Genomic DNA, 125,389 nt, shown 5'->3' on the forward strand with positions numbered 1-125,389 from the left:
CTGCACCTGTATCACAACCATACAAGCACTTGAGGGTCTTCAAATCACCAGCTAGATGCCATTCAACTTGAAATGTTCCATGCCCATCCACTATTAATGTTTGCCCTACCTCTTGTCTTCGAATAATCGACGAGATGCCGGTTCTCTCTAAAACCCACTTCAATGTCTCGTGGCACTCCTTTGGGGTCTCAAAGGCTACAAGCCACCATATGTCCTTCTCAGATTGGACTGAGAAACCTTGCTTAACTTCCTCATCCCCTTGAGTAAAATGCAAGGCGTCGTTCATAATACAAATGCTCACCCTCTCTAGCTTGTGCTCTTTTACCAACTGAGCTTCATCCATTTTTATAACAAATACTAGCTTGCCATCTGTACAATGAAAGAGAAATACAGTAAGGATATAGAAATGAGAAGAAATAAAGTTGAATGTGAAGAGGGAATTTCTCTTACCTTCTTCTCTCATCCCATAGAATTTGACCATGGCTCTCTGCAAATTCTCTACATCCACATAAACAATATTGAAAGCATTCATCTCAAATGTTTGGATGCTAGATTTCTTTTTACTCTTCCAAGTCATTGTGCCACTTACACAATGGTATCCTCCAAGCTTTTCTCTAGCACATTGGTTTGTTTCTTAACGTGCAAGCCTTACAAACCACGTTGTTGGCAATGGCATTGTAGATATCTTATACTTTTCCTCCATAGCAAACTTGAAAATTTTAAAAACAGAGTTGTAAGCTTCACGACTTACACCAGTAGCATCATAGGCTCCAAGCACCTCCTTTGCTTACACAAGGCCCTTAAAATCCTTCATTACCTTTCTAGCAACTTGTTTACATAGCCCTTTTTGTCTAGGGTCCTTCAAAACTTCCATGACATCACTTGGCTTTATTAAACTTCTTAGAACATATGAAGAATCACTGTCATCCATTTCCATTTCCATTATTCCCATTACATTCTCCATGAAATTCCTAAAGTAGAGTACAAATGAGTCTTAGTGGGAATAATGCAACACCACAAATATTTTGGAGTAAGAAATTTCATTGAAAATTTGGGGAACTAACCTTGCAACCCATATTCTCCTCTTTCGGGCACCACTATTGGTTGACAATGCATCTATAGATTGCAATTGTCTTTTCCTCTCCTTCAGTCCCAAAGGTGTTCCCTTCAACTTTTGTACTCATTCTATCGACTTCTCTCATTCCTTCTCCACAGCTTGTTGAACTTAGCCATAGAAAGATCTTTCCAAATTTTGTTTGCTTTCAACGAGCTTCTGGATTGATTCTTCCAATTCATGTCACTCCAAGTCCAGTGCATGTGCTTTGTCACTGAGTTCTCTGTTTTGCAATTGGAGATCCTGCATACTATTATGCCTTGCCACAATAGTAATATTTCCCAAATGTGCAAGTTCTTTTGTTTGGGCTCTCTACACCTCGCTTCCTTGCATAGCCAATGTCTGAGAATGGTTCAATCGATTGCAATAACCAAGCAATCCAACATGTCCCTTGCCAACAAACCGAACAACATCATGCATTGTGTGAAAAGGAGGACTCTTTTGGGTGGCAGGGTCTAAAGAATACAAGTTTCCATCCACCCAAAGGTCAAGATGCTTCTTCCCTTGCAATCAAAGACTGCGGAGCATACTTTGAGGAGTTTCACTATATCCCAAAGAGCGTATGCTTGCATATTCTGCCTCCAGTTGTAGGTTCACATGGTACTTGTTGGATATGTCCTCGAATGGTGCCATGAGTACTCAAAGAGAGGTATCAATGATACAGGCTAAAATGTAGGGAAGAGCTAGCAAAGATGGAGCAATGAGAGGGAGAGAGTAGCAAGGAAGAGGGAGGAGGAGAAGCAGATGAGGGGAAGAGGAAGAGGAGGAGAGTAGGGCACCAGGTGTAGAAGGGAGGGAAGGAGCTGCTGTAGAAGGGAGGAGGAGGGGAGAGATGCTATAGGAGGGAGGAGGGGAGAGATTCTGCAGGAGGGAGGAGCAGAGGAGAGGGAGCCTAGGTGGCTGGAGAAGAAGGGGAGAGGAAGGAGGGAGGAGGAGCCAGAAGGAGGAGGAGGAGGGGAGAGGGAGGAGGGAGGAGGAGGAGCAAAATGGCGGAGGAGGGAGGGGGAGGGAGGGAGAGGAGGAGGGAGGGAGGGAGGAGGGAGGGAGGGAGAGAGAGAGAGGGAGGGAAGGAGGGAGATTCGAAATTTGAAATTCAAATTTCAAAAAGTGGCCCCCTTCCCTCATTGATGGGGCTCAAATGTGGGCTTAACCCACCTAAGTTGGGCTGGTTAGGCCTCTTTGGGACCCTCCAAGCCTCTTGCATTAGCCCACTAAGCATTCCCTAATCCATTCCTTATGAGACCCTTTTGAGACCCCAATTCTCCCCTAATGAAGAGCCTTCATATGAAATTTTAAGGGCAAAATTCTATGGGAAGGGATGGCTCTAATGAAGGGAAAAAGAGGCCAAGTTAGAGGCCCTTTAGGTGAAAAATGTGGAGGGACTATATAAGTCTCCATCCACTCGTACTATGTACTTTTTGATGTGACATCTAATCTTATCTACTCTCCCTTCCTCCTTCTTGCCTACGGTCACTAACTCTCTCTCTCTCTCTCTTCCCTAGTCCCTCTCAATCTCTCCCTCTCTTTCCAACCTCATTCTCTCTCTCCTACCCCTTCTCCTCCCTTCTTCCCCTATCTATGTGTCCTTCTACTAGTCGATCTCCCTTTTCTACACCCATCTATTGGAGCTTGTAGCAATGTCAACAACAACAATCAGGTAATTCTTCCTACTCTATGATTGCTATTTGTACTCTCATCGAAGCTCAACAACAATCAGTTATTTCTCTCTCTCTCTCTCTCTCTCTCTCTCTCTCTCTCTCTTCCCTAGTCCCTCTCAATCTCTCCCTCTCTTTCCAACCTCATTCTCTCTCTCCTACGCCTTCTCCTCCCTTCTTCCCCTATCTCTGTGTCCTTCTGCTAGTCGATCTCCCTTTTCTACACCCATCTATTGGAGCTTGTAGCAATGTCAACAACAGCAATCACGTAATTCTTCCTACTCTATGATTGCTATTTATACTCTCATCGAAGCTCAACAACAATCAGTTATTTCTCTTATTCTTTGGTTGTTCGAGCTAGTACGTACTTAACGGAGCTCAACACTTGCTTGTTTGTTTGTTTCCTTCATCTTCTGTACAATTGCCTACTGCTATCCAGAAGCTTACCGCCCAGTACAGTTTTCAGGCAAACACTACGCAAAGAGAGACACGACCGTGCAAAAATGCTTTGTAAATGTACGATGACTGCTAAAAATGCGAACGGATGACGTACACTTGCAACTTCCGACCTGCGAAAATACTTGTACTGTGCACTTACAAGCTGATAACCATGGTGTTGCCGGCATCCCAAGACACACCCAGCCACGAGGAGTCACAAGGGGTCGCTTGTCCGTGAGCTTATGGTTGGTGTCCATGCCTGTGCGAGCAGGACGGCCACTGCAAAACAGATTGTTTCTCGTAGTTCCTGGTTCCGCACATCTCAACGTCCTTGATATGCCTGCGCGCTTGTTGAAACGGTTCAATAGATCAGGCCTGGATGTACGATCTTGGCAGAATGAAGTCGATATGGTTTGGCCAGCAGCAGGTAAGAAAGAAAGCTGTTTCAGAGTTAATTCGGCGTCAGATTCCTGTCGTTGCCAGGGTGGGTAATTTTGAAAGAAGGAATCGCCTAAAACTAAAAAAGCATAGAAAAGAATTTGTTGCGTTCGTGATCGTGAAAAGCGAGCACGGACTGTGACGGAAAGATTTGTTTGCTGATAATGTGAGAGAATGACCGAACTTCAACTGATTTCCGTCCTAACGAACGAAGTACCTACCGGCATGCCTCTGTCTCTCCGGGGGCCCTGACTTCTGTAGCTTTTCAGCTTTGGCCTATGTCTTCTCTGGCTTTTCACCTTTGGCCTTCGGCTTCTCTGGGTCACCTTCCTTGTGCACCACCCTCACAGTCCGCTTGGTGCGTGCCATCAAAGGAAAAGAAAGGTTTCGCAAGAACCCGTCCGCCATTGCCAGCCGCCTCTACCCATCGCCACAACTCCTCTATCTTTCCGTTCCGCCATGCCCCATTGTCCTCTACTACGCTGAGCACCATTTGTGGAAGCAGCTAGAGGTAGGCTGCTCAACCTGCCACAACCACAACCTAGCACACGCTTTCGTCAATCAAAAGCTCACAATGGGCGGTCCTGTTTAACAATCATCTGCCACAGTCTCGTAAGCTTCCGGGCCGAACATCCTTTGTCAGAGCAACCACAATTGGTTGGACCTTTTACCAGCACCTTGATGACCACGGGTTGCCGAGGAGCGGCATTGCGGTGGCTCCTCCCTCATTTTAGCAGGTTTGAGAACCCTTTCTCTCCTTATGACGCTGCAGATCACCTTATACGTTAATCCTTGCGCAAATGCCCCAAGGCGATCCAAGGTGATCCAACAGCTGCGATGAAGCATCCACCGTTGCGAGATGGCCCGCTTCACATGGGTAGTCGGTCGAAACTGTGCAGGGGCAGGCAGAGGCTAGCTAGCACTGGAGAAAGGTGGAAACAAGTGGAGCCGCAAGAGTAGGTAGTCTGGCGATGCAAGATATGGGTGCAAAATAAGAAGAGGCGAGGGAAGAAGCGTCCATGGCTGAGCGAGCGGCGCTGTGAGAGAAGGCAGAGGATGTTGTGAGCAATTGAGAGAGCTACTGGCTCCTCAAAGAGAAGCGGAGTAGTTTGGGAGGCAGGCTGCACGAATACCGCTACTAACAAGGTGGCAAACCACTAAGGCCTTGCCTAGTGGTATTTATGTGTATATGTATGTAATGGAATGATCACTCCAATAAGCAAAAGTTGTTCCTCATCTTGTGTTTGTATTCGCATTGTTGGTCCGTATGTGATCGAAGTGCGATCCATAAGGAGTTGTTGGTTCCTTGAATTGCAATTTGTAGTTTAAGTCACTCATCATATTTTCAAGGTTTGTTGATTGTGGTGTTTGATGCAACATGTCAATGTTTAAATCCGCCATCAATATGGAGCCCTCATTATTTGTGTCCGTTAATATTTTTTGTAGGTAGGTTATGAATAAGTTGTACTTTGTAGATGGTGGTCTGTATACATTGATGATAGTGTTTTTTTTTTTTTTTTTAAATATTGATGCACGTAATTTCTATTCCTTTGTCATTGAAAGTCTCTAAATTTTGTATTGTTACACCATTGTGAACGAGTGTGCATGATCCGGAGTGGGAGAAGTTAGTTATTGAATGAAAATTTGTATCGAATATTTTCCTAGTATTTCTTATTCTTGTTTCTTGGAAGCAAATGACATCTGATTCCATTAGATGTGTTGTTGCTTTCACATCTTTTTGATATTTTACAAGTAATCTAGTGTTCAAAGATTGAATGAGAATTGTGTCAGTGCATATATCTTGCAATCGTGTTTGCAATATTGTTTTGTAAGATGCTTGGTTAGTGGGGCGATCCATTTCTTTTTTCACGTCATTGTCCACATTGAAGTTATTAAATTGCAATGGTTCTACCAAGTACAAATTTTCTATATATCTAACTCTTGATAAAGCTATGTATGCTAACCCATGCGCACGGACTCCTTTTGATGAGAATGCTAATTTTTCCATTGTTAGTCCTTGTGATCTGTGCATAGTTCTTGCTGCCGGTTGTATAGGGAATTGCTCACACGTGAGTATACTTGTTTTCTAAATATTGGTATCCATTGTTTTTTAATACAAGTTGTGTATGCATGTTGGTTTTCTTTTCAAGATTCCATGCCTATGTCATTGTTTGGAAATTGTATCCATACTATTTGTTTTCTATTATGAGTTATGACTGTCATGAAAATTCCATCTGCTCCGTTTAGAAGGGCATCGTGTTGGTTGATATTCCTAGAGAAAATTTCAACTAACATACCTTCTTTGGTCTCAATTGTTGTATATAGTCCATTTGTTACCTTTGGATCTTCTAGTAGTTTTGATTTTGTGCATATATTTTCTGAGAAATGATCAATGGCCTTGAATGTGTATCTTTTCCCGCAAGATATTTGTAGCGCTTTTTGGTTGTGTTTATTTGTGTCAGAGTTAGTGTAGAATAGGTGTGGGAATGTATGATCATTTGGTATTGGTCGCAAGCAATTGTTCTTAATGATTCTACTTGAGCAGGAGTGTGTGTGCAATTCGTGAAGGAGTTCAAAGCATTTATAAAGTTGTTGTTTTGTCTCATGGTTGTTTTTACTCATAGCATTGAGGTTTTGTATGCCAATATGTGTTAGCAATGGACTGAATGTCATCTTCTTCTTTTTTTTAAACCCATGAATCTTTAACAAGCTTAGCTTGATAAAAGTCACCGCAAGTGATCACATCGATGTTTCCAAAGTAATCGGAGTAGTCACATTTCAATGTTCTCATTCTCAGGTCTGCGAACTCCATCGTTCTCTTTCCTACCAATGAAATCTCATCAAAAACTATGAGTTGCACTTGCTCATATAGTGATTTTAGTGTGTCTAATTTTTCTTTTGGAAGGGATGCTAGGTTTTTGGTATGTATTGGCAAATGTAACGCCGAGTATATTGTGTTGCCATTTATGTTCCTTGTTGCTTTTCCTATATATGCAAGCATTAAAACTTTTGGTAAGTCAAGGTCAATGTTTGAAAGGATTTGGTTGTAACTAGTATCAAAGAAGTCGTTGTACTAGTAGAAGGAGAAAATATGTTTTCCCTGTACCTGCTCCTCCTGTGAGGAACAAATTTAACTTTTTAGACAGTTCAATCCTTTTTCTTATCATCATAACATCATCAAACATGGACCTTTGTTCTTTGTTTAGTGAGTGGAAATTCTCAAAGTATTCATTGTTTTCCATCAAATTCGGTTGTTTTATGCTTAGTATAAATTGGTCATTTTTTTATGCTTTTGCAAATTGGGCATGTTTAGTCCAATGTCATAGTATTCTTTGTAGCTTTCATTTTGCATGTATTAGTTGTTATTACTATTATCGTCTTCTTGTGTTTCATCATTTGTAATAGAAATTTGCATCTATATTATCTTCAGAACAATAGTTATATTTCATCATGTTTTCTTCTATTGTCTTTATTCTTTCATGGTATGCTGTTTGCCAGCTTCCATGTGATAGCAATTCTTGGTTCTCGTTTTCCTTGAAAGGTTAATATAACAACAATTGCTCGTAGTAGTAATTGTCGAGATCCTTAATTGAACTTATTGAACTTAACGAACCTTAAAATTTTTGCCTTCTTCCTTATTTTGGAGTTGTCTACTGAATGATTGTACTCAGATGCAAATGTTGCTAGGCATATGCTCTCCATGTTTGCTCTTTTACTATATTTGTCTATAAGCGATTCATAGGAAATGTTTGTTGAGTCATTGGGAAGTTTTTGTAGTATTTCCTTGCGTTTTAGCAAGAATGCTCTCTTCTCTTTCTCGTTTGTATTTATAAATTGGAAATCTCATGTGCATCTATATAAAGGTAAAGATAAAGTAATGAAAGAAGTAAGCTGTGCACTCATTTGTTGTGAGTGTAGGAATGCATTCTGCATTTTTCTCATAGGCTCTTGTGTACTGGAACTTTCTTCCATGCAAGCTTTCATTGTATCTTTCAATGATTTTGTTAATGTGTTGTCCATTTTAGTCATGTATGAAATGCTAAAGGATGTTGCTACATATGGGTCTAAAATGAATTGTATATCCATGTTAGATTGCCATAAATATATAATTTTTTTGTTGAACGCATCAGTGAAAATGTCTTTTGGGTCACGTTTAAGGAACAGTGTTGTCTTGGTGATGGTGGATTGTATGGACTTTATGTATGAAATCAAGTCCATGTGTAATTGTTGTAGCTAATCGTTGAATGATATTGTTGTGTTTGGTTCCAACTTAATCATTTGTTCTTGTATTTTTTGGTATAATTGATGGTATTTAGCTCTATGTTTGTTGTCTAGTGGGTCAAGAATCATTGTCTCATTCAAGGGAGGTTTTGGATAGTTAAACCGACAATACTTATTTCTTTTCTTTGCGCATGTTGTTGTATGTTTATGTGTTTGTATTTCTTTATGTTTTCATTTAAAAAACTCTTGTCGCATGTGATGTGTTCATTTATGAAATTTATCAATTCGACATTGTTTTTGGAATTGTATGTAGGTGCATTCTTCACCCAAAGGATGCCATGTTCGTGTTGGCTCCCTCTACTTTGGAACTCTGTGACAGTGTAGTAATCAACAACATATATTTTTTCAGTATTGTTGAGTCTTTCAATAAAAGAGACAACATTATTTGTAGCTTGTGCACGTAGTACCTAGCACACAGTGTTGGATTTTGGTGAACTTATTGGTTGATTTCCTTATTTGTGAAGGCCTTGCTAGAATCATTTTTGCTGTAGTTATATCTTTGTTGTAGAGTGTCCACTAGTGGATTCCATAGTCGCTCAGCACACAACAATGTAATGAAGAAGGTTGGTGGCCTGAGTTGCCTCATCATTGCAAAAGCTTCTTTTCTCAATTTCTCTTTGTAGTCAGGAGAGGTCCAAGAGGCTTTTAAAGTCTCGATATCATATTCCCAATTTTAGTATGCTCTCTATGTTAGTATTGTTTTTCACATCCTTAGCATACAACACTTTGTTTTGCAACAAACCTTTTCTTAGTTGCACCCATATGGATTGCATAACTTGATGTATCAGAACTTTAATTGATTTGAAAAACAAGTTTGGAATGTTGTGGCAAAATTTCAAAGATTTGTGCATGATTTCCCATTTTACAATGTTCAAATACGTTAGTTTCTCATTACAAACATTTCTAGGACATCCAAAGAAAAGTCTTGGGAAATTCAATTCTTCACTATGCTTGTCTTGTTCCGCACTTAAGACATTGTGAATCAATCATGTGTCAGTTTCAATATCTTCATTTTCATCATTCACTTGAATGTTAATTGTATTGTCTTCTGATTCTGTATTGATATGAACTTGCTACATTTCCAATACTTGTTTATACAACTCATGGTTGATAGCGATGTTGTTTTCTATATATAAAGGTTTGTTGAATAGAGCTTTGAGAGCTCTCATTAGAATCGTTGGTCATACACTGCCTATTGCATAAGTGGATTTATATTCTAGTTTTTTTTATTCCTATTGTTAATGAAGCTTCAGCATCCAAAAATATTGGAAGAACATGCTGGATTTTGTTTGTATCTACTACTACATTCACAATGCTTCCCAATACTCCTAGTTGTCCATTAAATCCCAACTCCCTAATTTGTGTGAATGTGATCCTGGGAGCGACTAGACGCTCCTCAATTTCATTTGGTTGACTCACAAGTTCCAATGGTTCGTTCAAAGCAATATGTATTAGTACAAAGTACTTGGGAATTGAATTAAGCCTTATTGATGTATTGCAATCACAGCATAGTTTGTATTTCTTCTCCTTGTATGATAAATTAGCATTTCCTCTTTTTGAACAAATCCAATCGAATTTATGTTTTGAAAGATAGATCTTATTTTTTCCAAAAACTTATCTTTTGCAAGAGTAGCAATCTATTGTTGGTGTGTCCTTTATTTGTTTCCAATATTTTTTAACATGTTTTGAACAATGATTGAACAAGGACATGTAAATTTCTTCATTGATATTTTCATCAATAGTTATTGAATCTCCATGTTTTCTTTTTGTTGGCAAGGTAGAAGTGGATTGAACAATAGTTTTGTTTTTCTCTTTGTTTGTTTGAGCATAGTCATGTTCTTTTGTTTTGAAGAATGTTTTTTTTATTTGTGAAACTTTCCTTTTATGGAGGTGTACGAATATTAATTGTGGGGTAAAGAGTTTTCATTTTTCCTAAAGAGGCCAGTAGGGCAAAGGCTCCTCTAGAGCTCATTTACATGGACCTGATTGACTTGTTTTTTCCTACTAAGATAATAGTGCTCAAACTCACCTCCATTTCATCACTCCAAATTTTCCTTCTATCAAAATTAGTACTTGTTGTGCATGGAAAAATGTTCATGTGTGGATGTTGTATTTTTATTTGAAGTAATCGTTTGTTGGCCACTAAACCAAGATTGTCAAAGCAAAAATAACCTATATCATGAGTGTCATGAAACAATTCTATTTCAAAGGCAAACACCTCTATCAAGGTAGACATTAAGAAGCTATCATACGAAGAGAAGAGAAAGTCCTCTCTTTGCAAGTGAATATGATATTCTTCCACACTTGTTAATGCTTGATAAATTTTTTGTAGATTGAGTGAGTGAAAGAATGAATTGTTCCATTTATAGAATTGCTCATTTTTGGTTTCCAAGATTCTGTCAAGTTTACAAATCACATGTAGTTTGAGAGCTTGTATGGAAATGTGAAAGTTCACTAAGTAGGAAATACAAAGTAAGATGCATTTATGTTAGGATACTGAGAAGCAAAGTTTACATCGATATGGATGTTACACAAAGAGTTGTTGTAATACATTTTAGTTGTTCTATTTGAAAATAAACAATTTTATAAGAACAACTAGTGCATCTATAAAAGTAACTAAAAAAAGGAAAGCAAAATGACAAGGTTAAGTAAAAATATAATGATGTAAGGCAAAATCTATTTGCTAGATGGACATTAAGTTAGATGGATAAATCGATGAAGAAGTTAAGGTTAAAATTTCTTTCAAAGTAAATGTTCAGGATTAAGAAGTACTATGAAGAAGAAGAATAAATTGCAAAGGTTGAGAATTTGAAATTTGACATTTACTTCATTTGCAAGAATGATACAGCAACAAAACAGCTGAAATAACAACCTCAATGAGTCCTTGCAACTGATGTTTGCTTGCAATAAACCACAAAATTACAAAGCTTCTCAATTCACTGCTTGTTGAACTTCTTTAACCTTTGGTGGAATATATGCAGTCACCATACTAAACATGTTAATCAAGAAGCATCCTTCAACTTTCTTGTTGAAAAGATAGCATTTCAGCAAGTGAGAATTTTCTTGAAGGAGATCAACAAATGGACAAGACGATTGCAACACTTTGTCCACTATGTTATCTTTAAGTATAACCTCCACTACAGCTCCTTCAGTGCTTCTTACAGCAGCCTTGACTTTCGGAATTTTTAGAAGTGAGGTAATCTTGTTGCATGAAAGACAAATCACTTTCTCTCATTCCCTTGAAATTTTGTTCTCCTTGCAAAGAGAACAAGCATACTCATACAAAGCTGCATTAACACCCGTCACAGACAATGTGCCAAGGACCTGTATAAAAATCTAATGAGTTAATAATATAATTGTTAGTATTAAACAAACAAACAAATATCTAAGTTTGTTCAATTATTTTAGCTAACAACCTGGTTTCCATAACCAATATGTTGTATGTGTGTGGTAAAAACTCTTTGAAGAAAAATAGTCAAATTTGGATCTTTTATTAGAGCAATGATCATGATGTCGAGCATGTTTAAGGAGATGGGTTGCATGTTCTTCTTGCAACCAACATTGTGAAGAACAAATTGTGCCTCCCAAAGACCTTAAATCTTTCAGCAACTTTCATGTAGTCAGCACGCCTATTGCTCCAAAAGGTGAGCTTTAAGTATGATGAAACATACAAATACAATCAATGCTTACTTGGTTACTAGCTCATATGAGTGATATGTTTCAAAAGTGATAGAAAGGAAAGAAGCTTATTGTGATAAGATCATCTGGATACTCCCCATCCCCCACAATAAGCTCTTCACATTGCTTGTACGATGCACCAAGCTTTCTGATAGTGATTGCTAGTGTTGCTAAGGGCAACTGGTTGCCTTCTCCTTTGTTAATCTGGTTTTTGCATTTTTCTTTGTATTCAGCAATTGTTTGCTCAGGATAGATCTCAAAGACCACACTAAAAGGAGGTATACACTCAATACGGGTGGAAGAATCAAAGGCTATGTTATAATCAGTAGTGCCACCATTATTCCTAGGATTTTTTGTGCAAACTGAGAAGTTGGTCACACGAATACAATCTCCAACATTGAGAAACCTAATGAAATCAGTATGATAGAGTTCCTCTATGTGTAGAGTTATACAACTTATGCCCTTCCTATCAGCAAGGTCAACTTTCAAGCACTTTTGATAGTTGACATTAGAGAGCATGAAAGTTCCATACTTATTAAGAACTTTGCCATCAAATATGGCATTCTTAACAATGAGGTCAATGTCGGGAACTAAGATTGCATTAACAATGGGTCCATTGTTCTCCTCTTCCACCCAATTTTCTACCTCATATAAGGTTGGGAAGAGGACAACATCAACAGATGGAATGGATGTGGAATTCTCTTCTTTTACTGCTACAAACCTTGTCTTTTTTTCTAGAGAATCGGGCGACTCAAATAAGGCTCTTTTCATAGGATTTTTGGTTTGGACAACAGGAGGAGGGGAAGATGCTAGAAGAGATGCAACACCATTAATCAAAGAGGGACTAGCAAAATGGGTTTTTGAAGGAGAGGCCTCTTCATTTACAAGATTCTTCCTTTTTGTATCTGACACAATAGACACCTCTATTCAAAAACAAATTCAACAATAATCAAAAACCATTGGTACATTTCTTATGTTTTCTATTCTATATTTCCATTGATGCCATTCAATGCTACTTGTTATGCTATTTATATCTTTTAATGCTGTGAGAACAAGGTAGATTTAAAGACTAAATTTATCTGTAGAAAAAAATGACAGTACTTTGATAGATCTTTTTTAACCTAAAGTATGAAGTGAACTATTAATTTATTTGAATCTGCAATCAAACAAATAGAGACACACTATCTACTATCACCTTCATACAATTTACAAAAAGCAAAAACATAGTATCTGCAATCAAACAAACAAAGATATACTATTTTACTATCGCCTTCATACAATTCACAAAAAGTCAAAATATAGTATGAATAAAATATACTTGCATCAAAGTAACTGTTATAAATTTGTTCAAGACATAATGCAACTGTTTACTATCTCTCCATCATAAATTTATACAAAATACTATAAGTTAAGTAAAATTACTGCATTATCACAAATCTATATTATATCTTCTTGAAAATGAATGACAGAGAATTGCAACTATTTACATTCTAGTTATAAAATATACAAAAACCAAAAATTAAGTATGTAAAAAATACACTTGAATTAGTGAAACTATAAAAAGATTGTTTAAGACATATAATGAAACTATTTTCTATGAATTCTATCAGTAATCATAATGAAGTTAGTACACCATCAAATTACTATAATTTATATGCTTCCTAAACTGATATAAAACACCTTAAAAAAACACAATGCTATGTTTTAGTCTAGTGTTAGACATGAAACAATATCAAAAGATAATATTAAAAATATCATATTTGTAAATGTGAAATTGATTGCTTTAGAAAGAATAAAAATTACAGAATATCATCAATAATTACATAAATGTACTTTTTCTATTACTAAGAAGACCATATTTGAATCTAATAGTAAATGTATATGCTTGCTTAACTCAAATAAAATTACAAGCATTTGAAAACTGTTCAAATATATTACTAATTCTTGAAGAACTGTTCACTTAGTTTTAGAATAGAAAAAGTTACATCAAAAAATGAAAGAAACTTAGTTTTAGAATAGAAATAGTTACAATAGAAAATGAAAGAGACTAAGTTTTAGAATAGAACTAGTTACAACAGAAAATGAAAGAAACTGAAATTTGTAAATGAGAAAAATGGCATTACTATTTCAAAGCGAGTACTTTTGGAGTATGTATAATACATATCCAATATAAAGCTATAGCTTTCAATGATGAAATATTTTGTTCCTCTATAGAGGACAATAATTTTGAAATACAAAAGCTCAAATGGACAAGACTACAACTGTTAATTAAAAATAGAATATGAAAATGTTGGGGGTTGCTAAAGTACCTATGCTCTACTAGATTCTCATATCCCTCTCCTAGTCTATTTAGGATGAATTGAAGCATCTCTGTGGGTTTCATTCCTACTGATGCTAATTGATTATTGTAATCCTTGATCTTGAGTACATAAGCATGACCAGTTTCATTGCTATTGCAGAAACTCCAGTTGATCTAGTTTCTCAATGTGAGAATCCTAGATGTGTTATTAGACTCATAAAGAGCTATAACATATCCCATGATTCTTTTGATGTCTTCACTGTGCTATCCAAGCATGACACCTTGCACATTCTATTTGATCAAATGATATGCATATTTGTATTTATTGTCCCATTCTGTCTATGCTCAGACAATGGCAAAATCTAATGTATATGTGGACTGTATATGTGGACACCATTGGTGCAGGTGTAGACACTTTGGATTGTCTTGCAGCAATGGTGGAAGTTGTTGCTGAGCCGTCAAATGGTATAGGTGTAGACCCATCGACATATTCCCATTTACCTTGAAGTATAAGAATGGTCTCCATTTGATATTTCCATGTGCCATAATTGGAGTCGTGTAACTTAGGAGATGCCTCCACACTGGGGTTGCTAGTGGTAGAGAAATGTACTCAAAGTGCCTGTGGAAAACACTGTCTGGATCAACTGCAAAACATAGTTTGTATCAAGTGTAGAAGAACTACAATAGATACTCAATTTGTTTCAAGGTTTACGTAGAAAATGATGTTGGGAATATCTAGGAGGCTTTACAAGGCTCAAGATAATGTGCACAATGCAGAAAAATAGCCAATAGGCTTTACAATGAAGGCATGTTAGTGAAAAAATAATTTGATGTGCGATTTGCCCATTGAACGATTAGCGAATGCCTTTGAAAACTTTGAAACCTACTCATTGAACTGTGGAAGATCAGGTTTCAAGACATGTGATCATGTGAAACTGCATGTGAGGGTAGGGACTGACTTCGAATAGGAACTATTTGGGAATTTTTGGACATGGCTTCAATTGGCTGCATTGGAGTGCTCTCCTCTAAGCGTGATCTACTCTACTCTAATCTAGTGTTATATATGCTCAATGCCCCACCCTCCTGGTAACTACCAGTGGTCCAAGGTGCTCAAGTTGTAAGGCCCCCATATGAGGAGAAGCCATGTGTGAGCCCGGGACACTGGATGGATCCTGACTTGCATGTCAAATGAGGTCTATCAATGAGACCATTGATGGTAGAAAGGTGATTGTGTGGGAGCTTCTTATTGTTGCGGGGGCTTGGGGGGTTCTAGGGGGGCCAGTGGCCCCTTTGGTGGGGGTTCGAGGGCAAGAGCCCCCGAGGCAACAGTATAGGGAATATTCCTTAAATATTCCATGGACGACTAGTTAGTTCCATTGACTAGGTTGACTGGTCGACTTCACCGACTAGGTTGACTAGTCGGTTTCACCGACTACGTTGATCCGACTACTGCCCTCATAGCTATAAAGAGGCAACCTCCCTAGTCCATTGTACCAAATTAGATCTTCTAGCTAGTAGCTCTTCACCTAGTATCTATCTAGATTGCCATCTAAACTCCACTGTGGGAGCACACGGGTGGACGGAGCCATCATCTATACTATATCAGTATTGAAGGAAATTTTTGTTCGTCTTCAATTTGTTGTGTACTCTCTATTCTTTATTCAGTTTCTGTCCCATTATGCCGTGTAATTTAACATCTAGATCTAGACCAAATGTTTACTGATGAAAAGAGAAGAAAGAATCCATTTTCTTTTGTTCCTTTTAGGTGCTAGGTTAAATGCATCGATGAAGAGGCTCAAACATGTGCAAGAAGTGGATTTGATGCCAAGGATAAAATTCTTGTGATACAAGTGCCAAAATGCATGGATGATGTAATGAGAGTGTAGAGCATAAAAAATGATGCATTTTTTCTTTTTGGAGTGCCCTCAAATTCTTCCTGGATCAAGAGATACGGCTTGATCAAGGTGGAGGGGCAAAAAAAGGATGAGATGGCATTGTGGTGATGTGGTAGGTGGATTCTTACATACAGAGTGTGCTTGGCAAGGGGTGTGCTGTGGAAGTTCTGTGCACATGCAAGGTGCCCAGTGTGCCTGGCAAGCAGTAGTGCCACATGGTAGACGATGTGGCAAGGGTGATGTGGCATAGTGAGGTGTCCATTGAGGTGGTAGTTGAGCTGTCAATGCTTATGTGGCAACTAAGGACTATACATGATGACGTGTTAAGCTGAGGTGTCTTGATGATGTGGCACGAGGGATACGAGAGGTCAACGTGAGGATATGGCACGAGACAATGTGTGCTAAGATGACCAAATAAGGATGACATGGCAAGGTGCCACATGTCAACTGATTGACCCATCATCAAGGTGCAGATAGGGTGACGTTGACCTTGACGATAAGGCCACATGTCACTGTGTAGTGGAGCCAAAGGTAGGTAGGATCGTTGGAAGGGGCTGGTGTGTTGATTCATTGGTGTCGTCCGTCGTTGCCTTATGAGGTATTTGTGTTTGCTTGCCTAGGACAGCCGAACACTTTAGTGGAAAGATTTGGTGAAGATATCCATTGAGAAGTAGTGGCCAAAGCTACCTTCTTGTGCCTCTTGGGATGAATACTTAGTTGTGGTATCCATCCATCTTGCCTCCCAAACTACTCCACCTCTCTCTGCATCCTTATTACAGGTGACTATGAAGACATGATCCAGCAGACAAGAAAGCTGTTGAGCATTGAGTTTGAGATGACAGACTTAGGCTTGATGCACTACTGTTTTGGGATTGGAGTCTGGCAAGAGCCAGGCAAGATCTTCATCTCTCAGCAGAAATATGCAAGGGAGATCTTGAAGGCATTTGGTATGTCTGAGTGTAAGGAGATAGCTACACCTATGGAGGTAAATGTGAGGTTGTCTATGGAGGATGCCTCACCACCAACAGACATCGGGAGGTACAGGAAATTGGTCGGCAGTCTCATCTATTTGTGCAACACTAGACCAAACATCAGTTTTGCTATTGGTGTTTTGAGCAGGTTCTCCAATAAGCCCCAGGAGAATCATTGGAATGCAGGGATGTGGGTGCTCAGATATGTGAAGGGCACTCTTGATTATGGCATCACCTATGGTATGGGCACTTCCTTGGCTGGTCATTGTGACTCAGATTGGGCTGGAGATGTTGATTCCAGGAAATCAGTTTTTGGATATTGTTTCTCTTAAGGTTCAGGTATCTTCTCTTGGATCAGTAAGAAACAACCAACAGTGGCATTGTCTTCTACTGAGGCTAAGTACAAGGCAGCATGTTTTACTGCATGTGAAGTAGTGTGGTTGAGGAGGATCTTATGGCACATGGGAGTGCAAGAGAATGAGGCAACTATGCTGAGGTGCGACAATCAAAGTTGCATGGCCATTGCTAAAAATCCAGTGTTTCATGCACGCACAAAACGTATAGAGATTCAGTATCACTATTTTCATGATTTGATCGAGGATGGGATAGTGGAATTGGTCTACTGTCCAACAGAGCAAAATGGAGCAGATATCTTCACCAAGGCACTCGGGAAGGATCAGCTTCAGGATCATCTTCAAAGACTCAGCATTGGGCCAAGAAGGTAGTTCACCTACGGGTGGACATTGAGGGGGCATGTTAGATATGCTCAATGCCCCACCCTCCTAGTAACCACCAATGATCCAAGGTGCTCAAGTTGTAAGGCCCCCATATGAGGAGAAGCCATGTGTGAGCCCGGGACATTGGATGGTGGATCCTGACTTGCATGTCAGATGAGGTCTATCAATGAGACCGTTGATGGTAGAAAGGTGATTGTGTGGGAGCCCCTTATTCTTGGAGCCCCCGAGGCGATAGTATAGGGAATATTCCCTGAATATTCCATGGACGACTAGTCAGTTCCACCGACTAGGTTGACTGGTCGGCTCCACCGACTAGGTTAACTGGTCGACTCCACCGACTACATTGATCCAACTACCACCCTCATAGCTATAAAGAGGCGACCTCCCTAGTCCATTGTATTAGATCATATGAGATCTTCTAGCTAGTAGCTCTTAACCTAGTATCTGTCTAGATCGCCATCTAAGCTCCATTGTGGGAGCGCATGGGTGGACGGAGCCATCATCTGTACTACATCAGTATTAAAGGAAAAGTTTGTTCCCCTCCAGTTTGCTACGTACTCTCTATTCTTTGTTCAGTTTTTGTTCCGCTATGCTGTGTAATTTAACAAAAGCTATGTAATAGCTCTAATGATTCTTCATGCATTCTTGACGTCCTCATGATGTGCATTTCATGTGACGTTCAAGTTTTTAAATCTAATGTGTAAAAGTGCATCACATTTTCATACAAGTATTAAAAGCAATAAGTAAAGATGTCAATATTGGAATTATGAAGGCTTGGCATTAGATAAGAGCCAAGTCTTTATGAAATGCCAACCTAATGAGGATAACTTGTTTGCAACAATGTTGGCTCTTTCCTACTGCTTTTGTAGGAAGAGCTGGGTATTCTATGTTTGCAGGGTTCCGAGGCTTTTTGTCACCTATAGATATATTGGGATTGTCGGTTGTAGATATGTGTAGCTTAGGACCTCGAGTCGTGTTCCGGTGAGAGACATAGGCTTAAGTACGGTAAGCAAACAAAGTGCATGCATGTGTAAAAGGAATGTAAATCATCTTTGTTGAGGTAATGAAGGCTTTCACCTTCATTGGGGGTTGTACGGTTTAGGAGGAGTTTGAGGGTTAGAGGGAGGTTCCAGGGTTCAAAAGAAGGTTCCAAGGTTTAGGAGTTCCAGGGTTTAGAAGGAGGTTCTAGGGTTTAGAAGGAGTACAGGGTTAGAAGGAGGTTCCGGATTTTAGAGGAGTTCCAAGGTTTAGAAGGAGGTTCCAAGGTTAGAAGGAGGTTCCAGGGTTCAAAAGGAGGTTCCAGGGTTCAAAAGGAGGTTCTAGGATTCAGAGTAGAGTACATGGTAAAGAACTCGTCTCCCTCATAAATCATGGAGTTTAAGGGTTGAGGAACAAAGGGTTTAGGGGGAGCATAGGAGTGGGAGAGAAAGAAGGTGTAAGAGCATGGGGAAAAGAAGAGAGAGGAGGGTGGAGGAGGAGGGAGGAGGAGGAGGAGGAGGGAGGAGAAGGAGGAAGAAAGAGGAGGAGGAGGAGGAGGGAGGAGGAGGAGGAAGAAAGAGGAGGAGGAGGAAGGAGGAGGAGAGGGAGAGGGTGGGTTGCAAGGTTGGAGGAGAAGGAAGGAGAAGTTGCAAGGTTAGGACATGCTTTTGGACGTGGAGTGCAAGGTAGCATGGACACTTGAGACAAATGCTTGGAATACCAAAGTAGACTCAACACAATGCCCCAAAGAGTGTGGGCTTCATTCCATTATGGGGTATTTATACAAGTTGGAGAGCTTCTGTCTCACAAAGTTGTAACACAAAGTTGTATCACAAAGTTGTAACACAAAGTTGTATCACATTCTTTTTCTACATGTAGAAGTCGTATGTAGAAGTTGTAACACAAAGTTACAACACAAAGTTGTAACACAAAGTTGTATCACAAAGTTGTAACACAAAGTTGTAACACAAAGTTGTATCACAAAGTTGTATCACAAAGTTGTAACACAAAGTTGTATCACATTCTCTTTCTACATGTAGAAGTCATATGTAGAAGTTGTAACACAAAGTTGTAACACATTCTCTTTCTACATGTAGAAGTATGTAGAAGTTGTAACACAAAGTTGTATCACATTCTCTTTCTACATAAGTTCATGTTGGCATAGAGTCAACATACTCCCGGATCCATTTTATTACCCGTCCTCAGGTTATGGCTTTTTCCTCCTGCTTTCGTAAGAAGAGCTGGGTATTCTATGTTTGCAGGGTTCTGAGGCTTTTTGTTACCTACGGATATATTGGGATTGTCGATTGTAGTATATGTGTAGCTTAGGACCTCGAGTTGTGTTCTGGTGAGAGACGTAGGCTTTCGTAAGAAGAGCTGGGTATTCTATGTTTGCAGGGTTCCGAGGTTTTTTGTCACCTACAGATATATTGGGATTGTCGGTTGTAGTATATGTATAGCTTAGGACCTCGAGTCGTGTTCCGGTGAGAGACATAGGCTTAAGTGTGGTAAGCAAACAAAGTGCATGCATGTGTAAAAGGAACGTAAATCATCTTTGTTAAGGTAATGAAGGCTTTCGCCTTCATTGGGGGTTGTAGGGTTTAGGAGGAGTTTAAGGGTTAGAAGGAGGTTCCAGAGTTCAGAAGGAGATTCTAGGGTTTAGAAGGAGTTCCAGGGTCTAGAAGGAGGTTCAGGGTTTAGAAGGAGTCCAGGGTAAGAAGGAGGATCCAAGGTTCAAAAGGAGGTTCCAACGTTTAGAAGGAGTTTCAGGGTTTAGAAGGAGGTTCTAGGGTTTAGAAGGAGGTTCCAAGGTTTAGAAGGAGCTTCCAAGGTTCAAGGTAGAGTACATGGTGGAGAACTCGTCTCCCTTATAGATCATGGAGTTTTAAGGGTTGAGGAACAAAGGGTTTAGGAGAGCATAAGAGTGGGAGAGGAAGAAGATGTAAGAGCATGGGGGAAAGAAGAGAGAGGAGGGAGGAGGAGGGAGGAGGAGGAGAGAGGAGGAGGAGAGAGGAGGAGAAAGGAGGAGGAGGAGGAGGAGGAGCGAGGAGGAGAGAAAGAGGGTGGGTTGCAAGGTTGGAGGAGAGGGGAGGAGGAGTTGCAAGGTTAGGACATGCTTTTGGACGTGGAGTGCAAGGAAGCATGGACACTTGAGACAAATGCTTGGAATACCAAAGTAGACTCAACACAATGCCGCAAAGAGTGTGGGCTTCATTCCATTATGGGGTATTTATACAAGTTGGAGAGCTTCTCTCTCACAAAGTTGTAACACAAAGTTGTATCACAAAGTTGTATCACATTCTCTTTCTACATGTAGAAGTCGTATGTAGAAGTTGTAACACAAAGTTGTAACACAAAGTTGTATCACAAAGTTGTAACACAAAGTTATAACACAAAGTTGTATCACATTCTCTTTCTACATATAGAAGTCGTATGTAGAAGTTGTAACCCATTCTCTTTCTACATGTAGAAGTTGTAACACAAAGTTGTAACACAAAGTTGTATCACAAAGTTGTAACACAAAGTTGTAACACAAAGTTGTATCACAAAGTTGTATCACAAAGTTGTAACACATTCTCTTTCTACATGTAGAAGTCATATGTAAAAGTTGTAACACAAAGTGGTATCACATTCTCTTTCTACATAAGTTCATGTTGGCACAGAGTCAACAGACTCCTGGATCCATTTTATTACCCGTCCTCGGGTTATGGCTTATTTTGATTTCAGAGTTGGGATGCCATGTGCATAATCCAGTGGCTGTTTAGCTTGGCTGTTTAGCTTGTGGCATGCGAGTCGTTCCTGTTGTAATGCTTTTGCACCAGACAATTTGTAGTTTGTAGTTAAGAAGCTTATCTCCTCTTAAGGAGGGGTAGACAGCTGTGAATTTCAGAGGGGATCTCGTTGTTGAGGTTACTGACTCTGCCATCTAATCTTCTTGGGAAGAGGTTTGGCGGGGGTCTCGTTGTTGAGGCTGGCATTTCTTGCTATCTTGCATACATGTTGGATGCGATTGCCCCCATATCATTGAGCTTGTAGATAATTAGTATGCAAGTCGGATATTTTTGCATATAGGAGACGGCTGTGATGTTTGGTGGGGGTCTCGTTGCGGAGGCTGCATACTCTTTTGCCAATTCATTTAGAGTTTTGGTAGAGCTTCATGTCATGCTTGTGATTTCATTGCATTCTTTGAGAGTATGGAATGAGAGTGTGTGATACTATTATTAATGCAATCTATTATGTGCCTATGCAAAATCGTGTGAATGCATGTGATGTGTCTAACTATATGCTTATTTGTGGGATTTATTAGGGAAACTAAGACTCAATCATCCCTAATACAAAATTGATTAGGTCTTCCTACATGTGCAAAAACGTGCATATGCCAATGAGTGTGCGTGTAACAATCTAGTGGAAATTATATGTGCAAAAACATGCATATGCTAGTGAGTGCTCGTGATACAATCTAATCCTAACTAAGGAAGTCTTGGTTTCCCAAATCTTCATTTTTGTCGGGGATGGCTTGCGTGTTGATATAGTAGCGCTTCAGTCGGCTCCTGTTTACTATTGTGTTGAATTGGACTCCATCCAATGTTTCTAGTAGCACAGCTCCGATGGGATTCATCTTTCGTACTCAGTATGATCCTTGACCTAGATACTTTAGTTTTCCCTTGTGTACTTTGGCATTGTATAATAGGACTAAGTCACCTTCCTTGATGTCTTTAGCTTTAAGGTTTCTGTCAAACCATGCCTTCCTTCTACGTTTTTCTGTTGTCATGGCATGATAGGCAACTATCTTATCTCTATATGCTTTTCCAACTGATAGAGCCTTTCTTTCAAGGATTCATGATCACCCATGCATTCTTGTACTGTGATCCGTAGACTTGGTATTACAAATTCAAGTGGGACCACAGCTTCAAGGCCGTACACCAATTGAAAAGGTGTGTTCCCTGTACTGACATTGAATGTGGTTCTATATGCTCATAAGGCTGCATTCAGTTTCTCAACCCAATCAAAACGCTGTGGTTCTACTACCTTGGTGAGGATAATGCATATTATTTTGTTTGTGGATTCTGCTAGTCCATTCCCTTGGGGGTAGTAGGGTGTGCTTTTTCTATGGATTACCATGAAGCCAGACAAGAGTTATTGGATTACCTCATTGACAAAATGCGTGCCTCTATCTGACACAATTTCAATGGGGCGTGTGAATTGGGTGATCACATTTTCGTATAAGAATCTTGCTATGCTTCTGGCATCTGCCTTTCTGACTGCTTTAGCTTCAGGCCATTTTGTAAAGTAATCAATGGCCACAATGATCTAGCATGCCTGTGTTCCTTTTGCTGCTAGATGTATGGGACCCACATAGTCAATCCCTCATTTTTCAAATGGTTTTTGTGCAACAATTGGTGTTTAGGGAATTGAAGTCTTTGAGTTGTCAACTGGCGAAGTAGAAGGGGTAGTCTTTCTTATGTTCACTAGGTTGACAAAGCACACTCCCAATTGCATACTTGGATCCATCAATATGAACATGAAAATCAATATCCCAATTGGGAGATATAAGGATGGGTACTGTGATTAGGTGCCACTTTAAAAGCTCAAAGGCTTGGTCGCACTCTTCGGTCCATAGCAACTCCACTAATAATTTGTAAAGTGGTCTAGCTATCATGGCATACCGTAATATAAATCTTCTATAATAGCCGGTATGTCCCATAAAGACTTGTACACCTTTGGAATTTGTAGGAGGAGGCAATTCCATGATGATTTTGATTTTGTCCATGTCAGTTGCAATCCCATGTTGAGAGATGATGTGTCCCAAAACAACTTCGTGGGTGACCATGAACTGGCATTTTGTTAGATTTAGGGAGATGCCATACTCCCTGCATTTGATTAGTACTTCTTCAAGACATTTGAAGTGGTCTTGTTTGTTTGAATGAATGCACAAATCATCCAAGAACACTTGTAAAAACTTATTCAAAAATGACTTGAAAGCTGTGAACATGACTCACTGGAATGTGGCTGGGGCATTACAAAGGCCAAATGGCATGACTCTATATGCAAAAATACCCCATTCTGTAGCAAATGCTGTTTTGATTGGTCTTGAGGAGCAATTTGCACTTGGTTATAGCCACTGAAGCCATCCACCAAGAAGCTATATATTTTGGATCCTACCACCTTTTCCAACACTATTTCTGTTAAGGGTAGGGGATAGTGATCCCTAATTGTGGTGGCATTCACATTTTTCAAGTTTACACATATTCTGAGCTTCTTGTTGCATTTAGGTACAATGACAATGGATGAAGCCCAATCAGTGTGCTCTATCTCGTAGATGAATCTGGCATCTAGGAGTTTTTCCAGCTCGTCATAAACCATGGTGCCATATTTAGGATTTGTGTGATAAGGTCCACATACCTTAGGGTGAGCACCTTCCCTTATAGGTATCATGTGTACTGCCACTTCTGGTGAAATTCCTTTCATCTCTGTGTATGACCATGCTAGGCAGTCACGGTATTCCATTAGGAGTTCTTTGAGTTTGGTTTCATCTTCTTGACGGAGCTATTTCCCAATGAAAACCAATTTTTCTTCCTCCCCTTCAAGGGTGAGGTTTATTGTGCATGTTTTTGCCGGTCCCTCATAGATTGGAGTTTCTCCAATGCTATCGGTTTCTTGAACTTCAGATTCTCTGAGTGGTCTTGGCATTGCTATTGGCACACTACCACTTGTATAATTCTTGAAGTATTCCAGCACTTCTCGAAGATCGGCCTCTGATGGGGTTGAACTAGCCTAATATGTGTCATGTGTACTGGGTAGCATAGTTGCATTTATTAATTTGTTAGGCTCTTCTTTTCATTCTTTTTTTGAAGTTGCTTAATCGAGCTTCATCTGCACATGTGGCTTATATTTCTGAAACTTCTTACATTGGGAACTGTGGGGTAACTTTTCCACTGGTAAGGTGTTTCCAAGTAAGGGTTCATGTGCTGCACATACTCTTCTAGTCCCTCAAGGGACCATTCAAGAGGCGGTGGTTCTGATTTTGAGGGAGCTGTCTTTGCAAGGTACAATTCGACGATCCTTGATTGGACTCGTTCGAATTCATTGAAGTGCTCGGCCTTGGCTTTTCTGCGATTTCCTCCTACAGCTTTCTTGCGGGATCTTCTACTATTATTCAACTGCGGAGGTTTAACTTTTGGGAGCTCGACTACCATTAGGGCATGCAGAATGGCTAAGTCATTATCAAAGATTTGATCTTCAATTTCATCATTCGCAGCCTCTGTTTCAAGGTCCCAAGGAAAATCTAAGTCATCATTGGTATTGGTACCTTCTTCAAGTTCATTATCCCATTTGAGGTCAGCCATAAAGAATGGCATCTCTAGATCAATTGGTTCTTCATGTGTCGGTGGAGGATCGACCTGTAGTGCATTAGCATCTATCTGTGAGAAGATGGGGTCTAATGAATGGCAATTGTCGATGGTTGCCAATGTTTGTATCCAGTTATTGACATTGCTTTGTGAGTCACCCGCTATGGCATGCTATTGCAAGGGAGCTGATTTGCTTGAGATTGTTGTTGAAGATGTGTCATCCAACACTCTAGGCACAATTGGTTTAATAGCTCCTGTCCCCACATTCATCCTGACTGCAGTGTCTCAATTCTGGATTGTCAGTCTATCAGTTCCCAAGTCATGGAGGACTGATGCTTCCCGTAACCAAGGACGTCCCAGTAAGATTTGATAGGATTTTTTGGGGGGATCTAAGATTGTGAATTGAAGGAAAAAGTGGACGTCTGCGATCTTTGTGGACATGCCATTCACTATTCCCAAGGGTTTAGCCCGTGAATCATCGGCAAGGCGTATGTTGAGATTAGCCTTTTGCATTGGTGGGAGACCCCATTCTTCGTAGAGGTCCTTTGATAGGACATTGACACCTGCTCCACCATCCACTATGGCTTGGACTTCATTATATGCCTTGTGGATCAAAGGCATAGTAATATTGCGTATGTCATCTCTCTCACCCATCCGCAAAGGGATATCTTCAATGTCGTTCATAGGTGGAGGGGAATTTACGAGTTCAATCCATCCTTTGAAACTCTCCCACAGATTGGGACAGTTTCGTAGAAGGATTCTGATGGGAATTGACACAGGGCAACTCAAGATGCTAGAGAGTGTGGCTCCTTCAAGTTGATGTGGCGGTACATTCTGTTGTGGAGTCTGTTGTTGGAACAAAGGCTCGAGTACAGTATCAATACTTTGTGGGGCCAAGTCATGGATTGGGTCTTGAGCTTGTTTCTCAGCCTCAAATTGAGCTTGTTCATTTTGGACCCATTGCTGAAGTACCTGAAAACGAGCCTTCTCCACCTCTGCATTTGGGTATGGGGCTTCTTTTATTTGAGGCTCGGGAGTTGATGTGGATGAGCTCAACTGCTCATTGCTTGGCGGAGGTGGAGGCACTTATGCTTTCTTTTTCAGAAGTCGCTTTGGTTGGATTGGAATGTTAGGGTCCTTGGTGGCCTCTTTCTGTTGGCGTGTAATTACATTGACAGGTTGTGACTTTACACTTGCCGGACCCAGACTTTGATGGTCCACCCTAATGATGCCGATGGGGACGTCAGGCTTAACCTCTGTTTGTTCTGGGACCTTATTTTTCATGGGACAATCCATAAAGGCATGTCCTATGCCACAATCTCTACAGAGGGGTTAGAAAGTAGCTGGGCTACCACGATGAGGACACTCTACGATTCGGTGATTTTCTCAACTGTAGCACTTAATTGGTGCTCGAAATGTATTGGGTCATACTTGATTTGCATAAACTGGTATTAGACCCTCTGCACCTTCTACATAGTACACTGGGTACTCTGCTTCATACTCAAATAGCGAGTCTACTTCCTCGACTTGTAATTAATGTATTGGAATTGCCTGAGGAGCTAGATTTGGTGCTCTTGGATACGGTCATGGATTCGGATTCCTAAGTAGTTGTGGGACTTGTGTCCGAACGGGAACAAGATTTAGCCTCGAAGCTGGGGGCGCTTGTGCAAGTGTCGATTGCTTGTATACTAGCATGGGTGCCGCTTGGTATTGGTCAAGGCGGATTGTTGTGCATGTTGAAGATGCAACTGTTCTCATCATGTCCGCTGACGACATAGATATGGCACCACAACCGTGGTGGTGGATTTGCTTGTGCACTGATCCTGGCTATGAGGACTAGGCACTCATTTGCTGTATGATTTGCTAGGTAGTGTGGACACCAGACATTTTCTTGCCATGGATATATTTGAGTTGGCGGCTGAGATAAGTGGAGTTTTTGATCCATGGCCTGTATCATGTCTTCTTTCAGCTTCATGGTCATGGCCTCTAGGCGATCTTCATTGGATGTTTTGGTAGTGTCCTTTGATTTACCCTTTTTCGAGTGCTTATCTCATGTATTTGATCTGCCGTCATCACTCCTAGTGTCTGAGTCTGTCATGCCATCCTCGATGTCAATGGCTGTTGCATGAGCAGCACTGAATGTTTCATAGCTACTTATCTTTTTCATATCCTTTCAGATTTTCTTTCTTAGACCTGCTATGAACCATGCCATGAGGTACTTTGCATCTGGGCATTTGCATCTGGGCATGGGTCACATTTGGCGATCAATCTCTTCATCTTTCCCAGGTATGTGCGTACATCTTCTCTCCGGCCTTGTTCGATCTTGCTGAGTTGGAGAGCGGGATCATCTTCTCTCCAGCCTTGTTCGATCTTGCTGAGTTGGAGAGCGGGATCATCTTGTAGCCTCTACATTGAAAGTGTCGTTTGGATTCGGTTTGAAGTAGGTCCCCTGTGGCACGTTCTTCCACGAGAAGATCTAGGTACCATTCTGATGCTTCATCAGTTAAGGCCATTGGAAACCAAGCCACCTTGGTTTCATGGGATTGATCGCCACATGCTCGACATGCGGCATCGAAATGCTGGAGGAAGCGGGCTGGGTCTCCTCTACCATTATATTTGGGAAGTTCTAGTTTTCCCAAGGGGCGTCGACCTTGATTGTTGTTATTTCTTCGATGGAAGAAGTTGTCAGCCTCTGCATCAAGCTCGATATCCCCATCATAGTCATGACGGCGTCCAGCCATGTTGGGGCGTGGAGGAGTTAAAGGGAGTTGTTGAATCTTAGGGGGGAATTCAGGGTAGAGGATTGGTGGGGACGATGGTTGCAGCAGAGTTATATGTTGATGTGGTGAGCATTAGTGTCAAAGGCGTTGGTCGGAATGTAGTTGCATGCAGATTATGCGTGATTTGCCAAGGGTGTCTCTGCCACAAGTGTGGGTGTGAATGTAGTGTTGTTGGGAGGGTCAAAGTGGTGTTAGTTTCTGTAGTGACTGTCGTGTTAATAAAGTGCCTAAGATTGTCCTACGTGTGTAGGGAAATGTGCTCGTGCAAACGGATTGTTAATCGAAGGTCACGGTGTGAAAATACGAACAAATTTATGCGAAATGAGGCCCACACGGGGGCACAAATGAACATGTGCTAGGGATGCCGAAATGGTGTGCAATGGGGTGGAAAAATACCTCGTAGCGTGGTGTTTTCGTGTGTGAAATCTGGGTTCAAATGGGGTTCAGTTTGGGTCCCAAACAGATGAGTTTCGAGGGGTTAAAGTAGGGGTAAATTTTGCGTTGGGGGGTCCTAATGGTGGTGTGAATGGACTTTAAGTCCAACCGAGGGGTTGAAACCAAGTTGATCTAGTTAGATTAACTAACCTACTTGAATAGTAAGATGCCTAATCAATTAGGCTACCCTAACTTAGTTAGGGTTAAATGGACCATAGTTAGTGCAACTAACCGAGTTAGTGGAACTAACATTTAAGCTAACCTAGCCAAGGTTAAAACTAACCGAACTAAGGTCAAAAATAACCTAGCCTAGGTTTCTTCTAACTAACCTAGCTTATCCTAATCTAACTGAGTTAGACTAACTAGCCTAGGGTTAACCAACTAACCTAACCTAACCTAGGTTAACCAACTAACCTAACCATACTTAGTAACTAACTTGAGGTTAGTTGTAGGTTAGGGTTTTTTTTTTTTTGGGGGGGGGGGGGGGGGTTCCGCAGGGGGGGGGGGTTTCGCAGGGGGGTTTGTGCAGGGTGTGTAGGGAGGTGTAGGGGAGGGGAGGAGAGGAGAGGGATGGGTGACGGGGGTGGGGGCAGGGGTGAGAGGGGAGGGTGAGAGGTGGGGCCCAGGGCGGTGGGCGGCGGGGGGTGAGCGGGGGATGTAGGGGCGGGGCGATGGAGAGGGGGGCGGAGAGCGAGGACGGGGCGATGGCGCCGTGAGCGTAGGTTGGCGGGGGCGTCGCGGGCGGAGGTGCCGCGAGCGCGGGCGGTGGCGTCGCGGGCGTCGCGGGCACGGGCTGGGGGCACTGCGGGCGGTGGCATCGTGGGGCGGCTCTATGGGGCGCCACCGCAGGGCGACCCGGGGGGGTTACAGAGAGGGGGGGTAAAGAGACGGAGGAGTGGGTAAGGTGGTAGAGAGAGGGGGGGTAAGGGGGAGAGAGAGAGGGGGTGGGGGAGAGAATGAGGGGGAGAGAGGAGAGACAGAGAGAGAGAGGGGGGGGGAGGGGGAGAGAGGAGAGAGAAAAGAGAGAGAGGGGGGAGGGGGAGAGAGGAGAGAGAAAAGAGAGAGAGGGGGATGGGGAGAGAATGAGAGAGAGAGAGTAAAGAGAGAGAGGGGGGAGGGGGAGAGAGGAGAGAGAAAAGAGAGAGAGGGGGGGAAGGGGGAGAGAGGAGAGAGAAAAGAGAGAGAGGGGGTTGGGGAGAGAATGAGAGAGAGAGAGAGAGAGTAAAGAGAGAGAGAGAGAGAAAGAGAGAGGGGGAGAGAGAGTAAGAGAGAGAGAAAGTAAGAGAGGGGGAAGGAGAGAGAGAGAGAGTGAGTAAGAGAGAGAGAAAGAAAAAGAGAGAGAAAGGGGGAGAGAGAGGTGGAAATGGAGGGGGGAGGGCGAGGGGGAGGGGAAATGGAGGGGGGAGGGGGAGGGGGAGGGATAGAGAGAAAAAGAAAAAGAGAGAGAAAGGGGGAGGGATAGAGAGAGAAAGAAAGAGAGAGAGTGAAAGGGGGAGGGTGGGAGGGGGAGGGGGAGATGGAAGGGGAGGGGGAGGTGGAAATAGAGGGGGGATGGGGAGGGGAAATGGAGTGGGGAGGGAGAGAGAGTGAAAGGGGGAGGTGGTGGGGGTGGTGGAAATGGGAGGGGGAGGGGGGAGGGGGAGAGGGAGGGGGAGAGGGAGGGGGAGGTGGAAATGGAGGGGGGAGGGGGAGGGGAAATAGAGGGAGGAGGGGGAGGGGGAGGTGGAGATGGAGGGGGAGGGGGAGATGGAGATGGAGGGGGAGGGGGTGGTGGAGATGGAGGGGGGAGGGGGAAGGGGGAGGTGGAAATGGAGGGGGGAGGGGGAGGTGGAGATGGAGGGGGGAGGGGGAGGGGGAGGTGTAGATGGAGGGGGAGGGGGGAGGGGGAGATGGAGATGGAGGGGGGAGGGGGAGGTGGAGATGGAGGGGGGAGGGGGAGGGGGAGGTGTAGATGGAGGGGGAGAGGGAGGGGGTGGTGGAGATGGAGGGGGAGGGGGGAGGGGGTGGTGGAGGGGGGAGGGGGTGGTGGAGATGGAGGGGGGAGGGGGAGGTGGAGATGGAGGGGGGAGGGGGAGGGGTGGTGGAGATGGGAGGGGGAAAAAAGAGAGCAAAAAAGCTTTGACGGACGGAAATCGAAAAGGAGGGAGAAGTGGTCACCTGAACGCTCTCCAAGTCTTTCTCAATGTAATGGGATTGTTGTGGAACAATGGACGGTGGGTGGATGGCTAGGTTATCACTGCGAGATGGGCTCGAAGTCACTTACAATGTGAGGATGGGAGTAAGGTGGTGGTCGATGTAGAGGGAGGAGTGTCTTGCATGGGGCTCGGAATGAAGAAGAGAATGGAGGCAAAAAGTGAAAGATGAAGAATGAGGGGGTGGAGTTGGTTTTTATAGGATTTGATTTTAGGTTTAGGGTCTAGGTGTAGGATTTAACCCTAAACACTTCTCGAGCCATAACTCTTTATGGATAGCTCGGTTTGCTTTTCTATAAAAAGGTAAAATGATCGAAATAGCAAACTCTACGCATTCGTGTCCACTACCTAGCCTGAATTTATATCATGTGGCTTCTATTTAAGAAATAAAGAAAATTTCTTAAGGTAGTAACCCAAGGTTGATGCTTGGGGTTCATATGTTTGGCTAGAAATGGAAAAAAAAAATTTACTCTCCTTGCCTTTGAGTGTTATGTCCGTGAAAGTTCGAAGTAGTTTGTTGTTTTACACATACCTACGTATGTTTACTCACTACTTGAGACACTAGTCTCCCCGACAGTGGCACCAAATGTTGGCTCTTTCCTACTGCTTTCGTAAGAAGAGCTAGGTTATCTCAGTATGCAGGATTTTGAGGCTTTTTGTCACCTACAGATATATTGGGACTGTCGGTTGTAGTATATGTGTAGCTTAGGACCTCGAGTCGTGTTCCGGTGAGAGATGTAGGCTTAAGTGTGGTAAGCAAACAAAGTGCATGCATGTGTAAAAGGAACGTAAATCATCTTTGTTGAGGTAATGAAGGCTTTCGCCTTCATTGGGGGTTGTAGGGTTTAGGAGGAGTTTAAGGGTTAGAAGGAGGTTCCAGGGTTCAAAAGGAGATTCCAGGGTTTAGAAGGAGTTCTAGGGTTTAGAAGGAGGTTCCAGGGTTTAGAAGGAGTCCAAGGTAAGAAGGAGGATCTAAGGTTTAGAAGGAGGTTCCAAGGTTTAGAAGGAGTTCCAGGGTTTAGAAGGAGGTTCCAAGGTTTAGAAGGAGGTTCCAAGGTTCAGGGTAGAGTACATGGTGGAGAACTCATCTCCCTCATAGATCATGGAGTTTTAAGGGTTGAGGAACAAAGGGTTTAGGAGAGCATAGGAGTGGGAGAGAAAGAAGGTGTAAGAGCATGGGGGAAAGAAGAGAGAGGAGGGAGGAGGAGGGAGGAGGAGGACAAAGGAGGAGGAAGGAGGAGGAGGAGAAGGAGGAGGAGGAGGAGGAGAGGGAGAGGGTGGGTTGCAAGGTTGGAGGAGAGGGGAGGAGGAGTTGTAAGGTTAGGACATGCTTTTGGACGTGGAGTGCAAGGAAGCACGGACACTTGAGACAAATGCTTGGAATACCAAAGTAGACTCAACACAATGCCCCAAAGAGTGTGGGCTTCATTCCATTATGGGGTATTTATACAAGTTGGAGAGCTTCTCTCTCACAAAGTTGTAACACAAAGTTGTATCACAAAGTTGTAACACAAAGTTGTATCACATTCTCTTTCTACATGTAGAAGTCGTATGTAGAAGTTGTAACACACAAAGTTGTATCACATTCTCTTTCTACGTGTAGAAGTTGTAACACAAAGTTGTAACACATTCTCTTTCTACATGTAGAAGTTGTAACACAAAGTTATAACACATTCTCTTTCTACATGTAGAAGTCGTATGTAGAAGTTGTAACACAAAGTTGTATCACAAAGTTGTAACACAAAGTTATAACACAAAGTTGTATCACATTCTCTTTCTACATAAGTTCATGTTGGCACAGAGTCAACAAACAACAAGCTCAAAACTAGTTTGTCATTATGGATCTCCTTCACGTGTTTTGTTTAGTGGGAGATAATAAAAGCTAGATTCATCTTCATGACCCCTTAATGGCTTTCATTTCATTCTTCCATTACTTTGCTATCCTTGATGGGAGCTAGAAGGTTGACCGTACAGCTAAGCCTTTACATCATGCAACAAAGAGGTGCTAGTAGGGATAGCCCAACGGTCATTGTTTTTACAAATGGTATGACACACAAAATAGTAACACTAGCTTATTCGTAACATTGTCATTGACATTGACCTCGATGCATTCATACATGCACAAGGAAAAGAAACATTGCGTGTGCACATGTACACACATATACACTTGAGTGTTACAATGTTTACATGCACTAATTGATCCGAAGCATCGAGGAAGATTAAATTTGTCAATGTATGTGAGAAGTCTAACTTGAAAAAAATTTAATATCTCTATGGAGTGACCATAATTAATTAGTATTGTGAATATCAAATCTACATCATAGCTCTAATGGTTTGTGCATTCTTCAAGTTCTCAAGATGTGGATTCCCTATGGCATTCAAAGTTTTTAATTCAAAAATGTGTAAAATTGACATGACATTTTCACACAAGCATTAAAAGCAAGGAGTGAAGACGTCAATATTGGAATTATGAAGGCTTAGCATTAGATAAGAGCCAAATCTTTATGAAATGCCCACCTAGTACCTATAAGTTGTTTGCAACAACAAGCTTGAAACTAGTTTGTCATAATGAAGCCCCTTCACATTTCAATTGGTGGAAGCTAAAGAAAGCTATATTCGTCTTCATATCCCCCTAATGGCTCTCACCTAATCCCTCCACTAGTTCGCTCATCTACATCTTCCAAACACCTATCCTAAAGGCCCTTAATCTTAATAGATTATTTCATTATAACATAAACTAAGGAGAAAGGTAATTGAAAGGTCTCTGTTTTTCAATAAAGGAATTCTATTTATTTCTTAGGTGGTGTAACCCAATTAAGTCAAGTTCAAAGGGATAGCATCAAAACTTCATGCAAGGGGGGTCTTAAACTCAAGACTCCACTATTAACTCTCAAGGTCTTACCAGTAGGCTAAATGAAGATGTTGTGAAAGAAGCAGAGCCTAATACACACGATAAGAAGCAAAGTTTGATACGCATGATAAAAGTCTAATGGTAAGAGGGAAGGGGGCCCCCTCCCCTCATAAATAGAGAGACTTCCTCATCAATCACTGTTTTCCTCATTTACCCCATCCTGCCCTTGCCTTTTCACCCCTTCTCTCCTCATTTTTTAAACTAATTAATATATTTTGGAATTCTTTTCAATTGGGGGGATGTACTAGTCATTTCACCTAGTGTTTAAGTTGACTTAAAACTTACTCAATTAGCATTCTTGTACAATCTGCATCATATCATCATATAGAATCTACAGTATAGAAATCATGATGTTATGTGCATTGTAAATGCTCTTAATTTAACCCTTTCTTATAGCTGAATCATCAAAATGATGATTTGCACAATGTAAATGCTCTTAATTTGGCCCTCTTCTTGTTGATTCTTTTGTAATAGCTGACTCATCAATTTATTTTGTGATTATACGTGGGCAAGGGCTTCTCTTACCAATCATCAATATTGTATTTCATGCCTACAATTTGTTTTGTAGTATTGTGTTTTCTTATGTATTTGCATTCCATCTTGTAATTTTTAAAAGTCTTCATATAAATGCAAGTGCATTAAAAAAGGTTTCCCATGCAAATAAATAAATTGTTTAGCTTAAATTCTTTTTTTTAAATGTATATACATAAAAACTTGTGTGTCGGATTGAGAGAATGCCACCATACATTTTTTTGTAATATCAATGAATTTATGAAATACTTGTGATTAAACACATAGGAACCTAGTTTTCGAATGTTGTGATCATAGGCATTGTACAATGTATTCATTATTATGATATTGCTATTGTGAATTTGGTGAGATTAAAAAATGATCTAATCATATTCAAAAAGGTTTGGGGGAGGTTACAAAGAGTCAATGACATGCCTCATGTAACTACACCTAATGATGGCATGATGGAAGAGCGTTTGTCAATGTGATCATTATTTGCTAGCATAGCTCACTAGATGCTTGATTTAGTGAGGAGTCTTAGTGTGAATTTTCAAATTTTAAAATCTGTTAAACATATGATTACTTTTTTTCCCTTTTGAAGTTATAAAAATGTTAACAAGTTACGATGTTCTGTGTGTGTGTGTGTGTGTGTGAACTTCCCCTTACTTTTTCTAAATCATAGCAAGCACTAGTATAAGATAATAACCCACTTAAGGAGTGCCGACGAGCATTCATTCGCAATTGTTTGGGTGGTTGCAACAGTCAGCTGTGGCGATTGAGAATTATTGCACGCAAGATCCAAATAATGGAGCGGGAATATGGTTAGGTTTAAGAGATGACTGCTTGGGATAAGGTCATAATGTTAGCACTCGTAGAGGCATCGTATCGTGTGACCGAGAGAGTTGTATGCTAGAAAGTTGGCTCACACCTAATTCCTCCATTAGTTTTCTCATGTATATTTTCAAACTACGAATTCTAGATCTCTATTACGCTAGAACTTAACCTAAGGAGAAGGGTAATTGAAAAGGCTGTTTTTAAAAAATAGAGATATTCAATTTATTTCTTTTGTGGAAGCTAAGGTGAATCAAAACTTCATGCAATGTTATGAGAGAAGGAACTATAGAGAAGAGTTTGTAAATAAAGGGAGTGAATTATTAATCTATCTCCTCTATGAGTCTCACCTTGTCCTCTCTACTAAAGAAGGGGAGAGATTTCTTGTTCCAATGGACGCCCCCTTAGATTTGCTAAGCATTTTGCTAGAAGGGGAGAGATTTCCTAAAATGCTAGAAGGGGAGAGATTTCCAATGGAGATGAGAAGTTAGCCTCGATTTGCTTGCTCCATGTTTCATGAGTGCCCCTCATGGTTCTGAATTGCGGGCTCAGCAACGAGCGGGAATGTCGGAGGCTTATCCCTGAATCATATTAGCGATAGTATATATATATATTAGGATTTGACAAAGCAAAATCGGTCACACGTGGGCGAGAGGGAGAGGGGAAGGGAGGCCGTAGGATGGGAAGATCGCACGGCGAGGGGGTAATCGTCAAGCTGGGCTAAAAATTGCAAGGAAAGAGAAGAAGAAGAAGAAGAAGAGAAGAAGCAGAAGCAGAAGCAGAAGCAGAAGCAGAAGGAGGAGGAGGAGGGACGAAGAAGAGGAGGAGGTGGAGGAGGAGGAGGAGGAGAAGAGGACTAAGAAGGAGAAGAAGAAGAAGAAGCAGCAGAAGTGGAAGTACAAAAGAAAGCAGAAGGAGTTCCGGTAGCAGAAAACGAGTAACAAGCTCCACGCTCCAAGCTCTAGATGAGGTTGCCTTCTCCCCTTTTGCCTTGTTTTTTGTTTGTGGGTTTTGGGTTTTTCTTCTTCCTTTGCTCCTTCTCCTTGCCTCTCTCCCTTCCACTTTCTTCTCCCCAGTTTGCATGCCTTCTAGCTCCTCTTGCTACAAGTCGCTTCTCCAGATTTCTTATCAGCTCAATTAAGAACTTGAGCTACGAATACTGAAACGAATTCGAGACGGAAAGATCAAAAGGCAACACTTTTTTTTGCGTTTTCCTTACTCTGTCCTTCATAACGTATTCACTTGGATACCCAAGCACGAGTGCCATAGCCTGTGTAGTACCCTGTGCTTGTTCACAATCCCCTCTCGGGTTTTTTGGGATGATGCTGCTTTCGTTGAACTCGTTGAACTATCTTAAGACAGTTTATAGCTTGCCGATATCGGTATCAAACTGTGATTTTGGGGTACCCGAATCGGTCGACGAGTGGTATCTTCGCAAAAGTTTGCTTTTTGGGTTTCTTCCATTTCATCGATTTTTTGCTCTCCCGAGTTTATCGATGCTTCGAGCTTAGCGTTCGGTGTCCTACATTGCTCGTTTCGCCTTCTGGCAGCTTTGCCCAAGCCACTCCTCCTTTGAGTGATATGAACAGTATTGCTATTCTGATAATGGAGTGTAGCTTTTTTTGTTTTGACATCGTTTTGTGATGCTCTGTATTGTGTTCATTAAGTCATGCATGATCTCGTCTAATGTTTTGGGCTCTGCCGCTCACAGTGTGCATAGCACCATGGACGTTTCGTACTCCAGATCTAGAGAAAAGCGCAGCCATACCTACCACGATCGGGAACCAGCTGATTCCGACGGTAGATACAAGCGGCATATGCCAATTAACTCACGTATTGGGCCGTTGCCACCACCTCTTCCCAAGCCCGCTCCTGGCGACACGGTTTTTCGCATTCTTTGTCCCGAAGTCAAGGCAGGTAGCGTGATCGGCAAAGGTGGCAGTATCATCAAAAATTTGAGGCAGGAGACAGGTGCCAGGATCACTATCGTTGATGCAGTGGAAGGTGCAGAGGACAGAGTCATATTGATTACTGCGTCTGAGAGAGACAGAGAACATGCTTGGGATCGGGAAAGAGGAAGAGAAAGGAATGAACGAGACTGGGATAACGTCTCTCGTCTTCATGATGGGAGCAGAGAGCGTGATACTAGAGATAGGGATGACCGAGACAGGGATGTGAGAGGGAGAGATGGGAATGACATCATTTCACCTGCTCAGGATGCTCTTCTCAAAGTTCACTCACGAATCGTTGAAGGAGGTACTCTCAATGGATCAGGCATAGAGGAGGAAGACCCCTTTCGGATTATCACTACCCGTTTGTTGGTGCCCAATAATCAAGTGGGGTGCTTGCTTGGAAAAGGAGGGAAGATTATAGAGCAGATGCGTCAGGAAACAAAAGCTCAAATCCGTGTTTTGCCACGAGATCAGCTTCCCTTTTCTACTCAGCCATCTGACGAGATTGTGCAGGTGACCCTGCGCTGAACATGTCTTTACAATACATTGTGAACTTGTACGACTTGTGCAAGCTCCAAATCCATATCTAGAAGGAAAGGAGAGGCGTGACCTGGGAATTAAAAACATTGCTGCATTTTGGCTTGCGTTATCTCCAGTATGCAGTATCGGTCAACTAAAAAAAGTTGTGTATCTGTATGGTCTCTCATAAGGGTCTGGCTAGTGCATTGCCTAGGCTTGGAAACAAAATATCTATAAGTTGACCTTGGCTTTGCCATTTACCTTGTATCTTTCTAGGGCTATTTTTCTAGGGTTGATCTACTTTAAAAAGTTTATCTAGGGTTAATGATAGAGTAAATGGCAAAGCCAAGGTTAGCTAGAAATAGAAATAGATATTTTATCCAGACCTAGGCTTTGAAAGCACTTCTCAGACATGTTATGAGAAACTCATGTGTTATTAAGTAGCCTTTGTCAGAACATTTACCTGTATCTTATGCAAAGAGCTTGTTTCCCCAAAACACAGGAATTATGGGCAGTTTTTGCAGCTGAATTCTGTTTCTTTTAACTTCTATTGGGCTTCACCTTTTAACAGATTGTTGGGGACCTGCATGTTGTCAAGAAAGCCCTACGAATTATATCCAAGCGTCTCTGTGAGAACCCCCCACGTGAACGAAGTCAAAGTTTTTCTTCAGGTCCAACTCGTTCCCCAGGCCGTCGTGTGTTTCCACCAGAAGATGCCATTGTGCCTCACAGAAACTCCTTGGTTTCCCATGAAAGTGCTGATGGGCATAATAGAAGTCTCTCATCATCTTTCTCCCACTTAGAAACAGGTGCAACTGGCAACTCAAGTTATTCATGGCGTTCGCATGGGTCTGGAAGTGTAGTTACTGATGTTGGGTGGCAGTCTCGAGCTACTAGTGATGAGCTCACATTCCGCATACTGTGTCCTAATGGCAAGATTGGAAGTATCATGGGAAGAGGAGGCAGTATCATCCGCAGTTTGCAGGAAGAGATTGGTGTTCGGATTAAAGTCACTGATTCAGTTTCAGGATCCGATGAGCGGATTGTGATCATATCTTCTGTTGAGGTAGTGCCACTGACAGATACAAGCTAATATGTTGATTTTGCTATATTAAGCATCTCAACCATGGGGTTCTATGAAATTATGTCCTTGACTGTACTTTCTGCCAGATGGTCTTAATCTTGTTTATGTCTTTATATCAATGAAATGTTATCGCTCCCACTCATTGCAAGATTTCTGAGCTACTCTCTTAGTAGATTTGCTCTATTTTTTATGAAAGGTTAGGCTTATGTGAGGAGTGTAGAAGATGCTGTAGAAAAACTAAAGCATGTGTGCCACAATTTTCCTATACTTGGTCATAGTGCTGTTGTTATGGTAGAGCATTAATTTGAATCGCATAATGCAGGATTTTGTTGTTCTGGAAATCTAGCTTTAGTGCCGGATTGAGACTCAAAGCTAGTATTTTATCTAAGCTATGACGAGTCTGGTTACACCTTTAGCCTAAATGAGGCCTATGGCTGCATTTTCGTGCATGATGTTAGTTATAGAAGAGTTGCTAAACTGAAGAAATAGAGAGATGTGAAAGGTGCAAAATCCGCACATGGCAACAGTAGCTCCTGTTTCTTTTAGGAGTATTTTCTCAAACAGTATGGACTGTACTGCTTCTGAGGAAGCTGCTTGAGTATGGGTCCCTCCTCTGTGGAGAATCAATCAGCTTCCTGTGTGGTGGAACTGAGGTATCATGTGGATACATTTTTGTGACAGGCTTACCAGCATGCAAAAAATTCCTTTCAGGAGTTGTCACCTCCTTGTGTAACTTGGCATAGCCTTATTTAGTAAAAACAAATTGGTGAATAGGTTCCAGAGTACGCTTGATATTTAATCCATCATCAGCAGATCACATAACTCAAATTCTCTCAAGTTAATACTGAGAGTTTCACTGCAATTTATCTATTGCAGATTCAAACCTGTATAACAACTTTCCATAGACTGTTTTGAACTTGCTAAAAGCAACATCTTTAAGGTTGTTTCTTAGTCTTAGGATTATCCCTTGCAATGGGCAATCATTCATTAAGACTCCTGGTAACTATGAACCGTCAAAGAGTTCATGAGTATTAGAACGTCGTCCTTCTTTCCAAAAACTTATAGAGGAAGCCCACATAACTTCTAATAAAGATTGGGACCAAATTACTGTACATATAGACGATGAAGTGGGACTGAACAATTGTAGATTAAAACTGACGACTGGCTGCAAGTCTCTTGTAGATGATGCCAACGTTAAGGTCAGTCTTCAAGAGCTTTGACCTTCATGGGTTCTCCAATCCTAAGAGATCCTTGCGATATGAGTCACGGTTTCATGCACTTATCCAAAATTTATAAGTCCTAGATACTAGTGGGGTGGTAAATTCTGTACACTCATTTTGAATTGCTGAGCTGGTCTGCTATCTATGGGTGATTGCACCCTTTTGGATAACTTAGGGATTGTGGTAGAGGCTGTGTTTGAAGGGTGAGATGAGCAAAGCAGAGCTCTTGGAGTGAAGAGCCAGCAAGAGGGAGCTTTGGGAGATGACAACCAGCAAGAGGGAAAGGCAGCCAGCACACTCTGGGAGAAGAACCACCAGCAAGAGGAAGGGAGCAGCCTGTAGAAGTTTGTTAGGACTGGGGCAGCTTGTGGGTGCTTTCATCTTGACAAGTGTATAAATTTAGTATACAAGCGCTATACGATTTCTGGTGTGGGGAAGCCAATTGTTTGGGTGAACTCTACTATATGTCAAAGTAGTTCTTCTTCTCACACCCGTTTTCGTGGTTGTGGGGCTTTGCAAGGTGCATGTCTGCATGTGGCACTTTTTGAGAAGTGCAACGGAACTGAACAGTCATGACAGCACAAACACTGTGAAATGGAAGGCAAGAGAGAAAGAGAGAAGACTGCACAAGATCTCGGGGAAAAGCCTCTACTACTGGCTGAAAACCCTGCAAAAGTTGATGAAAAACAAGACGGGAGGAGCCCCTATACATAGGCCCCCCCCACCTGCCCAAGGTAGCTGACTGGAGGCAGTGGTACGGTTGACCAGGGCCGACAGGTGCCTAGACCGGGGTTGGGGGCCAGGTTGGCCCCCCAACCGAGGCACCACCTAGGCACCACGTAGGTGACCTAGTGACAGCCCAAACCAGGCTGTGGGGGCGGGCAGAAACAGCCCCTCACCCCTCTTCATGATCCGCAGCAGATGCGCCTCCAAAGCAGCATGACACAGGCCTGGGGGGGGTGAAAAACAGCCCCGCACCTGCGAAGCTGTCCGTGTTTGATGCGCCTCCAGGGTGAAACCCCCTCTACCTGTCCTGGGTGGGCAGACCCACAAACAAGGCCCTCACTCTACCTCACATGGGTGGGCAGACCCACAGCCAAGGCCCTTACTCTATGATACAAGAGATCCCACCTCTAACACCCCCTCTTAGCTCTTGGATCATGGATCAACCTTAGGGAGCTGGAATGGTCTCGACGCAGTTGCTGTGCCAAGGGCTTGGTGAAGAGGTCTGCCTTGTCCCGCGTCGTACAATAGATGAGCTGGGATCATGTCAGCGAGCACCTTCTCTGAGACTAATGGTATTGGATCTCAATATGCTTTGTCCGTGGATGGAACACAGGATTTCGAGCAATTGCAATACAACTTTGGTTGTCACGACTCACTGTGGATGGCGGTCGGACTCTATGGGAACCCAAGCTCCCCGAGAAACCGGCTGAGCCAAACTGCCTCACAGGTAGCAGAACAAGCAGCACAGTACTCGGCGTCGGTAGAAGACAAGGCTACAGTGGGTTGCCTTCTCTGCTCCATGTGACTGCTACTGAGCTGAAGGTAAAGCAATAGCCAGTGGTCGAACTACGACTCTCCTCCCCATTCTGAATCACTCCAACCTAGTAGCCGGATCTTGGATTGCTGACTTGACTAACCCCCAATTATGAGTACCCTGAAGGTACCTCGGGATCCTCATACCAGCATCCCAATGAGTCTTCTTTGGTGTTTGCATAAAGAAACTGAGTAGTCCAACTGAGTAGCACAGATCCAACTAGGAATTAAGTAGCCAGATCAAAGATCCGACCAACTGATGGTATTGGCCTGCATCCACTGGCTCACTAGAATCATACTAAGACAATTTGGTGTTGGAGTCCATGGGTGATGAGAAGGGTCTACCCTCAGTCATGTGAAAAGCATCTAGAAGCTCCTGAACATACGGACAAGTAGTCTTTCTTGCCTTGCCAAATCTCCAATTCCAGAAAGAAGTGCAGTAGCTGTTGATTCATCATCTCAAAGACCTTAGAAAGAGCAGACTTTGTCTTGGAAATATGGGCTATGTGCTTGCCTGTAATGAACATGTCACGGGGGCGTGAAATTCTAAGTACTTTAATGTACTACAAGTGTTAGAAACTCACTGTGCCCACCTGTGAGCCCCTGATTTGAGGGGACAAGGGGCAGTGAGAGATAGGAGGGCTGGGGAGATAGAGAGAGACTCAGGCCGGCATCATAGGCAACCAGCACACGGGCTGGTTGCAGCCTGCAACAGCAGGTAAAACAGGGCTTTAGGCCTCACAAGGAGGCTCCTGCAGCAGCGCAGACTGGCTGCACAGGGCACCCTTATATAGGGGCCTGTGGCAGGTCAAGTCGGCCCAACCAGGGCCCATGTGGTCGGCCACCAGACAGGGTACCGACCCTGCTGGTCGGTCAACTCAAGGCCCACTCCTCCATTCATTCCAGCATCCAGTGCAAGATTGAAAGCCCCTCGCCAAGGCTGTGTTCAGCACTCAGATCTGGAGCAGTTTGTGAGAGAGAGAGTTCATCAATATTCTCCAGCACTTTGCTGTGTTTTGTACTGCTCCCTTGGAGCTATTTTTCTGCCCACCATCCGGTGGATGAATATACTGTCTCTCTCTCTCTCTCTCCGTCCATATTTATTTCTGAGTGAGGGTTTGTTGCATCTGTGATCATCTATCTGAGTTGAGTGTGTGTAAGAGTTGGAGAGATCTTGGGTGGAGGTTTGAGTGATTCATTCCCTCTTGATTTCTAACATGGTATCGGAGCCATAGGCTCTCAACTCTTCTTCATCAAAGCACTCTCTGAAGGAAGGAGTCCCTTGGCAGAAAGGCGATTCTGTTTTCAGCTCAGGCTAGCACGGGAGGTCAGTACATCTTTTTTTTGCTTCAATTTTTCAGTTTGCTATTCACCGAGATGGATCAGCGTTCAGAAGCCTCTACACCCACTGCTCGTCCTTCCTCCTTCTCCAATCATCTTCCTTCTTCATTTATTTCCAATTTTGGTGAAGTTGGAAAGCTCGATGGGACGAACTATCCAATCTGGAAAGTCAAGATCCGAAGCCATCTGTTGGCATGGAAGCTGTGGAAGATAGTGATTGGGACTGAGGAGAAGCCGGAGGACATTGTGGACAAAAGAGGTGAAGTTTTATTTGAAGCAAATGCGGATGAACTCAGTGCATGGGAGGAGAGGGATGCTCAAGCCTTAGCAATGCTAATTGGCATGACAGCAGATGCTGTGATTCCTCATATCCAGTTGGCAGAGACGTTTTCAGAGGCGTGGGCCATGGGAGTGGTGGTAATGGGGAGGAAGAAGAAATGGATGGATGGGAGGAGGACTAATGGATGAGGGATGGCTGGAGACCTTCTTTGGTAATAAAGTCACCAACTCTAAAGTCTTCTTGAAGCTCAAATTTTATGAACTGAAAATGATGAGTTGAGTGATCATCTAGCTCGGTTTCAATCTCTTGTTCAACAACTCTCAAGTTTGAAGAGTGTCCCTGATGATGAAGATAAGATGGCAGTCCTTATGAAGAGTATTCATGGAATTTCTCGCTTTGAGCACACTCTTGAGATCCTTTGTCTTGCCACTACCACGTTTGATGATATGGTGGCCGTCCTCATTGAGAAGGATCCTCGCAATAAGGAAGCCGTTCTTGCCTCTCCTATTGATGATGCATTTGCTTCCACAAGCAAATGGAAGACCAACAAGAACATCATTTGTAGGTTTTGCAAGAGGAAAGGACATATTGAAGCCCATTGCTTCAAGAAGAAAGCACGGGAACAAGGGACGCATCATGCCAATATTCTGGCTGAAGACGAAGCTGAACCTAAAGCGCCCACGGAGGAGATACATGTAGCTACAGCAGAGGTTCATGGCCTCTGTCTTGACGACGAGGATCCATTTGACCAGGATTGGGCTTTCTAGGCCCCTATGCTATGTGTGTTTGTGTTGAGTCACATAAAGGTTCTCAGCCTTGAGTTGTCCCTCTAAATTGAATGTATTTGGAGTCAATAAGAGGTCCTTTGCCCTAGGTTGTCCCCCAAAAATGATTGTATTGTGTTTTACTTTGGTTGATGGTATTGACCACCCATTTCAGAGTAAGGGGGGATGACGAGTGATGGTTTGCCCTTGCCGGTCGCAAGCTGACTAAGAAGTCACTATCACACAGGAGGTGTTGGATAGTTGGACTTGCTCTTTGTAGTATTGCGGTGGAGGGGGGATCGGTCTACTCTTGCGTGTTGGGTCTCATACCTCTTTGCTCTAAAGGGGGGGTGTTGGAGATATCATAGTCAAAGAGTGTGTCAGTGTGTAGTACTAGGTGATCTAGTACTAGTTTATGTGTGTGTGTCTTGTGTGAGTGCCACGTGTCATCATGGGACTTATCCCATATGCAGTAGGTGCTAGAGTGTGTGTGAGTAGCCTACATAAGGCTTGTACTTCACTTGTCTCGTCATACTTGATGGATGAATGAAAGACTTCTTCATGTCTTCATTAGAGCATTATTTTCTCACACCCTAACTCTCTCTCTCTCTCTCTCTCTCTCCTTCCACCATGTTTCTAACAAGTGATGCTGTGGATGTGAATGAGAGAATCAGAGGTAGAGAATGTAGTAGACCTCCGAAGAGGAAAATAGATACAACTGAATAATGAATGCCCAAAAGGCTGAATACAGCTGTATGAAGGGGCTGAAACCCTCACTGTAAAACTGGAAGACTAGACTACCTAGAGGAGGTGAATCCTCACTAGATCCTTGAAGAGGCTGAGGCTACCTTGCTGGTCTGTTGCGGGGAGGCCCGACTCTGTTGCTCTGTAGGCTTGAAGGCGTGAGGAGTAGATGAAGAATGAGGGCCAAAGGCTGCCCTTTTATAGGCTGATAGGTCAACTTGGCCGACTTGGTCAATGCCGACCGTTGACCTTCGTCGGTTGGTCAACGCCAACCGTTGACCAAGCCTGTCGAAAAGTCAATGTTGACAAAAAAGGCAACGCGTTGACTTTTGGCAAAGGCAACACGTTGCCTTTTGACCAAAAAGTCAACTCTACGTTTTTTGCCTTGCGATGATGTGGCGTTGATTGCCTGTTGACTATGTGCTGATTGTTGATTGCGCATGGCTGTACGGACGCCTACGTGGCTGTTGACTTGGTTGTCTGCGCTGACACTAGCTAGCATGGCCATGAACGTGTGGATACTCGTGATGCCGAGTGCTCTTTCATGGTACAAAAAGTGGAGTATCTAGGCCATATTATCTCTCCTGAAGGTATTTCAGTGGACCCATCCATGGTAGAAGTGATCAAACAGTGGCCAATCCCTTCCACAATCACCCAACTAAGAGGTTTTCTAGGCTTGACATCATCATTATGCTAAAAGAGCAGCTGCACTTACTGATTTGCTAAAAAAGGGAGATCCTAGGAAGATCAAACATAAAATCCATGGCAATGCTTTCCCACGATCTCTCTGGGATTGGCAATGGCTGCAACAATCCAAGTGTCTTCTGCCTGTCAAACCTGACCTTTTGGTAGATGATGCATGTTCTGACAAAGGCATCCACATCCCGTCTCAGCCAATAGAAAAAGTGTTCCACTTCTTTAACTGTAGCATCAATGCCTCTATGTCCTGCATGCGGTGGAGCACGACTTTCTATTATAACCTTTGACCTTAATTGCTTTGTGACACAAAGGCGTCCATGCATTATAATGAAGCCATCTCTGAGAGTATAATGGTCATGCCACTGATCATTAGACAGCTGGTCACAAATCCTTGAGAAATCCTCATCCTGAGCATATCAGTCCTTCATTGCATCCAACTCACTGTGGTAAGCAATGGTTACTGTAGAAACCTGAGGCTTCCTTGACAATGCATCGGCCACCACATTCTTTTTACCATTCACATGCACTATCTGTATGCTTCTCAGATAACTTCGTCTGAGTGAGGAAATATCTCAAAGATTGATGATCTGTCTGCACTGTGAAATCAGCCCCAAGCAAACAGTGCTTCCATGTAGCCAGGGCATGAAATACAGCCAGCAATTCCTTCTCACAAATGCCCAGATGTCTCTCATCATCCTGCAAAATTCTACTCTCATAGGCCACTACCTGTCCATCCTGCTCCAAAGCCATTCTTTCCGCATGCATCAGCTTGGACGTGAAAAGCTTTCCGAAGATCTCATACGATCAATATTGGGTCTGTGGTAAGCTTTTCTTGTAGCATCGCAAATGCTGCAATTTGTTTTTCAGCCCACACGAAGGATGCCCCCTTCTTCTACATAGCATAGAGTGGTGAAGCTTAAGCTGTGGCCAGCTGCGAATTGCTCCAATCTTCCCGGGATCCATGTGCACCCCATTCTTTGAGATAATGTGCCCCAAAAAGTGAATCTCAAGCATAAAGAATTCACTTTTCTTTGCATTTACAATCAGCCTATGCTTGCTGAGTTATGCAAACACGATTGCCAGATGCTTCCTGTGCTCTGCCTCATCTTTTGAGAACACAATCATGTCATCAAAGAAAGTGCCCACAAAAGCCCTATGATCATGGAAGATTCTGTTCATCATCCGATTAAAAGTGGCAGGAGCATTCGTAAGCCCAAATGGCAAGAACTCATGCAACCCAAAGCTAGTCCTGAGAGCTGTCTTGGACACATCCACTGGACGAATGCGTATATGTGATGATACCCACTCTTGAGATTTATGCGACTGAAAATGGTTGACCCTTCCAATCTATCTAGGATATCATCAATCCTTGGTCTGTTTTTTATCATCAATTATTGGTCTGTTTTTTATGGTTATCTTGAGTGCACGATAATCAATGCACATTCTCTAAGAACCATCACTCTCCTGCACCAACAAAAACGGTGAACAATAAGGGGAAGAGCTGGGCTGAATCAGCCCCTTATCCAAAAGGTCCTTCACCTGGCTCATGATTTCTTCTTGCTGAGCGGCACTCACCCTGTAAGGTGCCCTGTTTGGTGGACTACTGTCTGGTACTATATCAATTGCATGATCCTTAGGCCTCTCAGGTGGAAGTTCACTTGGCAACGAGTCAGAAAAACATTCTTTAAACTAATTTAGGAAACCTGTCCGCTCTTTATCAAGCTTAGAGATTACAAATTGTGGATATCAGACCTAGTATCCTTTGCAAAAACTAAGTACGCAGAAATATGATGTTTCATTACTGAGCATGTAGCTGAGGCAGATACAAGAGGGACTGACTCTCCCTTTAGTTTGACATCCAAAACATGCTTCTTCCCTCTAAGTTCCAGGGAGATCTTCCGATTATATTGTCCACCAAAGCATGTACCCTGTGACACCCAGGCATTCCCAACAAGACATCACAGCCCTCAAGAGGCATTATATAAAATTCCTCGCTGTCCACAAAGCTCTGTATATGCAATCCGAGCTTTCCAATGATAGGGGTAACCGGAGTGCTAAAGTCAGGACAAGCCAATCCTGCTTCACTCATAGGTCCCATCTCCTCTGCTCAGATTCCAAGTTTGCCTGCCAATTCAGGAGAAATAAAGTTTGCAAGCACCTGGGTCAAAGAAAATCAATGACATCTGATCCCTGACTTTGCCCCATGCCCTGCAAAGCTCAGTAGCATCATCATTAGGCTGCTCACTAATAACATCAGGCATTAATCCTGCAGATGGTTTAGGCTTCTTGCCTTTTTTCTCTTCCCTATCATCCCCTTTCTCTTTTTGCTTACGTTTTCGGCAATTTTGTCCCATATAGCCCTCTTCTTTACAGTGACAGCATTTATTGGCCTGCATCAAGGCTTTCCTTTCCTCACGTGACAGTGAATTAGAACCTGGCCTATCACGCTTCTTCCCTTTGTTGAAAGTAGGCTTGAAAGCATTCCCTGGCTGCCTTACTTTCTTGGAACTCTCAGACTTACTGTTTTTTATACCAGCTGGTTTTTCCCAACAATAATGCATCAGCTATGGTAGCATTCTCAATAAGTTGAGACATGTTGGTAACCCTTGTTTTAGTAGAGTAATCTCGGATTTCCTTTGGCAGCCCACAACAGTATTTTTCAATCTGTTCTGACAAGGGCACATGCCTATAAGAGCTGACCGGCAAGAGAGCTTCCCTTAACTTTTTGCTGTACTCTTCCAAGTTATGAGAGTGAGCTGCATCCAACTTGTGCCATGCTGTCATAACATCTACCTCAAAGGTAGTGGTCAACCAGGTAGCTGAAAACACCTGCTTAAACTGAACCCAACTCGTGGGTGCTGCTATTTTGGAGCAGCAAATCACTGTAGAGCATTCCCCTTCAAGAAGGTGGCTGCCTTTTGTATTTTAGATGACTCAGTAAAGTTCCCTCCTAAGAAGGCTGCTTCAAACTGCTGCACAAAAGTTAAAGCCTTTAGCTAGTCCAGAGCCCCATTGAAGGTCTCAAACTTCACTGCTGCACCACCCTCTTTGTAATCTTTTACCTTACCTCTAGGTGTTAGATTATCATACATAGGTGGCTGCAAAAATGGAGGTTGAATTGCACTCCCTCTAGCCTGTCTTGCATTACCACTACACATTTGAGGGTTTGTCAAACCAGCCCCAGGCATACCAAACATACCTGTAGGAGCTCCAAAGGTTCCTATCCTTCCACTTTGCATTCCTGACTGCATGCCAATATTGCCATACAGCATGTTGGGCATTGCAGGCTGCATTTCCCCAAATACATTGCCTTGCATTCCTTGCATCCTAGGCTGTAAACTAACAAGGTAATTTCCAAGCATTCCTTGACCATCATTAACTTGACCAGCCATTGGTTGAAATACTGAACCCCCACCAAAATACCCTGGATGCATTTAGGGTGGCGAGGGGGGTGCGCGGGGGGCGGAGGAGGGCGCTGCGCAGGCGGGGGGCGCACGGGGCTTGCTGCCCTTGATTTAGATTCTGAAAATCAGCCCCTTGGCCATGCATAACCATACCAGGACCTTGAAAGGGCTGCTGCCGTGCAACTGCGTGTACATTTGGCATTACTGGAGGCTATCCATCCAATGGATTCACTCCAAATGGCTGTTTTTGAACCCGAGTAGGCTCCCCTAAATGAGAATGCTTCTTTCTGTCCTTGGACCTCAAAGGAGTATGCATAAACTCACGGAACCTTGGGTCCTGCGTGAGCTGCGTGAGTGCTCCCACAGCGCTCACTAACTATGTCTTAAAGATAGCATCGGCTTCCTCTGCATCCTCAACCTCTTTTGACCCTTTTGACTAAGAGGCAAAGCATGCACCTCTTGCTGTGCCTCAACGTTTTGGTCATCTTGAAAGGCTCCCTCATGCATAGATTGCTCTTCTTGCTCATCTTGGGAGGACTGCCCCTCCATATCCCCATCATTATTTGTCAAAGACATATTTGCTGATTTTCTTGTTGCTGTAATCGAATTACAGCAAACAACACTTCACTAGAGACAATCATAGGCTCACCTCCTTAAGAAAGATGGTGATGATCCTGGCAACGGAACCATGCAAATGGCCTCAAGGCTAACAAGAGGGTGGTAGAACACTAACCAAACAAAAGCCTTCACAATAAAATACTCAGCAAACACTCCACAGATAGATAGGGAGAGCTAGAGCGCTCCTGCTCAAACACAAAGACAGACTGGCCCCAAAGCCTTGGTGCCCCTTTTGGTATTTCTTTATTAATTGAAGAGTGCCACAAAGAGATTACAGAGTGAGTACCAACTCACACGCATTCAATGCTCTACCCTCACTCGGAGGCATCAGTATCACAACACATTAGTCCCGTGGGGCTCTGCTATCACACCCATGTGACCATGAGCATCCATACTCAGTGCAAACACTTGCATTTAACATGGGAGTCTTTATTTACAGCCCAAGCAAGGCCACACACTCCCCATCCAATCATGAGTGTTCACTAATCCACTAGGATATCCAAACAATGGGTGAAAGCATAAACTGAGCTGCCCCCGGTGCTTAGAAGTACAAACAATATCTGCAAGCATACATTGTGTTCACCCTGCCAAGCAAGTCTCTTCCATAGCCAACTCAATGCTAACGGGCATTCACTAGAAGGAACAAGTGCAAAGGTGCATCCCTTTGAAACCAAAATCTCAACTGAGCCCAATCATGAGCTATTTGCACACCCTCATGAACTCAAGGCTTGCCCGATCAAGCTGAGATGAACCTCCACTCAGCCACTTAGTAGCAGCCCAAAAACAAGAGGAGAGAGGGGCTGTCGTACAACTCCTACCATCACAAAGCCATTATCGTGCAAACAATAGCCATAGTAGCCCATGCTTTCCGAATACCCCGTACTTGGTAAGCTACTACAGCTCGTACACCTTGGAGTAAATGACTGTACGATCCGTATGTTGCAGCCGTACAAGTGCCAAGATAGCTTCCATACAGCCTACATTTAATGGCCAAACTACTCGTACAGGCTGTGCAAGGAGCTCTTCCATATTGGTATGTGTTGAATGCACAAGTACGATTTGTCGTACCCGACCGTCCCGTTGTACGGCTTCAACAAGAGAAGCCCAACCCCCCTCTCGGTGCCTGTGCACCCTGCATTCAATACCTTCCGTACACGTACAGCCTCAGCCAAGCTCTCGTCCGCCAACCTCTTGCTTCTGGCGTCACCTTCCGTGCATCGCCTTTTCTTTTCCTTTCTCCCCGCAAGCTTTCGTCGCCCCCCTTTCCTTTGTCTTCCTCCAAAGCTTTCCAAGGCTTCCTTACCAAAATGGGGCTGCATGGGCTTGCCACGTGGCAGCCCATGCCTTGGGTTGCCCTCAAGTCTCATTTGCCCCTAGGCCCTGTTGAGCAATCGGCATTTCTAAATGAATGTTCTTTGTGAGAAGCATTCCCGCGACTACCCTGCATGGTTAACCATGCCTCGAAAGTTGGATCACATGCATGTTCTAATTGTTCGTATCACACATGCTTTAAAAATAATGGTGAAATGTGAATTGATGTATTGTGCAAGCCAGCAAATAGACAATGCTCAGAGACAAATATAGAAGCAATACTTTATATTTCCGTCCATCCACAAAGTAGGACAGGATACAATACCAAAAGGTTCTTCTACTAGATGTCAAGCACTTCTACATCTCTGAGCCCGCGTGCTCCACCTCGAGCATATGTAGACTCTCTGTCTAGAGTGATCCTCTCCACCTTGCTGCCTATAGATCAGCCTAGGTGGGCAACCGTTCAAGCTCCGTCTGCAGCTTCTCTAGGTCTCTTGGTCCTCTAAAGTATAGGCTCCAAGATAGGTAGAAGACTGCTCCTGCTGCTTGTGTGAAGGCTGCTCCAAATGATATGATGATCACAACACCTTGCTGCCCTAGAAGGCAACCAAGGTCCAGCCTCTAGGGAGCTCAGTCTGCAGCACACCTTCCACTCTCCTTCACCCCCAATGTGAGGCCCAAGGGAGTGGCTTCTGGCTGCTGCTGTCTGCTCCTGAACTTGCTGGATAGTTGGATGATTTATGAGGCCCAAGGCCTCTCCTTTTATAGGGCACAAGGCCCTTTCAAATGGACCGACCAGCCAGCCCTAACTGGGCCGACTGGACCGACTTGGTTGGCTGGCCCAACCGACCTGGTTGGCTCAGCCCAACCAACCCCATTAAGGGCCCTTTGCTGGCCCCTTCCAGTGCGGGGTCCAGCCCATAGGTCCCGCCCTTTTCCAAGCCCTTCTGCAGGTCGCAATCCTGCCCACAAGGCACACCTCTGCTCCTGCTATCCTGCGCCATGTGCCAGCTCTGCTTGCAGGTCGTGTCCCGACACCCGCCATGCTGCCGTATAGGGGCCGTACCTGTCCGTACAGCCCCTGGCCTGTACTGCCACCTTTTGTGCCTCTGCCAGGCTCTTGTGCTGCCCCGCCACCTGCTGCTGTACACTGCCCTGCAGCAGTCTGTACTGATCCGTACAGTAGTGCCATGTCCAGGTATGTCTTGAGCAGTGCTGCCCACATGACAACCTTGCTGCTGTCCATGTGGCAGCCATCTCTTCTCTCTTGGCTGTGAGGTGCTGCCCATGTGGCAGCCCCCTCCCTTTCTCTTCTCTGGGCATCTTTTGCCCTAGGTCTCCCTCCCCCACGCTCTCCTCATATGGGGGCTTACAGATGGGGAGGTGACTATGCACATAAGTTAAGAAGTTTGTGATTCCACACCCCACACCACACTGTGTGAGCTCCTGTGCAATACTATTAGTATTCCGTTGTGCGTACCCTTTGTTGGGTCATTTCTAACAGGCCCCCTCTAGTGGGGCCTTTTTAAAAGCCTACCAATGACCAATTTGAAAGGCCTAAGGTTTTTGGGCCCCTTTTGGCCCTAAACTCTTCAATTGCCCCCAAGGCACAACTGCCTAGGGGAAACTTGCACACCCACATCCTGTGACCTCGCCATTTGATTACTGGGGTAGAGGCCACATGCATCTAAATCTAAACTCACGCCCTTGTGACAGATTGAAATAGGTCTGAGGATGTTTTCGTAAATGACATAGCATTTACAAACTTGACTCGACTTAAGGCATCCGCCACACTATTCAAGGAATCCTTTCGATAACATATTTCAAATTCAAAATCTTGCATTAAATCTGCCCATCTAGCCTTTCTTCTCCTCGATTCCGACCCGTCACACTCTGTCCATCTAGCCTTTCTTCCCCTCAATTCCGACCCGTCACACACATACTTTATTACCAGATGATCTGTCAATACAAGAAACTTTGAACCGTACAAGTGGTATCTCCAAACCTTAAGACCATACACTACTACATACAGTTCTTTTTCTAGCGTGGGCCAACGATATTGAGTGTCATCTAGCTTTTTACTTTCAAAAGCTACAGGTTTATCCTCTTGGAATAAAGCTGCCCCAATCGCAAAATCACTCGCATCGGCCTCTAAAACATTAGGCTGGAAGGGATCGGGTAGTGCAAGAACAGGGGCTTTCTTGATAGTTTGCTTCAAGGTCTCAAAAGTCTTGTTCAGTGCATCATCCCAAGAGATCGGCTGGGTAGACTTGCGTCCGCGACCTTTCAACATGTTGGTCAAGGGTGCCGTGATCTTAGAATAATCACGCATTGAATTCCGTAGAAAGACCGTAAATTTTAGGAAAGAATGAAGTTGTTTCATTGTCTGAGGGATGGGCCATTCCAAAACCTTTTGGATATGATCTAGATCAATGCTGATACCTTCATAAGCCTACGAAGGACAACGAGCGGTGCATCCTAGCATCCATGCACCTCAGCAAGGCGGTCACCTGGTGGCTCAAGTGGCAGAAGAACCACTATGATGCAGATGAGGAGACACCTTTTTACAGCTGGATGGAATTTGTGAAAGATCTTCGATCACGATTCCTGCCACTGCAGTACCTGGACAGGCTCTAGAGTCAATTCTACGAGCTACGCCAGGGAGACACCGAGACGGTGAATCATTATGCCAATAAGTTCACTTAGGTATTTATAGAGTTGCAGTTGGAGGATAGTCAGAAGTTGAGCACATTTCTCCATGGGCTGCGTACAAACATCCAGTGGTATGTCAGAAGTTGCAGGCCACGGGATTATGAGTGTGCTTACGAGCTTGCTTAGAATTTTGAGCTCATGCACAAGGGTCAAGGATCCAAGCAGGTCAAGAGTAAGAAGTCCTAGGATTCGACACAAGGTAATGGTGGGAATGGGCAGCAGAAGAAGAGTTGGATGGCGAAGGATTGCAGTGGCTATGGCTAACAAGAAAGATTGCCCACATTACCAGAAGCTTCTAACAGCAGGAGCAACGTCAAGTGGTTCAGCAATAGCTTCAACAACTTCAGTAGTCATTGAGGAGCTTGATGAACTGTAGACTACAGGGACAACCTCAGTAGTCATCTAGGAGAGGGGGAGCCTCGTCAGTTCCCCAATGTTTCAATTTTATGGACATGTCGGTGGTCAGAAGGTCCTTATCTTGGCAGACTCAGGTAGTTCCGAGGACATCATCTCCACCAAAGCAGCTCAGAAGGCTCAGCTGCCTCTTACGCCAATGGAACCAACTTGAATGGTGCATTTATAGGGCAGCAGATAGAGAGCAACATGCATGTAGCTGCAGGCACTTTGAAGATCTCAGGGTGGGTACATAGTCGGCCACTCAGGGTCGCACATACTCAGGCGACGGACGTCATCTTGGGAGCACGATGGTGGCACCAGTTTGAAGTCTGACCAGATTATTAGCATCAAGGCTTGGATGTCAAAAGCCTAGGCCATGGGTCCAAGTTCATCTATTGGACCAAGGGTGTTCCACCTCGACCTTTGATATCAGTCATTCAATGGGTTCGAGGTTGGCGCCAACAAGACACAGTCTTAAGCAGGATATAGTGTTACAGCAGGAGATAGTACAGCAGGCAACATGGTTACACCAAGACCGGGATGCCTCTCTTATCACCTATATGCACCGAGGAAAACCACAGGGAGCCTCATCCTGGAATATTAACCCACAACAAATATCCATACCAGAAGTTAGCACCAAATCTAGGCATTCAGTACTTGCAGATCAAGATTCATGAGTTCAGCAACCATTTTCGGATTCGTGAACCAGGCATTTGGATCAGGATTTATCATTAAGGTATACCACAAACAGTCACCTCTGTCAGCTCGATGGGAAGCCCCTTTTATACCCTAGTTCGAGTTTCAACAGAAGGGGATGTCTTGGGCATTCACACACTCGTGGCCATGCTAGCTCGTGCAAGCGCAGGCAGCCAGGTCACTGGCCATGTAGGTGTCCATACATCCATTCAGGCAGCCCTGCGCAATCAGCAATCATCACACAGTCAACGCCACATCATCGCAGGGCAAAAACGCAGAGTTGACTTTTTCAATTGACCTAGTCAACGGTCGGCGTTGACGAAGTCGGCCAGGCTGACCTATCAGCCTATAAAAGGGCAGCCTTTGGCCCTCATTCTTCATTCACTCCTCAGGCCTTCAAGCCTTCAGAGCAGTAGAGTCAAGCCTCCCCGCAGCAGACCAGCAGGGTAGCATCAGCCTCTTCAGGCATCTAGTGAGGATTCACCTCCTCTAGGTAGTCTAGTCTTCCAGTTTTGCGGTGAGGGTTTCAGCCCCTTCATACAGTTGTATTCAGCCCTTTGGGCATTCATTATTCAGTTGTATCTATTTTCCTCTTTGGAGGTCCACTACATTCTCTCCCTCCGATTCTCTCACTCACATCCACAGCATCACTTTGTGTATTGAGTGCATCATTTTGCAGTTGCAGTTAGAATTGAGCAGGAGAGAGGGTGATGATAGTCTCTCCCCTGCTACACTTGAGGGCTTGGCATAAAGTTGATGCATCCTGAGAACCTCCAGCACCTTCGCAACGTGCTGTAGTTGCTCTTGCTGTATATAAGAATGTCATTAAAGAATACTAATACAAACTTGGAGAGATAGGGCCCTATAATCAAGTTCATAGGTAGCTGGGGCATTTGTGAGCCCACTTCGAACTCATATTGTCATCTTTCTGTCCTGAAAGCTATTTTGTATTCATCACCCTCTTTAGTCCTTATCTGATGGTAACCTGACCTTAGGTCAATCTTAAAGTAGTATTTTGAACCCTTAATTCGTCTAATAAGTCATCCACCCTTGGAATAGGAGACCTGGTTTTGATAATTGCTTTATTGAGCTCTCTGTATTCTGAAGGTATTATTATTCTTCTTCACTACTAAGACGGGGGATGCAAATGGGGACTGACTAGGGGTGATGAAACCCTTCTCCATCAACTCTTGAATCTGAGTGGCCACTTCCTCTTTTTCAGCTTTGGATAGCCTGTAAGGTGCCTTCTTGATAGGTCTGGTTCCTTCCTCTAGATAGATGGCATGATCCACTTCTCTTTTAGGGGGGTAGACCAGGAGGGGGTTCTCTGAATATATCTCTATATTGCTGTAACAATTCCAACATGTCCATTAACTTTGAAGTCCTTACAAGGTTTCTGAGTACCTCCCGCTTCTAGTTTCAAAGCAAATAGGTTGACCTCCTTCTTGAGGAGTCTCTTTAATTGCTACCATCTATAATTTCTGAGAGTGAATTCCAGACAGACAAACCTCCTTGCCCATGTCTAGGAAAGTCATGATCATGTCCTGCAAATTCATAGTAAACTTATGTAAAGTTTTGAGCCACTCACAGCCAAGTATAATGTCAATAGGTCCCAGATTCAAGGCAAAGAGATTAATAGTACATGAATACTCTAAGGAGAGATCAATTGCAACTTCAGGACAATTCTCTGACTAGTTGTAAAGGTGCCATCAGCTACTTCAACCCTCAAGCTACAGTGTAGATCATCCACTGGCAGCTTCAATGAGTGGATAGACTTAGCATTTACACAACTATGAGTGCTTCCACTCTCCACCAACACATACGCATCTCTGCCCAAACTCTTGCCATGTGGCCATAGGTGGTCTAAGTCCACTGTTCACTTCCTGAAGGTAATGCCTCCACGATGTGTGTAGTTTAAAGTAGTCTTCCATTCCTGCAGCGCATCAGGTGAATTAGATTCCCCCTTAAACTTCTGTAAAATGATCTTATCCTTATAATGCTTGCCCAAGCTTGTACCTTGTCCCAACTCCTCCTGAATTTCATCCACCTCTCCTAAGGGAGGCTTGATACACTTTAGATAAGTTGGGCACACAGACCATGAAGACCTGTAACATGGGCTGGACTAAATTCTGAACCTCTTGACTGAGTTATATTCCATGAGGGTGAGATTGTTGTGGATGTGACCTTCTAGCTTCAGCCATGAATTCACTCCTACTTGGGTTTAATCCAGCCTGTCCCAGATCCATAGGCCTCTTAGGTGGATCATCCCTGGCAATCTTCTTACCCTTTGGCTCAACCCTACTCCTCACTAGGTTCACATCACTTCTCATGGTCCTTAACTCAGTGAAAGCATTGTCAAACTTGGCCTCGGAGTCTCTTTCCACAGTTCCAACACTGAATTGAGTTGTCCTAATTGGCCAAATAACTTTTGCTACTGGTCCACAAGCTGCTGCATCAATTTTCTCTGTTTGTCCGTCATTTGCTCTTGCCATGAAACCTTCAAAATCTAGCTTGGCCTTGTGGTGAGGGGACATCGTTGGTGAGTGGTGATGGGAACTTGGGGAAGGACTCTCTGAGATGTTCCCATAGGCTCATGATCACTGTCCAAGTCATCATCCTGAAGGGCCGATGCTTCAGCCTGGCTCATTAACTGGGCCTCCTGATACTTCCCTTCATGTCTGCAATCCCTTGTAGACTTGCCCTTCCTAGAGCTAGAGCCAGATCTCCTTGGGGCCATTAGAATTAGGAGCAGATTACTATGATCCAAGTCAATTGGCACTCAAAACACTGTCTGTAACTGTGTGAAAGTGTTTGGGCAGTAGACTTTGTCTGGACACTGTTTTGAACAAAAAATCACTGTTTGAAGCATGGTTTAGACCCTAATTACAACAACGTGCAGAGAAACTGTTTGGATACACTGTTTAGACTCAATTACACTGTTTGAACAGGGAATCCCACTGTATATGCACACTGAAAGGTTACTGCTTGGAGAAATTCAAATCCAGAGTATCTGCCCCAATTTTCCAACATTAAAGCCTCAATTATCAATGTATGCTGCAATTTACGGTTAGACAGAATAGAATAGATCAAGATAGGCTGTAGAATGGAAACTAGGGTCTGTAAGTAGAGAAAAACCATAATTTGCACCTACTGGAGCATATTTCTGGCCAGATGGATGGGCAAATGAAGTTCAATCAGACTCAAACTTGGTACAGACACTCTGACAGCTGAGGCGAATACTTGAACTTTCTCATGAAGGAGCCATCCCAGGGAATCAACAGCTATGGCATAGACTAATGGATCTTTTAAGTGAGAAAGGCTGAGTCATCTCTTCATTCACACACTTTAGCTATGGCATTTGTGAGGAGAAGCCTACATAAGAAACATAGGTTGGTCCTAATCCTATATCCTAAAGGGTTTGGATTAACTCTAGCCTATCATAAGCCTTGTCCTTTTGGAAAGCATATGTCTTGTAGTGTGTCTTTTGCATTTACACAACCATCCCATATGCTAACAATTGCTTCAAGCAAATGCCCCCCTTTGCTTCAAGCAAATGCTTGCCTTCGACAACACCTTTATGTTCTTGAAGAGGCTGGTATGATACCTCTTGAAGGAAGATAAGAGAAAGGGGTATCAAGGAAGAAGAGAGGTGTTACACTAACCTCCTGCAAGTTTGTACCTCCTGCTTCCTTGAGCCTATAGTGGTATTAGAGCAGGCTCCTACTCATGCTTGCTGTCCCCCAATGCTTTGCATTGCCATCTTGGAGCATCCAGATGAGTTGACGTTGCTACTTTTCAACATGTGACATCTTTTTTCTTCCAGTGTAGCTCCATTGACGTACTGTCGTACAACCCTGCGTCAACACCGTATAATCGTACGGCACACCATCTGTATATTGCAAACAATCTGTCGTACGCTTGCATGTAATTTGCCGTACGGTCAGCTTGCAGACAGTTGTTTCATTCCTTGGCTAATGCATCTCGAGGGGGGACTGTCACATGTGCTAATAATGCTTCCTATGCAGTAAAAGGAGTTGGAGATGTGCAGCTCACATCCATTTCAAGCCATTCTGTCACTTTGACAGATGTTCTTTTTGTCCTTGGAATTGAAGTCAACTTGATTTCAATTTCAGCAATTGCCACCTCAGGTTTCAGAGTGATTTTTGATGGATACAGATGCCTAGTATATGATCTTCGTGATGACAATGCCATAGTTCTCACTGGCACTTTGAAAAAGGGGCTTTATCACCTTGATTATCACTCAACTGCACTTTCTATTGAAGCTTTTGCTATTTCAGATTCACAGCTTGCTGAAACTCATCTTTGACATGAGAGAATGGGTCATCTAAATTATAGAGCTCTTGCCAAATTACATTCACAAGGCATGGCAAATGATGTACCTCAAACTCACACAGTTTCCAAACATGTGTGTGAGGGTTATCTTTTGGGTAAGATGCATCGGTTTCCTTTTCAAAAGGATTGTCCAAAATTCTCACAGAGGAAATTGCAGCTAGTGCACAGTGATGTCTGTGGCCCAATGAGGACAAATGCCATTGGAGGGTACAAATATTTCATGACTCTAATTGATGACTTCACAAGATATTGCTGGGTATATGCTTTAAAAGCCAAATCTGAAGTGTTCTCATGCTTTCAGAGGTGGCTGAACATGGTTGAAAATGAATCAGGATGCAAGCTTGTCACCCTTAACAGAGATAGGGGGGGAGAGTATATGTCACAGGAGTTTGGGCATTGTTTACTCATGCACTACTACTTACACTCAGCATAATCCAGTTCCTGAAAGAAAGAACAGGTCCACTATGGAGATGGCCAGATGCATGCTTAAGGCCAAGTCCTTGCCCAATAAGTTTTGGCTTGATGCAGTGATGTGTGCCAACTATGTACTGAATAGATCACCTACAAGGGCGTTGAGGATTGTTACACCTTATGAAGCATGGAAAGGCATTAAGCCTTCACTTTCACACATGAGAGTTTTTGGGTCTCTTGCATATGTACATGTACCACCTCAGCTGAGACATAAGCTTGATGATAAGGCAATCAAATGCATATTCATTGGTTACAGCTAGGAGAGCATAGGGTATCGGTTGTACCAACCAAATACTGGGAAGATTATTGTCAGTACAGATGTAATCTTTGCTGAACATTCAGCTTCTGCTCTTGTGGACTGCAAAAAAGCCAGAAGTTGACATGTTTGATGCGTTTGACTCTTGGTTACCTCTTCTCCCCTCAGGAGGGGACTTTGACCAGCAACATGAGCCTCCTACAGGCCCTCCAACAAACAATGATCTACCAGCACCCCATGCTGATTTGCAGGTTCCTCTTCTAGCACAAAATGATCCCAATATTCATGATGTAGTGATTGAAGAAAGAGTTGTCAATAGATAGCAAAGGCAAGCTCCCAGATGGCTTCTTGACACATTGAGGGACAGCAAACAAGATCAACCTCTTGCTGCCCGGACAAGATCAGGGAATAGACAGATGCATAGTCACTTTCTTGAGTTTGCACTCCTTGCTACAGCTAGCAATGAAGAGCCTTTATGCCATAAAGATGCTTTTGACAGCAAAGATTTGATGGATGCAATGAGAGCTGAGCTAAAATCTATTGCCAAAAATGACACATCGGAATTAGTAGATCTACCTCTTGGCAAGCATGCCATTGGTATCCGGTGGGCCTACAAATACTAAATATAGGCGCTTATGCTCTCATCTGCGTTGGGTAGGCTAGTGTTGATGGGCCAATATTGCGATTATTCAAAAGAAGAAAATCATATTATTTGAAATCATACTTTTCAAATAGACCATTCACAATTGACGCAAGTGGGCTGCAAATTGACACTCTTATCTTAAGAGGTCCAACATGGTAATTGTATGGCTCACCTTGTCACATATGACTTGCTTTAGTCATCAATGAACAAATGTCTTAATCCCGTACAAGCGGTGGGGAGCTGGGGCTCTATGTAGACCATCCCTCCAAGACTGAGAAATCTGATGGCAGCATAGATCGACATAAAGCATGTCTTGTTGCAAAAGGGTATGCCCAACAACAAGGCATTGACTTTGAGGAGACCTTTGCTCCCACTTGCAGGATTACTATGCTACTTGGTTGAATTTGGACCTTCCTAAGGTATTCGGTTAATTGTCTTTCGACCTTACGTTCCTTCGTTTGACTAAGCCTATATGGGGGTTGATCTAGGAATCAAATCTATTTTATGATCAACTTCTCTCTCAGGGGTAAACCATCAGGCAAATCAGACGGATAAATATCTTTTAATTCAAACATTAAATCATTGAAAGAAGATTTATACTTTTTAACATTATAAAAAACAATATTACTTATTTTCGATGCAGAAGATATTTAAAATCACAAATAAAAGTAAGTTCACAGAGATATACCTCGCATTCTTCTTGGTGTAGTAGTCTTTCCAATCCCATCGAACATATAAGAGGAGAGTTGGGCGTATCATGTTCTCCTTGAATTTGGAAGACTCTACCCTCTTTTTCAAACATAATGGAGTTATTTAGAGAACTCCGCTAGAAGCTATGCCCAAGACTATACAACCACTCTCGACTAAGCACAACATCTGCTCGATCGAAATGCATGATTTGGAAATCCAAGGCATCCTGATAGTCTTGAATATCCACCTCTACACCAGCTATCAGGGTGTCCCAAACTTTTTTATCGTTGCCCTTTGCCAAAGAGACCACATATTTATGGGCACTTGGACTCTAAGGCAATTTTCATCTCTTAACTAACGAGTAGTTTAAGAAATTAGGTGTTGCACTATCATCGACCATTACTCTTACCCTTTGCCCCTTTATTTTTCCATGCATCCTCATTAATTCATGAGGACAAAAGGTGGGCTGCTAGATTGCCGATGATAGACAACACATGTGGGTGCTATCCTCATGGTAGACCTCTACCTCAGTGTACTTTTCAGTATTATTAAGCGGTAACATCTGCACGCTTGTACTTGTTTTTATGGAGGTCTATTTGAGGCTTTAGCTCCCACTTGTTTATTTTTAGGGCAGTTTCAAGTAGCATGGTCTTTGCCTAAACATTCGAAGCAAAGATTTTTCTGTCTGGCTCTTTCATAATCCTCTTTCTTCAAGAGAGGATTTGTGTTTGAGGTTTCTTAGGTGGTGCCTGAGGAACCTCCTTCTTAAAGTGCCTCTTTCTTTTCAAATTGGGAAATTTATTGAACTTAGGAACAAAATCTGTTTGTTCTGAAGTTCTAACTCTGGATTTTCCCATCGTATCATCTTATATTTAGGAGAATTTCTTTTCACCTCAACCTTATAAGTGTCTTTGAGACCTCTCACAAAACCTCTTATAGCGAATTATAGGGAGGCAGTCGATGCAAGTCTTACCATTTTTGCAAGAACATATTAATTGCATCTTTATTATGCTTCTTTTATTTCCCATTGAAAATTGGTAGTTTCAAGTTCTAAGAATGCTAGAGGTTTCTCTAGGTCGAGAGGTAGAGCTCTCAACTCTAAGAATGCTAGAGGTTTCTCTAGGTCGAGAGGTAGAGCTCTCAACTTGATTGGTAGGAGTCGGTGATTTTTCCATAGGAGTTACCGATTGAGAATTGGCTAACTTGGTTATGGCTTAAGCTAGGATTTTCAATGTATCACTAATAGTTCTTAACTGTGTTTTCATATTTTGTGTTCGAGTTTCAAGTTTAGTGAATTCCGTATACAGAATTCCCTAATCACCGTAGTCTATGTTCTCCATTTCCACGTTATCCTCTTGAATTTCATTTTGTACTTCCTCATGTATTTCCTCTCCAGCTACAACCTTTTCTTTTCTAGCCCTTTCCTCGCTCTCCCTAACCATTTCATCTCTTTTTGGAGTTGCCATTTGAAATGCAAATTTTTTCCAAGAAGATATAAAGCAAAAAAGCTTTATATTAGAGAGAAAAATGCAATGCCCACTTCCCTGGTATTTGTTTTATGGCCTTCGAAATCATCTCGCTCTCTTTATTTCGCAAGCAGTTTTTCACACTCGATCCCTCTCTTTGCTATACTTTACCTTGATCCGATCTTCGATCTTCGATCTTCTTCTTTGAATTTGGCAAGGCTAAATGGACGCCTTGGAATCGAAGGGTCTTAGAAAAGGAAGGGGTAAAGAAGATATAGAGAGATGGGTAAAAAGGCAGTGATGAGGTGGCATTTCCAAAGGTTTATGAACCTTGGTATGACATGGCTCTATCTCTTCTTCCTTCTGCGTATACTTTGTCGACCACGAGTTGCTTCTTAACCTCACAGTTTCTTGTGCCTCAGAGCGTTGTAACCGGCTGCGATTGGAGAAACAGATTCATCACCGCTTGCCTTAATGCTCTTCTCTTCAGTTAGCGGCTGTACGCCGAAGGCGTTTCATCTTTGTGTATAAATAATGGTTCACTTTCAACGGTGTGGCAACCATGAAGTCGGCATTGTAGCCATGTGGTTTGCCAGCAGCCATCGAATGAACATGTAGATTTGCACATCGCTTTGCTACATATCAATCACAACTAATGTGACATCAAAGCCCGCAATCATGAGCTCGTGATATTAGGAAGCACCTTGCACGTCTCCGTCTACCATGCCTGTCAAGTTTTTGCCTGCGATCAGGTGACCATTGAATACGAACGAGGGTGGGTCCTATTATTCACTTGTGCTTCGTAGCTATTCTCGTCTGCCTCTTCACTTCATTCCAGGCCGGTTTGCGTTACTGATGCAACGCTTCTTCGAAGGGTCCATCAAGACTCATTCGTCACTCAAGAGGGTGCAGGTTGTTTTCTTAATCGTCATGCTGCTGTGATACCAATGTTACACCAACCTAAACCAAGAAGGGCTTTGCTCGATTCACCACCCAGCCACGACTTCCATGATAATGGTTGACGTAACAAGAGGAGAGGGCTTTTGGCAAAAGACAATAAAGAAAGCTTGGAGCAGACACTACCTTCAAGCACCTGAAGTATGGCCCTTACAAACACCACCTCTCAGGTCTGAAAACACCCTTCAAAGAGATCACCCTTTGTTGTACTCCCAAACAGTTCATACCTCCTTGTCCTCTTTAAACAGTTCCAAACAGTTGTCCCAAAAAAAAAACTTTACAGCTTGCTGGCATCAGGCCCTCTCCACAACACAAGTCTCTAGCCATGAAAGGCAAGAGAGAAAGAGTGAAGGCTGCACAAGATTTCAGGGAAAAGCCTCTACTACTGGCTGAAAACCTTGAAAAAGTTGATGGAAAACAAGAGAGGAAGAGCCCCTATATATGCTTCCCCCCGGTATGGCTGAGCAGTGTCAACGACCCTGGGTCGGGCTGTGCCTAGACCAAGATTTGGGCCCCCCAACCAAGGCCAATCCCATGCTCCTGGACACCCATGGTGGAAGCCACGAATGGGAGTGACAAGTGTGTGGAGGATGCCTCGAACTTTGACGTCGAGAGCCTTACCGGCCCTTTGCTATTAGTGCTCGAGAATAGTGGTCGAAAAAGGTCATAGGCTCCCGTTTGCGATGTCCACCCATCTAGAATTCTCTGTAATAGCTGATTAGTGTCAAGTATGGCCTTTTGCTTGTTGCCAATTGTCTCCTTAGATTGATGGTCAAATCTGATGATGGTTGGATTTCAGAGTTGACCAAGCATTTGGTATTGAAAGCAAAATGTCTCATTGAGTTTGTGGCAGTGAGAGGATGTAGAAGCGTTCATATCAGATGCATAATCTGTTAGTTCTAACAATAATTGCTACTAGCATTGAACACCAACTTTATCACATTTCAAACAAACTTTGTATGAAGGTTCATCTTGCTGCCTATGATGCAGCCAGCTATGCGGCTTACATGGCAGCCTGCTGCCCAAGTGCGGTGCGCCTAGCAGCCAGCTTTGCTCGTGTGGCAGCCAGCTGTATCCACCTGTGTGGCAGCCTCATTTTCTGCCCATGCGGCAGTCTACACATGCCCAATGATGAGCCACCAAAGCGGCAATCCATTTGCAGGTTTGAAGCCCCTTTGTCCTTCTCATTTGGGGCTCCATATAGGGCATTGACCACCCTTCTATTCTGATACAGATTCTATGGACCAGCTACCAAGATCGTCTAATTTGTATGCTACCTTAGCTATCAGGTTCTGCACCACCTCAGCTATTAAACAGGTAGTTAATCCCTCCAGTTTCATAGGAGTGCATCTGGATTCTGACTAGAGAGGTCTGCATGGACACATGAGGACAGCCCGGCTCCCTGAGGTTGTCATAGGCAGGAGGCTGGGTTACTGCTTGTCATAGGCAGGGGATGAATTGAGCTGCTTGGACTACTGGTTGCCAATGGAAAATCCTAGTTTTCTAATGCTGTGCTCTTTGTATTTAAGTCTGAAATATTGAAAATTGGCATAAACCTCTTTGGGCCTTTGGATTTTATATTTTTGTTACTTGCATTGGTAGTGACCTTCCCTAGTCTTGCAGACTTATGGATCACTGTGGAATGGCTTGATGCGTTGTGTATCAATGATAAGGGCTTTTTGATCATCTACTTGCATAATCATGTGTGATTGTGCTGCCATTTAAAGGCATGTGTCATGACATCCCACTCATTCAAATTGATGTTTGTTGTTGCAGCATCCGGAGGATAACATATCGCCTGCTCAGGAAGCTCTATTACATGTGCAAAGTAGGATTGCAGATCTGGGTCCAGATGAGGATGCAGTGATTACCTCAAGGCTTTTAGTGCCTTCAAATCAGGTGGGGTGCCTTCTTGGTAAAGGTGGAAGTGTCATTGCAGAGATGAGGAGATCAACGCGTGCAAATATTCGCATTTTGGGAAAGGACGAACTGCCTAAGTGCGCATTATCAAGTGATGAGCTTGTTCAGGTGTGGCTCATGCTAATATTGAAGCTCATTATCCGTCCTCTGCAATTGGGTTGTGATTGAGTCCAACGTTCATCTCTGGGTCTCTGTGTAGTTCATGCATGTGCAAGGGATTGGAACATTCCTTTAGAAGGGATGGCAGCAAAATATTTTAAGCCCAGTTCGTAGTGATGCTGCTTTAGCTGCTTTATCACTAGCTTAGCACTCAAATATGCTTGTCACACTAGTAGATATTTCATGGTATGTATCATGGAATTCATTTTCTTCTGTGATCACTGATAACTAGGTTGATTCATCTAGATATATGCTTCTGCGGTACTAATGGACATGCGAATTTGAACTTGTGAAGTTTTGGTCCATGTTGCGGCTTGCTGATATTGCGATAAATTCTTTCTATCTTAAGTTGTGCATTGCCCTATCGGCTAGATTATCTAAGCATTATTATGCTGTGATGCATCGTCTGGGAGAGACTAAATTGAAGTTGTATAGTCAGTTGTAGCTCGAATGAAGAGAATGTGGGACTACTTTTGGTTAGCCTTTTCCTTAAGTGCTCTGCCCTTCACCTCTGGAGTGGTGACAGAAACTCAGTACGAAGACCTTTGTATAAGTGGATGCTCAAGTATGTGCAGGTGTGTGGATTTGTATGTGAGAGCACATGTTCATACTATGGTCTAGACCCACTGTTGGGCGTTGATGATGTTAGTGGGGATGTCATAGTAGCTAGTCCCTGCTATGCGTATGGAGTTTATGGCTTTCAATCTTATGAGTGACTATCATGAGATTGAAAGTGCACTATGTGTTGTGTTGTTAGAGGATGAATTTGGGCATGTTCTTAAATTCACCTAGATATATATTACATTGTGCCAAATGAATGTTTTAGTGATATGCATCTGAATATCCTATTTATACTATGGTGGTAATGATTAGTGACATTTTGTAATGAGAATCACTGTTCTGTTTCTTCCAATGTTTGGAAATGACCTTTTCTCCTTATGGATCCCAGATTGTAGGCGATATAAGAGTTGCACGGGAAGCTTTGATACAGGTGACTCAAAGGCTCAGAAACACTTTGCATCAGGAAAGGTCACTTCCTAACTCTAGTGGAGGTATAGTCACACCCTTAGGGAGCTCAATCTCTCTGGGGCAGCGTGATCATGGATCGCCTGGAAGGACCCATCCGTCCTTTTCAGGTTCTAGCATCTATAATGGTGGGCGTTCATCTTCAAGCTATCAAAATATGTCTCCTTCTCCTGGCCATTGGGCTCGACAGGTTGGTCTTTTTTAGTCATTAGGTGTGGTGTGCTTTTAGTCCTGTGATACATTGTGCCTGAAGCTTGTATTGCTGAATGCTGTTCACTAACATTACATCTCCATTTGCTTTAAGAATGCACAAGCGAAGGTTAATTGGATTATATTCTTATAAAGCTCAAACAGGTTGAGTGGTTTTTAATTCAGCTTGGATATGCCAGCAGCTCAGTCTCCATGTCCACTCGTATATATCTTGGAAAGCTGACCACATTGCTCAAGGCTGCTCGTGGGACTTGTTTAGACATCAATTTTGCAATGACAAATGATGCTGAGGAAGTTTGTGTTCCAAGACTTGACAAGCTATTAGGTTTTGTGAATAAAAGCATGCTGCATGACTGTTTGACAATTGCACATTCAATTGTTACACCACGTTCTTCCCTGCGAGGCTCTTCAAGTAGAGGCATGCTGGCTGAATCTTCCTTGTGCATGCGGGTCCCTTTAGCCATGGGTGGAAAGGAATCTGTGAGTAGATGAGTGAATAGAGAGGGAGAGTTGGCTAGAATCTGCACAAAAGTATTGGGCTCAGAAAGAGAGAGGAAGATAGAGTCTGCAGATGTAATTCGCTGCCTAAACAGCTAATAGTCCTGCTGTTTGCTTCGTTGCAGTCTGCAATAGATTAGCTGCCTTCTATGGGCTGTTTGCTGATTTGCGACATGTAATTGCTGGTTAGCATCCTGGCCCTTTTGCTTTTAGAAAGCAGGGCCAAGGATTTCAAAATTAATCTCTGATTTTGGTGAGATTTCCCAAAAGCTGATTGAAGGTTTTTTGTTTGTTTTGGTGGCTGATAGACACTCCATTAGCCTGACAGGGAGAATTGTGATTGAATACAGCACCCTGTCAGGTTTGCTCATACTTGCAATCCTTCAGGCTTCACCTGTGTGAGACCTCCTACACAGACCCTTAAGCAAGTCACCACAGTGACTATCCAGCAATTAATAACCCCATAATGCCAGCGAAAACTGGCAGCAGGTTTGCATCTCCTACAGAAACCATTGCACAATGCTTTACGCCACAGCAATTAATGCACAATGGCTGTCCAATTACTCAGCCTTGGTCTGGCCATGACCTAGGTGAGTTCCTATAGCAGATTCTATCATATTGTTATTTTTGTAACACCCAACACTGCATCGTAATTAACCCAGGTGGGTTTAAACTTCAACAATTAATAAAATAATCATCTGTTTCAGCGAAACAACTTCCTACAGGGGCCTACGAACTGGTTCCAAGCCTCACCATAGCAGTCTGAGCTGGTTCTAACCAGTCTCTCAGCCTTCTATTAGTTCTTTCTGAGATCAAACAAACCAGCAGCACAACAAACAGCAATCAGCAAAACACAAAGATAATTAGCAGGTGACTCACTGGCTAGAGATCAGACTCCCACAAGCCTATAGCTCTGGTGTCTCATACCAGCAGAACCCACTTCCAAGGAACCATCCGCACAGGATCTCATGATCCACTATGTAGAAGGAAGGAATGTAGGCTCAAGACCATCCACTGGTGTGTACACAGTGGATACCATCACAACAGCCTTGGCCACTCTTATATACAGGAGCATCCTGCTGTATTTGGCTAAATATAGCCAATTGTCCCTTTGCTAGTGTTCAATTCCTCTAGTCCCACACTAGCCTACTTCCCTTAGTCCCAGGGGCCCCCTAACCCTGTTGGATTAAGTGCACTAATCTGAGGATTAGCATCTAGGTGCATAACAGCCTCTACAGAAGCCCTTAATCCTTCAGTAGCAGTTGCAGCTTCTTCATCTTCTTTAGCAAGTCTCATCATGCCTTAGCAGACCCTGCAGGCAATACAACCTCTCCCTATCCCATCCTACAGCTCCCTCATTCCTAGAGCAAGAGTAGCTAGCATAGCCTGAGCTCTACAGTTGTAGCACTTTAATGGGACCCAGACAGGGAGAATGAACAATTGTATGCCATGGGTATTTGGTGCTTGCCATGCCAAACATAAGAATAAAGGTAGTACTTAAATAACAGTGATGTGATGTATTCTATGCATGTTCACAAGTTCTCTCTCTCTCTCTCTCTCTACCCACCCTGTCATTTTGCATCCATGCTTTTGCACCCAAGAGCACAGTGAGTGAGACAGCAATGTAAGTTTCTTGCCCATTACAATGGTACCTTTCACTAGGATCTGTGATGGGAATGGGTGTCTTTCCTTCTGATAAGAGTCCCCATCCGGTAGTAGGGTCTCCTCCACGAAAGGAGCTGATCACCTCATCCATCCTGCACATGAGGAAAGCCCGTTTCTTACGTCATGTCACTTGGCGTGAGATCTGTTGCGCCTCTAGTGAAGTCACATGTCCCAGTGCTATCTCACGTGTAAGATGGATTCTCATCTCTCTGCACTCATCATCAAACCAGGCATTTTGGGGCATCCTCCCATCTGGGACACGTGCAGATCATGTCGTGGGAAAGGATGTGGCTGCAACATCTTTCATCTAGGACACGTGCAGATCATGTCGTGGGAAAGGATTTGGCTAACATCTCCCATCTAGGACACGTGCAGATCATGTCGTGGGAAAGGATCTGGCTGCAACATCATGTATCACCAATATAAGAGTGTTTGATGCATGCGCGAGGTCCATCCCATCGCGAAGTAGTACTGGAAGCTTAGAAGCCAGGTGGCCCACGTACATCGAGTCAAGAGTACGGTCAAAATGAATCTGGACACGAGCGGGTAGTGGAGGGGTCTGTTAGAATTATAGATATAATTCAGCAGTGACCAATGTAATATAATAAGCTAGTTAGGGGCACTTTTCCCTCTTTAAGAGGTTTTTTCCCCTAACCGTAGTTAGTTCACTAACTATGGTTAGTGACTACTAAGGTTTTGTCACTAGGACAAAACCTTATCTTTCTTTCATTGTGTTGTACTCTTACACTCTTCTATTGCAACTAAGCTTTCAGCTTCCAAGCTTCCAGCTCTCACTGGGCGCCAGATCTGCGCAGTTCAGCCACAGATCTGAGCGCCATTTCTGCCAGATCTGAGCGCCAGATCTGCGCAGTCCTGCTGTCACTCCTGCACCCGCTTCTGCTATCGCTCCTGCATCAACGTACCTGCTATCCGTACAGATCAGCGCCGTCCGTACGTCGTCCTCCGTCCGCATGTCGTCCGTACTCCGTACTCCGTCCGTCCGTACAGTCCGTACGACTGTACGGAATCCGTACTTGCACAGGTCGACTTCTCCAGCTGTTGTTCGAAATCTGCTCCATCTTCACGGAGATCTGCGCCATCTGTTCGACCTCCTGGACTGCGCCCTTTTTTGCACCTCTACCTCTGCCTGGGATTAAGGTACTGTGCTTTGCCTCTTTCAAGTTTGCTGAGCAGTCTCTCTTTTTTGCTGGTTCCTCCTGCTTCGATGGGCTGTCATATGCTATGGCCTTGACAAAGTGGTGAGAGAACCGGCTTCTTGGATCTCTCCTCTCATTTATTTCTGCAATATTGTAAGGGAATAGACACTGCCCTTGCATCCTAGCAAGAGGTAAGACCTTCCCACATGGCATCTTCCTCTCATTCTCTCATATCTATCGACAAATTCAATGGGTCCAACTTTCATACTTGGCAAATCAAAATCAAGTGCCATCTTATGAAAGGTCTTTGGGACATTGTTCACCGTGCTGCTCCCGAAGGTCCCTCTGCGCAAGTTGTCATTGCCAAGAACGACAAAGCCTATGCTATCATATTGCTCGGCCTTGGAGATGATTACATTCATCACATCTCCGACATACAGTCTGCTCCTCAAGCATGGATCACTTTGGATACCCTTTTTGGAGCCCGATCTAAAAACTCTAAGATTGCACTTATGATCTCATTCTTTGATCTACATATGCAGGAAGGAGCTACTATAGCCTCTCATGTCAATTATCTTCGCAGTCTTATGGTTCAGCTTGCGTCAGTCAAGTCTCCCATCTCCGAAGATATTGCTATTGCTGTGCTTCTCAAAAGCTTACCTGACACCTATGCTACTCTTGTCACTACCTTCAAGTATTATAATAATCCTTCTCTTGAGGGTATCATCAATGCTCTCCAAGAGGAAGAAAGAACTCAACAACGAAAGGTAACTGACACTGCATTTTTAGTAAAGAAAGGAAGTTCTAAGGTAAGAAAGCCGTGCACCCATTGTGGCAAAACTAATCATATGGAGAAGGACTGTTTCAAGGCTCATCCATGCACCATTTGTGGCCGTGATAATCACCGGGAGAGGGACTGCTACTCCAAAACCTCTACATCAGCCCCTGCATCTACCTCAGCCCATGTTGCTGCAACATCTCCATCAGCTGATCCTGCTGTTCCTTCCTCACATGATGAGAAGTGGGCTTTTGGATTACTTCTCTGTCTTGTCTACCACCTTGACCATCGATGATGTAGGTCAAGGGGTTCTAGTGTCTTGGTCTTTCTATTTGTCTACAGTCAGTCTTCTGTCTATCTAGTCTTGTCCGTCTGTCTGTTTGTCTATCACTCTGACTATGTTTTAGATCCATCTTGTCCCTACCCTTGTGGACCCATATGAGGATATCACTTGAGGAGGGGTGTCTCAGGATCTTTTGTCTGTCATGTTTTCTATCTTGTCTATCAGTCTTTATGTCTGTCTTCTAGTCTTGTCTTTCTGTCTTACTCCTAGTGTCCACTTAAGGAGGGTGTTGGAGATAAGTGCACACTAAGTGTACTATTTCCTAGTCTACATTTGTCTAAGTCTAGTCTTTATGTCTTGAGTGTGTGCCATGTGGCACTTCTACAATTATCCCATAAGCACTCTTGCTTTATGTCTTGTACTTTGGCCCATATATTCATGGGTCACATCATTGCAATCTATCTGTCTAGCTTGTGTCTTGTCTACACTCTTCTCAAGGTATTTCTTGTCTTTCAATCTTGTTATTTCATTTCCAGTTTCTAGTTCTAGTTCTTGCTTCCATATTCCAACATCCAATAGGAGCCCTCCACCATCGAAGGAGCTTCCAGGCTGCTGCTGTGGGAGCCCCCCCACTTTCATTTGTTGCAGGACTGACATGCTGTCAGGATACAAGGGGCAGCTTAGCCCCGGAGCTTCAAGGCAGCCCCGCGGGCTGCTCAGCCTCGCCATAAGGGGGCCCCGAAGCACTTGTGCGCTTCTTGTGAAGCAGCCTTGAGCTGCTAGGCATCAAGGCTGACCTTGGTGGCCAGCCCCCTCAATACCTCAAGGCCCGCTTACCACCTTCAAGCCTTCACCGTACGTGTACCTGCAAGAAGATTAGCAGACAGGACCAAGAAAGGCTGCTATATGGGGACAAAGGAGAGCTCACTTGACCAGAAAACACGAGGAGATAAGGACCGGAAGTATAGCCTCATCTGGACGAAAGTGGAGAAAATAGAAGACCCGAGCGCCAAGGCTTGCATATCAACACTCAAGGATATATGTAACATGCAAGACACAGAAATTGAAGGCCTACGCAAGAAGCTGAGAGAGGCTAGAGAAGAGGAGCTCTCAAACCTCCGAGCCCAAATGCAAGATGAAATGAAGAAATGGCAAGAGGAGATGCAAAACAAATGGACATGTGAGAAAGGTAAAATGATGCAGGACATGACTCGTGCCCTAGATGGAAAAAACAGTAATTTGATCTCAAAATTTGAGACACTGGGAACCCATGTTGCTGCCCTCCAAAGTGAGAATGACAAACTGAAGGCAAGTGCACATTGGGAAGAAGGGGAGTTTCAGTCTTAACGAGTAGCTGAACACCATTAAAGAATAATTGCAGCAGCTCACAAATGCAAAGGGGACGTCAGAGGAAGGATGCAAGACCATTGAGATGCTGAAATCAGAGAATGACCAACTCAAAAACGAAATGGCAGCTTTGCAGACAACGGTACAAGGGAAACATGCTGAGTTCACACAACAAATCACGAAGGGGAAAGCAGATATGCTTGCATGGAAAGATGTACTAAAGAAAAACACAACACCAAAGAAAAGGGAGATCATTTCTGAAACAATTGAGGAAGAAAAACGACGGGAAAACAAGAGTTTAAATGTGCTGGTCAGAGGTCTAACAGTAGGTGAGAGCCCCATGGCAGACACCAAAATCCTCTTTGACAAAATGGAAGTAAACCTCACTTGTGAATCAGCCTGGAGAGTGGGTAAAACAGATGCACCAACGAGGCCTTTGGTGGTAAAGCTGCGAACAGCCACATATAGATCCACCCTTATGACTACACGGGCACCATTGAAGGGGACTAGGATCTTTCTAGATGAAGATCTCACACTCCTACAGCAGGAGCACAGAAGGGAAGGAATGGTACGGGTGTGGTCTGCAAGGCAAGAAGGGAAATGGGCAGTCTACAGAGATGATAGGGTGATCATTCGAGAGAGGGTAGAAAAATAAGCACGAGATGCACTAGGAGAAGGGTAGAGCACATGACGGTGTCTGAACAATGGGGCGAGTATGCAAAACAAATTGAGGATGGCAGTGTGGAATTGTAATGGCATCCTATTGTTCGACCCAAGGTTGGCAAGCATTGATCCCTCCCCTCCCAGGTAGTCAATGAAGGTCGTGATTTCATCAATAATGTGTCGATGAGAGGGGCATCCTTGCTTCACTACGATCGTGCTCTCAATACAATTTGATAGGCCATCTTGAGCATATACTCTCCCTATTGTCTCATACAGACTCATCACCCCCAGATCACGACTCCTGAGATTTGCATTTCTTGAAGTCTCCTGATCATATGAGATTGTGGAATGGTGTCAAAAGGCTTTTGAAAAGTTTATAAAGCAAGCATAGACTCCTCGATGACGGAACATAGGGTGGAGTGGTCTAGAGTAGAGTAGCGTCTCCGGAACCTAGCTTATCATAAAGCCTACTACTTGTGCTAGACGGACTCGTAAATCTCTGTTTCTAGTATGGACTTGAGAAGCTCGCACACTGCATCATCTCCAAGGCAGATAAATAGCTCACGAGACAAGTGACTTGCATAGATCGCATCGAAGGCATTATCTGGACATGGGTAGGGGCAAGAGGATCGGGGCGTGTGTATGATGTAGCAGCCAAGATGACGAATGTCAAGTAAGAATGGTCAGCGCCGAGGGGGGGTACAAAGTCGCGTACATGTGACACAAAGGCTCATGAATTAGTCCAATGTATTTGTGACACAAAGGTAAGGGGCCATCAAGTGAGCCCTTCGGATAACGGCCATCTTTGAAGGCTGATACATATATGTGTGTGTGTGTGTGTGTGTGTGTGTGTAGCTTCTTTGCGTTGGTCTCTACAAGATGCTCATTCCTTTGGAGACCTTCCTTGGGCCCAGTTGGAAGTTTTTTATTACCGTTTTTAGTTATGAGTAGTAGCTGTCTCGCTCTGGGACAGCTATGGATGTAAATCATAGTTAGGGGAAAGGGAAACGGGGAAACGGGGAACGGAAATGGAAACGGAAACGGAAACGTTTCGGGATTTCTGGGAGGGCTGAAACGGGGAAACGCCACGTCAGCAAGGGAGGGGAGTAGATGATGATGGAGGGCTGAAGCAGGCTGTAGGAGAGAAAGGAGAGGAAAGGAGTGAATGGGGCTGAAGGAGGGCTGGAAAACCTTGAGGATGGAGAGAGTATGAGGCCGAAGGAGTGGAAGGAGCCTGGAGACCAAAATCAAAAGCAAAAAGACAAAAAATGTGGTTTTGGAGACCTAGCAGCCTGTGTTGTCTGAAACGGCACGTTTCAGGGCTCTGAAACGCGTTTCAGACTGGCTGAAACGTTTCAGCCAGCCGTTTCAGGGTCTTGAAACGTTTCAGACCTTGAAACGCGTTTCAAGAAACGGCGCTTCTCTGAAACGGCGTTTCAGGCCTGGCTGGGCTCCGAAACGCGTTTCAGCGTAACTGTGATGTAAATGCTTTCTTAATGCAAATTTCTTTTACCCTCCCCAAAACACACACACACACATTTTTTGGGGTGAAACCAAGAAAATTATATTATGAAACATCCATTTTACATCAGGGCAGTGCTCGAGAAAAGAGCCAATGCCCTATCCATCAGAAACAGTAAAAGAAAAGCTGAATGCAAGAAACATCCAAATCTTCCTCATGTAAGGCATCATATAAGGATTGCCGCAATGAAGCTCGGAAGAACTCGTAAGGGTGCTGAAGGGATGAATTCAGATATGCATGATTTCACTGTAGCCAGAGGGTCCATAAGGCCCAGTATCTGATCCAATGGAAGAAAAGAGAATACTGTGACAAAGAAGCTGATAATCTGCCAAACATCCAGAAAAACTTGTAGAACTTGTGTGTAGGAAATCTGAGGGATAAAAAATAGGAGATCTTATCCAGAAGGTCTCTGGAATAGAACAAAACCACAATAAATGCGGAATACTCTCAGGAGTATGATGACATCTTGGACAAAGAGGAGAGGCAATCCTTCTTTGAGCCAATTTCACTCCACTGGAAAAATACCAATAATGCATCTCCAGAGAAAGAGTCTCTGCTTCAGTGGCATTTTCAACTTCCATATCAATTTCAATTTTTCTTTCCACCAAGCTAAAGACTTATTCAGATGCCAAAGAGAATTAGCATGATGAGCAATCCATGGAGGAGGTTATATCAATCGATAAGCCTGTATGGAAGTCAATAGATGCAAAGGCTGAGAGGATAAATCCTAGACTTGAAGACTGAAGATGCCAATCTTGAAGCCTGTCTCTTACATTAAATGTTGGAATCGGAACCAAAGGGAGTAAGAGATTTGCAATAGCTTTCCATATAGGTCTATGATGCATCCCAAGATTGTATTGTTGGCATGCTTCCGGAAAAGAGAGAATATGCCCCTGAGTATCTACCACGTCATCAATGAACCGGATGCCCAACTTCATAAGATTGTAAGCTGTGATTGGTTGTTGTACAGCAAGGGGAGAGTAAAAAACAGCACTCCAATGAAGGCTTTCCATTCGAAGCGAGGAAGCTATAGAAGCAGAATGGGGAGACCATTTGATGCGAGAGAGCACTTTCTTCCAATCTTGAATCAAGGAAGTAGAAAATGGACAACCAGGGATTTTACCTTGAAATTTGCCAAGTACTACTTCCGATGGATCAACTAGCCAATGTCCATAAGCATTTGTGCGCATCTCACCACATAAAAATGCCAACATGATAGACCAAGGCTGCTCTTGTTGAAAAAAGGTCTTGAGCAAAGTGATCTTTCTTGCCAACACATGAAATTTGATGTTTCAAACCACCATGCAGTCTTGGTGAGCAAAGCAGGTCCATTTTGAGCAACCTTAAAGCTTTTTTATGAAGCTTAGTTTTCCAAAAAATCTCCATGGCTTGAGACATAAAAGAAGAGAGATCTCGAGATGACCAATGTAATAGAGGAAGGTAAAACTGGACATAAGCTAGAACAATGGGCTGGACAATTCGAAGCCGTACATGCAATGGCCAAGTGGAGATCTTCCAATATTCTAATTTGTCCTGAATTTTGCTTAATACCCAAGATATTTGTTGCTTATTTCTGATTTTCCAGCCAATGGGATAACCCAAATGTCTTACTCTGTTTTCCGGATAAATAATTTGGCCGGGCCATAGGATAGCATGCCAGTCACAATGTTTGAGAGGCAAGAGTTTTGATTTCTGAAAATTAATTTTTAGACCAGCTGCCAACCCAAAATCAGAAAGGGTATCCATCAATAGGCGAAGCTCTAGAGGACTGTTCTTTGGCATGAAGAATGAATCATCTGCATAAGCCTGTGCAATGAAAGGCCGTGAACCAGGAATTTGAGGCCCCACTAACTGTCCAGTATCAACCAGATGATCCATATAAAGAAGCAAAGGATGTGAAGCAATAGCATAGAACAAAGCACTGAGAGGGCATCCCTGTCGAATTGATCGTTCCAGAGTCCAAGACTCAGACAAATGATTCCCTATAAAGCATTGAGCAGTGGAATTTGAGTAAAGCCAATATATGACATTAACTAGCTTTGGCCCAAAACCAAGTTTAGACATGGTTTGAGAGACATAATCCCACTGTACTGTATCAAATGCCTTTGCCACATCCACCTGCATGACCAAAACATCTTGAGCTGAATATTTTGCATATTCCATTGCGATGAGAGTATTGGAGATATTATCATGTATATGCCTTCTTGGAACAAAACCATATTGCCTGGGATGAAGTCCATCATGAAGGATATCCTTTATCCGATGTACCAACATTTTAGCAATAAGTTTATATATAACAGGCATCAAAGTGACGGGCCTCCAGTCATCCATTGTCTCATATAGAGGTTTTTTGGGCACAAGCTTAACCAAACCATGCTTCCAAGCTGAGGGAAGATGTTGATGCTGTTAGGCTACATTAATGAGCTTCAAGATTGGACCCTTCAATTCAGCCCGAAGGCTACAAAAAATTCAGCCAAGGGATTTATGTTTACCCTTGACATAATACTTGCTTGTTTCTGCCATTGAGGCTAGTTGATTCAGCAGGAAGAGTCAGATCAGATAAAAGGGGCAGCGCTATTTCAGCAAGGCACTGAATTTTGATAGAAAGGCCCGAAACTTGTTGCGACAGAAGGCTTGCGGGAATATTGCCTTACACAGAAGGGAACACAGAAACCTGTAGTGAGGCGCTTGGAGGCTTGAGAGGGCAGACAGGATGGCGAAACAGCGAGGAGTTTTCAGCGAGCAGAGGTGAGGGCTGCGAATTGGCTGGAAACGTGGAGCAGATCGTCGTGCTCACAGACAAACGGAGAGCTGGATGGGACGCACACACAAACGGAGAGTTGGATGGAATGCACACACACAAACGGAGAGCTGCAGGAGGCTGGAACGAAGCACACACACACACACTCACACACACACGTGCGCATGTGCACGCACCCGCACATGCGGGCACGCAGGATTGCATATGTGCGTATGTGTGTGCGTGTGTATGTATGTATGTATATCTGTGTGTGTGTTGGGGGGGGAGAGACCTTCCTCAGGCCCAGTTGGATGTCTTTTATTATTGTTTCTAGTTTTGAGCTGTAGCTGTCCTGTTTTGGACAGCTATGCATGTACATCTTTTGGAATGAAATATCTATTATACAAAAAAAAGGTGTGTGTGCTCGCATGTGCCGATGGGGAGTCGTTCTAGAGAAATGTCATCTTTTCTTGCTTAGTTGAAAGGTTTGCGTGTGCACATACGTACTTACAATCTATCTATCTACTTGCTGCTGGGAATTCTTCCTAAAAATATGCATGGCTTTTCTGCTTAGTTAAAGGTTGGAAATTACATTTGATTATTGTGAAAACTGGGGAATACAGGATGCTCTAGGTGGAAGGGGCCTCGGAGATTATGACAGCTCTTCACTTCAAACAGGATCTGGATTGTTTAGTAGGTATGCTCTGCCTATTTTGGAGTATCTCTTTTGAAAAGCAGATAGTTGATTGAGAATGGGATGAGCCCAACTGTATTCAATGATATATTGTTCTCATGCAGACCAACTGGTGCACTAGTGACGAAAACTACAGTTGAAGTTGTGATACCTGACCGTGTGGTCAGTTCCATTCTTGGAAATGGGGGCAATAAAATTGTTCAGATTCGGCAGGTATATATGTGTCCTTCATTCATACTCATTCATTTCAAGCTCAGGACATCATATAGACTGAGTTGGCATTGATAATCATTGGGTTAGGCAGGGTTTAGCTTCACAATCCATTCTAGGTTTTGGGTCCTTGGAAATCCAATACACTGTTTTGGGTCTCTGGAAGTTGGAACGGCCAAATCTAGCAGGTTGGGTTCAATGTTTTGCGTGCTACATCCTCCCTACCCCTTCTCTCAAGCCTTCATAGCATTCACCTGGAGGCTGGAGCACTCCTTAAGGTTGCCCCTAAGTTGCATATGTAAATTTTGATGTGTATAAGAGTTTGTGATGACTCAGCCTTCTAATGAAGGTTCGATCCAGAATGCAGACGATTCTGTTCTAGTTGTCCCTGGTAATTGATGCCTGAGATATCTCTGCCAAATGCAAAATATCTATCCTGTTTCATTTTTTGGAAGGTTGGGAAATAGGGATTGATATTTACTTGCAAAGTTTCCTCTCTTTTTGTTGGGCGACAGATGTCTGGGGCCAAAGTGAATCTCCTCGATATCAGATCTGGGGCACCGGAGAGTGTTGTGGAGATATCTGGTACACCAGAGCAAACACATGCAGCACAAAGCTTACTGCAAGCGTTCATTTTGAGTGGGCAAACATCATCTCTTAGCTATGAAGGTTGAATGCCCTGTCTTGGTAAGAATGCTGATATGGCCCTGTTATTTAAGAACTGAATTTTGATTTCCTTTTTCTGCTGATTGTGATTGCCATTGAATATAATCAGTGGTGGGGAATCTGCTTTGGACACTTACAACCTGGCAGTACTTATTTCGAATGTAAAATTTTTCTGAGGGTCTTATACGGACTCTGTGATCCCCCTAAATGGACTACGAATTTCAGATACTTTGAGATGCTGAGTCAGGCAGGGAATTGCAGTACGAGAGCAGAGCTGTCAAAGTCTTCTCCTCAACTTGAAAATTGAGGTTGGGCTTTATTCATTTTGGAGATATAAAAGATTTGGCTCTTGCTAAGCTGCTGAGTTTTGTTCAAAATATCCTTCGGTGCGTGTGTATCTGAGGGACAAGCTTCCATCTAAAGAAAAATGCCAGGGTAACACCATAAGCCCTCGTTATCTCCCAACAGAGTGTTTGGGTTGTCTTTTTTTGTTTGGTTTGGTCTTTTATTTTCAAGGTGGTTGGGCTGGTTTACAACACACCAAGGATTGATTTAGTTGTTAGTTTCTAGCACAGGTATCTCACATAGTGATGTTCTATCGAAATGTGTGTTGGAATATTCTTGGGATGAAGTCAATTACAGTGATGGATAGTTTGCTGGGCTCTGCAATTACAAAAATTCAGGTTCTTCCCAGCTGTTTTCTGCAAGCCAGCTTTCTCTACCATTCCAAAACCTAGCAAAATGCATTGATATCTTGAGATTGGGGACATAAATGCTGTTTGCTAGCCTATGATGAACAGCATTTTCTTCAACCAGAAGGATATGCAGATTTTGCAACCTTAATGTCAAGATTCTCAAGTAGCGGTTACACCTGCCAGGAATGTCTGTCATTACAAACATTACCTTCTTAAAAGAAAACTTTTCTCCCTTAGGTGCAGATTTGCAACCCTCATCTCTGTGGCAATACCACACAAAATTGTAGCCTCGTGTCTGATGCAGTACATGCCGTATCCATTAGCACACAGCATCAAACCTGACCTTACCTTTTGATTCCTCTGTCATACCCAGCAGCAAATTTGATGCCCTTTGCTTATGTTAGCGAATTCGTGTTTTATCTTTTTGCCAGTGAGATCTAAAAAAAGAGGGGGAGGTAATGCAAGCCAGCAACTGTATCCTTTGTCCTGTTGTCCCCTTTAAACTTTGCATGCATTCACACGTGTGCGCACACAGACGCACTGCCACCCACTCATCTTTGTGTGAGCACGTGCTGGGTTAATGCAAGCATGTGAGCATACATGCATATGTTGCCAGACATGTATGCATGTTAAGATCATATGTGCACATATGCATGCATACATGTATGTATATTTACATAGACATTTAAACACTACATTTTAGCATATTGGCATTTGTACACTGAACCGTTTATAAGATGAGCAAGTGTGTACGGAGGGTACAGGCACAGAACTCTTAGCTAGAATTGATCAAGCCAGTGATGCAATAAAAATTCTGCAGAACGGGACTTTTCTATTTGAGATTTTCCTAATCATCCGATCCTTTGATGTCATTATCTTGAGGCTTGATCTTTAGGTGCTTAGACTTACATCTGAAATCCCTTCAAAGAAAAATGGATCTGCATGTTATTTCCATTTTGTTACGTCGAGCAATCATCGTGTGTTGGTTACAACTATTGTTATCATGTATTTTAGCTAGTTTTAAATATTGCTTGCTTGTTAGCATGGTGTCTCCAATGAAGCATGCTTGCATTGCACATATTTGTTAATCTGATTTATATTAGCCAAATTTGTTGAAGGTAGCGTAAGCATTGAATTTTGTAAATGTTACATTTCGTTTTTCAAGGTGAATTGAATTTAGGGCTAATTGAGAACGTACCATAAAACTCTATTAATGAAGACAGGAGAAGAGTTTCTTTCCTAGGTCTTCCCCCCCTTTGTGCTATTTCCGTGCTTACACACATAAGTGGCATTTTCTCCACTTCATTGCAAGCTCCAATGAAGCATGCTTGCATTGCACATATTTGTTAATCTGATTTATATTAGCCAAATTTGTCGACGGTAGCGTAAGCATTGAATTTTGTAAATGTTACATTTCGTTTTTCAAGGTGAATTGAATTTAGGGCTAATTGAGAACTTAACATAAAACTCTATTGATGAAGATAGGAGAAGAGTTTCTTTCCTAGGTCTTCCCCCCCTTTGTTCTATTTCCGTGCTTACACATATAGGTGGCATTTTCTCCACTTCCTTGCAAGCTCCAATGAAGCATGCTTGCATTGCACATATTTGTTAATCTGATTTATATTAGCCAAATTTGTTGAAGGTAGCGCAAGCATTGAATTTTGTAAATGTTACATTTCGATTTTCAAGGTGAATTGAATTTAGGGCTAATTGAGAACTTGCCATAGAATTCTATTGATGAAGATAGGAGAAGAGCTTCTTTCCTAGGTCTTACCCCCCTTTGTTCTATTTTCGTGCTTACATACATGGGTGGCATTTTTCTCGACTTCCTTGCAAGCTCCTTTGTTCTTGAAAGCTTATCACTGACAACGGGCATGTAGCATCATTCTAGACTTAATTCTATTTCCTTTGGGGGCTTATTTTACTGTGGTCTTAGAGCTTATTTGGTTGCGATGGATAGAGATGCTAGTGGGTGTCTCTTCCCTATGTATGTGAGTTGATTTGGATGTTTGCAAATGCTAATTGTTGATATTTTGATAATTGATCATTCTGATACTTTGGTGGTGTTCATCTCTTATATGTGGCTTATTTGGTGGTTGCACATTTTTTATTATATGGGTAGGATATATCTTATCTCCACTCTAGATCTAGGTAATTTTGAAGGTTGAGTTGTCTCCCAATTTGTTTGATAAATTGCAACATATTTGTGGGGGCTTCCTTCAATTTATTCTTTGCCTCTTGCTTAATCTATAATATTTTTTTTTGCACTTGGAGTTTAGCTTCTACATTCTGTTTCTAACTTGTGTCAAGCTCTTCATATTGTTTTTGTCTCTTTCTATATACTTATGTAGGTGGTTAGGATCGTGCAACACAAGTAGTGAGTTTTATGCCATGTGTTTTTCTTCACTAAGATTGTTGTACTTATTTGGGTTTTTCCTAAGTGGTCCTTCATTATAGCACAATGGGGTTATATCATAAAGTAGATATAGTATGATGCTCCTATTATAAAATTTTTAAGAAACCAAAATGTTGCAAGGGATGAATTGATTTATACGGAGTATTGTCAACACTTTCAATAGAATGAATGTGAAAGCATGTACAACATGCGTGCTAATGCACATGTACTTTGTGGGGGTTACTTGTACTCCGAGGATCCTTGTATATGGCGTGCCTCTCTTTAAATTATACCATTTAGTATGTTATTTGTGTTGTATGAATCCCTTCCCCCACGCCCCCGCCCTCAAAAAAAAATCCCACCCCACCACCACCACCACCACTACCATTTCTTTTCCTTTAATACACATTCAAAAGGGAGATCCAATATTTTGAGTGAATCCCTTGGGGACTAACATACACCTTGACCTTTTTTTTCCTTTATATACACCTTGACCAAAAATATACATTCGAAAGGGAGATCCAACAGTTTTGAGTGAATCCCTTAGGGACTACCCATGGCCATTGAATTGCAAGTAACCCGTGAAGATGACCACACTATGTAGGAGCCTATAGTACCAAATGTAAATCAACTAGTTGTATTGTGTTAGACCAATCATAGATTTCATTGTCTATGGTGAAAGGGCCAATCAAAAGACATGGTAGCCATATACTTATAATCTTGCACCTTAATCATTGGTATTGGTATAGCACGAGACATTATAATCCACTCGTTTGCAGTATTTTGAAAGTGCTCCTATTATATGATTCATAAATAGGACCAATAAATCAAAAGTTCAAAAGGGATGAATTGATTTATATAGAATAGAGTCATAATAGTGGTGAGGACCTCAAAAGACTTTCAATCATGGCAGATACATCGCTAGTCATTTTCATTATTTGAAAGCATGTTGCTCCTAATACACTATTCATAACTAGGACCAAGAAAACAATAGTTTGAAGGGATGAATTGTTTTTTGTAAAGAAAGCTTATGATGATGAGAGGACTTCCAATAGAAAAAACTTGCCCCTCCTTTGTACGTGTCTCTCATGCATATGGGATGCCTCTCTTCAAACTATACGACTTAAGTAATGTTATTTGCAATGATATGAAAATAATATATCCTAGTCAAGAAAACATATAGTTCTTACTATCACAATGTTGGTCCAACATTTGGAGCCAATACCTTGGGTTAATATTCATGCTTGTCTAAATTGCAAGTAACTCTATGTGAGTATATGAACCCATGAAAATGACCACATCACAAATGTGCCACTAGCTCAAAATTGTTAAGTGCACTTACCAATTGCAAGGCAATATTGAAACCAAAAGCAGATCTTTTCAAATAAATTCACAACTTAAATCAATTAGAGAACACAATCGCAGATTGATAACGACAAGCAGACTAGGTACAATTTTCTCTCTCAAGAGGAGTCGTTCATGCTTTCTCATCTAGAGTATTTATAATATTTAATAGAAGCGCAAGGACCGAAAATTATCCCTCTTCTTCAAAATAAGAGTTTTGCTTTAAATAGCCTCTTTGGGTCCAAAATTGATGTAAGTCCACTCTATGCTATATTGCTCAAAACCAAAGAAATACAAAATTGACCCATGGCCATAAAAGATACATTGTGCGATACCTCGATTGGTACCCTCTCATGACAATCCTTGCTATGAGTTCCATTGCTTGTACTTAAAGTTGTCAAGTACATTAATTATAAACAATCGATTAAACGAATCATTGAATCAATTGATCCCAACATAATCACGCTCAAAGTACAATAATCAAGCATAACACATAACACTAGTGCCATTAGCATTAACATGGAATCATCTATAATATCGATCATCTAGCATGACAAAACACAAGCTAGTTAGGCAACTTATCAAACAAAGCATCCACTAGGATTCTTGTTGTGTTTGGTGCGATGTTATGGAGTACTTTGACATAGTCACCCTTTACTAGAATAAAATAATGTCTAAAGCAAGATATATCATGAATATAAATTTTGTAATATCCCTCTTGCTAGGATTGCAATTGATCTCAGTTTCTTGGATTGTAATTGACCTTAGTTGTGTATTTGATTATAGAAACTGATGAGATCTGCAAAGGTTTGAAAGAATCGCTCAAGCATCCATTGAGCATCATCTCTCGGATGATTCTTAAATTTGAGAAAATATGTGGTATAGACTTCTTTTTTTGGGTTGAGGTTTGTTGATATCAATAGCATATTTAGGTTCTAGTATTCGTTCTTCATCAACAATCATGGAGTCTCTTCATAGATAGGATGTATAAGTAGAGGTGCTTTAAATGGCTTTAAGAGGCTAATATGAAAAGCATTATGTATTTTTCAATTATTTGGTAATTCAAGCTTATATGCTATATCATTGATTTTTAGAATCACCTTGAAAGGTTCATTAAATGTGGGGACATTTTGAATACTTGTCATTTCTTAATGCTCTTCAATCTTCTTTTCTCAATCCGTAGAAGTACATAATCACCTTCTTTAAAAAGCATGTGTTTTTGTTTTTTATTAGCTTGTTTTGTGTACTTCTCTTAAGCGATTGCAATGGCTTCTCGAACCTCTTTGAGAATATTTTGATAGTGGTGGGTAAATGCATCTGTTGCTTCAACTCTATGGGTTAGTCGTGTGATAGGTACGGGTAAAACTTTCCCATCAAAGAGTGCTCTTCCAGTTGTAGAATGACAAGTAGCAAATTATAAGGGGTAAAGATATTTGTCTCAAGTCTTTGGTTGACTTTCCACATACGCTCGCAACATTTTAAATACTCGTATCATTGATTTTCAGAATCACCTTGAAAGGTTTATAAAATGTGGGGATATTTTGAACACTGGTCATTTCTCAATGCTCTTCAATCTTCTTTTCTCAATTCGTAGTACATAATCTCATTCTTTAAAAAGCATGTGTTTTTATTTTTTATTAGCTTGTTTTGTGTACTTCTCTTAAGCGATTGCAATGGCTTCTCGAACCTCTTTGAGAATATTTTGATAGTGGTGGGTAAATGCATTTGTTGCTTCAAATCTATGGGTTAATCGCGTGACAGGTATGGGTAAGACTTTCCTATCAAAGGGTGCTCTTCCAGTTGTAGAATGACGAGTATTATTTAAAGCAAATTATAAGGGGTGAAGATATTTGTCTCAAGTCTTTGGTTGACTTTCCACATACGCTCATAACATGTCTTGAATAGTACTATTGGGACTTTAGTTTGTCCATTGGATTCCGGATGAAAAGCTAAGGAGAAATAGAACTTAGTGTCTAGTTTATGAAGTAATGTAGTTTAAAAATTATTGCAAAACTTCGAATCTCGACCAGACACTATGATCTTGGTAAGCCATGACGGACAAAGATATGCTTGATGAATATATGTGCAGCTTGTTGAGTTGTCAAGTCTTCTTATATGGGATAAAATAGGCTTGCTTACTAAAGCGATCCACTATTGTTCATATAATATTATTTTGATTTGCTGTAGTAGGAAAACTTGTTATGAAATCCATGGATATTTGTTACCAAGATTGCGTAGGAATGGGCAGAGGCATTAGCAATCTAGGAGTCTTTCCTTTGTAACCCTTAATCTTCTTACAACAAGTAATATATTCGCGGCGATTTTAGCTACATCTTTTCTTATAGTAAGCCAATGAAATTCTCTGGCTATCACTTGTAAAGTGGCAGTTATGCGCTTGTGTCCCATATATGGTGATTGGTGCATTTCTTTCATTATAATTTATTTAAAGGGTCGAGTGATGCATAATTTTGATAAAAGAGGTATTCATGATTGCATAAATAGTCCAACATAGACTTCTAATTATTATTCTCTAATTTGTTCCATGTATCAGAAAAGTCTAGATCCTCTTGATAAGAATTCTTAATACCTTCGAAAGTCTAGGTCTCTATAGCAGTGATGTGTTTAATTCTTGGCTTTTTGCTGAGAGCATTAGCAACTATATTCTCTTTTCTAGGCTGATATTGAATCATGGGTTGAAAACTTTGTATAAATGATGTCCACTTAATGTGCCTAGATATTGGTTGAGTGAACAAATGCTTGATACTTTGTTGATCAGTTTTGATAAGAAACTCAACTCCCATCAAATAATGTTTGCACATCCGTAAGACATGCACAATAGTGGCGGTTAATTCTTTATCATATGTACTATAATTGCATTCCGTTGGTTTAATTTTCGGCTCTCGTATACTATAGGATGTCCATCTTGCATAAGCACGGTTCCAATTCCATATCCACTAGCATCGGTTACAATTACAAAGAATGGTCTAGAGAAATCGGGTAGTTGCAACACATGAGCTTGTGTGAGAGCTTCTTTCAAGGCTGTAAAGGACTTATCCTGACGCTCGGTCCATAAGAAATGCTTAGCTTTTGTAAGAAGGTTTGTGAATGGATGTGCAACGAATGCGAAATTCTTGACAAACGTTATGTAAAAGCTACACAATCCCAAGAATGATCTTAATTCGTGTATATCTTGAGATTTAGGCCATGTGACTATACATTCGATCTTCTTTGGATACTCTTTTCAGGATTTATGTACAATTGATTTTCTTTCAAAAGTGAAAAGATCAACTTTAGATGTTCATTATGATTCTCAATGTCTTTGCTAAACACTAGAATATCATCTAAGAATACTACCACACAATCTTGGTGTTCAAGAAAAATTCGATTCATCATTCTACTAAAAGTAGCTGGAGCATTAGTTAGCCCAAAAGGCATAACTAGGAATTCATAATGTCCTGTTTGAGTTGTAAAGGCAGTCTTATATATATCCTCTTCCACCATATGGACTTGATGATAGCTAGATATAAGATCAATCTTACTGAATATCTTTCCCCCTTTCAATTTATCTAAAAGATCATCAATTCTAGGAATTAAATATTTGTTCTTTACTATGATTTTGTTTAATGCATGGTAGTCTATGCACATTCAATAGCTTTCATTTTTCTTTTCAACCAATAAGACAGGTGCTCCATAAGGAGAATTATTGGGTCTTATTAATCCTCTTTGTATTAGTTCCTCCACTTGCTTTTGAATTTCCTTTTATTCTAGCTGGTTGTCTCCATAAGAAGCCTTGCAAGGTGGAGTATTACCCGGTTGGATTTTTATCCTATGATCTTCGAGTCGAGAGCATGGTAATTCGGGTGGTAAATCCTTTAAGAATCTATTAAAAATTTGAGAAAGAAACTTTTGGTATGTAGGCTTAGTGTTTGGCTGAGTAGCCGTTACTGTATTCACCAAAATCAAATATGTTTTCTCACGTTTCCTAATTGCTCTCTTGGCTTGTGTATGGTTGAGTAAAGGATTGATTTTCGTTCTCATAGAAGTCTTCAGACATATTTCTTATTTGTCATTCTCAATCCACATCTGATGTAAGTCATAATCTATCTTAGGATTATACTCATGTCTCCATGGCATTCCTAAGATGATATCGACTTCTTGTAGGGGTGCAACTAGGAAGTTTCATCTATCCTTGTACGATTTGATTGAAATTTCTAGATCCTTGACTTCTTTGGTGCCGTTATACTTCGTCTTGGTAAAAGCAGCTTTAACTTTATAATGAGATGGGATTGATTCTCGGTTTAGCTTTGCTACGCTCTTTCTGAGATGATATCATGTGTACTACCATCGTCATGTAGAATAACAACGTTTTATTTTCAAAAGAGTATGACAATTATACTTACCTACACCTTCGGAGTGGCTTGGTATCGTGTCTCCCTCTTGCTTGCATGCTTCATTCTCAATCATATGCACTTTTGCCGTTAGAGTCTTCTTTCTCTTAGGACATTCAATTGCTATATGTCCCATCTTGTTGCAATTGCAGCACCTTATTTCCTTTTTCTGAAAATTTTTACTTTCGGCTTTAAAAAAGAATCTGTTTTTGTGGAAAAAAACCAGGTTTAGATTTGAAGAAAGGCTTTTTGTCAAACCTCCTCTTCTTATGGAAGGATACATGTTGATCCAAGCTCTTCCCTTATTTTGGGATTCCATTCTTCCTCTCACAATTCATTGCGAGTGAAATGGCAGAGTTCATTGAACGAGGATCACCTCTCAATTTAGATTTTAGACCTGCCACATACTTTCGTTGTTGATCTCGCTCACTCATTTTCTTTGAGGATTGTAATTGAATCAAGGTTTGTCAAAACCTATCAGTGTATATAGAGATCATCTCTTTGTCGAATTGCCTAAAAGTATCCTACTGTTGCTTGGCTTTTGCTTTGAAGTGTGAGGGAAGGACATAAAGAGATGATGAGCCTTTGAAGACTCCCAAGATTTTGGCTGTCTTTTACTATGCTTAGTGACGTTCCATCAAAGTGCAACACTCTCAACTAAATTATTTGCATCACATTTAATCTTATATTTTTTAGAGAATTTCTCCCTTGAAAAATAATCGTCTAATTGATTGATCCAAGACAAGATAGTGTGTGCATCTTTCTTTCCATCAAAATTTTAAAATGATAAATCTTTTCTACTTATCTTACTTCCCTTTTTCGAATTCTGTGCTCTCAGTGTAGCCTTGACTCCTAATAATATGATCATCTTTGGAATCATCGTTGGGACTCATCGTCAGATGAATGACTCTTTCTTTTCTTACCATTGAATTGCTTTTCCAGCCTCTCCCTATGCTCACACTCATCTGCCAATTGTGCCTGAAGTGCATCTAATTGATCTTAGAGCGTGGGTGGTTGTGGCTAATCCCCCATGATAATTGTAAGAAATATGAAATAAGCGGAGCGGAGGGAATAAAGGATACTAAGTGTATGAGAACATAAACATATGAAAAGTGTAATTCGAGTGTATGGTAAGAAGTGGATGGTGGATGACTAAGTGTATGAAATATAAAGCAAAAGAAATGACTTATCTCGCTCTTCAATCGGATGTAGAAAGGGATAGAGCGGGAGATATGTGATCGACAATGTCACTTGAAGTCGCCTTTGTGATGATATGCTCTCCAATTAATTGCTCGGTGACTTTATGGTTCCAAATACCCTTGTTGATTTGAGCTTTCTCAGATTCGGGTGTGCTTTTTGTCTTTGTTGGTCGATGGAGTGGCCTCGCACTTTGTGTGTTGTAGATCGCTAAAATGTCTTTTTTTTTGAGAATTTCCCTTAAAGGAACTTTTATGAACCTTTGGGCTCTCTCATTTTAAAAAAAAAAGAGTTAAAATAAAGACCCTTAGCTTTAATTTAGTCAAAAAGGTCTTTGACTTGGCAGCGTGACGGGGTAATCAATATCCTTCGTGATCTTGCCCCGCGAACTGTTGCAGTGAACTCGGTTTTGAATTCCCCAGGTGACGGCTTTGAGACTGTGAGAACTTGGGAATCTGAGACCCTGGAAGGCGTCTATGTGCTACACGGAATGGTTGTTGGGTGCTAGCAGAGATGATGGCATTCAGAAGATCGACTTTAGCACGAGTGACAACGTGCATGATGGAAGATACGGGTGCCTCAGGCTGAGTGCTCAGTGGTCTACACGTGATGAGAGGAAGACTTTCCACTGTGCAGAGTCCAATCAGACTATAGGGATGCTTGTGGCTTGAGGAGATGATTAGAGGGCGGTTGATCATTGCTTGGTGTGTGGGTCGAGAACTAGGGAAGGTTATAGGTTATAAGGATTGCTTAGAGCTGCAATGAACATGAGGGTGGCGCGACCAACATGGCTTTCTATGCAAAGCTCCAAAACAAACAGGCGGCATATTAATAGTGCCGTTGAGAGTACCTTGCACGGTGCACACAACCCAGACTGAGGTAGCGGTCGCAAAAACCATGCAATTCTTCTTTCTTTCTCCATGAGAGGTTGACCGGTGCTCTGATACCACTGAAACCAAAAGGAGTATTTCCACACAAATTCACCACTTCACTCGATTGGAGAAGAAGAACACAATCACAGATTGAGAGTGACAAGTACACTAGGTATAGTCTCCCCCCTCCTAGATGAGTCGCTCATGCTTCCTCATCTAGAGTATTTATAATATTTCATAAAAGCACAAGGAGCCCAAATCATCCCTCTCTTACAAAACAAGGGATTTTCTTTACATAGTCTCTTTGGGCCAAAAATTGATTTATGTCCTCTCTAAACTATATTACTTAAACTTTGCAGCAATATTAAAGAAATACAAAATTGGCCCATGGCCATAAAAGATGTGCTGTGCGACACCTCGATCAGTACCTTGGCACTAACTCCAATCCTCGCTATGAGTTCCATCACCTGTACTCAAGCCACAAATTACATCAGTTATTAACAATCGATTGAACAAATCACCGAATGAACCGATCCCAACATAATCGCCCTCAAAGTACAATAATCAAGCACAACACCAATAACACTAGTGGCATCATTATTAACATGGAATCACCCACAATACTGACCATATAGCATGGAAAAACACAAGCTACTTAGGCATCCCCAACTAACCACACAAAGCATCCACAAGGAACCCTGTCGCGTTCAGTGTGCTCCTATGGAGTAATTTGCCATAGTCACACTTGACTAAAATAAAATAATATCCAAAGCAAGATATACTAGAAATATAATTTCCGTAACAAGTCTAGAGTTGGTTTGATGTTTTATGTGTATCATGCTAGTGTTTTTCCCTTTTGTGTAAACATGTGGAGAGAGAGAGAGAGAGAGAGAGAGAGAGAGAGAGAGAGAGAGAGAGAGAGAGATGAGCTTAGTTTGCATGGATGTGCAATATTATTTTTCAAAAGTTTGATATCCTCAATTATAACATAGGTTTGGCAAATTGCAGCAGTATTAATGTTTGTTCTCATGATAAGTGTTATTTTATAACCCTCTAACAAATATCTAAATTCTTGTAACAATTGTAATTAGTTGTTTTATTTGTTGCCTTAATGTATATTCAAGCCCTTGTCCTTTTGGTTAATTGACTTGCCTTAATTTTGTTTAGCAAGGGTGTCATATACAACTTTAAATCCTAGTCATTTTGATTGTAATTGATTGTCTTTGTAAGAATATTTTTCAATAGGTGTAATAGACTTTGCTTAATGATCACACCTTGGAAAATATATTGTTGAACTTTTATGCTATATCTAGAACTCCTCCATTAGATGCTTCATGTTAGGAGGATAAAACTCAACTTGACAACCCTATCTACAAATTTGTTTTCATATATTAATATTGTGGTTGTTTATGCAAAGTTTTTCTAAGTGCATAGTTTCGCCTATTTTCTGACGTGTTTATCAGCAATTAAGACGTACTTCTTTGACCTATGAGTTCAAACATGAATTCTAGAATATTTTCCATCACAAGGCTTTGTTATTTGATGGTGCACATTGTAAGTGAAAAGGCATTGGTTTACCTATTCTACCCTTTATTTTTGTTTATAAATTGATATATTCTATGGCTTATTGTCTTTTTTGGTATGTTATTTATGAAAAGGTAAAGCGAATGGATCCCTTATTGTTGTGAATTTAATTGCTATCTATCACCCTTTTTAAGTAGTTTTTGTGTGTTTTTGGGATATAATGGCTATTGTAAAGAACTCATAGACCTCTATCTATTCATGATGACACCAACCCTCTACAATTGATTTATTTCCCCCTGCAAGCTATAGATTGAATCTCATCATTAATGTCATATTGGTTTTTCATCCCAAATTAATGGTATTGGGGGTAGATAGAGATTTTATCACGTACTGTTTTCACATATGTATGCTACCAAATCCATGCTATTAGGGTTTGGCACAGATTTCGTGCTACTTCACGTATGTATAATTCTAAGTCTTTACATTGGTTGTATGCATTACAGGTCTCTTGTTTAAATAATGAGTTGATTCATTGAGAGCTTTGGAACATGCTTCTTGAAACTTTCACCTTTTGTCCAAATCTAACATTAAATTTGCGAAGAGGCAAAAGTCAAACTCTTTGTAGTCACTCTTTATTTCATCTTTTCTCTATCCCACTTAGCTACTTCTGTGCCTTTAAGCCTTCATCTCCCAAGAAGCAAAGGACATGAGTTCTCATGTCCCATCCAAATAACAAGTAGAGAGCTTCTAAAAATTTATGATTAATCTTGTTGTAGGCACCTTTTAACATTCCTTTTGATGACATTAATATTACACTAGCCTTTCATACAAAGAATGGTGAGGGCTTGGCATTTTTGAGCTTTAGGCTCTATTGGTTCTTTTGAATTACACTTAATTCCAATCCTCTGCTAGCTTTATTATTAAAAACAAATTTTAGGTTCATCTTTTCGAAACCATGCTAAGATTGAAGTCTAGACCATTGTGGAAGTTAGTTCACTTGAAGGTTATGTCATGCATCATATAACACATGCTTCTTTTACCAAGCTATTGCTCCAAGTCCAACATGGAAATTGTAAATATTGAACTCTTGGCTTGTATTGATAAGCCTAGTCTTGGATATCTTTAGCATTTGGTCCTAGATGTGCCATAAATAGATCACTTTCCACAAAGGACTTTGCTTTTCCTTAAAGAAAAGGTTGTTCCTTTCTTGGACCACCACCTCTATCCATCCAACCTAATACTCATCCATGCTTCTGTCCATTTGGAAATCTTGCACACCTCCAAAAGATTAAGCCATATGGTGGTGGCTTCAGTGACAGTTGACTGCCAACAATTAATTGGAGTGGGTTTGCAAAGTAGCCGTCAAAGTGTGAACAGTTAGTTGGGAAAGTCCAAGTGAGAGTGCTCTCAACGAAAGCAAGAACGGAAGAAGGAGAGAGAGAAACAGAGAGCCACACAAGTTTTGGTGGGTGCAGAATACCCTAATCTTCTTTTTCATTCAGTTATATATATGTGTTTGAGTATTGTACATAACTGGGGTAAACGCACAATGACCTTTAACCCCCACAACCTCCCACTTAAAGGACAATGTGCTCTTAAGGGAGAATAACCAGTGAGCATACTATCCTATGCCCATCAATACACGACAATACTCAAACTGCTGACTAGGTAGACTCTTCGTCAGCATATCTAAAGGGTTATCATCTGTATGAACCTTGACAAGCTCTATGTGCTTGTCCTCAAGTACCTCCCTGATGAAATGGTACCTGACCTCAACGTGTTTGGTCTTTGCATGAAAGACCAGATTCCTTGCTAGCTGAATATAGCACTCATGGAATCACTATGCAATGTCGGTACACCTGTATGAATCCCTAAATCTCCCACTAGCCGATCAAGCCATATAGCCTCCTTGCAACCCACTGTGGCTGCAACATACTTAGCCTCTGTGGTAGACAAAGCAACACACTTCTGTGCGCAAGACATCCATGACACTGCACCACCTGCAAAGGTGGACACATAACCAGAAGTGGATCTCCTACTATCCACATGCCTTGCATAGTTTGAATCTGTGTACCTAAGTGCACGCATGTCTCCTCTACCAAAGCAGATGCACATCTCCTTGGTACCCTTCATGTACCTCATGATGCACTTAACTGCCTCCCAATGCCTCTTTCCTGGATTAGCCATATACCGGCTAACAACTCCCACTGCAAATGCAATGTCTGGTCTAGTGTCTATCATAGCATAGATAAGACTCCCAACTGCTGAGGCATAAGAAACCTTGGCCATAATGGCCCTCTCCTCATCTGACTATCTGTATGACTCAGTTTTACATATGGAGGCAATGGAGTACTCACTGCCTTCCCCTCCTCCATATTGAAATGCTATAATACTTTTGTAACATACTCCTTTTGTGAAAGCCAAAGGAGTTTCCTACTCTGATCATGCGTGATGTGCATACCAAGAATATGACCTGCAAGTCCCAAATCCTTCATATCAAAGGCCTCATGCAGCTTGGCCTTTAATGCATCTAGCTCATAAGTATTGTCGCTAGCCAATAGCATATCATCCACATATAGTGCCAGGATTATCAGGCTATTATCCTTAGCCCTTTTAGTGTAGAGGCACTGATCAATTTCACTACTTCTAAAACCCTGGGACCGAATAAAAGCATCAAACTTCTGATACCATTCTCTAGGCGCTTGCTTAAGACCATAGAGACTCTTCTTGAGCTTGCAAACTAAATGATCTTTGCCCTTTTCTTCAGAGCCTTCCGACTACACCATGTAAATTTCCTCATGCAGATCCCCATGCAAGAAAGTTGTCTTGACATCCATCTGCATAAGCTCCATATCCTCTGTTGCCACTAGTCCAAGCATGCATCTAAGGGTGGTCATCTTCACAACTGGAGAGAATATCTCATCAAAGTCCACACCCTCCTCTTGCTTGAACCCTTTAGTGACCAAACGGGCCTTGTACCTAGGCACATCATCACCTGTGACCTTCATCTTGTAGACCCATTTACATGGCAATGCTTTCTTTCCATGTGGCAAAGAAACCAAGTCCCATGTCTTATTCTTCATAAGTGAACTCATCTCTGATTGCATAGCATACTCCCACTTGCGTTGATCCTCGTGCATCATAGCCTCTTTGTAGCAAGAAGGCTCCCTGCAATCAGTAAGCATCACATAGTCTATCCCTGGAACAAACCTATCAGGCGGTCTAGACACTCTAGATGATCTTCTCAAGGGCATTTCAGCTTGCTGTCCTACCTGCATATCAGCCACATTTGGATCATCATTTCCACCAATAAATGATCCATCATCTACCCTTGATTGTATACCTATGGGAATACTTGGTGGTACCATTTCTTCCACATTTGGTGTATGGACAGCTTGCTGTCTATCAACATATGCAGGTGGATTCACGTCCCGGAAAGTGATTCTCCTCATTTCAACATCCCTCATGGGTCCCTTATGCATCTTCTTCTTATTGAAGACTACATCATGGCTGCGTATGATCTTCTTTGCTTCTGGATCCCAGAGACGATAGCCCCTCTCTCCACTTTTACCATAACCCAGAAAGATGCATTTCCTAGACTTAGGATCTAGCTTCTTTCGAAGCTCTTTTGGCACATGTGCATATGCCTCACACCCAAATATACGCAAATGAGAGTAAGAGGGCTTCTTGCCACTCCATGCCTCTTCAGGAATACCATCATCCAAACTGTTACTAGGTGATCTATTGATCACATGCACTGCAGTCTTCATTGCCTCAACCCAAAAACCACCAGAAAGATGCATTGGAAAGCATGCATTGCAGCCTTTCTTGAATGGTATGGTTCATCTTTTTTGCAACTGGATTTGCTCTGGAGTATGAGGGGATGTGAGCTCCCTCTTAATCCCATGTGTATCACAGAAATGCTGAAAGTCATGAGAGAGATACTCTCCACCATTGTCAGTCCGTAGGCATTTAAGGTTCTACCTGACTGACTCTCAACCAAGGCCAGCCATTTCTGAAATACATGGAACACATCACTCTTTCGAGCTATAGCATAAGCCCACACTTTCCTAGTTGCATCATCAATGAATGTCACATAGTATTCAGCTCCGCCTAATGACCATGTAGGCATGGGACCACATACATCTGAATGCACCAAAGCAAGCTTTTTAAACTCTTTCTTTCCCCTTCTTTTATGGGCTGATTTAGTCTGCTTCCCATAGAGACAGTGCTCACAAAATTCAAAATCAGAGAAACTCAAATGCGGTACATAACCCAAACGGCATAAGAGTTTCATTCCATTTTGGCTCATGTGCCCCAACCTGCAATGCCACAAAGAAGTACTTGGCTGCTCGGTTATTGCAACAACATGATCAAACACCCTTGATACATGTAAGGGATACAAAGTCCCACACTTGGCACCCCTGGCCAAAAGCAGAGAGCCCTTCTGAAATTTCTAAGTCTAAAAGCCAAAAGTGGTGTGAAAACTAGCATCATCTAGCTAACCCATTGAAATAAGACTCTTGGTCAACTTAACTACATGTCTCACATGTTTCAAAACAAATGCAGACCCATTTGCAAAAGAAAACTTTATGTCACGTACTCCCACTATGTCACATGCATAGTCATTTCCAAGATGCACACAACCTATCTTTCCACTGTTATAAGTGGAGAACCATTCCCTATGGGGAGTAACATGGAATGAAGCACCAGAATCCAAAATCCAATCCTGGGAATATGCATCATTTGAAGTGGTAAGCAACTCTGCAGATAAACTAGACATGAAGAGAATGTCATTGTCACTATCATGTGTGACTGCATTGATCTCCTTGATCTTCACTTTTCCTTTGTCCTCCCTTGGACTCTCTTCCTTCTAATTTGCACCCCAATTTGCATTCTTTTTCTTATCCTTTTGCTCTCTTTTAAGCTTGTAGCAATCCTTTTTCATATGGCCCTTCTTGCCATAGTGGTAACACTCAATGTTTCGTGCCCTGGATTTGCTACGATACTTCCCTCTTTCTTGGGACTTCCCCCTGAATTGTGATCTGCCCCTTTGCACATTTAAGGCTGCATCTTGCTTGTTGCCATCCATAGACTTCCGTCTAATCTTCTCAGCCAACAACCTACCCACATCATCAAATTTCAGTACTCCACTAGGTGTAGAGTTACTGACCTATACGAAAGATATCCCATGAGGATGGCAATGAACATAAGAGAAATATTGCCTTAGTCTCCGCATCAAAATTCATCTTCTGAGCTTGAAGCTGGCTGAAAATAATATTGAATTCATTCAAGTGAGAAGTAATGGAGACCCCTTCCTTCATCTGCAGCTCAACAACCTCTTCATGAGGTAAACTTTATTAGAGGCAGTTTCCTTCCCATAAGTGGCACACAGTTTCTTCCACAAATCTTCCATAGTCTGCTCATTTACTACCATGAAATAAACTGACTCTGTAAGATGAAGTCTAATAGTACACTTTGCTAATGCATCCAACTCATTCTAATCATCCTCAGACATATTTGCAGGCTTAGCTTCAATCCCTGCCAAGGGTTTAATCTGCTTCTTTTGAATAAGCACATCCCTTATCTGTTCTTTCCACAAAGAAAAGTTTGTCCCATCAAACTTTTTCAATGCATCCAAATGGCTTATAAATCATCCACTGCAACCCAATGCACACCACGAATGAGCACACACAGCTCAAACTGTAACCAGAGTGATCTGCATAAGGTATGCTCAAGAAATCATGGTCCCATGGCAATGACCGCTACTGAAAATAGAACTTGAGATGCCTCAAAACATGGGCGCCATTGCATAATCGGACTCAGTAAGAAAATTTGCAAATATCTCTCTTCTACTGGAACTCCAAAATCCCAACTGATGGATGAGAAATGGGAGTCAATACTTATCCACTGCCATGTGGCATAAATCTAAGGTTTCAAAACCTTAGAATGAAAAATGCATAACAGAGACACGAAATCCAATACACAGAGATCTATAACTCTAAAAATACTCCACTGAATCGTGTAAGAACTGACAGGTAGGGGTTTTTAGGCATCCGGAACGCAATGGGATAGACGGTTTTAGAAACTGTGGTCTCAATCACTAGGTCCAACACACACAGTAAAAAACGTTTTTGGAAACTGAACTGTTTGTAAACTCCACCGAAGTGCGAATGATGAGAAACGTAGAAGTTTTAGGACCTCCTGAGTCCATCGGAACTGATAGATCTGCAAATGGTTGCTCCAAAATTGAGTTCCAATACCCAGGTAGAAAAACGTAGGAACTGACACAGTGAGTCAGAAATCTAATGAAATGATCCCAGATTCAAGAATGAAGGTGTTTCCAAGCTCTGAAGTGAAGTGGACACCAAAAGCAAGCAATAGTTGCCTCTACAAGTCAATACAGAGTCTCTATCATCAAACGAAACAGGGAAAAGCTTAAAAAATGACTTTTCTTTGAAAACACTTAACAGGCTCTCAAAACCACTTCGCAAAACCAAAGTGACTTGCTTCTCCTTCCTCCCACAGAGCTGCTGAGCTTCTAGGCATTCACGCACGCTCAGCTAGATCACCTGGACTCTGATACCAGTTGAGAGTGCCCTCAACGGAAGCAAGAACGGCAGAGGGAGAGAGAGAAATAGAGAGCCACACAAGTTTTGGTGGGTGCAGAACACCCTAATCTTCTTTTTCATTCATTTATATATATGTGTTTGAGTATTGTACATAACTGGGGTAAAGGCACAGTGACCTTTAACCCCCACACTGAGAACCTAAACCATCAATGCCCACCACTCTGCTTTGTAAGTGGCTCTTCGACGCTTTGCTTTAGGATGACAGGTAGGCTACCTTGGTGGGTTGGGTTGATGCCTTGGACTAGACTATGGGGTGTTGGGGTCTTGGTAATAAAGGGTTTCCACATTGAAGAGGTCCAGGGATGGAGACAATGGAGTGGAGACAGGGATGGCCTTGGTAGGGAGAGGAGTAAATGTAGGCACTTCATTGTCGCTGGCGACTGGAAAAACTAGCACAAGGATGGGCTAGCTAGGTCCAAGCAAACACTTGCATGGCTGGAAGAGGACAAAGGACTTGACCCAATGCAAGACAATATTGCAGCATGTAGATATGTGAACCCAATTTGCAATGGATGTGCCCCTTATAAGTATTTTGATTTTGTGTTTCAAAACTATGCACAAAAACACCTAGCCAATCCAGTTGTTGTTTTCCTTCTAGACCCGTTAAAGCTAAAGCCACAAATTTCCTGGGATATCCCCCATACTTTTCTTAAGGCCTATATACCCTATTAGAAAACCAAATAATGGATGGAGTTGTACATCCTTTGTTTTATTAATTAAATATCCTTGTGACGAGGAATAGCTACCCCAACTCAACAATATTGTCGCATTCTTAATTATTGGGGAGCAGTGCACTCTTTGGACCTAGTAGGAGACAAAAAACAATGTTTTATTAATTAAATATCCTTGTGGTGAGGAATAGCTAACCCAACTCAAAAATATTATCACATTCTTCATTATTGGGGAGAAGTGGACTCTTTGGACCTGGTGGGAGACAAAAAAAACTTCAATAGCTCCCACGTTAAGAGCACATACCATCCCTCAAAAAACATGATGTGATATGCATGATTGAGTGCATTTTCTTTTCAGAAGTTGGATATGTAGGAGTCGTACTTCACATTGCCTCTGCACCGGTCTTATAGGTCACATTGCCTTGGGAAGTGGTTCGATAGGTCACATTAGTGTTAGACTTTGTCTCAAAAGCCAAAATGGCTGAACCTGATTCATGACTTCCTTTCCTATCCAAAATGCATGTCAACCTTCCTCGAGCCCTCGACGTCCTGGAAAATGCTTGAGGTTGGTTTTTTTAGAAAAGAAGTATGGCTCGTCGCTCGCCTTTTCATTTCTAGAATAGCCTCCCTCAAGCATTTCCCTAAGGACACCTAGCCATCTAAAAATCTTATTCGTATGGGTTGGACATTTGCCTCATAGTCATTTTGTCCCTATGCCATGTACTTAGGCAACATGATGGGCCCTCAACTCATGGCCTCCAACATCAAGCATGTGTCTCTTTAGAGTTTGCGACTCTAAAGAGTTAATGATTCAAGACTCAACAATAATAAGAATCATTGTGGACTTGCTTGTCAAGGAGAGCACACGATTACATGGAATTGATGACTAGATTGAACTGTGCCTTCTTGACAATAAAGAACCTTTGGACGCCAGTCAAAGTTAACTTGGAAGATATGAGCTTCATTTATGGCATTCTTAGGCATGTGTAAATAACATTAATGTGCTCCAAAGATAGTGATCATATATCACACTAACCAAGCTTGTAGTGTTGTTCAAGGCATATTGACAAATTCTAGGAGGTATTATAGGTTCTATGTTTTTGCATAGGAACTAATTGATAGTTCATAATGATCTTAGTTGTGGAAGATATGGAATGAATAAGAGCATTTTCAATGACTTTGAAGCCATGTGTTATCTAGGTTATGATAGTTTTAATGTAGGATCGTTATGAAAAAGGATGTACATGAAATATAGACTATCCTGTGTCCTTTGTCGGACCATAAAAATGCATGTGTGGCATGTGACATACATTCTAAGAAGTCAAAGCAAGTTGTCATGAACATGACATGAAAAGAAACTGTATCTTTTGAAATGTGACTCTACATGACATCTGAAGCTTTGACTGCATTCGACTTTGCCTTAAGACTGGTTCATGTAGGTAAGGATACTATATGGATACATGATTGAACCGATCCACTCTATGGCATATATGTGTGACATTATCATTGCCTCTATTGTCATAGCATAAAGGTAATCATGGTAGATGTGTCCATGTCAAAAGGAGAAACAACACTTTGTATATGCACGCATGATGGCTTGGCTTTGCGCATAAAGTGCCAAAGGCTATGTATAAACGAGTGCACCTTGTAGGCTTATATTTGGCTTTGAAAGTTTTGGATTCCGCTATAATGGCAAGAAGTTATGATTGTTTGAAATATGGGGCACTAAATTACAATTTTTAGTTTCTACAAGGCAAATCTGATATGGGTACCACCTTGCCACCTCAACAACCAAAAGGTGGGTACTCGAATCAAGTTTGTAAAATTGGGACTTTGTGGTGTTCGATTAGTGAACTAAACTAAGGCCTTGACATTGAAAATCAAAGCACATAGAATAATGTGTCATGGTGATGATGTGGCAAGTGCATGGTGCCTACGGTGACCATTGATGATGCTGTTGGGATATGCGATTGTGCATTGTAATCGTGTGTTGTGGATTGCCACGTATTAGAACACTATCTGGTACCTACGAATTAGGCAGCTGATGCTTTGAATGATCTCCCACTATCGGCTACAATTGGGAGTGGTTATCATGTATCCTTTGGCGTCTGTCATGTGTCTATTGTTTGCATTCAATTTGTGTGCAACATTACTATTATTGAGTTTGCTACACCGCCTGCTATTTGTGTTATTGCTTGCTAGCGCTAAGGGTAGTCATGCATTTGTCATCTAGTCTTGGCTACATCCATGCAGCTGGCCAATGTGCTGCATGGCTTTGTTGTCAATGCTTCAGATCTGCTTGTATTCTGCTGCCATCTACTTTCGAGTGTTGCAGTCGAGTGTTTGGTCTACAAGTCCATTGTGCTTATTGGCATTGTGAGCGTTGCTTCCATGCTGTGTTGGCTTGCTGTAGGTCCATTGGTTGCTCCGCTACACGAACATCACAATTTAGTCTCTGCAACTATCATGTTGCTCATTTGTTTTGCTTGTGTTTGTTTATGCTTCTACTCAATGCTTTTGTGCTAGTTTGTGTCGCATTGGTGTGCCTTGTGTTGCTAGTCTATGTTGCAAGTTTGCATAATTTTGGTACACAAGTAGAATCTAGAGTAGCTATAGTGTAGGCATAGACAAGCTAAAGGTGGCAAGTGGGAGTCGGTAAACTCAAATTAAGAGGATGGGCATTGGGAGCTATGTCAAGCTACCTTGTGTGCGAACAACTAGGTGCCTAGTAGCGCTCTTGGGGCACAAAACATGATGAAATTAGTGATTGCTCGTTGGTTCATGCTTGTTTTATTTGCCATTGAATGCAGTGGGGTGGAAGAATCAAAGGGGCATGAACATCAACGGGACTGACTCAAGGTAGAGGAAAGAGGTGAACGAGATGGCATTCATTGTTCCAATTGTAAATATCAATCTATCATTGTGGAGTTGGCCGCATGAGTCTTGCTGGGGTGCACGTTGGACATAGAACTCGGTGCCCACGGCCACTAGAGTGCCTCAAAACTAAGGATGCATAAGGAGGGTGAACTTAGATTCTCCTCGATAAATGATTGAAGCTGATGGAACCTCACATTTGAAAAGATGAAAGCTTCAAACTGCGATAACTTCATATAGGAAGCTCAGTTTTGAGAGCTACAAAAACCAAAATCGAGATCTAGAGCCTGGGTTGACACATAGAGGCACTATGACTTGCAATACACTCAACACTATGGTAGAACAAAAATTGAAGAGGAAGCACGCATGCATGTGCGCATGCGCGCGCACACACACACACACACACAGAGTACTATGGTAGAACGACACTTGAAGCTCTAAGGCTTTATAAAGAGTGAAACACTATGGCTTCACACACACGCACACACGCACACATTTTTTGGTGAGAACACACACACACACACACACACACACACACTCACTCACTCCCTCCCTCCCTCCCTCCCTCACACATGCACACGCATGCACAATATGTGTGCATGAGAGAGAGAGAGAGAGAGAGAGAGAGAGAGCCTCCAAGGCACTAGGATCTTTTTACAATATGAACTTTTATTGAACATGGAGGCTACATTTTTATACAGACAAACCTAATGGTCTCTTAGTCCTTAGCTTTTGCTTACAATCAGATATTCTAGCCCATTCACAAGCTAAACAAAAAAGAACCCAAGCCAAGAATTTTTGGACTCAAGAGGAGTTGCAGTCTTTTGTCTAAAGCATTCCATAGCCAAGAGTAAAACATGTATCGGTCTTTTGTCTAACGCACTTTGATAATCCAATGACTTGGAATCATAGCCTAATCAAGCTCTCAAAGGACAACAACAATAGATTCTAGCTACATCCTTGTGTGCCCATATCTCGGTATCATCTCATTCACCAAACCACCTGCATAAAGGAATCACAGTCAATGCCTATGCAGTACAAAACATTCATAGTGACATTACCTAGATTATGATGGACTTCATACATTTGACAATTAAGCCATATATTGAGCAATAAAGGTACTCATGCTCTGTTTATCATTGATTTCAAGTACATTTCATAATGTGTTTGCGTGGGTGGGGGGGCGGGGGGGAGGGAGAGAGAGAGAGAGAGAAAGTAACAAGGAAAAAAGCAGTAACCTCCACGGAGCAAGCACCCCTATGGTGAGGTAGGCTATTAGTGTACTACCAACTTGCAGAATATTACGTTAAGTATTTGGACAACAATGCTCATCTTGTGAAAAATATAAGTGATTATGTAGTGGAAAGCAGTGTCTGCCTAACCACTTATTTGAGTTCCAAATCATTTGCATGGGTACAAGCTGTTACATATGAAATGAGGACAACGAATAACAATAATACAAAGAGAACAAGCTATAGTAGTGTGTTTCAGACCTCTGAACATCCCCCAGCCACCAGTAGAGAATGTCCTAGCAACTTAAATAAATTACCCTCTCTTGTTTTAGAGAAGAGTTGGTCATCATGGTAAACCGACTCATTACAGAAGCCCAAGAAGTCTCAACCTTCTGATAAAAACAGTTCTGTAAAGAGCGTTTCTTTTCGGCACATAAAACCTCCATATGGCAGATATCCACACTTCATTGGCTTGAATCGATTACCAACCACATTGCTGCATCAGCTAGCATTCCAGCCACACTGTTGATGCGACAGCTTGTGCCCACAACTTCAAATGCTCTTTAATGTCCTCATCTTCATTGAAGGCTGGAATACGCCAGTGCAGAAGTGGTGACTGCTTTGAGCAGACTTCTCCGTGACAAGGGCTGAGCAGAACTGTTATGCTTTCACCTGACTTACAGTCATCTGATTCAATGATGATATCGACTACCTGGTCTGTTCTCTCCTCTTTATTTAACAAGATGTCAACATCCCTCGACCCCTTCACCGCGCTGAAGTCTAGTTTTCTGTTACTTCTTGAGCTCCACCTTTTTCTTCTAGGCTGCCTTGTGGAAGTTGCATTGTCTGATACCTTGTGCATTGCTGCACTCTGCCCACCCAGCCTTCTTGCATGCCCCTGCTTGGAAACTCAAAACCGAGGGCAAATATCAAATTCAGCTTTGCATAGCAAACAATCAGCATTAGCAGAAGGAAACACATACCCAAAAGTTTGTACAAAGTGGAATTTGTTACCTCCAAGGATCATTACCCAGATTTGTTGAATATTTCCAGCAGAGAGAGACGATGGCAAAAAGTCAATCCAGAGACAAGCCAGCTAAAGAAAAACTGACAGTATACTGTCAAAGATCATCTTGAGAATAGGTCAAATGCCAATGTGCATCTTTATGAAATTGGCAATTCATAAAGATTTAAATTAGGGTTGAGGCTGGGAACACTGGGATTTGAACACAAGAAATGAAGTCTGGATGAGACAGATATGTCGAAGAGCAAAATCCATTCAAGAAAGCTCAGGACAGCCACTAGATGAAACAAGTAGCAAATTTTATTTAGTATGTTAGTGGGTTGCAAGCTGAACACATCATGTCAGCCCTGGTTGTAACTCATGATGAGTTGCCCCATAGTGACATACCCAGCTCATTGGAAAGTCCAATCCTCCAATGCTGTTTGAGAAGCAATTAGATTGGCCAGTTTGACATCAATCTGACAGACCATGTGCGCTTCCCAATTGTCCTTGGTTGATTGCTTTGTCTCTTGATCGCTTTGATAGACATTGTGAAGCTTATCCTGATGACACATCTTTGACAATTGTAGGGCAATTGCCTTGCAACCAGTGCAGCCAATCTGGGAAGGAGGGCTGACAGCAAGACTATTTTGTGATAATCGTAAGGCAATTGTCTCGCAACCAATGTAACCAATGTAAGGCAATTGTCTCGCAACCAATGTAAAGGAGAGCTGAAAGCAAGGTTACTTTGCAGGCATTATCATTTATTGTGTGACGGGTGTCCACCAGTTGTTATTTCACTGCCTTCAATCGATTCAAAATTCAAACTATAGGATGCCTCTTTGAGAAGGATCTTTGCTCCAAACTAAGCCAATCCTTGTACAAGCCGTATACAGCTGGCAGTCCTTGTGTGGAGCCATGTGTACAAGCTTGCAGTCCTTGTGTCAGGCCTGCGTGTTGGGATAGCTGTATCGTATCATGGTGGCTGGTGCATTGGAGAGGGTGGCAACATGAGCTGATATTTGGTGGGATTCCCCAATGGGTATATCCACCTTATGGCAGGGTGTAATAGGCCCTTATGGATTCAAATGGTAAAATAGTGTAATGTGGATGAAGAGGCAGGAAAAGTGCCTTGTGCTAGGGCATGATGACATGTGTCCGGCGATTGCAGTGGTCGGTATTGGTGTGGATGGTATGTAAGGTGGTGGTTGTAGAAGGGCCTCCATGAATCCATTGTGATTTTGGGACTCAAATGTGATCCAGTTCACAAGTGCTCTGTCATGTGGTGTCCCACACCTACTTGTACTAACCAAAAGTTGGAGGAGTGCACTAAGACACTACCTCCTATGCTTAAATGATAAATTCGAAAGAAAATCCTATGGTCATCTTTAACTTTAATCTGTTCCCATATGAATAATGATGCTGATTCGTAGGATTCCCAATATATCAAGCTCTTAGAAGTGGTATGTGATTTCTCTCACGAGGACTGCTCCCAAACCCCTTTGCCCAGAGGATCTGTCTCCACTATGAAGGGCCTAGAAAAACGCCTGAGGAATGCGATCACCAGCATCTCTCTCCACAATGAAGGGTGTAGAAAAACCAGGGCTCTTCAAAGTTCTTTCTTCAACGGATCCATGAGAAATTCTGCCATATAAACTACTGGCATCTCCAAGGTCAAAGAGGTGAAACTTGGGTCGAAACAAGTGTTCTGTGGCTGTGGCGCACATTTCACTTTCGAGAGGCTACCTCTGTTCCCACACTACGGAAAATGTGACCAAAATACTCAATTTCTTACGCCCTAATGGAATTTCTAAGGATGGGCTCTTGTTTGCTCTTTTTGAATATTAGGACATCACCAAACAAGACCAACACAGAATAGGCTGCAATATCGTGTCCATTAACGGCACTGGAAAGAAATGATCCAAAGGATATAATTTGGAAGGCATACAAGCCTCTCTCCGTACGGTATGTTTGGGTGCGATTCCAAGAAATAGTGGTTAAACTCAGTCAATTGAAATCCGTATAATCTATGTATTTGCAGTGAGAGAAATCTTCTTTGTGACAAAGGTACCTAGACACAAGCAACGCTTTACCTACCAGCGCTTAAGATAAATCGTTCGTGCTGCTATAAAGGACAGCAATGAGCCGAAACACAAAAGGAAAGACTCTACCTATCGACAAAGAAAGGAAGCAGCGAGAAGGCCAGAGGAAAGGGCAAGGCGACTGACCTGATCCTTCTGTGGCCCCAGGTGGGGTGGTGCGCGGACGTCGTATACTCCAGACACGGCGTCTTCGAGGTCGTCAAGGTAGCAACGCTCACCACAGTGGTCGTTGCGCTCGCTGTCGTCGTCTACGTCGCTGGGCGGCAAGTAGGCACGGGGGGGGGGAGGCCAAGGGAGCTCGGGGCGCTGCGGGTGGATGTCGGAGCGGGAGAACATGACCTGGGCGAGGAGGGTGCTGGAGTCGAGGGGAGGGGGGGAGGGGGGGGAGGAGAGGATGTTATGGAAGAACCAGGAGAGGTCGAAGAGGTGGAGGAGGGAAGGCAAGGAGGAGGAGGAAACGGAGGAGGAAGAACGAAGAGAGGATGAAGAAGACGAAGAGGACGAAGGAGAAGAAGGGGGAGACGCCATAGCCACCGCCGCCTCCTCCTCCTCCTTCTCGGAGGAATCGGAGGAGGAGGAAGAACGAAGAGAGGATGAAGAAGACGAAGAGGACGAAGGAGAAGAAGGGGGAGACGCCATAGCCACCGCCGCCGCCTCCTCCTCCTCTCACAGGGAAGGAGAACGAGATGGAGATGGAGGTGGAGATGGAGATGAAGATAGAGATGGCGATGAAACTCTGCTAAACTCCCTTCTCGTTTTATAGCGCCGCCCCCAAATTTGGCGCCGCACGTTCTTTGAACCTTCGGTTTTCCCTTAGATTCTTTACCCATGCACCCCGAAAGAGACGCGTCCAGACTCCAGTTTATTATATTTTGTATTATTATTACAGCCTACTAAACGCAGCTAATTTGTATTATTATATAGCCTAGCTTTTTGTTGCTTTTTACTTTTGGAGCCCTCAGCCTCTCACACACAACACTTTCCGCCTTCGACTCCACGCCTCCCTTCGCTTGCATGCAGCTTCGCCTTCTTTTTCTTATGAACTTATTAACTCCCAGTGTTAAACCTGCCTTACGCTCGACGCCAACCCCTTTCATCACCCTTCCCGGAAGCCCGGACTTTTCTTGCACCATTGGGCTCTGTCGATGACAACACTGCTTTGCTGGATTCCTGATTTCGCAATAGTCGAGTTTGCACGGACGTAGGTTACGTTCGAACCACCTCTGATCCCCGCGCTCTCCAAAAATGCTTCGGAATCCCTGGATTGCATGCAGGGAAGCATTCTTATGCAAGCCATGCCAGTTACGCACTGAAACTACGTCCATGCATGTAGGTAAAAAACGTCAAAAAGTTGGCCTGTACAGTAGAGCTCGAAATTTTTGGACTAAAGCGAAGGCCAAGAATGTTGTTCACCCTCAAAACTCACACATAGAGTGATCATGATTCATTAGAAATCAAAGGATCATTGTCAAATGGAAATTGACATAAGAAGAGGAACCAAATCGAAACTCTCTCACACATACAATGATCATGATTCATGAAGAATCAAATGATCATTGTCAAATGGAATTGACATAAGAAGAGGAGCCAAATCGAAACTTAGAAGGTAAGCTGCATAATCGCAACACTACATGCTTTCATAGTTTCCTTCAACTTCCTGACCTGCCTTTGTGGTTAGGTAGCATCTAGGGAAAACTGTTGTTCTTGTCACTAACGCAGCGAGAACTGTGTTTGGTCTCAAACAGGCCTGGATCCTTTGGGATTGGGCCCAAAAAATCCCAAATTTCATGGATGTTAAGATTGCAGAAGGGCTGGTGCTTTCGTAGCAGAGTCCATTCCAAAGACTTTCCCGATACTGTAATGAATGGGGGCATTTTGCAAGGAAGTGTGTCCAAGAATGAGCTAGTTTGGGAAACTTGTGTCATTTCCTTGGAAAGCCTAGAGATGGCTAAGGTCGATCTCAATCACATGCACCTCTTAAAGCGAGTCATTTTGATGTGGAGAAGCAACAAATACGTCATTTTGATGGCTAAGGTCGATCACACTCCCATGCACCTCTTGAAGCTAGTCATTTTGATGTCACGGATAAGCTGGTCATTTTGATGTGGAGAAGCAACAAATACATAAGAAGCATGGTTTGGTGCCGAACGAGTTAAAGGAGAAGAGTTGAAAGGTGGTGGGGACTTGTACGATTCAAGTTTGTCTGATGATGATCACATGCTAGTATCTACTGATGGTGAGCGAGAGATTCCTTGATTGTCCCCTTTAAGTTTAACAATAGATATTTTACCAAGTTAAATTTGCAAAGCTTGGAGGGTGAGTGGCTTGGGTGTGTTGACCCCGTGGTGGTAAGCAGAATGTAGAGATATGGGGTGTTGTCTCTATGTCTATCAAGTGGGAAAGACAAATGCATGCCGTGTGAACTAAGTCTATGGGGACTCTACTGAAATTAGTGAGTCCTTGTGGGAAGCTTTGACCTCCTCTTAGAGGACGTAATTCCGGCCACACTGTTGGTGGAAGTGGAAGATGTGTTGCAACATGGGAACTTGAGAAGGCAAAGAATGCTAGATTGAAGAACAGGCAGCTCTAGGACTTCCCTTTGTGTGTGTTTTTTCAGTCAGTGAATTGCAAGCATATAAGGGAGATGCTGACTGAGTTACAGACAATGAAAACACTCTGGTAATTGAGTTCTTGCATATAGCCGAGGTTTTCAAGGAGTTGAGGGGAATTGTGGAAATGCTTGAGTTGGTTGATGATGCCTAGAATACAAAGTGTTGAATGAGGTCAGTTTGTAGAGTCTACATAGTCCAAGGACAAGGGCTACGAAGGAGGAACTCTGGGAAGTCCTAATCTCGATGGAGAAGGAGAAATCTTCCAGGATGGACAGCTTGACGACGGAAAGCTTTATAGCTCTCTAGGACCTCCATGCGTCTAAATGGAGGAGTAGTAGGAACTTTTGATCTGTGCAAGTTTATAAGGCAAGGATCTCCACCAATTGCCCCCCTCTTCTTTGCATTGTGCATAGTCTTGTTGATGGACCCTTGGAAAAATTGGTGTAGCTGTAGGGTTGGCCTTATTGTCCAACAAGAAACTATTCTCTTTGGCCGACCGGGTGATGGGCTCAAAATGTCACCCTTGACGGGGTGGCCCTCCCTAGGCAGTGAACAGCCATCTCAGAATTGGTATGGACAAGGGGAATCCGACTGTTTGTGGATTCATTCTTGCCTTTTCAAAAGAAAATAAGCAAAGGTTGATAAATTATTTGGCATCCTAAACAACTAAAAGATCTTTGCACTAAGGATTGATTTGGGAACACTTTTCGAATGGGTAGTTGGTGTGCCAATCAAGTGGGTAGCTAGGGGGATTGTATTTAGGTGCTCCCCTGGGTTGGCCTCGATAGTGAAGCAATGCTTTGGTCAGTTCTATGGAAAATTCAAGGAAAAACTATGTGGTTGGTAGGGTGTATGCCTTCCCTTGTGTTGACCATATGTGTTGTCTGTTATAATGACCTACCTTGCATCAGTGTGGAATTTCAAAAGAGTCACTATGTAGAAATCAAAAAGCTGTACAAAAGATTCCTCTGGGTTGAAGATGGGTAGAAAAGGAAGGTTCACTACCCTCTCATGGAAGGCCCTGAAGGTCTTTGAGAACCGGGATGGATTGGGTGTTCTAGGTATTAGGATTGGGTGGATTAATATTAGGATGCAGAATGTTACAATATTGTCTAAATGGTTATCAAAGATCTTTGAATGCCATGCCCTATGGGTGGAGGCAACAAGATGGATTGTTGACGGGAGAAAAGGTGTGCAAGTTGGATCATGGAGAAATGTGAATTGGTATGACAAGATTTTCTTGTGGTATCCACTTAAAGTTTTAGGCTTGAAGGCCATTTCCAGGTGGTCTCTGCATGGAAGGAGGTGGGTACTTTGTTCTCCTAGAAAGGCAGAGATGGGTTGAGGGGGGATGCCAATCTCTAGGACAACATTTGGTGGAGTTGGGCACAAGGATGGTTTTCCATGGGAATGGGTAGATCTCTCAGGAGCCAAGATCCTCCAAGAAAAGGGGGTGATAAACTAGGAACAGTTGTGGGAGCTTAGTGTCATAAATAAAAAATCTATGGAGTTCCTCCATGATAAATATGCCTTGAACATTGGGGAATCCATTTTGATTTCTAAAGTCTTACAGTGTGTCCCATAGTTGTAGCCTATGAACTATGTCATGTCTCTGAGCTAAAGGGTTAACACTGAAGTCCCAACAATGGACAGTAATCGTTCTAGTTTGGTAGAGGGACATAAAAATGTCCTAGGACACTTTTATGTCATGTTAACTTAGCCACTTCCTAGAATTATTCAAAAGCATCGATAAGGTATTTTGGGGTTTTTATTATTTTCCATAATAGCTTATATGCAGAAAAAAACTTGGAATTATTATGGATTAGAACTTGCACCTATTACTTTGAGTTCTACCTAAAGTTTGAAGGTCAACCTAATACCAACATTTCAAGTTGTTTTCTCAGGTTTTAGATAAAATGGCCATACTTCTTACTTAGAATGAGTTTTCTTAGAGTTTGTAAGTCCTAGAGCTTAAGGATAACTATAACACATATGTTTATATTTGCTTGGAGCTAGATAATCATACTCATTATGATCTATGGCCTTAAATGTAATTTTAGTGAATGTTGATGGTGAGGCAAAATTTGATCTTTTGCAAATTCTTTGACATGTCTAACAAGTTTCAAACTCAACCATACTTCATATATGTCTTAAATAGGATATTATGGAGTAGCATGAGTTTTAAGGGAACCTAATATAATGTAGAACACCAAATTCAAATCGTATATTAATTGTTCCTTATGCTGTAATTCATGCTAAATTCAAGATACAAGGGTTAAAGGATATCATAAGAACCTTAATACATTTCAATGATACTTATAGAGTGCCTATAATCATGAATGAGTGATGCCAATTAAAAAAAGTTATATGCTGAACACTTATATACGTGATAATTCAAAACCATAAAAGTGAGATTTGATGCAGAACCTATTTTGATAGTGGATATTAGGAGTACTTAATCTCTTTTAGTTTTAGCCTTTAATTGTGATGTGGTGACTTTCCCTTATGATATAATATTGTCATAATAATTAAGATATGACACTTTGTGGCTATTATGTGTAGTATATAAAGATGCTTATTTATGAAATGCGACTTAAAATGCAACCTGCTATGGTAACCACCCTTGTTAATTGATAAATCAATCTTGCCAATATGATTTCTAAAAATTTTTTTGTCAATCTTAGGTGTTTGATATACTTATAAACACTTTGTAAAAAATGTTAGCTCCTTGAAATTAATGTTATTTTCAGACATGATAGATGAAGTTTCAAATGTGAGTACTCTCTAGGTGAAAGACTATGTTACCACACATTTGTGAGCATTTTGTAATCACATATAATAGTTTTTGAGATTTTTTTGCCGAAACCTCAAAAGGACACTTTTATGTCTTGTTATGCTACCAAACTAGTTAACTAATGGATGCTTGGAGGCAAAGTGCTACTTTGAACTAAGTGAGCCAGAGGTGGGGCTTGGACTAATGGAAGAGTACGGTGCAAAAGAGTTGGAAGGGTTGCTTGTGGGGAAGGCAAGATTCATCCTTTGGAAAGTGATGCATAAGTGGTTGCATGTGTAGGGGAGGTTGATGAAATGGTTTGAGGTGAACCTTGTTTGTACATTATGTGCACGCTTGATTGAAGGTCTATGCTATCTCTTTTGGGTGTGTTAAAGTGCCAGGGCAATGTGGTGTTGTTTGAAAAGAGCCATCAGAAGTTTTTGTATGATGAATGGCTTCTTGTTGAAACCCAAATGGAGGGCAGTCTTCGTTTGGGACCCTGAGGGCTTACCTTAACCATGGCATCTATGGGGGTTAAAGGTCACTGTGCCTTTACCCCGGTTATGTACAATACTCAAACACATATATAAATGAATGAAAAAGAAGATTAGGGTGGTTCTGCACCCACCAAAACTTGTGTGGATCTCTGTTTCTCTCTCTCCCTCTTCCGTTCTTGCTTCCGTTGAGAGCACTCTCAACTGGTATCAGAGCCTGGGTGATCTAGCTGAGCGTGTGTGAATGCTTGGAAGCTCAGCAGCTCTGTGGGAGGAAGGAGAAGCTCTGTGGGAAGCTTTGTGGGGGACTTTACTTGCATCTGAGTGTGCAGAGACCTTGGAGGAACCTTTGGAAAAGTCACTTTGGCTTTGCGAAGTGGTTTTGAGAGCCTGTTAAGTGGTTTCAAAGAAAAAGTCATTTTTTGAGCTTTTCCCTGTTCCGTTCGATGACAGGGACTCCGTATTGACTTGTAGAGGCAACTGTTGCTTGCTTTTGGTGTCCACTTCACTTCAAGAGCTTGGAAACACCTTCATTCTTGAATCTAGGATCATTTCATTGGATTTCTGACTCACTGTGTCAGTGTCTACGTTTTTTCTGCCCGAGTGTTGGAACTCAAGTTTGGAGCAACCATTTGCAGATCTGTCAGTTCCAGTGGACTCAGGAGGTCCTAAAACTTCTATGTTGCTCATCATTCGCACTCCGATGGAGTTTACAAATAGCTCTGTTTCCAAAAACGTTTTTCTGTCCGTGTGTTGGACCCAGTGATTGAGACCACAGTTTCCAAAACCATCTGTCCCATTGCATTCCAGATGCCCAAAAACCCCTACCTGTCAGTTCTTATGTGATTTGGTGGAGGATTTTCAGAGTTATAGATCTCTGTGTATTCGATTTCGTCTCTCTATAATGCATTTTTCATTCTAAGGTTTTGAAACCTTAGATTTATGCCACATGGCAGTGGATAAGTGTTGACTCCCATTTCTCACTCATCGGTTGGGATTTTGGAGTTCCGACAGAAGAGAGATATTTGCAGATTTTCTTGATAAGTCTGATTATGCAATGGCGCCCATGTTTTGAGGCATCTCAGGTTCTATTTTCAGTAGTGGTCATTACCGTGGGACTATGATTTCTTGAGCATACCTTATGCAGATCACTCTGGTTGTAGTTTGAGCAGTGTGCGCTCATTCGTGGTGTGCATTGGGTTACAGTGGATGATTTATAGGCCATTTGGATGCATTGCGGTCCTTATTGGATGCACTGATAGGCCCAAATTGCCTTGTGGGATGCTATTTTTATGGACGCTTTGCACATGGATGCTATATTATGCTGAGGGACAGCTTTGACACATTGCAGGTGATGCATTGATAGTGTTATGCTCTCTTGGATGAGATATTATTAATGCTTATGCCCATGGACGGTGTTTATGCTTGAGGCATTTGGCACTTATTGGCATTTTGGATTGCCATTGCAGTTGGCATTTTTCTTTTGGGCCAGATTTGCTCATATGGATGCATAGTGCATGCACATGAGTCATCTACATCTTTTGATGCTTTGAGCTTTGAGTTTTGGTGATATTTCAGTCTATTGTGGCATACACATTTGGGTGCACCTGGTATTTGGTGTGATTCTCTCTTGCACGTACTAGCATTTGGGATTTTTCTTCATTTGCATCATGGCATCCTCTTCCATGTCTGAAAAGGAGTTTTTCAGCATTAAAAAGTTTGATGGGACAAACTTTTCTTTGTGGAAAGAACAAATAAGGGATGTGCTTATTCAAAAGAAGCAGATTAAACCCTTGGCAGGTATTGAAGCTAAGCCTGCAAATATGTCTGAGGATGATTGGAATGAGTTGGATGCATTAGCAAAGTCTACTATTAGACTTCATCTTGTAGAGTCAGTTTATTTCACAGTAGTAAATGAGCAGACTACAGAAGATTTGTGGAAGAAACTGTGTGCCACTTATGAGAAGGAAACTGCCTCTAATAAAGTTTACCTCATGAAGAGGTTGTTTGAGTTGCAGATGAAGGAAGGGGTCTCCATTGCTTCTCACTTGAATGAATTCAATATTATTTTCAGCCAGCTTCAGGCTCAGAAGATGAATTTTGATGCAGAGACTAAGGCAATATTTCTCTTATGTTCATTGCCATCCTCATGGGATACCTTCCGTACAGCTGTCAGTAACTCTGCACCTGCTGGAGTGTTGAAATTTGATGATGTTGTTGGTAGCTTGCTGGCCGAGGAGATTAGGCGGAAGTCTATGGATGGCAACAAGCAAGATGTAGCCTTAAATGTGCAAAGGGGCAGATCAGAGTTCAGGGGGAAGTCCCAAGAAAGAGGGAAGTCTCGTAGCAAATCCAGGGCACAGAACATTGAGTGTTACCACTATGGCAAGAAGGGCCATATGAAAAAGGATTGCTACAAGCTAAAAAGAGAGCAAAACGATAAGAAAAAGAATGTAAATTGGGGTGCAAATCAGAAGGAAGAGAGTCCAAGGGAGGACAAAGGAAAAGTGAAGATCGAGGAGATCAATGCAATCACACATGATAGTGACAATGACGTTCTCTTCATGTCTAGTTTATCTGCAGAGTTGCTTACCACTTCAGATGATGCATATTCCCAGGATTGGATTTTGGATTCTGGTGGTTCATTCCATGTTACTCCCCATAGGGAATGGTTCTCCACTTATGACATTGGAAAGACAGGTTGTGTGCATCTTGGAAATGACTATGCATGTGACATAGTGGGAGTAGGTGACATAAAGTTTTCTTTTGCAAATGGGTCTGCATTTATTTTGAAACATGTGAGACATGTGCCTAAGTTGACCAAGAGTCTTATTTCAACCCACTAAGATGATGCTGGTTTTCACACCACTTTTGGCTTTGAGAGTTGGAAAATTCAGAAGGGCTCTATGCTTTTGGCCAGGGGTGCCAAGTGTGGGACTTTGTATCCCTTACATGTATCAAGGGTATTTGATCATGTTGTTGCAATAACCGAGCAGCTAAGCACTTCTTTGTGGCATTGCAGGTTGGGGCACATGAGCCAGAATGGAATGAAACTCTTATGCCGTTTGGGTTATGTACCGCATTTGAGTTTCTCTAATTTTGAATTTTGTGAGCACTGTCTCTATGGGAAGCAGACTAAATCAGCCCATAAAAGAAGGGGAAAGAAAGATTTTGAAAAGCTTGATTTGGTGCATTTAGACGTATGTGGTCCCATGCCTACACGATCATTAGGCGGGGCTGAATACTATGTTACATTCATTGATGATGCAACTAGGAAAGTGTGGGCTTATGCTATAGCTCAGAAGAGTGATGTGTTCCAGGTATTTCAGAAATGGCTGGCCTTGGTTGAGAATCAATCAGGTAGAACGCTTAAATGCCTACGAACTGACAATGGTGGAGAGTATCTCTCTCATGACTTTCAACATTTCTATGATACACGTGGGATTAAGAGGGTACCATTCAAGAAAGTGTTGAAATATGTGGTGCCAAAGTGCACTAGTGGGTGTAGTATTGGGGAGTAGATGAGGAGCATGCCATGTGGCAAAAGGGCATCCCATAAAGAAGTGTGGCCCAAAGTGGTCTGTACCTTTTCTCCTATAAAAGGAGAGGTCACTATCAATCAAATCATATCAGCCTTGTGCACTTGTCTCAAGATTCTTTTTATGAGTCCAAGCTAATCTATCTTGGAACCTAATTGACTTGAGCAACACTCATGTGCACACTTAGACTTCACCCACCTTAGAGTAGCCATGTTTGCTTTGTTTAGTTAGATTCATGTTTAGTTAGGTTCAGTTAAAGTCTTAGCTAGGTGATAGGAGAGCTCGGTCCATAATTTCATCAGAAAGGTTGCAATGCATGCTTTCCAACGCAAGTCTTTCTGGTGGTTTTTGGGCTGAGGCAATGCAGACTACAGTGCATGTGATCAATAGATCACCTAGTAACAGTTTGGATGGCGGTATTCCTGAAGAGGCATGGAGTGGCAAGAAGCCCTTTTAGTCTCATTTGCATATATTTGGGTGTGAGGCATATGCACATGTGCCGAAAGAGCTTCGAAAGAAGCTAGATCCTAAGTCTAGGAAATGCATCTTTCTGGGTTATGGTGAAAGTGGAGAGATGGGCTATCGTCTCTGGGATCCAGAAGCAAAGAAGATCATACGCAGCCATGATGTAGTATTAAATGAAAAGAAGATGCATAAGACACCCATGAGGGATGTGAAAATGAGGAGAATCACTTTCCAGGATGTGAATCCACGTGCATATGTTGATAGATAGCAAGCTGTCCATGCACCAAATGTGCAAGAAATGGTACCACCAAGTACTCCCATAGGTATACAATCAAGGGTAGATGATGGATCATCTATTGGTGGAAATGATGAGCCAAATGTGGCTAATATGCAGGTGGGACAACAAGCTGAAATGCTCTTGAGAAAATCATCTAGAGTGTCTAGACCGCCTGATAGGTTTGTTCCAAGAGTAGACTATGTGATGCTTACTGATTGCGGGGAGCCTTCTTGCTACAGAGAGGCTATGATGTGTGAGGATCAACGCAAGTGGGAGTATGCTATGCAATCAGAGATGAGTTCACTTATGAAGAATAAGACTTGGGACTTGGTTTCTTTGCCACATGGAAAGAAAGCATTGCCATGTAAATTGGTCTACAAGATGAAGGTCACAGGTGATGATGTGCCTAGGTACAAGGCCCGTTTGGTTGCTAAAGGGTTCAAGCAAGAAAAGGGTGTGGACTTTAATGAGATATTCTCTCCAGTTGTGAAGATGACCACACTTAGATGCATGCTTGGACTAGTGGCAGCAGAGGATATGGAGCTTATGCAGATGGATGTCAAGACAGCTTTCTTGCATGGGGATTTGCATGAGGAAATTTACATGGTGCAATCGGAAGGCTTTGAAGAAAAGGGCAAAGAACATTTAGTTTGCAAGCTAAAGAAGAGTCTCTATGGTCTTAAGCAAGTGCCTAGAGAATGGTATCAAAAGTTTGATGCTTTCATTTGGTCCCAAGTTTTAGAAGGAGTGAAATTGATCACTGCCTCTACACTAAAAGGGCTAAGGATAATAGCCTGATAATCCTGGCACTATATGTGGATGATATGCTATTGGCTAGCAAGAATACTTATGAGCTAGATGCATTAAAGGCCAAGTTGCATGAGGCCTTTGATATGAAGGATTTGGGACTTGCAGGTCATACTCTTGGTATGCGCATCACGCGTGATCGGAGTAGGTAACTCCTTTGGCTTTCACAAAAAGAGTATGTTACAAAAGTACTGCAGCATTTCAATATGGAGGGGGGAAAGGCATGAGTACTCCATTGCCTCCATATGTGAAATTGAGTCATATAGATAGTCCCAAATCAGATGAGGAAAGGGCCATGATGGCCAAGGTTTATGCATCAACAGTTGGGAGTCTTATGTATGCTATGATAGCTACTAGACCAGACATTGCATTTGCAGTGGGAGTTGTTAGCCGGTATATGGCTAATCCAGGAAAGAGGCATTGGGAGGCAGTTAAGTGCATCATGAGCTACATGAAGGGTACCAAGGAGATGTGCATCTACTTTGGTAAAGGAGACATGCGTGTACTTTGGTACACAGATTCAGACTATGTAGGAGGGCATGTGGATAGTAGGAGATCCACTTCTGGTTATGTGTTCACCTTTGCAGGTGGTGCAGTGTCATGGATGTCTCGCACACAGAAGTGCATTGCTTTGTCTACCACAGAGGCTGAGTATGTTGTTGCAGCCACAGAGGGTTGCAAGGAGGCTATACGGCTTGATCGGCTAGTGGGAGATTTGGGGATTCATACAGGTGTACCGACATTGCATAGTGATTCCATGAGTGCTATTCAGCTAGCACGGAATCTGGTCTTTCATGCAAAGACCAAACACATTGAGGTCAGGTACCATTTCATCAGGGAGGTACTTGAGGACAAGCGCATAGAGCTTGTCAAGGTTCATACAGATGATAACCCAACAGATATACTGACGAAGAGTCTACCTAGTCAACGGTTTGAGTATTGTCGTGTATTGATGGGCATTGGATAGTATGCTCACTGGTTTTTCTCCCTTAAAGGCACATTGTCCTTTAAGTGGGAGGTTGTGGGGGTTAAAGTTCACTGTGCCTTTACCCCGGTTATGTACAATACTCAAACACATATATAAATGAATGAAAAAGAAGATTAGGGTGGTTCTGCACCCACCAAAACTTGTGTGGCTCTCTGTTTCTCTCTCTCCCTCTTCCATTCTTGCTTCTGTTGAGAGCACTCTCAGCATCTTGTTGGCCATACTTGAGGGCGGCAGTCATATTAGCCATTTGGTGAGTGAGAAATAGTTTACGTTTTTATAGTGGGATTGGTACTGGATGAAGAGAGAGATTAAAGAGTTGCAAAATGTTGAAGAGAATTTTGTAGGACTCCGACATGGTCATTTGGGTCAACGATTTTCTAATGAGCTTTTGTCTTCTAGATAGTTGTTATTCTCTTACCTTGGTATAATCTTGTTGTTGTGCAATGTAGGCTAAAAGCAGAGTGCCCCCTTTTTTTTAGCCACCTCTTATACTTTGGTCTTTTTTTGGGACCTAACCACCCTCCTAATAAAACAAGCCAGAGCTTTTAGCCCCCCCCCCAAAAAGTATTTATTTCTTGAGTTTCATAGAATGCTATTAAAAAGCACCCAAGAGCACCCATGTTTCCACTCTAGGATACACAATTTTGCTATTGCAAGATCAAGACACAAAAGGGACAATATAAACAATGAGAATAATCAACATGAGACATGACATGGGATTCATATGGACCCAATCGCCAAATACAAAGGGTAGTTATTTTAATATTGAGTTCATGAAGACCATAAGATATTGCTCGAATGAGTTTGTAAGGTGTGCCTTTGGGACTATGATAATGTGGAAGTTAGTATTGCAAGGAAGGGACCAATATCATTTTAAAGCTATGGGTATGAAAATTCTTAGTACCTTTGAAATCCATGTTCAAAGGACATAGCATCTTTAAATTGCCATACCATAAGATCTACCATTCAATTTGTGGATAGGTTGAAAAAGTGCTAATAGATTCAACAAGATTTAGTCTAAGGTGGCTTGTAGGACCTAGAAATTTCATTCATTTTGTTGAAATTATTTACTCAGTTTTGTATGAATATTTTTTATGCCATCTTGTGAAAAGTCTAATGAGGGGCATCATGATAAATGTTCCCATAATTGTTGGTGGAAATTGGGAAAAATTGGCTCACATTGTTGGTTCTTGCAAGCACAATATATTTTATGACATCAATGGAGGTGAGGCTAACATGTGCATATTAATGATCATGTGTTGAGACTATGCGCAACAAACTATGTCTTTGATTTCTATTAAAGATGCAAAGAGAGATTGTAATTTTATAATTTGTTGATAAAACAAATATTTTTGGGTGCTTTGCTTGAGAAAGAGTGGTGTATGTCAAAGAATTTCTACATTTTAAAAAAGGATTACATGCTAGTCCTTCCATTGCCAGGCCTTGGGATTTGTGCACCATGTGTGCTATTGCAAGTTGAACATGAAATTATTCCTCACAAAAAGATTGAAGAACCTTTGCCAATTTATGTGAATTTTGCAATGAAAAAATGGATTTCCAATTTTGGGATTTGAATCTTTGTATGTGAGTCCCCCAAATGTGTTGTTTTGATCTATTGTTGCATCAACAAAATGGATCCACACTTGTTTTCCAATGTTTCTAGATGTTCTATACATTTTCACATGCTTTTGACATCATAGTGTTCCAACTTTTTGAAGAAAAACTCTACTAGCATCCTTGGTTTCACTGTCAATATCTTGTGTTTTTGTTTGTTGCTTGTTGGAATGCTTACTTGAAAACTTTAAGGCCATTGCTCTCTCATTGTGTTTACTTGCATCTTTACTTGTGAGATATCCATGGGGGACATGTGATGTTTGGAAGGTACTCTAAAGCATGCAAATGTTCCATCTGTTGCTTATTTAATTTAACGATGATATCATGTATTGCATTTAACATGGAATTGCTTGGCGCATTGTTTAATTTAATCTAAAGCATTTAGGCTTTGCATGCATATTACGTGCTTGTGAAAGGCTTCAATGCATTTGTATCAACTTTGGAAAAACTAAGATTGCTTGCATTGGTCCTCATTGGTGAAATTCCTCTCATGTTGTGATATCCAAATATTCAAAATAACTGTAAGTTGTGGCCCAATGCTATGGCACTCTTTGTAGATACTTACTGTGGCTTAAGAGTAAGCCTAGATAAGGAAAAGACAATTAAATACTACCTTCAATTAATGGATCAATTAACGTAATCCTTCTCTAAAGTTGCTTGAAAAGCACTCTATGTATATTTCTTATCACCCTTAAAACACACAGTTTTGTCCATCGTTCTTTCTACTTCATGGTTCATTGAATCACTACATTCTATAAGCATGATCAGGGAATTTTGAGAAGCTAATGAATTATTACCTTTAATTATGATTTTGTGGATGGTTGAGATTAGCTAACAAGAAAGTGTTGTTGTAGCAACAATTACTAAGGGAGATCTTGGAGATGAAGTGTTAAGGGTGCTCTAGGAGAGGTTAGATTGGCCTTAGCATTTGATATAAAAAATGAGAGGGCTTGGAATGTAGGAGCTCTCCCAATTCCCCTTTTTGTTCCTTTGCATTGATCCAAGTTTGGATTATGGGGGTGGCACTCTCTCGAGGTGAGCCCAAAATTATTTTGAAGTCTTGGACTAATTGTAGTGTAACATCATTGCTCATCACTTTACTCTAAGTTGGGTTGCCTCAAGAACTCACCTAGAACTTTTAACACAATAAGAGTCCACGGAAAGCCACTATGAATATTGGAAGAGGCATTTGGATGCACGTGCCTTCCTTTTTTTATTTATCAATAACATGAGTAGTAACAAGGCTCAATATTCCTACATGTACATATCTAACTTCATCTAATGTGTGTAGTTTTCCATCCTTTTTCCATCCACTCTTGTTATGTCTTTGCACATGCAATGCACAAATCGGTCCCTAAGGTCTTGGATATCTTGGATTGAGAAATTTCTAATCTACTCTAGCATTTACTTTTTTGGTTGAAACTGATTCATGATAGTCAATGTAGTTGGCCTAGCAATCTTTCCACAACTACTCTAGCATTCACTTTTTTAAATTGAAGGTGATTCATTTTATATTTTTATTTTTAGTCATATTGACTATGGCAAAGTATTCCATAGGAGCACATTTGACGTAGTGGGTTGGATGCTTTCTGTGGTTTAGTTGTGAACACTTAACTAACTTGTGACTTGCCATGTTAGATTGTCAGTATTGTGGGTTATTCCATCTTAATATTGATGTCGCTAGTGGTATTGGTGTTGTGACGCCAAAACTTGATATGTTTTATTTGGCATTGGTATTGCTTTCTTCTATGTTTGATAAGAGTTTGAGTATCAAGTGATAGCCTAGTGGCTCTCACTTATTTCTATTTTCTAAGATATTGTACATATGGGATTGAGAGGATGAGTGGAATGGATCATTGTAAATACCATAGATATGAATTATAAATACCTTGGTATGGGGTGAGAGTTATTTGTGTATGGGATATTATGGGTTTTTAGAAAATAGGAAGAGTGAGTCATATAAAGAGGTGGGCTTATGTCCATGTGTTCCAATAATATAAGAGAAGCCACATGCCAAGCATGTGGAAGGGAGGAGTGTGGAGTCTAGAGGAATCCTTCTAGAATTCCCATGTGCAATAAGGAGGATGTGGACATATGGAAAAGAGAGGGTCCCTATGGGCTCCATGTGGGGAGACTCTTGACTTTCTCAATATTTTAAGAGTCTTGAGCATCTTTTGATGGGACACATGGCAAGAGTAGCCAAAAAGGACATGGATGGTGACATATAGGCTTATGTGATTGATGGGGAAACGAATCTACAGGCAACAATTGTAAATGGTGAAGGAGGGTGACAAAATATCTATAAAACGAGCCCTCCTCTCCCTTGTTCATCATCCCTTCCACCATTAGGCCTCATGTTGCTGTAGCTCTAGTCTCCTCAAGCCTCTTCCATGAGCCTTCTCTCCCTCTTGTAGATATTCTCTTATGTAGACTCTTGAGTCCATCTCTCTCTAGTTCATTCTCTCTCTATGAGTAGTCTTGGAGCTTCCGCTCCCTCTTTTTATCTATTTCCCAAGCCATAAAGGGAGCTATTCCTTCCCTCCTAGGCGATCTCTATGGGACTTGGATCATTGATGAAGTCTAAGCATAGAGGTAGTATTCTCCCAAGTCGGCACCAGTAGAAGGAACACTTTTTACCCCATCCAGTAAACTGCCCATATCTTTTTGACTGCTTCTCTATTTCTTACGAAACTTATATCAAAGTGAAGCCCATTTCAAGGTGCATCTCAATATTTGATTGAATATTTTATATCATGTCTCTATTGAAAGTTATGGGTCTTTGTGTCTTATGACAGTTTGGAGAGTGTTTTGAGCCAAGTGTAAAGGTATCTATGAAGGAGGTGCAATGTTTCCTCGGAACCTACCCATCCGACCCAATCAGCCCCTTCAAACTCCTCGATATATATCAGTTCATGTCATGTTGAGCTGCAAGATCTTCTTTCAACAACATATCACTCAAGATTCTCTTTGGCGCAGACTGGCTTGCTGAGATTATGGCCTCCGCTGATCCTTTCCTTCTCCTTATGCTTGAGTACAACATCACTTGGGATGTTACCATCTTTATTCTCATATAAGGGAGAATAGTATGGTGTGGTCTCTTGGTATAAAAGCTTCTTTTTAATGTCCCTTTCCCAGTGATGAATATCTCTATCACTCAGTTCGAAAGCAGCAGGAAGCGAAGAGGTGTGTCAACTTTATTACCCCCAACTTCATGTCACATCTTTTGGTGGAGACACCGGGTACATTTGGTATTGGATTCATCCCACCTTACTAAATGGTCTCGGGTGTAATGTATTGCATGTTATGCCTAGTATAGGCATGCATTTTCTGATGTGATAAAGAAGACACCTGGAAGAACTCTGTTAGAAGAGATTGCATCCCGTTTAAGAGAACTAGAAGATTGTGAAGGTAATGCTCAAGCTATTCACATGGTCATCATGATCATATACTTTATGTTTGCACTCTTGAATATGTTGGTGAATCGACAACACTGGCAGTAGGCACAATGATAGATTGGGGATTATTTCATGCACTATTAGCTTGGTGTGAAGAAGAGTTGAGTCTTTGGGTAGTTTTTGACTATAACAGTGGAGTGGTGATTCTCAATGCTTTCAACTTCTTTTGCTATGCAAATGATGAAGAGTACAATATCTTGAAGCTGTTATGTTCACTTCCAATTGTGAGAAGGGTGATTCTTGAATGCATGTATACACAATGTTTTCACGGTGCTAGTTGGTCACTTATTTTTGAAAATTTTATTGAGAATCACATTGTGGAGGGTTTTCAACAAGTGGTTATGCACAATAAGTTGGTCTTGGTATACTAAGGCTCTATGGGATCTTGTTTGGATCTTGTTTGGGATATTATTTGGATCTTGGTGTTTCCTTTTTGTGTTTCATCATGGTGAAGATTCCAGTGTTTCAAGGGACCCAAGGGGAAGACCTGGAGTCTAATCTTCGGGATTTTTTTCGAGGATGTCGAAAAAAATAAGTTGGTCTTGGTATACTAAGGCTCTATAGGATCTTGTTTAGATCTTGTTTGGGATATTATTTGGATCTTGGTGTTTCCTTTTTGTGTTTCATCATGGTGAAGATTCCAGTGTTTCAAGGGACCCAAGGGGAAGACCTGGAGTCTAATCTTCGGGATTTTTTTTGAGGATGTCGACTTTCTAGATGGTCCATGAAGGATCGGGAGGAGATTTTGCCTGATTTTCTTGAAGTTGTAGCCTTGAGTTGGCACGAGGCCTTGCCGGACTCTACCGAGGAGGACTGGGACCAAGTGGTGGCTGTAATGAAGCAGAGATTTGGGGCAGTGGAGTCACCAAATGCTTTGATGTTGCAATCAGACCGGTTCTATCAAGGAGAGGGTGAGATGGTCTCTGCGTTGGCAATCCAATATGAAACTTTATGGACAAAGTATGAAAGGGCAGCTTTGCGAGCTCTGGCATCTGCATCATCGGCCCCTCAAAGTCTCGTAGGGATGGAGCACTTAAAGATGAGAAAATTTGTTATGTCTTTGGAGCCTCGTCTTCACTCAAAAGTAATGAGTAAAGATTCAATAACATACGTGGAGGCACTTCACATTGTGACCAAGAAAGAAGCTTCTCTAAAGATCGAATCCTCTTTTGTGTCTTCAACAGCTTCAACTTCTAAGGTGGAGGTAATGGGCACTCCTTAGGTACCAAAGTCCTCTGAGTTAGATCATAATATCTCCCAATTGATGGCAGAGTTTGCTTATTTGAAATTGCATTTGGTGCATGACAACCTAGAGCACCAAAGAGTGAAGATAGGCCTCAAGATAAGAGTGGGGTCACTTGCTATGAATGTAATGAAAAAGGTCACTATCACCCCGAGTGTCCTAGATTAAGAAAGAAAGAAGAAAAACAAGTATCCTTGTTAGAAGCTTCTTCAGGGGATGAGGAAAGAGAGGTAATGATGGCTAAATGGGGGCGTGGTAAAGCAAAAGAAGAAGAAGAAAGCAAGGAAGAAGTAGATGAGGAACATCAGGAAGAGGAATGCCGTATTAAGAAAAAGAGGGCATCTAGAAGGAGAATTAGCCAGTCAGACTTTCCTTTAGGACAGGGCATTAGAAGCTATGACTTGTTGTCCAACCTTGAAGAAAAGGAAGCTCACCTTTGGTCAATTACTTGCTTTGTCTCTAAAACTACAGAAAGAATGGGGAAAGCTAGCAAGCACAAGAGTGTCAAAGAAGAAAAAGAAGAAAAGTGCCATTCTTGTTGTTAAAAAGATAGATATAGATGTTGGTGATGATGAACCGGTGGTTGATGTGATCATTGACGGTCAAGTCATTTCTAATGTTTACATTGATGGAGGTGCATCGATTAATGTCATGAGTGAGACAACCATGATAGATGCTGATTTAAAATACTCTAGTACTACCTCTCCTTATTGCATCAAATTGGCTAACAATACTAGGGTAAAGACCTTGGAAGTTGTGAAGAATCTAGTAGTGGATGTATGTGGAATTTCTGTGCCGACTACTTTTCAGGTGATCCCTACCAAGCCAGATGCACATGCCTATCCATTGATTTTGGGAAGGCCTTGGCTATGCAAGGTGAAGGCTATTCAACAGTGGGATACTGGAGAATTGATTTTGTAGGGAAATGATAAGAAGGTGTGCTACAACATCAGAAGTCACAAAAAGGAAGTTGTCAAGGAGGAGTCTTCAACATCAGAGAGTTCGAGCTCTGACTTAACCGATGAAGAAGAACAGACATGGTGTAGCTTCGAGGAGTCTAGCTCAGAGGGTGAGGTGGAAGGAGTGGCCTTTGATGCTGATCAGGATGAGTCAGGGTGGAACAAGGTGGTGGTACAAGAAGATCTTATAGAGACACTTCATGTGGAGGATGTGAAGCACACTAAACGATGCCAATGTAATGAAGAGCTTCTTGGTAATTCTCTATCAGGTAGTGAGAAGCTCCAGTACTTGGATATGTTAGATGATTTTCATTGTCTATTTACAACAAGCTATTCACAGGTTCAACCAGTCTCTCTTGTGGAGCATAAGATTGAGTTGAAGCCAGAAAGCAAGCCAGTTGTGCAACGCTTAAGGCGATTGGGGGTGATCCAAGCTGAGGCACTAAAGAAAGAGGTAACACAACTACTTGAGGGGGATTCATTTTTCCTATTGATGATTCAGAATAGATATCTCCTTTAGTTGTCACACCAAAGAAAGGAAATAAGTGGCGGATTTGTGTGGACTTTCATGCTTTGAATGCATGCACTAAGAGGGATCATTTTCCTTTGCCATTCCAAGATGAAATACTAGACCAAGTAGCAACGCATGAGATGTATTCTGTATGTGATGGGTATTCTGGGTACTTTTAAATTCATATTCAGGATGAAGATAAAAAGAAAACATCATTTGTCACACCTTGGGGAGTTTTACTTACAGAGTGATGCCTTTTGGGTTGACCAATGCACCAGCTACATTTCAAAGGTTCATGAGTCAAGTGCTCAAGCCTTACTTGGGAAAGTTCGTAAGGGTGTTTTTGATGATTTTTGCATTTATTCTCAGCGCATAGATCACATGGACAAGTTAAAGATGGCCTTAGCTGGATTGATGAAGCAAAAGGGTATCTAAATCGTAGCAAGTGTCATTTGGCTCAAACAAAAGTAGACTTATTGGGGCATATTGTGTCTAAAGAAAGATTGAAATGGATCCTGACAAGGTTCAAGCAATCATGGCATTGCCAAGTCCTGAGAGTGTCACTAGTGTTCGCAAA

At 42.2% G+C, this 125,389-nt stretch overlaps 2 protein-coding genes and 1 pseudogene across 2 annotated transcripts; 1 reads left to right on the plus strand and 2 right to left on the minus strand.

The window, feature by feature from the left end:
* The first annotated feature begins 35,321 nt into the window (after positions 1-35,321).
* LOC147881038 (RNA-binding KH domain-containing protein RCF3-like) lies at positions 35,322-79,380 on the plus strand. Its single transcript, XM_087402309.1, has 9 exons — positions 35,322-35,463; positions 36,205-36,958; positions 37,536-38,030; positions 64,385-64,636; positions 65,637-65,903; positions 77,200-77,273; positions 77,375-77,483; positions 77,996-78,167; positions 78,372-79,380. The coding sequence occupies exons 1-8, from the start codon at positions 35,459-35,461 to the stop codon at positions 78,152-78,154; spliced, it is 2,115 nt and encodes a 704-aa protein (XP_087258435.1). The 5' UTR covers positions 35,322-35,458; the 3' UTR covers positions 78,155-78,167; positions 78,372-79,380.
* On the minus strand, positions 46,366-48,069 carry LOC147881039 (uncharacterized; annotated as a pseudogene).
* A 22,703-nt stretch (positions 79,381-102,083) lies between the features above and the next one.
* LOC147881040 (uncharacterized) lies at positions 102,084-105,806 on the minus strand. The gene is made up of 2 exons (XM_087370286.1): positions 105,202-105,806; positions 102,084-102,868 (listed from the first exon to the last, which is right to left on the minus strand). The coding sequence occupies exons 1-2, from the start codon at positions 105,712-105,714 to the stop codon at positions 102,476-102,478; spliced, it is 906 nt and encodes a 301-aa protein (XP_087226412.1). The 5' UTR covers positions 105,715-105,806; the 3' UTR covers positions 102,084-102,475.
* Positions 105,807-125,389: the final 19,583 nt, after the last annotated feature.

Source organism: Dipteris shenzhenensis, chromosome 31 (assembly GCF_047967505.1).
Source record: "Dipteris shenzhenensis isolate YYH24624 ecotype China chromosome 31, Dip_SZ_1.0, whole genome shotgun sequence".
In the NCBI taxonomy this organism is placed as follows: domain Eukaryota; kingdom Viridiplantae; phylum Streptophyta; class Polypodiopsida; order Gleicheniales; family Dipteridaceae; genus Dipteris; species Dipteris shenzhenensis.

What these genes read in the sequence shown, in the direction of transcription:
- LOC147881038 (XM_087402309.1), top strand. An exon ending in CATCTGACGAGATTGTGCAG is followed by an intron (nt 36,959 to 37,535) that starts GTGACCCTGCGC and finishes ACCTTTTAACAG; the next exon opens with ATTGTTGGGGACCTGCATGT. An exon ending in TGATCATATCTTCTGTTGAG is followed by an intron (nt 38,031 to 64,384) that starts GTAGTGCCACTG and finishes TTGTTGTTGCAG; the next exon opens with CATCCGGAGGATAACATATC.
- LOC147881040 (XM_087370286.1), bottom strand. Translation starts at nt 105,714, where the DNA reads ATGGCGTCTCCCCCTTCTTCTCCTTCGTCCTCTTCGTCTTCTTCATCC. An exon ending in TGGGGCCACAGAAGGATCAG is followed by an intron (nt 102,869 to 105,201) that starts GTCAGTCGCCTT and finishes GTTTCCAAGCAG; the next exon opens with GGGCATGCAAGAAGGCTGGG.